Below are 144179 nucleotides of genomic sequence, written 5' to 3' on the forward strand. Positions count from 1 at the left end.
TTGTTACAGTTCAAATGGAAAGGCGCTATATAAAACTACAAAATCAGGACCTGATTGCTGGGATAATAATGAATAAACGAGTTGAACGCGAATGTATATCTGTTTCATAATTAACATACCCCTGTCCCAAATCTATAGACGTGGAGAAACAAACAACATATTTGTAATTGACTTTCTTTGTGCCAGCTGAGTTAAGAAATAAACTTACATGAAATATCAACATTATGTTCAGCCTCTTTAATGATGTTTATAAAATGTGCAAGATTTAATAAATATTTACCCGTCCTTTCATAATGATTACTCCCTGAATAGAATCCGACCTACGTAAAGTAAAGCTTGGTAATATATTACGTCATCAAGTTGCGAGCTTATGTTCGAATCTTCTGAAATGACGTCATGATAAAACAATGATTATCGTGAAATAAACCACTCTTCGTTCGTCATTGTTCTTTGCGAATTATCGTGCAGCTGCTCTATTTTTCGGAATTCAATACGGGGCGGTCGGGTAGCCTAGTAGGCGTTAAACCATACTCACTCACTTAATACAAAACGTCAAAGCCAGAGAGTAGCCAGTCTCGATTATCCGCCGGAAAATATTCCATTAGGCGTAAAAGGCAAAGTTGCTATGAAAATTTTTATAAAAATGCTTTAATCGTTGAACCAGATATTGATATGTGTAAATCTGTCACTTTAAATTTATAAAACCCACCTCTTTCCGAATTCATGTATAGTATGAACGCGAGACTTTTCGCACTCGCTCTGATGCCGCTATCAACATTAACATGCCTTGTCAGAACCATCTGTCGCCCGCCCTAGGGCCAGACAGTGACATGCGACGTGGTGCACAATGGACGCAGCCACTCGGCGCAGTCGCTCCGTCTGGAGAAATTCACGTTAGCTCTATTTTCCAATGTGCCGTATGTATTTTTCATGATTGGGTGTGACAACAAATAGCTAGTATGTATACATCATCAGCAATTTGAAATCGAACTGAGCGGCTGGCATTCTTGCATTCGGGATCGCTATATATGCATGTCACGTTGTTCCTATTATCTATATCTACAGTACACTGCATGGCAAAGTATAATTACGTATATTTTGTTCAGGCTGATACTGAATAATTTGAATAACACTATTTTGAACGGTTCTGGTTAATAATTTCGAATGTAAACCTATTTTCCAAAGGTAAATATAACTCATGTATGTTTGTGAAAAACGTTCAAAATTCATTTACAACAGAACATTGTTTCAAAAACCCAGTCTTAAGTACATACATGCGAAAGAAATGCTTGTACCACTTGTGTGAGATGAATTGAAGGGTGGGGAATGGTCTCCAAATTTAATTCCAAAACATGTGACTTGGCGATATGATCTTTACGATGATGTATTAAACAAATCGACCCGTGAAGATAAGGGTTAGAATTGGTCTTCAGCAACACTTGCTTGTCGCAACGGGTGGTCAGCTTCACTGACTTTGTTGCTGCATGTCATCGTATCCAGATTGCGTAGTCATATGCTCATGATGTTGATGCATGTCATCGTATCCCAATTGCGTGAATCGATGCTCATGATATCAATCACTGTATTGTGTGGTCCAGACTCGATCATTTACAAACCGCCGTCATATAGCTTGAATATTGGTGAGTGCGGCGTTAAACAACAAAAACAAACAAACAAAATTAAACACATTACAAATAATCAAACACGCAAACACGAGTACACAAATGATTACATTATATATTTTTTTAAATAGTATCGATCCCAATCATGGCGAAAACTGTCAAATTACCAGTTCGTCCAACTCTTTCCTAACATTCGAATAACAGCCAGAGCTTGAAAGCCATACTCCTCATGGGGAATTTACTAAATGTCAAGGAACAAGTGGTACGAGAAGGCAGCTTTGCAATTTTATGTTATGCCTCAATCAGCACACGTGCACATGCTGTCTGCTTCAATGTGTTGGGCAAAAACGTCTAAGACACTGCAACGTACGTGTTAACGAATCGATAAGATGGGTTGATGGACAGAGAAAGAACCAAACAATGATGTTATACAAAAGAATGATGTGTTTTATTATGATTGGCAGTGCAAAAAAAGTACGAACAGCACATATGCTTGCAATTTAACATAGGTCAGAGAGCCCTCTGCTGTATCCAGTGCAGTCACACCGGTCGATGTTCATAACGCTGTCTATATCTTGAGACCAACATGACATGATCTTACAGTTAATTAGACGCCTATGCTCAGAGTACATAGAACATACATACAAGCATCAACATCTCTCAACCACTCAAGCTTACCTACTTTGTAAGAGAACATGAAAGAGTGAAGCTCTTGCCGACGGCTTTTAAGATACCATTTTAACATAATTTGATGCGTCAAAGTGTTTCACGTAAGTCATCTGGAAGATATATGAATTTGAACAACCCTTTGTTCATACCATGTGTGTTACTCTTGGTATTTATCATATTATGTTGCAGATGTTAACAGACTTGTACGTCTTACACATGCCTGTGTTTTGTTGTTGTGATGTACTGGTGAATAGCAGGTTGTCATTTCATGGAGAAAAAAGCACGTCTTGCAATGTTTGGATGTTAGTTTTATTCAGCGGGAGATCCAAATAAATGTGAAAACGAAATTGCTTCATTTTATTAGAAACGTAATGTGTTTTGGTAGTATAGATGAGGATGATATCAAAAGTACATTGGCATTACTATAAAGTGTCCTTAATCACAGAATGCACACTCCCCACTTCATGACTGTGTCACATTGTTGATACATACATGTATAATATATGTATAATTATATATATGACTTGTGTTTCCTTTACATTTTGAATACAACTATGAAATACACGTCGGTTTAGTATTTCTTGAGTTTTCTGCTGCTTTTAGCCATGTCGAGAATCGAACCCTGGTCTTCAGCGTGTCGAGCCAACGCTTTCACCCCTAGACTACCGGTACCCCTCCTCCATCTCAATATTGTAAGCGGTCCTGAAGACTTATGAATGATATTTAAACGTAGATGTACAATTTAGGTGTTTTACTCGCCACTGAAAGCCTTCCACAAGGATGCAACCTTGCAAACGTCATTGAAGACAGTGTCAGTACCACACTGGTGGACACCACGAATCGCCTTTGTTCCCATGTAGGGAAATGTTCCCTGGCTTCGGTTCACTGAGCGAATGGTTCACCCACTAGGCTATCTCGTACCTCTTGGACAGGATGTGTATGCAATTAATAACATAAAATTTATTATGCTTGCTGTGAAGTCGATTAGTTATATTGTTTTTTTAGGCTATTTTCATTAGTTATCAGAGTCGAAAGACGTTTGTGTAGTGGACGCATTGCCGATATTTTCAGTGCAGTGAAATATGACTTCCCTATTCTTATGAAAATATCGATTTATTGTGTTACCTACTCCCTATATTGTACTTTGAAGAATCTAATACATAATTACGAAGTATTGCTCATGACGTTTTCATTCAATACGCTTCACTAACACTCATTCAAAATTTGAAATGATTCGTGAGTTTCTGATTCAGTGAATGTGTGGCTTCCATTATCTTTGAATGATGTTTGGTTCTTCCATGTGACGGGTGTGAGTGTGATTTCCCCCAGGACATTGCCTGTGTGGTGTCTCAGATCTTTCATAAATAATAGTCTTGGTTTCAAGAAAGTCATTGGATACGACCCACAACAAAGGATTGGCTAAATGGATGTTCGGTTCCATTAAGAACTGGGTGTAAATATGGATGTGGCGGTAAATAATGTCACGTTATTCGAGCTGGACGTCGCATGTTCCATTGTCTAATATTCAAAATGGCCGTAGCCATGGAAGTGAAATTGGAATTGAATGGTTCTGTTGCTGGAACTGGTGCGTGATAGTGGCTCCGTCGATAATCAATAATGACCCTGTCAACAGTGTGCGTATCAGGAACATTTCCTTCAAGGCTCATTGTTAAGTAATAGAGAATACCTTATATACCAACACCTAATTAACCAGTTGCAACGTATTTGGATTGCCAAAGGCACATTTTATAGAGGCTTATATACTAGCAGTGGACAGACACAATCCTAGCACAGATATCACATAATTGATATGACAATGCCAAATATGTATTCGTCGTAGCTGCAATGGTATTCTGTCATATCGTACCTGATGACGCATATCTACATCTAGTCCATTAACCCTATATTAGATCACGAAGCCGTGCTAAGCATTTCTAATTAGCCATTCAAAAATCTTCGGAATGCTTATAATAAATTTCTGTAACAAATTTTGGCTTTGCTATCTATTTATAATTAGCCATCTAACAATCTTCGGAATGCTTATAGTAACTTTCTGCGACAAATACGGGCATTTTTATCAGTCAATAAGCACATGTAGTACCTCACAGCTACTCAATTTCGTCTTTGAAAATATGCTTAAATTCTATGTTCATGGTTATGAAGATTTTCACTTTATAAACATCTGTGTTGATACAACTTGCATGCACAAATAACTACCTTGACTTAACTTTGTTTGATGACCATTTTAAGGACTATTTTCAAACAGGTTACTTTTTAACTCAAAGCAAGTACAGTCGCTTATTGTTCATAAATAAAAGCGACAACCCTTTCCGCATACATACGAAATCCCTGCCAAAAGCCTTCCATTTAGCATTACCTGTTATAACAATGTAAAAAGAAATGACAATTTAGGCATTCATTGCCAATTTATAATTACGAAACAAAAACCGGAACTGTAACATAAAATGTTTAACATTCTTTCGTCTCATTGGTCATGACGTATGGGAACTCATGGCTATGGATTTCATACAGATTATATCAACAGCTCCCGTTTTAATTCTGGAAACCCAGTTGTCCGGAAACACCCATCTCTGTGGTTGTCAACAGTATTAACAAATTTCAACCTGTTGTTTTCATGGGTTAAAAGGAAACAAAAAATATGTTTTGAGTCCGGAAAACTCAAGATGCTTGCAATGCATTCGTCACCACACGCCCCCATCCGTAACCTATTCGGCTTGTCCCGGAATAACACGAGTTGGTCACGAAGGGCTTGCGATGGTTTGAATATGGAGCTTTCAAAAAGCGAATGGGTTTGAAAAGGTGAAACGGGATGTGTTAAACAGAGAAACATAAAAAAACACGTAAAAAGTATATAATTCTGAAACGGGGCTTCCGTCTCATGTGCCAACATAACGCTCAAAGAAAAGAGCATTTCTGTAAAAATCATGAATCATGTCAAAGCAATTGACGGTTCGACATTTAACCTGGGAACATTATGAACAGGTACACACAGCGGCACACGACATAATCGATTTTTACCACACATATTGAATTAAACAAGCCTTGAGGGCATAGCAGCTTGTTCTGCTCATTAAAATACCTAATGTGATTATGGCTCGTGTTCATATGGATCACTCGGGACAGACATGAGATCATGGTGTCAGTGGACGTTGTTCAACATGGCAGCATGACACCTTCTACCCTCCAGGAAGCGAGACGGATGATTATGACACGAAACAATGATCAACATCCTCGGCGACCTTTAGGTGGAATGAGATCGATGGGAGACTGTGATTGCCTATAGATCTTTCCTTAGTGAAGATGTTCCATAAGTACCTACTGCTGAGTTACCGACCGATAATGCACCACGGGGCCAGTTTTTAATATCTTTTTGCAGATGCCTGACAAGAGATAGGGCATTATTTCTTTCGTTTATTAAATCACTGTCTTTTTAGATTATATTGATCATTTACATTTTTCAGTTTAGCTGGTTCGTGTTGAAATTGTACAGAAGCTTATATTCAAGATGGTTAACACGTGTACATGGTAGTCTTTAACGCTGCTTGACGTTAAGCCCATCGTCAAGTTAACCACTTTGGTGAAGCTCTTAAGGACGCTTACGGACATAGATAGAAGTAGTAGTACTTCTGGTTATTTATGTTGTAATATCGCCTAGTCAAATAAATTAGAATATTCTTGTGTGGTACACTTATTCAGTCTTCAAATTGCATCGGTATAAGCGGGTTTAGGAATGACGCGTCTGTGATATGTGTCGACCACTAGCATTATTGTAGATAATAAATTCTAGGAATGTTACGGGATATTTCAACTCCCTAAAGCTCAGGATAAATTTACAGCCAACTATTTCTATTCCAGACTGTAGGTGATCAGGTATACTAATGTAGGTTTAAACTGTTTGGGGTTTGTTTGCTTTTTCAGGTGAATAGTTGACTTGCCGTTGCGGCAGGAATATAAACATTCCTCTCATTCATTATCGCACACTTCTGGCATCACTCTTTGATAGTGATTCATAAACACATGGAAGTGTTTTTGTCGCTTTTATGCATTTATTTTTACGAATGACAAACATGCTTATCAACATCCATTTATAGATAATCATTTTGTTACTGGCTTCTATCAAATTATTATAAAGGATTTATCACAACATATTCTATACATTCTGCACAATTTCTTATTAGCTTGATAAGACCAGAAACATTAGATAAAAACGTTTGATTAATAGGCGACTTGTATAGCGATAGACTCCAGGGAGAGTATGCCCAACGAGCACGACATTATTACCCGATCAACAGTGGGGACTCCAACTGCATAGTCATCTCCCTGGGGAGTATTCAACCAAACACGCGTTTCTAGCGCTGGAAGGTTTTCAAGAAAGTCGCATTCACATCACTTTATCGCAGTCAAACACCGTTGTGTTAAAGTTGAAGGGACCTGCCTAAATAATGAGCGTTATCCGAGGTTAAACTCAGTCGAAAAATTAAGAAGAATGAATAACGCGAAACAATACGTGACAAACAAACAACGAGAAAATGAAATTATGTTCGATTTATAAGAGTAACATTGTGCTGTAAGTACATGTTTGGGACTGGAAAATTGAACTTCGAGAAAGCCCTAACTTCGAAACATTAGATTCGACAGATCAGAGGTTAAATAAAGATGAATAAAGAAGGAATATACAAGGACCAAGTTTTTACTTCGTGACATCCGTTAGTCTGACACATCAAAGTTCGGAACATCGGTGTTTGACTGATACCGGGCACCCATTCGCTGTCTGGTTAACATCGGAAAGAGATACTGACCAACAGGGACATTCAGGTCTTATTTACCACTTTTCTTTCCCGGGGGCCGGGACTGGAGCCATCAAAGACAAACTTGTGACCTGTGGGCGCGATGCACAGACATGCCACCACCTATCCCAGGGTACGCAGGGAATGTAAGCAACTCCAATTTACAAACGAAACCATTTACCAGTGGTATCTCCTGCTACATTAAAAGTGAGTTGACTTTTGTTTCATTAGTCTGGAGATTTATTGTCTAGACAGCCTCCGGGCAGCGTGTCCCAGTTGTATCATAACGTCTGTTGCTATTAGTGTGTTTCAGAACTAGATTGTGTCAACTTGTGTTCGTGGGTTCAGATGGCTGATTCGACCTGATTATTAACCTTGCTCAGTTGGGATCATACCTGTGATCATTGACTTTCCAAATAATAAACTTCTCCGATGATAAACTGTATTTTGGCTTATCGCCTTTCATACCATGAATTGTTTTAGACAGGAACCTCATGTAGGTATACCTGGGTTTAACGTCAAGTGTGAGATCAAATGCGGGGTAGGGGGTGAGGGGTGAGTTCAACAACACCCACCCCTACCAACTCTTTCAAAGATCATATATGGACATCAATGACATAAAATGAAAAGTAGCCGGGATAATAATTATGTTGTCCGATTATTCTTTTAACCCAACTGCACATCTCATTGTGCTGTGTTTATCTAACTCAACTCCATATTTCATTGTGCTGCGTTAATTAGGTGTTATTTTCACTCCACTGTACATCCCATCGTGCTGCGTTATTAAGGAGCTCTATTGACCCCAATGCGCATCCCAGTGTGCTGCACATTTCATTGTGCTGCGTTATATAGCAGCTCTTTTAACCCAACTGAACATCTCATTGTGTTCCCCGTGGGGACCCGGGGAAGATAAACAAGAATGAGTCCTCAGCACCCCATTGCTGGTCGTAAAAGGCGACCGAATTGGGCAGCCTCTTTGCCGTGGGCTGCGACCCTGTCCCGACCCTGTGTCGGCAATCGTGCTCCTTAGTCCAACACACCACTTCGACCCTAACTTTGCCTAGACGGGCGGTAGAATGGGCCCGATTCTATAAATTGGCTGGTCATGTCATGTCCTGTGCATACACTATTTCGCACAAACGTTTGGTATTTAAAAATACATTTACTCAAACTGTCAATAATATCTGTATCAATCTATAAAAAAAACTTGCTTAGAACCCTATGCCCAGGTTCTCATGGGCCAACCTGGTGATGCTGACCTCTGAATTTTGTCTCCAATTAATTGTCATGGGCTAAACCAGCCTTATACTTAATTTGGTAGATTGTTAAAGCTTTTCGCGACGAATTTGCTGAAGTATACCACTCCTTTATCCTCGGTCTTAGCAGCTTGGAAATCCGTTGCAGTGTAAGACTGTCCTTGTAGACACTCCATGGTGGGTGAGGAAAAGGGGTGCTGAATCTGTTTTCTGTCGACATGGCTTCCCAACACCTTGGTCCAAATCATAGATATATTGAGTCTGGCAATTCACCTGACGAAAATACCACCACCCGATCTGACTATAGTCCTTTCCAATAGGTTCTTATCTCCCCCTGATTTATTATCCCCCCTTGCGAACTCTTTCGAAAACAGAGATAAAACGGCCCTATCACGTGCTTGGCGTTCACTTCCGGAGAGGTTTTGGCAAATGAACGAAACGAGAACGAAACAGCGGCATTATTGCACTGTCTGCTCAAATTATAGAGGGAAGGGGGTAGATGGACGGGTGGTGACACTAATCACTAATGAATGAATCACTAAAGAAAGCGTGGATTCGACGGCTCAAGTTGGTCTAAAAGGATAACAGACACAACACCACCCAGCGCCAATGTTCGGAACACTTCAAGGATGGTCATTTCAGACGGTGTTTAATACTATCCATTTTTGGGGGGAACCGTTTAACATGTATCAGGTAAGGTCTGCATAAACAATATATTACTGAGGCTTAAAGTTCATGTTATTTAGTGATGCATGGATCCCCCTAAAGACCAAATAGTTATCAAAATGCTAATCATTACGCTTTTGTTAAAAAATCAACCACAATTAGAGAATAATATTGGAATTATTCACATAGTTTTAGAAACTTCAAAATGTAGAAAATGTATTATTCGGAATATGTTGACTTGTATAGAGAAAATACATGATTGCAATGAACATGAATAATCTGAAATTAGATCAATTACTTATGTTAACCCTGTGAATGGACATCAAGGATCTAATTGCAAATGTTGTAATCATAGCTATTATTTTATTTTTTATCTTATAATTTTTCAGTTTGATTCCAACTCAGATGAGAGTACCATACAAAGGGAGGCCCAAGCACCAGTAGCTGAGCAATCCAGGGAAAGTGACAATGGGAGTGAGCAATCTGTGTCTGACAATCAGCAGATTAATGTTAAGGCTTCAGGATCAAGTGTGGAAACTTCAGTTGTCATGCATGACTGTTTTGGACAAATTGAAGATCATGCCACAAGTCATCTTGTAAACAAATCTGAACAGGCTGATTTTCGTCCTTCGGACATTGATGCATTCACTCAGACAGATATATTTGATCATTTATGTGTGACTGTGTCAACTCAAACATTGAATGATAATATATCAAATGCTATATCGAAAGCAAAAATGATAGATCTAGAAATTCAGTCTAGTAAGCGTGACGAATAATGTTAACAAGTCTGGTTCATGTTATTGGCCAAAAAGCGACAAAACCCTTTCCATATTCATAAGAAATCGATTTACGATTCCGAGTATATCATGAGCATGCGCAGTGGTAGAAACTAACAGTTTTAGTCTGCTAGTTGTTATAATGATAACATATAGCAAAACCCTTAAAAATGGCAAAATTCTACTGGTCCCAATAGTACCTTAACTGTTGAGCAGTTTGGCAAGGACTTCGGGACAAGGGCCACTTTCTAACGCTGATGCGTTTATGAATCACTTTCAAATGATGTGACCAGGTGTTTGCGAAAAGGTGAGAGCGTCCTCACATCTTATCTGGATAAATTCCTTTCACTGTTCATTGTAATTTTGTTGTGTTCAGGTGTCTGTGGTGAGAGTGCTTGCATCGCTGTTAGACTGATAAGAGTGGGTGAGAACAGAAAAGCATAATCAAAATTAATCATACCTGTTGTTTCAGTCGAACTAAATAAATGTTATTCCTTTTTTTGCAAAACATTTCTACAGTAAAACAGAATATAAAAAATAATGAAAGGAACAAGGTTTTTAATGATGATCATGATGAGTGAGTAGAGTTAGGTAATTGCTCATTTTCACTGATTTTCAGCAGTATTTCAGTTATCTCAAGGAAGCCCGATTTAAAGCAGTTAACACCTGGTACTATGTGAAAACGGAGAGTTCTCCATGACACTGACGAACCAGAGGTGGTTTTCAGATTTGCTCTGTACCCTCGGTCACTGCATGAGGACCAGTTCTTTTCTGCTGTTAGGATGCCGAGCATACTGGGATCTTGTTACACAGAGATAAAAACTAAACAGTTTTAGTCCACTAGACCTTATAATGATAACATATAGCGAAACCCAAAAAGGGCACATTTCTATAAGTCCTAATGATATTTTAACTATCGGGCAGTTTTGTAGTCCTGCACCATGACCGTGGAATGTATTTATTTTATGAAAATAAATAAATCTAGAAACGCATACAAAAGCAAGTCTAGTAACAAAATACAGCTGGGGCAGTGGGGAGAGGCGTAAATGGTGTGTGTGTGTGGGGGGGGGGGGGGGGGGGGGGGGGGGGATACTGAGGGGAATACCAGGGTGACCTGGGATGGCTGATCTCCACACATGTGGTTATCATGAATCTGACACACTGCTGAACTGAACTAAGGACTGATGTTGTGCTGATGATGGGCTGCTTCCTGTAAGGGTTTGCTGCATACCCTCTATTTGACTACATGTATAACTGTTGGCATGGAAGGTAATGCTATATATATACAGTTACATATTGATCACTTCAGGAATCATCAAAGACAAGTGATTGTAAGTTACCTTAGAGGTAAAGGATGTCCTTTTTTGTTCTCCAACAGGAACAGGAAAAGCACTTACTTTTGAAATAGTACCATTCGTGTTTAAGAAAGTTTACTTAATAACTCCAACAATGCTACTGTGATTGTTATTTCACCCTTGGTGGCACTAATGACAAAACAAACAGAGAAATGTTCATCTATTGGATTAATATCTGTTTATTTGAAGGGTCAACATGACCCTACTCCTGATGATGATGATGATGATGATGATGATGATCTTGTACATGAAATGGACCAAATATCGATTCAGGATATTCAATCTCGTGACATTGACATAATATTTACAAGTCCAGAGACAGTTCTTGGAACACAGCGTGATGTCATTGAAGACCTGACTAAAGAGAAGATTTTGAAGGCAATTTTCATTGATGAAGCACACTGCATTGCAAAATTGTATAAATGTTATATTTTGTATTTCGTTTTGTCTGTCAAGGCATGGCATGTTGAATGTGAGGGCATGGTTTTACGCATCTTTTTTGCAATATCCCAGCAATATCACGACACCAGAAATGGGCTTAACACATAGAAGCCATGTCGGGCATCGAACCCGTGCCTTAGGCATGGCGAGCGAATGTTTAAATGACGGATCACAAATAGCTATAAAGTGTAAACAGTGTGTTTGTGCGTGTGTGCGCGTGTGCGTGTGTGTGTGTTCGTGTGTGTAGTGTGTGTGTGTTAGTTAGTGTTAGTCACGATCACGAAATATCTAATTTGATATTTATCAAATCAAAGTTAAAGCACAAATATTAACGTTTCAAAATGTACATTTGTCACATTATGAATACATACAATCACTTCTACATTCATCATGAACTTGACACATTGTTTCTCTGAAACAAGGATTAATTTTGTAAGTTTGGCCGCAGTCCCAGGTAGAGGAATTTTGTAATGTTAATAATACCCTTATGAAAAAGGAATGCATACACCCACTGCTAACATTAGCTAAGTTAAAACACTAAAACACTAAAGTTGATCTTGAATAAATCAGTTACAAAAAAATAATCATCTAACAACAATTGTTTTTGCAAAAGATATGTTGATCTTATTCTTATAAGGAGTTGAATTTCATAAAGAAATCGGCCAATTTTCAAGCTGCTGATTATTGAATTGAAGGTCAGCATCATTCATTCATAACGTATACAGAATATGTATGAATAAGAAATGACAATCAAACCTTAACAGCTTAAGACATTCATAATGCTCGTCTTGACTAAAGTTTCACTTTAATTGTGTATTTTTTCAGCGGCAAGTGTAACAAAGGTGAAAAAAGACCTTTCGACGAGCGTATGGAACACTTGGCGAACTCAGGGCACTAGCTCCTGGCATACCAGTGATTGCACTAACAGCAACTGCGACCAAGTCAACCCGAGATGAGATAATTAATTAAATGTCCGGCTGTGAACAAATGCTCCTCAGTCCCAACAAAGAAAACATGGATTTTTCATGGTTAGTTACCCTGTTACGGGAAAGGAATCGACAAACACCAATGATGCTGATATTTTTCCGCAAAATCAAGCAAATAGGTGATCCCTTTGACATTCTCGAATCAGAGCTAAAATATGATGCGTTCATAAACAATAGTAAAGACGGAGTTAGCAGTCAAAAGAATCGTCTATTTGACATGTTCCTTAGCAAGACAAACAGGGAAGTGAAGAAATATGTGTCCCAGTCCTTCATGGATCCAAATGGTTTCTAGAGGATAGATAGTCCTTTGCTCAACATCATTCAGCATGGGACTTGACTTACAAAGTGTGGAAACCGTCATCCACTATGGTCCAGCCAGTAATGTTGAGGGTTATATTCAAGAGACAGGACGAGCAGGCAGGGATCCAGAAAAGCAGGCACATGCTCTTCTCATGAAATTTAGACAGTGTCTCAGTGGCAGGCGGAATATTTCGGATGAAATGAAACAGTATGTCAGAACCAACGTATGTCGACGAGTTGAGCTACTGAAGAACCCTCAACAAATTCAACCTTTGCATAAGTGCTGTGATAACTGTGCCATATCTTGCAAGTGTCTCTGTGACTGCATCGACTCATGTACATGCAATACTGCTTAAGACAGATGAGGACGAACCTCCTAAGTGTATCCCTTATGATGAAAGGTTTACCGTCAAGCATATATTGCTTGACTGCGTGGACGTTGCAATCGCGAGGGATTCACATTATGAAAGCGTAAATCTGAAAGATCTCTTTTCCCGTGTCAGCGGGCATCATATATAAATTACTTGAAAGAAATTGGACTGCATAATATTTTTTAATATGTATCTGAACAATTAAATGCTTGTTTATAAATTTGGTGTAATGCTTTGTCAACTGACATTATTGAAGGCTCTGTCCTGGAGGTTAAAGTACTGTAAAATTATTGTACCCCTGTGTGACACGTAATCCTATCATAATTGATGATATCATATCATCAACCAGTGTTTTTAAGCCAACTCATTGCTGTGTATTTTTTAATATTGGTTAGTATTGTGCACAACCTCCAGTAGCTGAAGTGATGACGTAAATCCTGCTGGGGTATCATGTAGAAAGCCGAGATACTGCAAGTCCCCATGATCCCCAGCAAGGTGGTCTAGCTTTGTTTACTGGTGTTTACTGGCCAGCCCGTGTTTTAAAACTGTATACATGATATTGTTATGGCCAAACATACACAAAGAAAAAAGTTAAGCACACCCTTATATATTTCATTATTGTTTGGTCCCATTATTTGTAACAGTCATGAAAGATATAAGTATGGGAAGAATTATGTTTTCTCGAGATGATGTCATCAGTCATGCGTAACTAAAGCTCATGTACGGGTATTCCCGTGCAGAATGCTATCCTCGAGTATCTCTAAAAGCAGTATATCAAAATGTTAAAATTGCTTTCCTAAGCTCGGTTTTAAACAGTTATTCCATGACATTGTGTGACCATGGCACGAAGGCGATTATCAAACGCCACAAGATGGCAAATAATCGGCTTGCATAACGCAGGAATGTCTTGTAATGTCCATGGTCGAAATTTGGGGTATCATCATACTGACGTTAGTCGTTTAGTCGAGAGACATGCTCAGACCGGTGATGTACAGGACCGCCCCCGATCCGGAAGATCTCCTGTGACTACACATCGCGAAGACCTTCATCATTTCATACGCCGAGAACCCTTTTTAACAAGTACTCGTCTGAAACAGCTGTGGTTGCCCAATCGTCGTTTCAGCACCAGAACCGTCAGGAACCGGCTGAAAGCAGCAGGACTGAGGGCTAGACGAATCTTAAAGCGTCCCTTGTTGAGAGATCACTACAAAGCTGCTCGTTTAGCATGGTGTATTGCACGACAGAACTGGAATCTGAACTTGGAGACGGATCCATTGGTCAGACGAAAGTCGCTTTCTGCTCCACGTCACTGATGGAAGAACAAGAGTTTGTAGGCACCGGAACATGGTCTGCACCAGGAACATTAAACCGACTGATGCATACGGCGGGGGCTCGGTAATGGTTTGGGGTGTATCTCTCATGATTGCAGGTTGGATGTGGTCACCATAAGGGGCAACTTAACAGGGGCTCAGTCAGCCGGGACGTTTTGAGGCCAGTTTTGACCTCATGGATGACAATGCCAGGCCTCATCGTTCGCATGCAGTCGTGGATTACATGAGGGCCAATGCAATAACACCACTACCCCTGGCCAGCAATGAGCCCAGATTTGAACCCCCTTGGACATGTTTGGGATATTCTGTGGCGGCGTATACAGGCACGAGATCCTCCTGTACATGATTTACGCCAAATGGAAGCAGCATTGCATCAGGAGTGGTTGTACATTGTTGACCCATCAACAGATCCAACGTCTGACTGTAGGCATGAGACGTAGGGTTAAATGCGTCATCCTGGCACATGGCGGTTATCCCCGCTACTTGTCTGTTTCACGTGTCATGTCAAGTAGAGACTTTAAGGAACATTTTCACATAACACATCAAACGTAACTCGTTTACCTGCAGCTCCATACTTTTTTAGGTATTGTCTGAGGTAAAAAAAAAATACCTGTGTTACCATGATGTTTTTGTCAGTAAATTTCAGTCAATATCAAATAAATTAACTTGGTCTCATTGCTATATGGCTGAAATAAGCCGATGCGACGTTAAATTTTTAACTCACTTAATTCACATACATCTCATCGTGCTGCGTCATATATCAGTTCTTTTAACCCCACTGCACATCTCATTGTGCTGCGTAATAAAGCAGCTCTTTTAACCCCACTGCACATCTCATTGCGCTGCGTTAAATAGCAGCTCTTTTAACCCCACTGCACATCTCATTGTGCTGCGTTAAATAGCAGCTCTTTCAACCCCACTGCACACCTCCTTTTGCTGAGTTACATAGCAGCCCTTTAACCCCACGCCAAAAGCCTGCCATGGTAATGAACTGTAATCTTTCATCGACCAAGTTCTGCCAGCATCTACTATTACAAGCTCACCAGGTCCGTCTGTCAACATTATTTTTCAAACGACTACTACTGCTGAACGGTGGGCATTCAAAATTGTACAAATGGTAGCGCTGACCCCCCCCCCCCCCCCCCCCCCCCCCCCCCCCCCCCCCACACACACAACTGTTCAAATGGTGGGGTTCACACACACACACACACACACACACGTGCACACACACACCAAAGGGGCTGAGGGGCAAGACCAAATAGGGGCAATTTGGATATATTGCTTTCAACGACTTCTCTGGAACTAAGAGAGGGCTGAGGGGCGGGGCCAGAATGAGTTTATAACTTGGACAAAGTTAAGATCCCCTCCGTATGTACAATTCCTAAGTATAATGAGAGGAATGCACATATGCTACCAGGGTGGCCTGTGGGTCTTACTCCGCCCCTGGAGACTTAACCCCTGGGTCATAACTTTGAAACAGTTCAGATCCCCACCCCATAACCATATATACAATTGTTGGGCATAAAGAGACAAACACAATCATGATATTAGAATTGAGCCTGGGGTCTTGCCACACCCCTAGGGATTCAGTTCTTGGGTGAAAACTTGGAAACAGTTGAGATATCCACCCTATTACCATATACATGTATACATGTAATTGCTTAGTATAACACAACAAATACACATATGATACCAGGGGTCCGCCCTTGGGTTCAGCCTTGCCTCTGGAAACTTAGATCATGGATCATAACATAAAAACGGTTCAGATCTTTATGCTACATTTGTATCTAGATAAGTACACGTTCATGCTGTCAGATTTGCCATCCACCCCTTTTAAGGGGACACGGGTGGCCCAGTCGTCTAAGGCGCCGCGATTCGCTGTGCAGATTGATATGATATGATTGTAGGTTCGAATCCCAGTCCACCCCAATTGTTTCTAGGTTTGTCAGCACCATACCCGTGCTCGAGGGTTTCACCACAGTTGTAAACGTCTGAGACCTGCATCACTTAGGGCTTTCCTCACACATTAAGCTGACACGCCGCGATATAACTGGAATACTGTTAAAAGCGGCGTTAAACCCAACTCACTCACTCACTCACTCACTCACTCACTCCATCCCTTTTAAATGATGACAGAGTCAAAATTACGAAATATTTGCAGTTTTATATACATGTACAATGCAAATGTATATTTTGTCATGATTGCGTAAATATCCAGGTGAGAGATTCAGGCCCCGTGGACCTCTTGTTATATTATCAAATGTCAAATATCAAAGGTCGGCGATAAGACATTAATCTGACGTGTCATTTAAGAAAACATGAAAGCAACTCCATCTGAAAAATTTAAACTGACATTGTTTATATACTTTGTCTGGGCATTTTCACCCAAGGCAAAAGTGACTTTTGTTACGAGATGATTTCCAAATTCGCAAAGGTTAACCAGAAGTCAGTTCGCACAGAGGTGAAATCAATAAATGATCACACAGAATTATCAATAGATTATAAGCTTTAGGTTGTACAATAGAAAAGGCAATACAATCGGTCAAATTAGTGGCAGCAGTAATAAGTAACTGGCCCGGGAATCACTGTTGATTGATTTAAAACAGGCCCGTCTCCGGCCTTGAATCCAGAATAGTGTTGGAAAATGGCAGGAATTCGTTGTTTCCAGAAAGGTATCCAAACCGCACTTGCCAAGTAGATAAAACCAGATCGGGTCGAAAAGGCCCCGTTTCGTCATTTTGTCACTCTAATATATATGTATAAACAGCCTTCTTTAACATTCTCGTACGATGTTCACGTTCATGTGTTTTCTTTACTTTTGTGCAGTAAATCTACTCGTATGTATCACTGTAAAACATCACTTGATGTGTACATGTTGGACGCAAATAGACCTTATTCCCAGACCAAGTCGCCCTAAGGCTACACCACCACCACAAAACCATTCTGGAAAACTCCATTCGCTGCTGACGACCCCTGTTCAAGTCCAGCCACGAAACCACGTGGTATGTGTTACTTGTATTTCAATCACTTGCTACCACTAACAGGTATTACATGTCATATATATTTGAAAAAAAAAATACTTACATATGACACTGGGGGACATGTTTGGGAGTTTTGGGAACTCAGACCTGAAGTCGCCTTCTCACTCAAAAGCTCTTTTGGCTACTTGTCGGATTTACCGTCAGCGTTTTTATCCCCCGCCGGGCCAGAATGGCCGAAGGGGGATTATGTCGTGGCGCATTCCGTCCGTCCGTCCGTCTGTCCGTCCCAGAGGGTACTAAGCTTGTGAAATATACTCCTCTTACAGTTCCCAGAGAATATCCATGACACTCTACACACAAGATGTCGACATGTTGCTGATACACATATCGCAGTCCCGTTTTATTTCGACTAATGTTGACAGAGTTAGTGCCCCTGTTTTACGGAGCCACATTTGCCTAAATGTGAGGGAGGGTACTAAGCTTGTGAAATATACTCCTCCTACGGTTTCCAGAGAATATCCCTGGCACTCTACACACAAGATGTCGACATGTTGCTGTTAGGCATATCGCAGTCCCGTTTTATTTCGACTAATTTTGACAGAGTAACTGCCCCTGTTTTACGGAGCTTCAATTGCCTACTTGTGAGAGAGGGTACTAAGCTTGTGAAATATACTCCTCTTACAGTTTCCAGAGAATATCCATGACACTCTACACACAACATGTCGACATTTTGCTGATACGCATATCGCAGTCCCGTTTTATTTCGACTAATTTTGACAGAGTTACTGCCCCTGTTTTACGGAGCCACATTTGCCTAAATGTGAGGGAGGGTACTAAGCTTGTGAAATATACTCCTCCTACGGTTTCCAGAGAATATCCCTGGCACTCTACACACAAGATGTCGACATGTTGCTGATACGCATATCGCAGTCCCGTTTCATTTCAACTAATTTTGACAGAGTTAGTGACCCTGTTTTACGGAGCTTCATTTGCCTAATTGTGAGAGAGGTGTAAGCTCTTAGAGAATATCCCTGACACTCTACACACAAGATGTCGACATGTTGCTTATACGCATATTGCAGTCCCGTTTCATTTCGACACATTTTGACAGAGTTACTGCCCCTGTTTTACGGAGCTTCATGAAAAATACCAAAAAAATGTAATCTCATGTTGGGGATGTTGTGCTCTCAGAGCACACTTGTTAAGCTTGTTCGCGGATCTCCTGAGTCGATGTGAAAACACCGTCATACATATATGCTTCAGACATATTCTTAAAGCCACGAGCCAACCACGTGTAGAGAAACAACGTCTATTATACCTATGATTCTATATACGTAAAATCAGCACTACAAAAAATTCTCTCTTTATTGCACAGGTTTAATACAAAATACATTCATGAATACTATTATGATGCAAAAATATTTCTTTATATTGTTTAAACGTTAGATTGTCACATTTCTTGATTTTGCCGTTTCGCGGTTACAAAATAATAAAATTATATTACGTGATATATGTATTGAGCGACCAGAATCCATCCTTAGAGTGTCTTAAGAAGCTGTCAATGGGCTCTTACAAAGCCTATTAAAAAGTCTGACGTCAATAGTTTTGTACTTCCTGGTATGTTTATCAACTCTGGAACAAACTATTTGTTTTTGACGGCAGCTGGCAAACACTTGTTTTCACGAACGTCATCAATGTTGTCAATTCCTCGCACAGAGCCAATATGTTGTCTGTATGCCCTTGCCCTGGAAGAAACATCATAAAAACATAATAATATCAAAAAATGATCATTAAAACTTTTCATGCACGTATATAGCATCACTACAAAATAAATGCGCTTAGATGTATATATAATAAAAAAATTGTGTTTTATGGTATGGGCTGGTAACACACACACACACACACACACACACACACACACACACACACACACACACACACACATATATATATATATATATATATATATATATATATATATATATATATATACTCAACAACAAAAGTTCCTGTGACACCAATACTTTAGTGTATTTTTCAAACAAGTAAAGTTTGGTTTTCAATATTGTAGTACATGTATGGAATCAAGTCACCAAAACGCAACTGCTTCAGAAAAGCATGCATTCCATGCAAAAGTTGACTTTTATGCAAGCCCCATGCATTTCACTACCCAAGAATGGGTATACAAACATGTGCGTTAACGGGATTCCATATGCGTTGTTTAGCATCGTGCTGACAACAACCACCCAGGAAAAACAACAAAATTACGCAATTATTCAACATTACGAAATGCAACGCCTGAGTGTCTGCGAGCCATTGGTATGCTTGAAGCAGGATCGAGTCAACGTGATGTTAACGTCCGCAGAGACACCATTTGGGGTGTATGGCAACGTTGGCAACAGACGAATGCAGTCAGGGACCATCCTCGGAGTGGCAGGCCACGCGTAACCAATAATCGACAAAACAACTGGATTCGAACAACACACCGACGAAATCGATTCCAGCCAGCAACAGTGACTGCAAGAAGCATCCCTGGCCTTCGACGAATATATTCACAAACCGTACGTCGTCGCCTCAGATGTGCAGGGATTGTCGCCAGAAGACCCGCCAGACGTCCCATTTTGACAGGAAACCACCGTCAAGCACGTCTACAGTGGTGCAGACCAGCGTCTACGCTGGACGACCATGCAGTAGGGACAAGTTTTATTCACTGACGAGTCTCGTTTTCACCTCAGCCACAGCGGTGGACGGATTCGAGTGTACCGACGTCGAAGTGAACGTTACGTCAATCATTGTGCCATGGAAGAAGATAGGTTCGGGGGCGGCAGCTTTATGGTATTGGATGGGATTACGGCAAGGCTATCGCGAACAGGTCATAGGCCCTGTTGTTCTACCGTTTTTGCGTCGTCATGGCCCAGGCATTACCTCTCAACATGACAACGCCCGGTCTCATATTGTTCAACTTGTTCAAGATTGTCTTCCACAAAACAACGTGAACGTCATCCCCTGGCCGGCTCGCTCCCCTGATCTCGAGCACATGTGGGATGAGATGGATCGGCCCCTTCGACGTCAACCACGTGTTCCACAGACACTCCAGGAACTTCGAAACATGCTCCAACAGATATTGACAGATATCCCACAGGACTTTGTCCTGGTCCATTCCATGAGACAAAGATGTGTTGCTTGCATCGCAACCAGAGGTGAACACACACGCTATTGATTTGTAAATTGACGTTTTGGCATGTTCATGTTTTTTATTAAATCACGCATTTTCTGAAGTCAGTTTGGCAAATTAAACCATTTGAACACTTACAGGAGTCTTTTATCTGTAGCAAACCGAAATTGTTTCAGATTTGGTAAAAAACATAACTTTGCATTAAATCTTATTTAATGTCACAGGAACTTTTGTTGTTTAGTATATAATACGCCTACGCAGAATACATGCCCATTCTTGTTTTAAAAGGATGTGATCGGTCATAATGTTATTTGTAGTCAAGGAAACTCTTTTCCGACCTATCAGATCAATGACCTGTACTTGTTTGTTGTTTAACGCCGCACTCAGCAATATTCCAGCTATATGACGGCGGTCTGTAAAATAATCGAGTCTGGACCAGACAATCCAGTAATTGACATCGTGAGCATCGATCTACTCAATTTGGAAACGATGATATGCATCAACCAAGTCATTGAGTCTGACCACCCGATCCCGTTAGTCGCCTCTTACGACAAGCATAGACGCCTTTTTTTTGGTTGCTGAAGACCTATTCTAACCCGGATCTTCACGGGCATCAGGTCACTGAAATCCAATGACGTCAGATCAACATTTCCAAATACAGAATTACCCACATTGTACAATCTGGTCATGCTGGCATGGGTAAATGAAGCAATAAATGACATGGGTATTGTAACCCATGATCAAATGTAACTTACGTCCAGCTGCAATGTATAATCAGCAGTAATATATACTGTACCGCAAACGAAACGTCAGCCCCAGTACCATTGCATGAAAAGTTAATATCCGGGTAATTTTTGTCAAAATTTTCTAAAATTTAATATAACCTAGTCCGGAAAAATGGATTTGATGATAAAAAAACAAAGCAGATGACAATAAAACCGATCCCCCAAACGTATCACGGCAACGGCCAAGGTAACCCTTTGCACGTGTGTTCCGTGCACATTGAAATGCAAAGCGTTCCCCTATATCTTGCCCTATAAAAATCAAACCAGATCGGATAACATTCATTCGTTATTGAATTGCTACCACATGCCAAGATTGACAAGAAATCAGCGACACCAAGCCCTCGGACAAACTGCAAGCTGGACAAACCGCCCGGCAAGTACCCAATGCATTTCAAGTCCACGTAAGGACCATATCGGGCTCCAGCAACGGTACCAGACCACCAACTCTACAGATGACCGACGTCAGGATCGTCAGATTGTGCGACAGCATCTTCAAGATCGCTTTGTTACTGCTGTGGAAACTGCTCGACAGACCATGGGGACACACCAGCGAACACATATAAATATATGTATAAACACTCTTCTTTAAAATGTCCCATCCAGAAGCCTCTCGTACGTCGGCCCTGCGGTCTTCCAGCTAGGTACATTGATCAAGTCTGAAGACCACACGCCATACCTCATTTGGCACCTCGCCGCAACCACGAGTTTCAGCATGATAACGCCCGTGTCCACACTGCGAGAGTAACAAGAGACTTCCTCCAGCAGAATGGCATCAGAACCATGCAGTGGCCTGCCCTCAGTCCCGATTGAAATCCCATTGAGCACCGGTGGGACGAGATTCAAAGACGGCTGAATGACGTCCGACCAAGGCTGACAACTGCAGCTGAACTGCGTCAGGTGTTCCCCACAGTGTGGGCTCAAGTGCCTATGGCCTTCATCAACCGCCTCATCAATTCCATGTATCGACGTTGCACGGCAGTCATCAATGCACATGGCGGACACACGAGATACTGACTTGTGATGCCATTTTCTCAGAGACTAGTATTGTGTTTCACTTTAAGAACATTTGACACTAGACCTTGATGATCAGTTTCATCTGTTTAATATGTCTCAAATTATGTTTACAGTGTTTTGACAAATAAGGTTTCTCATATATCTATCCATGGTGACGTTTCTTTTGCGGTTCAGTATATGTGACCAACCATGAGATAAGGGACCTTATGGCTGACAAAAACACATTTTCACTTTTCATCATATTTTAAAACTACTGTATCTTCGGAACAAAAAAAAATACAATTCACAAGCTTCAATTCATATTTATTACAGAGATACATGCCATTAAACACTTGGACTAATTTTCCGACTAATAACTGTATCAGAAAAATAGTAGACATAATGTATGATGAATTAATAGTAGACATGTTTATATTACATTATTTAAGAATATATAATAAGTCCGCACGCATGGCGATCTTTACTGGAGTAAGTTGACGTGAAACGTTTTTATGACGTCACAGCAAAATTGTATCCAAGTACCCATAAGGTCCCTTTTCTCCTTTTCACATCAGCGTGGCGGGACAGGGAGCTCTAAGTATCAATTACTAGAATGGTCGGGGTAAATCTATCTTATCCCCCCCCCCCCCTTTTCCGTTCCTCCCTTATCACTTATGCTTTCGATGCACGTGAGTCATATTCATTACGTCCATGCTTGTGTGGTTCAACCCTATACTTGCGTCCCTTGGGCACGCCAGAAACCTATGATTGTTGGTTCGAACCCTGGTTCGCCCCGATTATGTTTCTAGGTTTGTCAGCACCATACCCGTGCTCGTGGGTTTCACCGAAGTGGTAAACGTCTAAGACCTGCATCACTTCGGGCTTTCCTCCCACATTAAGCTGACACGCCGCGATATAACTGGAATAATGTTAAAAACGGCGTTAAAACCAACTCACTCACTCACTCACTCAACCCTATCTACAGACCTCTATTTGTAGGAACAATGTTTCCGACAAAAACTTGCCTTAACTTCAATCTCCCCTCGTCGTGAGATGTTGTAGCTCTCCTTTTCCTGCAGGATTCTGGCAGTAACGTCGCTCATGTGTATCTTCAATGCTGTGACCACAAACAAGCAGTGAATACAATGCACTGACAGCATCACACGCCAATTGCAATCTCCCGATACAACCAGTATTTCAAGGTTAGAAACTCTTACGCCAATCATAATTGCACTCATATAGGTAACCATTCATGAGCTGAACAAGGTGTTCAGTAAACTGACGAATTTGATTTTTATGTATTTCAGCTGCAATATATCAGTTATCGTTCATAGTTCATAAACATATGAATTCCCTGTACTTGCAACGTTTACTATGAACTGTTTGGTTTCATTTTGACAAACAACAGGCAACGCTTGTAATGACATTTTATGTCTGCTTCTGACAATACAAACTCACCTTCTCCGTTTGATTCCATTCTGGCGGCCATGTTGACCGTATCGCCAAAAAGACAGTATCTAGGCATGATGTTCCCGACCACCCCTAGGGAAAGGAATTCAGTCAGTATGCACAGGGTCTTGACATGTATCTGTTTAATGTCATACTATTTACTATGTCCTTATGTACATGGAGGCACAGGTGGTCGCGTTGTCTGAGGCGCCGCAATTCGCCTAGTAGGGTTGCGTCCCTAGGACACAGGGCGGTCGGGTAGCCTAGTGGTTAAAGCGTTCGCTCGTCACGCCGAAGACCCGGGTTCGATTCCCGACATGGGTACAATGTGTGAAGCCCATTTCTGGTGTCCCCCGCCGTGATATTGCTGGAATATTGCTAAAAGCGGCGTAAAACCATACTCACTCACTCACTCACTCCCTAGGACACAACAGAAATCTATGATCGTGGGTTCGAATCCCGCTCGTCAGCCGCCTATGTTATCGGTAATATTTCGTCTAGATTCTGGTGGTATTTTAAATGTATGGGAGAGGGACGAGAGATGATTTAGGCGTTCGTTTCCGAAAAGATTATTTAATATCTTTTTAATGTTACTAGAAGTGTTAAAAAAGATATTTCGATGAGACACAATTACAAAATATGATCCGATTTTTTCCAGCACATTTGCGTCATACGTGACTCTTATGTTTCACAAGTGGTAAACGTCTGAGACCTGCATCGATTCGGGATTGCCTCAAACGTCAAGCCGACACGCCATAATATATATATAAAACTGAAATACTGTTCATAGCGGAGTTAAACTAACCTCACTATCTGTACAGTTCTCATACCATAGTAGGGTGTTGAAAGGTGTGTTTTGTCGGGTAAGCAGTGTGTGTTACTAAATATCGATCGACAACGTTTATCAATGCTCAGACCGCCTCCATGGTCTAGTGGTAGAGCGTCCGCCCGGAGAGCGGAAGGCCCGGGGTTCGATCCCCGGCCGCGACATACCAAAAGACGTTAAAAGATGGTACTTGTTGTTACCCTGTCTGGCGCTCGGCATTAAGGGGCTAAAACAAGGACTGGTCGGTTCGGTGTCAGTATACTGTGTCTGAGTGGGGTATTCATGTTAAACTGCGGCATGGTATCTCAGTGAGCTAGCACTATAAATCGGCATCAGTCCGGACTAGTACAAGCAGCCGCACAAACACACACACGTACATGCACGTCGCTATATAAGTGCAATAATCTTGGACGCGACGTTAAACCCCATTTCACCTCACCTCACTTTATCAATGCTCAAGATATCAACCACTGGTGTATGTGGCCCAGAACTGAACTACCCACCTGCAGCACAACTACCAGTGTGAAGTCCTATCCTCAGCTTCATTTGGTATTCAGGACAATGTGAAACTCTAAAACTTCCAATCGACTGCAACAAGTCGAGTGCCATGTTGGCAATCTCAGTCGCATGGCGGTTGCCGTTTCTGTCTGGAAGTCCACTGACAACCATGTAGGCGTCTCCGATGGTCTCCACTTTGTACACGTTATGGTGGCTGATGTTGGTGTCGAACATGGTGTACAAGTCATTGAGAAGGTCGACTACCTGTATAGGAGTGCTTCTGGCAGACAAATCGGTAAAGCCAACTATATCGGAGAAATACACAGTAACAGATTCGAAGATCTCCGCTTCAACCTTACAGCCTCGTTTCAATTTTTCTGCTATTGAACTGGAAATGAAAGAGATCAATAAATCAGTTTATCATGTTATATGGCAGTGTAATTTATTGTTAAACAGTTATTGTAACTGTATTGCACGGTTTCTGTTTAGATTAAGTAGAAGCTCATAGCATTGTATTCGGACAATGATTAGTTGTCAGGAATGAAGTACCATTTAATGTAAGCAGTGCTGAGGACGTTATTATATTTAGATAATGGATCTTGCATGGATGGATGTCAAGCGTAATAGAAACATGTGGAATATTCTGTGAAGTTCAAGTGTCACTGGACTGATCTGGCACTGTGAGGAAAGTTCGGGAAGCTACTTAGACTAAAGAAGTGGAGAGGACGCGTGCTTGTCTCATCTCACATTTCATCTCACTTTACATCAAGAACAGCTGTTGTGTGAAGGTCACTTATCACCCGAATTCCCAGCCTTGGACTATCTCGGAAGCTTGACCACTGTTGCTGATTGGTGAACATTGTTATCACTGAACCTTTGGCTATTACCACTGCCATCATATTTTGTATTTGATACTGCCATTGAATATTGTACTACCACCCTATTGCCATCTTCCTGAGCCAAGAGAGTTAACTGACTTTTAAAGTCCAGTTTCCACCCTTGCCGAACTAGGCTGGAATTACTGGGCTCGATCGTAGCGCGACCAGTGGCTATTACAGGTTATGTCCCTTCTATGCCTCTCCAATGGACCAATCAGATTCCACCTCTCGTATCACTTGCGTTTACTTCACACAAAATGCTGGCGCCCAGTCAGGACGATCTGATCGATAATCAAGATCTATATTGCGATAAAAGGGGTCTTACATCGCGAAATGCATCAAATCACGTGTGCACCTTGATTAAAACATGAAAATATTTGGAAAATATCCCTTGACAACGAGTTGGCGGTGCACATGCTTTGCAAATCCTGCAATCGACCGAAATCTGCACGACAGTTTACGAACCGGATTTTGATTTCGGTGCTCGATTTTGATTGGACTATGTATAGAATCGTTAGTCCAGCCAAAATGTAACTCCATAATACCAGCCTAGTTCGGCAAGGGTGGAAACTGAATTTTTTCTAGTCAGTTAACTCTCTTGCCTCGGCAAGATGTTGTAAATTCTGTGTCCTAATTTGTATTGACTTGTATACCTTGTTAATTGTAGAATACAAGAAATGATTGATACCATTTGTTGGTTTCAAACTTAATTTCTTTTATGTACATATTTCTGGGTTAACATAATGTTTTAATTTGGGAATCGACACGTAACGATTAAACATTTAGGTAATGGTTCAATTTATTGCCTTATATGTACCATCAACAAATATAAAGCCAGGTACTTTTCCGGAACTTGTTTCAGAAAATAGTTACGGTAGTTTCTGCACATTCATAATTTCTAATCCAATTCAAAGTCATGAAACTTGCTTTATATTGACCAAATATATAGTTCATCGTGATACATGCTATCTATAACAAGTGCGAAAAAGGCACGCACAGTCCGCTCCTTTTTTTAACCACCTGCGATTCGGCTTTGTTCTTTCGTGTATTTCTAAAATAGCAGCGAGACAAATACATCTTGATGAATTCTGACAGAAGTGTCGTAAAATCAGTTCAATAGCCTTTCGAATGGAAGATTTGTTATTCATCCGAAGTAATTTGGTGTAGAGGAGAAACAGCGTCTTCAATGGACAGATTTGTGTCGATATGTGCCCACAACATCAGGGTGATTGATAGTGGCATCATCATCAACTGTGACGTCCCTTAATAGAACCTCTACAAATGATATCTGCAAAATGTCAACCGTTTCGTTGAGTCGGGTGAAATTATCACTTGCTTATTTGCTTGTTTTACGCCGATTTGAACAGTATTTCAGTTATATCACGGTGTGTCAGCTTGCTTTTTTGGAGGAAAGTCGGAATTAATTAAGGCAGTAGACGTTTACCACTTTGGTGAAACCCATGAGTACGAGACAAACCTAGGAACATAATCAGGATGAATCTGGGACTCAAACCCACTACCATAGACTCCTGTAACGCCTAAGGGGCGCAACACTGCACGCCGAATTGCGGCGCCTTAGATGGGGCAACCCCTGTCTGATAGATGTTCAGGTGTATACTGACACTGGCAGCATCCTGAACAGCAACGTATCCGACTTCTTCCTCTCTTCCACGAGGTCGCTAGTCCGCTGCTCGATGATTTCCTCAAGGTTGTTGGCGTACTTCTCCAGCATCAGGATCATGTTATCGACGATGTTCAGCTTCCTGTTGAAAAACAAATTATGTGAAAACACTCTTTCCGATTAAGCACATTCTACACTTTTCTTCGAATGTCTTCGTGATCTTGTGGAAAGAGCGTCTGAGTGGACAACGGATGGTCGGCGGATCTCTCCGCGACTGCGTTAATCCCAAGGAAATGAAACTTGTTGTTTCCCTGCCTGGCGCTCGGCATAAAAACAAGACCAGTCGGTTCGGAGTATATACGGTGTATGAGTGGGGTATCCGTGCTACGCTGCGTTTCTAAGTGGGCTAGCACTATAAGATCGGCATTAGTCTGGACTAGTACGTACGCACATACACACGCACACACGCTATATACAACTGCGATAATCTTGAACCTGACGTTAAATCACATTTCACCTCACCAGACTTTACCTCACTTACTCTACTCTTCGGTACGGAAAACGATTAAAATCCGAACGCGAACATAATTTGACCATTCGTCGTTTGATTGGGATAGTGTTCCGGCGCATTGCGGGGGCACGGGTGGCCCAGTCGTGTAAGGCGCCGCGATTCGCCGTGCAGAGTTGCGTCCCTTGGGCACGCCAGAAACCTATGATTGTGGGTTCGAATCCCGGTTCGCCCCGATTATGTTTTCTAGGTTTGTCAGCACCATACCCGTGCTCGTGGGTTTCATCGAAGTGGTTAACGTCTGAGACCTGAATCACTTCGGGCTTTCCTCCCACATCAAGCTGACACGCCGCGATATAACTGGAATACTGTTAAAAGCGGCGTTAAACCCAACTCACTCACAATGTAGATCTACCTATTTATCTGTGTGGTTCATAGACGCATTTTGCACTGTGAAGCCCACTCTCAACATAAGCAACCGTAGTCTCAGCTTATGCATCAAGACATGAAAATATCCAAGGCCAACCAGACGCGGTTGAGAGCACGAGCAACTATCAACCTCGGGGCACCATGACACACCAAATCAACCAAATCACACTTTGTCAACTGCTGATTCGGTCGTCCCGTTCGTCTAGCATCAGGAACTCTGGGCTTATTCAACATACAATTGTTTATGATTGAAGCACGAAGTGGCGCGTGTTTTAGACGTTTACTACTTTGGCGAAACCCACGAGCATGTCTACTGCGCTAGTACCTAGAAACACAATCAGGGCAAACCGGGATTCTAACCCCCGACCAAAGGTTTCCGACAGGCAAGTTGAACGCCTCAGACAATTGAACGATCCGTGATCCTATTAAAGACCATATGTGGCAAGGTACTGAATGTATTCGACTTACCTGCCCTTGTTCAGTGAAAACAATGTTTGCTTGATACTTGTACAGGAGGGTCTCGTGTCAGGGACTTCCCCCCAACAACTTTTCATCAATACCACGGCTGATTCAGGGACGTCTTCAAGGCTGGACTCAGGCTCGTTTTGGAGGTGGTTGCCAGTGTCAGGGCGGAACAAAGGGTTTCGTGGTTGTGTTAGGTTCTCAATAATCTCTGAAGAATACAATTGATGTGTGTTTGGTACCATTAGAATTCGTGTAGGTTAAGTTTTTATAAGGGTAACGCCATTTTTCAGGGCATTATCATTTGCAGAGGCCTGAGGTCTTCCATTAACTGCCCGACTAAGGAGGGCAGTTGAAAAGCCCGAGGGCTTCTGCAAATGATAATGACCTGAAAAAGAGCGTTACCGTTATTATAGCTAAAATGGATGGAATATTTTATCAAATATAAAGAAACAACATCGGTTTTGAAACACTTACTGCAATCAACGCGAATGTCACTGACCACATTTTACAAATATGGAAACAAACCAGATGACGTCACTATAATACGTGACGTCATTTTCTCTACCCTATGACGTCACCTAACAACGGGCTTGATAATGGCCCGTCGTCAAGCAATATGAGGGCATTATCAAGTTACAGTGGCCCGCTCATTTCTGATAACGTGCGGGCGGTTTAATGATAATTCTATCCATTTTAGCTATAATATCTAATAAGTGTAGTTTTCTTGTTCTATAGTATAAATAATGTACCTTCGGGTGTGTACTCATCTGTATCATAAGGTGGACAGCGTTGCAAGATCTCGTACATTATAACACCAAAGCTGTATACGTCCGCCTTCTGAAGCTGAGTCGGAGCCATGGGGTCTTTAGAACGCAGCACCTCCGGGGCTGTCCAGAATTGCCCTGTGTTCAACACAGGAGATGGCATTTTAACTGATGAACGGTATACGCTTGGGTATGGTCCAAAAACCGGCATGCAAAGATGTTATAGCTTTATATTGTGTACAACCGTGGTTAAGAGGAGAAGCGTCAGAAAGAATAACACTTTGTCTCAATCTTTCTGAGCGATTATATTTTAACAGTCACCTGTTGGCTTTAATATTTTGCAAAAACAGCGATCTGAACCACGATTTAACATACTCGCATTGTGTAATACCTGCAAAGTTCATACTCGCATTGTGTAATACCTGCAAAGTTAACTTTCGCGTGACGTAAAGTTTGGTTTGTCTGTTGTTTAACGCCGCACTCAGAAATAGTCCAGCTAAATGACGGCGGTCTGTAAATAATCGAGTCTGCTCCAGACAATCAAATGATTGATATCATGAGCATCGATCTACGTAATTGGGATACGATGACATGCATCAACCGTTAGTGGCCTCTAACAAGCATAGTCGTCTTTTACGACAAGCATGGGTTGCTGAAGACCTATTCTATCCCGGATCGTCACGGGTCGCGTGACATAACGAGGTAAAATACATCGATTATCATATTGATGGAATTAGTGTTCCTAACTGAGCTAAAACAAACGATCGGAAATGAAGCAGTAACCAAATGTAACTTAAGGTTCAGAATAATACAGCGCAATGAATACGTGGTTGCAACTGTTGGTCTAGGTATTTCTTACACACCTGTGGGTGAGAAACCCATTTGAGATAACTGGTATCAAACATATGTGTGAGATCGAATTCCAGGCCCGTGATTGGCTACTCCATTGTGATGACCTGAGGTCAGATGATAACGGACTACTTTCCTGAGTGTAAGTCATTCATAAGTTGCTCGTGCTTCAGTCGAATGTTCACCTACGTCTGTAGTGAACAACAGGACCGTGTAATTAATAATAAAAATAAACAAACTCGTCCTCGTCTGCGAGTTTGTTTGGTATTGTTAACAGTTACATTATCTGTTGTTATGTCAACATTATCGTTTTTTCAGAGTGTAAACCCCCTGGATGCCACAGCGACACATATGTCCCTCCTCTTCAACCCTCACTTCGAAATCGAATAAAATTCAAAATATATCACGCAGACTAATACACTTCTGTTTATCATTTACTGTCATTTTAGGCAAGTCAAAATTACTGAAAGTGACTTCTGAAAATTAGATACATTGTAAACCTCGCCAAATCACAATTCACGGCGTTATATAAATATTTATTGTGTGTTTAGAAATCTAAATATCGGATATTCACTCGAATAATTAAAGTAGAAAAATAGCATATTAGCGATCACGGGTATCAAATCACTAATGATAATTCTGAAACGTCTCTGATGAGCCTAGAATCGTTTAGAATGTTTTGGAAAATACGCATACACGAACGCCTAAGTGTACATTCCGCAATATTGGATTGGATTGTGTTAACAAAATGCCGGTTATAAGACGCCTATTCGATCAGGTTTATTTCAAACTCAGCTGCTATACATGACTCCCTGAATTCCTCATACATTTTCGAAACAATGGATAAATGGTCTTTGTCACCAATGCAAATTATCTAGATGAAATCATGCGTAATAAATTAGGTATGGAAACGAAAAATGTGCTTGGAAAACTGTACTTCTCCTTGTTACATTGGAAAACATGGTAAACAAATAACAGTACGCATATTGTCAGAATGTTTCTGATTACTTACATGAAACATTTATGTGTTTACGATCCCCCAATCAACGAAAATCCTCCTCTGGAAATCCCGCGTACTGTTGTCAGTGAACACGCCATTTTGTAAAAGTCGGTCACCGGTAGTGATGTCATACAGAAGTAAACATTGTTGTACATATTTGGTAATTCCTTTGAGGTGTAAACTTTCAACTTGTATTGGCACCCAGCGTGTTCTTTGTTTTTGTCTAGTTTGCATTTTCATCATCGCCTTGATAATCCACAGATGTGACGGAAACCGTTTTGTGTAGGGTCACATTATTTATGAGAAGTAAGCAGCACATACTTAGGATGACGTCACTTATGACAGTGGTGTTGTGTATTAATGCGCTACTGCAATCATGAGAATAGACAAAATTCATCGGTTCGATGCTAAAAAGGTGCGATTTTAGGGTGTGTAAGAAACAGATTACTGCACTCGTGCCTGTCAGATACCATTGATCTTACAACTCGTTGTTACAAAGCGTATCTAACTCGCTTTCGCTCGTTAGATACGTTTTGAAACAACTCGTTGTAAGATCAATGGTATCTGACAGACACGAGTGTAGTAATCTCTATTTCATAGAATTATGACAACACGTGACTAGCCTATTGCATCTTCAGCAATACTATCATGAAAAAAGATTGATTGACTAATTGATTTACTCCAACCTTGAAAAAGTTGATACTCTGAAGGACGTCGCAAGTGTTTCATGCCGAAATCGGTTAGTTTAAGTACCCAGCGGTTGTCAACTACACAGTTGCTGCTCTTTACGTTGCCATGGTGGCGAAGAGGTGATGAATGAATGTAGCATAAACCCTGAAACATCAATATCGTATTTAATATAAATATATATTATCCACGTGAGAATGCATTTTCAGTCCCGAAAGGCGTAACCAGTACGTCTTTCTTAACATATGGTAAAGACAATTATTTAACCAAGGCAAAAGTATTTGTGAACATAAACGTATTGACAAGTTACTGACCTGAAAGTGTTATATAAGGCCGATATGATCAAATGGACTATACGGCATTAAGAATTAATATATTTCCCAACTGTGGACGGCATGTCGATAAAGGTGGTTAGCTTGGTGCCGATTTTTAAAAGAAATCCTGGATCAAATATAGCCTAATAACTATTCTATTATGAAATTGAGGCATTTCAATAACGTGTATGACTAACACAAAAATCGCCAGGCTGAATTTAAATTTGATATTTTGAATCTTTAAAATATCTTATTGAAAACAAAATTCTTCAGAAAGCATTTTTGATCTTTCATCAACTCAACAACAACCAGTTCATAATAATTCTTGCAAGAGAAGAGTTCCGAAATATATTATTCTAAAATAATCTTATATGATAGCTACATTTACCATTGTGCACTTATTCATAGGCTTCCACATAACACAAACTCGATCAGCTTCAGGCATAAAAGACACATGAATTGATTTTACCACAAAATAATACATAAAGACGAACGAGAACATCGCGTTGATATATAGTTAGTCAGTTTTGCTTCTGTTATTGTCATTCTTATAGGACACAAAAAGCTCTGGTATTGACCAGATGCTACGTGTTTCCATAATGGACCTTCAATGACAAATGTCCTCAAACGACATTATTTTGATGGGTTTTGTGATAAAATAATTCATCCTGTTTCATTTTGTGTCCACTCACATTGACCACATCGGTGATTAGACTCATCTTGAACATCCACTCTAACTTGATGTCTTCATTACCTATAATATCCTGCAAGAACAATGCTATTAGAATTCTGGTCAAGGACTGAGAGAAAACACATCGGCAGGATTTAGACAGATTTTCATGACAGAACTCAGATCCACTATAGGATTTAAATCAATGGTTGGACTGAGTTCCATGGTAGAACAAGATCTGAATTTGTTTCATATGTACGAATGCTGAATCTTTTTGAAACACAGCATATTACTTTTAGCCACTTGAATTTGTAAAGGTATTTATAAATTTAAGCATTATGTAATCACTCAGGACGGGTTACTGCCTAGATGATAGAACTTGTACTGAGAATTATGGGTTGGGAGGCCTTCATTTTGAATATTATTATATTGATACAAGATCCATGATATGACTCAGATCCATAGTGCTACTCGGGCCCTTTGTGGGATTCGGGTTTCATGATAATATTTAAAGCCCTGGTTGTAGTCAGATGCATCATAGAGACCAGTGGTTGTTCCGTACCGTTATATGAATGTTATATCACCAGATAGATATGACTCCTCCTTCTGGTGCATGCCTCATTATTCATACTACCGATGAATACGTGACGTTACATTTTAAGACAATTGCTATCCTTGAAAATGAACAGTGAAAATTATAACATTTACACAATAACATTTACACTACTGAACTACTATTTGCAACCTACATGACTTATATAGAAGGGAACATGTTTCACAGTTATTTGAGACCTTATACCTGCTTCCCTCAATCGTGTCAGCTTCCTTCCTCATTGGTCTGTCGGTACTACACCCCCGTACGTCTACGACCAATTGCATTAAGATCTTAGTTCTTGCGAGGGACGGTCGGATAGCTTAGTGGTTAAAGTGTTCGCTCGTCACGCAGAAGACCCGGGTTCGATTCCCGACATGGGTTCAATGATATTGATACTGCTGGAATATTGCTACAAGAGGCGTTAAACCATTATCACTCGCTAGTTCTCGCTTTGACTACCCAGGACACCTAATTGCGGGTAACGTCAGAAATACCTTTCGTCCGACCAATCAAACCGTCGTTTACCAGAAGGTGAAATTTGTTTTCTAATCATTCAACCTCGAAAAGGTTTACACGGGGTATTCCGAACGACAGTTACGTCTATACGACTAATTCCGTCAAAACCATCCTCTGTTGTTGCTTCAATAGGATAAGCATTTAAAACGGTAGAGGCTTTCCATGACCCGAGGTAAGTACTACCATAAAGTCAGGGTTATCTATTAGACATTCCAGAATCTTCTTTTGTTCAGTTTTCAAATTATAAATCAAGAACTCTGTCATAATCATTTTCAAAGCGTATTCTGGAATGTCCGTCAGTTTGAAACTAGTGCCGTAAAGCTACAGAAAGCTCCTTTCGGGTTGGCTTATGGCGACTTCGTGTTAGTCATTTCATTGGTGGGGTAATGCTCGCGAAAGGTCTTTCTGACATGACCTGTAGAGACCTGTACTCAGATCTCCGTGTAGCAGTAGCGAGCACTGAGGTCTGATTTTAATGAGAATGGTCGACGATCCGCGTCTTTAGTTCTGTTTAGCCACAACAAGATGACACGCCACGATGTTACTGAAATAGACTCACTGTTCAAAGTGACCATAAACTCCACTCACTTAAAATAAATGGTTGTCATGAATTTATTGATTGATGTGTTGTTGTAAAACCTTTTAACTAAATATGTGTAAGAAGGTAAAACTTCACGCCAATCTCATTGTTTAGAAGGGGATGCAAAAATGGCTTATTCTCTGAAGGAAAATTTATCATGTGCTCATATAAAGACAATCACAAAAGTACTGTCGTTCTTTAATTATAGGAACATTTTATAAAATACTATCTAAACAGACAAAAACCTCAAAATCATATGCTACTCGAAAGAAGTTAAGGACAACCCGATTCTTTCATATCACTATAGGGGCGTTGAGGTACATGTAGCCTCGTGGTTTTAGCGTTCGCTCGTCACGTCGAAGACCCGGGTTGGATTCCCGAGATGGGTACAATGTTTGAAGCCCATTCCTGGTGTCCCCCGCCGCGATATTGCTGGAAATTTGCTAAAAGTGGCGTTAAACCATACTCACTCACCCACCCACTCATTTATGAAACTATAGTTAGTCATCACATGACAGATTAACTGTAGTAATATTAAAGAACCGGGTGGTCCTTAAGTCCATTGATTAACTGTATTAGAAATATGAAATAACCTTCTTTGGAGTAGTTTACACTGAAACGAGAATGTGCATCGTACTGACAAAACAAAAGTTCATATCGGGGTGGATCTCCGATTTTAATCCATGAACAGAGAATTCTTCTGTCACCTGAGTGCTGGTGCCTCAATTATGAAATAATCTTGTGAAAGAAATTTACTTGGAAATAGACATTCTTTGTTATGGGTTTTCGGGTAGTTCTGGGTATTTGAAATAAATTTGAAATAAGCAGACGATTTGAAATGTTAAAATGTCCTCGTCGGGCAAACCAGTTGTTAAAGTATGAGCACGGAGCCGGAACCACTGGATATGGGAACAGACATGTCATTCAAAATAGAGGCTTCGAGTTACAAAGACGAGCTGTTAGAAACTTGTGATTTAGGGTTTAAGATTTCTCAAATCAATTAAAGCACTCAAAATTAAAAAAAAACATAAAAACTTTATGGATAACAACTTCTTATTTATTGCATTCAGCAACATTTCGATGTAGATTCGTACATCATTATCACTTAAGCTTATAACGGTGTAAGAATCAACGATCACTAACTTATTTCTAGAATGCCAACCAACAGTTAATTAAACCAGTTGCTTTTATCAATCTCATTCCAATCAGATCTTAGTTCTCGCTATCGCTCACAAAGATCTGAGGATATCCCATTACGGGTCACGTCAGAACCACCTTTGATCCGACAAATCAAAGCCTCGCTTACCAGATCATGAAAGTGACAGTCGGAATTTGTTTTCTAATCATGCAACCTCGAAAACGTTAACAAGGGGTATTCCGAACGACAGTTACGGCCCGTACGATTCAAAATCATCGTCTGTCTCTCGCTTCCGTGGGATAAACATTTGGACGGAGGAGGCATTGCACAGTGCGTGGGAAGCACTGCCATACAATCGCAACCATATATAAGACATTCATGTATGTTCGTTTGTTCAGTTTTCAAAATTTTAATCGAGAACTGTGTCAACATATTTTTCAAGTGTAGGCTGAAATGGAAGTCGCCAGGTTGAAACGAGTGCCGTAAAGGTCGAGTAAGCTGCTTTCTAATTGGCTGATGTCGACTTCTTGTTAGTCGTTTCAGTGGTCGGTCAAAGACCGCGAAAGGTCGTTCTGACGTGACCCGAAATGGGATGTCCTCAGATCTTTGTTTAGCGGCAGCGAGAACTTGATCTGATTTAAATGAGATTGCTGCTTTTATTTACCTGTAAGCTACCTTTAGAACAGTAGAGCGTGAGCCAACATGGCAACCGGTCATCAACGCAAAGGCCAATAAATGCATTGACGTTCTCGTGGCGCAAATCTTTCATCTGAAGGGAACACACACATTATCCAATGCAAAAAAGATATTATATACTTTAATAAACGGTCCACATGACATGATGGACATTGACCATGTGAACACCTGTGTTAGAATATGTTTTATGAAGCGTGTTATGTTCTATTGCCAGGGCATCCAATGGGTTAATGTAATCACTGTATTGGAACATACAGATAGCTCCCTGAGGAATCGAAGTGGAACACTGATTTACATCAATCGGTCTTCATGAGCTCGTTGTCTTTTCTTTAACGATCAAAACATTACAGCTGTTTTCGTAGCCCCCTGCAGATCGACTAATCTAGATACCACAATGGCACGCTTTGACATCTAAAAATCTCATTTCCTGCATCATCAATTCACTTCCCATCGTCAATTCTCACCGGATATATAGCTACCCATTTACAAAATCACCATATTAACAGCCAACTGGGAAGTTAAGATTAACCATTTGGTACATGTTTGTGTGCCTACTTGATGGCTGACGTCAGGTCAGGCGGTTCTTCAGCAAATACTTTCCTTGTAGTGTAATCATCTTTTAATAACAATTACTTACAGCTTTGAGTTGGAGCATGTCTTGTCTTGACATCGTTGAGACGTTGATGGTGTACTCTATTTTCCTGATCGCCACAGTGTTGCCTTTGCAGTACCCAATCGCTGAGAATATTTGACCTTCACCAATCCCTCCAGTGTCCAGCTTTAAGGAGCTAAGGAGGCTGGACGCAGTATTATTTATGCTTATCTGGAACAGATGGGTACAAATACACGTATTTTAGCCTATCCTTGTACACTCAAGGAAAAACGCAAATTTAACCATGTTCCTATTTAAAGTATTGCGTATCTTTTATTACAAGCACATAGTTCAAACCTCCTCTGCACTGTTTGGATGCCTTAGGGACAGAAAATGTGAAGCGGCGTTTTCCCCGACGCGCATTAAAACGGTTTCGAGTATCCTTGTCTATGTTAACTGGTGATGTGTACATGGTTACACCATTGATCAATCTGTCAAGTCGCTAAGTCCATATTACCATTATAATTCTTAAAAACAATTAACATTTAGTTATCAATTAATAAATATGAACACGGTTACTGTGGCCTTTGCGCTGAAGAGAAAACTATAAAGCAGGTCATTTTCGAAATCTATGTTGCTATCTGGCTTCAAGACAATACCACAATAATGCACAGTCATGGTTTTGACAATGGAACACTTATATGTGATGTGATGTCAACACTCCTGAAGTACCAAACTGAGATGCCTTATGCAATGAACACGTGACAGAAAAAAATAATCCTGAACGGGATTCGAACCGACAAGCAGCGTATCCTGCCAGCTAATAAACAAATCTCAGAGTTTTCTGGATATAACGATCTCATAGAGACAGAGTACTCAATAAGTTCGTATCAGTGGAGTTCGACTCGGAGAAAAGCGTAAAAAATATCAATGTAGGCGTACAATTACATGACGTTTTTTAAAAATATAGTTGTTCGAAACTACGAAATATCGCTGTAGATTGAAACAATGTCCCTGGAAGAACGCTGCTAACGTCAGCTAGCACAGAATTCAGTACACTCGTACACGTATCGTGTTCCTAAAATATTAAGAAATATATTGGCGAACGTCACGAATCTATTGACATTATCATATGTCACAAAACAATATCTGCGAAAATATTTTCCTTGCATACAAGATCACTCAATACATTTGCAGCGCTGTCCACAAAGATTTATACGTTGTCTGCACGTCAGACACGTCGTGTAGTTAATGTTCCTTCCTGTTTCACTACAAAAAAAACCCTACATCGACTCTGTGTTACTTACCATACTTATACTGCCAGCCAGACGATTCCTGCTGAACTTAATATCATCATATGGTATCATCCACAGTCGTTGTTGTAACTTGCGTTCTAGGCTTGAACGCCTGTCGTTGTGTAAAAGACATTAATCGGAATGCAATGTAAGTCATATATTTTGTCAGTTGCATGTTAACACATGATTGAATTGATTAAAACACTTCATCACGTTTCTTTTTTTCATTTCTATTTATCTTAAAGGAAGTAAATGGATGTATCAGTGAGAACACATGTATGATTATTATAAAGAATATAAGGTATGATGCGAGTCATTTGTTGTCCAATGGAAACGTTGGAACTGAAAATATTGTTTTGAACATTACTTGATATGCTCATGTGACTGGCAACTGTACCTATTCCGTACTTGCACGTTTATAATGTGACTTATAACATGATCAAAGATTTCACCTTGGTGTAAAATAATAAATATAATCGTTTCAAGAGCTGTCCGACAAACTCAAAATGTTTTACCTTCCTAATCCTCGATTGCAACTTTACCTGAAAAGGATAACAATTACGATGATGACCACGATGACGACGAAACCCACTAATACTGTCACAATTATTATGAAGACCCGATCTGGAAGGCAGAAAATTACAACAGTTAACAACATATCAATAACCATTACAAAACTCGAGTTGTAACTTTATTTATTTTCAGTTATATATAGACTGGGACATTCGTTTAATCAATGTGAAATGCCACTCTGGCTTCAAGATATCTAACTGTTTATTTGCATGAAAGTGGAACTTTGCGTCTTACATGATCTGTCTTTTGGGCACAACTCCTCCGAGAAACCACAAACAGGGACATCTGGCGGAGGTTTGCCGTCGCTTGTTGCCCACACGACGTCCTGTATTACGTGGATTTTCTGTAACGTAACAACCTGCACGTGTCCACTTTAGTCAGACAAACTATAACCAAACAATGCATTGAGCTGAAGAGCTCTTAATTCCTTATAACAACACCCAGGGTGAGGACACAGTAAGGTTAAACCGTGTCCACCAGACAGTCTCAGGTGGTTAACGTCATATCCCTTATCAAATCAGCTCTATTTCTCAAGCATAATTTAATTTGCGACCTTTTGAAAGACCCTTTTTGAAATTAAAAAATCATACTTAACAAACCTACATATTACCAAATACAAACATTTATACACCCGTTCTACATTTCGTTCCAATTGGCCTGGATCATTCAACTTGCTCGCGAAGGTCGAAGGTCGTATACGATGTATATGTATAAATAACTTTTAACTGTATCATATATATTCATGAAAAAAAATTGTTTTCGTTTTTTAATTCGAGTGAGCACAATCTTAGGCTAAAACTGCAAAAGGACAGTCAAAATATGTCTTTGTACAATGCAAGCGATACAAACGTAGCGGCTGATAAAAGAGACCATGATTCAATAATCCATATGTAATATTTTATTTGTTCTCGTTCAATCTATTATACATTTTGAAGTTACTTTAAAGTTTCAAGGAGTAATGTAATGGTGTGGTATTATGAATGAATTTAGAATATGAATAGTGAAAAACAGTCACCACATGGGATGTGTATGTGTCTTCCAACTGCACACTTGTGCCGAGGTCCGGTGGTCATAAAACTAATTGGTTCCATAAAAGGAGCAATTAGTTTCGCAGATATTCCGCTGTACTTGCTGTGGTTCACTACCAATTGTCATACGCCCCATTTGTCAGACGACCCAATCATTAGACATACCAGTCAAGTGTGAACAGTGTATCTGCCTGGTCTAACCTACTAATTACTGAGCTGCCCCATACTGTGGGCAGAGCATTACAGCTACTTTAACCCGTCGAGCGATACAGATTAACAGATTAAATACATTGTTAGGTAGAATAAGAACACGTTATATAGATTAAACTTCTCCATAGCCTGAGTATAATTGCACATGTACTATAAGTACCGTACTATATAACTTATATCCAACCAGACACATGGGTATTACTTACCCATAGGTGAAATATTTTAATAACGCCACAAATTAGTTGAATTAAGTTAAAATGAGTTGAAACATGTGTCATGATGCTTGTAGACAGACCTTTATGTATTTGCCAAAGAAAGACACGAGTTTTGAGCAAAGGAGAACTATTCTCGCCCATGGGCCTGCCCATGAGCCAAACCTTTTCGCAGGCCCATGGGCGACATACATGTAGTTTAAATTTTGAGTTTTCGAAAGATTTTTTCACATGATTTCTATTTTGCCATGTACCCATGGGAACAGCATGTTCAATTGTGTAGATACCTTGACATAGACTGGCCACAGCATGGAGAGTGTCTGGACAAATGGGTTTCCAGAATAAAAATGGGATGTGTTATAGAATTTTTCTCGCTGATACAAATGATTCTTTAAGAGGACGTATTTAAATACGAAGCTGTGCTACCGGTAAGCCTAGTGCATTTATTATAACAGAATAGAGAAAAATGAACCGAGGATGCCGTAAAAGAGGAGTACATTCAATCAAGGTTGTGACATTCGAGGCATTCATTACTACTGGGATGACTTGGAGATTTTTAATATTTGGGAATGACTAAATTAAAATTGTTTTTCAATGAAGAACAATTTGACAATTACAAAATGGTTTCAAGGGTACTTGCCTATGCAGGCATATCTCATAAAAATTATGTTGGAGATAGTATGGGCGCTTTCGAATTCAGTGGCGCTGATTTTGGAAAAGTCGCGCAATCATACATGACTCAAAGCCATTGTCAACAGGACAGTATATGCCTAGTATGCCTAGGCACCACACACTGTTGTACAGCGTAACGTTCGTAGGTCCGTTGGTAATATGATCCTACATTCTCCTGACTATTATCTTTGTCAGTCCCATACACGTCACCAAAACAGTAAACGTCTTTTCCACAGTGACGTGACGTGTATTGTGACATAACGCACCTGGTCATCCGTACTGGTCAGTCTGGCCTCAATGACCACATTGAAGTGTTGTCCTCCTGGTTGTAGGTCCCACACCCAGTAGTCCGGCTCCCGGTCACCGTTGTTGTCCACCTGCACAGTTCCCGTGATGCCTGAAAAAGGACTTCCACATAATTCACATGACAGAGGAAGTGTTGCTCTATTCAGTTTATCTCTGATATTGCAGAAACCCATGGGTGAGGGGAGGGTGAAGCATTTAATATCCTGGGGCGAGCCTGGGTTTGTTTTGGTTTGTTATATTTTTTTATACATGTTATTTTTTTCAATCGCTGTTTCAAAACATAAATTTTCTCTCTGAAAGGGGAATCGAACAGTTTGTTTTTTTATTGTGAACAACAGGTATTTTCTCCAGGAAATTCAGTATAGTCAGCGAACCGTTTTGCGTCAAACCTGAAGTAAAATTAATTCTTTCAAGTATTTACTTGAACAAATTATCTTTTCGAAAAAGCCACCCACAACCCCTACCCACCCCTCCCTAGTCATTGACATCATGAGCATCGATCTACGCAATTGGGATACGATGACATGCATCAACCAAGTCAGTGAGTCTGACCACATGATTCCGTTAGTGGCATCTAACGACGAGCATAGTTGCCTTTTACGGCAAGCATGTGTTGCTGAAGACCTATACTCAACCTGGTTATTCACGGGTTACTTCTACTGGACGTGATATAGTTGATGTGCACGTGGTAAGATTAATCCTCGATATTTGCTTTATAACTGTAATTATATATGTAACATACCTTTGTACAACACAACGTAACATCATTGTATACAAAACAACGTAACATAACTTGGTTTGTACAAAACAACGTAACGTAACATAGCTTTGTACAGAACAACAGAATGTGACATTGGTTTTTTTTCAAAACAACGTAACGTAACTTGGCTTTGTACAAAAGTAACGTTACATAGCTTTGTACAAAACAACGTAACTTAACATCTCTTTCTACAAAGACAGCGTTACGTAATTTGGCTTTGTACGTAACAACGTAACGTAACATAGCTTTGGACAAAACAAGGTAACGTACATAGCTTTGTACAAAACAACGTAACGTACATAGCTTTGTACAAAACAACGTAACGTAACATCGCTTTCTACAAAGACAGCGTTACGTAATTTGGCTTTGTACAAAACAACGTAACGTAACATAGCTTTGGACAAAACAACGTAACGTACATAGCTTTGGACAAAACAACGTAACGTACATAGCTTTGTACAAAACAACGTAACGTAACATCGCTTTCTACAAAGACAGCGTTACGTAATTTAACTTTGGACAAAACAGCGAAACGTAACATCGACTTCACATTACCGCGGAAGGATTTCCCTTTGGCTTTGTTAAATATCAGCGTTCCGTTCCGATGATCTGCTCCCTCGGTGACAACTTCATGCAGCACCAGCAGGTAGAGGTAGACGGCGTCGTGGAGGAAGGGGGAATAGTCGGAACCCTGATAAGCGGATAAATAGTATATTTGATGATAATTACGACATGTATCGAATGCAACACCGCAGAGAGGACGGGGGATTTCTCCGAATCACCTCTTGGCTAATTATCCGTTTCCGAGTAAAATTTATACTACATTTTAAAGACATGTTCAAAGACAGAAAGCAGAATAACAGCTTAAATTGTTGTAGTCTTGTCAGCGAGATGGCTACTGTAACTCTAAGTTGTATACCTTACCTTGATGCCTTTGACAAGGGTATAGTTGTAGTACCATGGTGCCTCAGCCATCTTTGCAGACACCAAATCCCGGAATGCCTGGACCTCAGCGCCCATCATCTCAGACACTGTAATCTGAAGAAAAAAGAAAACAGCAAATTAATGTATTCTGTGTCATGTCTATAAACACTTGACACAGTTGTATTGGATGTCTCCAACATTCTCAACATATCTTCATATTACGTGGCGGGACATTGTCCTATGTACAGCGCACAGGTCACAAAACAGATGAAGTTAAGCAACGTCGGTCTCGGAGAGTAGATGATGGGTGACCACGTTAAGCAGCTTGACTCCTGAGAGTTTCTAGGGCTTCGGTCCTGCCCCACACTGAAGCACATGTATCACATGTGGTGTCTCCTTAGGCAATTGACTTTGTTCGCAATGTGCCTCTGTTCACCCCGCAGTGAGTGGGTACCCGGTAGGATGAGATGGTAATGTTAACCTTCCAGCGCCTCACAGACAGCTTGGAATGTATACACCCCAGGGAGCTGAGAATGAAAATCGAGAGCTCACTGATCCATTGATAATACTAGTGTAGCGCTATGAGCATCCACTTGGTGAATGGATTCTGGCGCATTATAAATGCACTTATTATTATACTAATATTATTCTTATCACTATCCTATCACTAACTCAGTGAGTCATTGAGTGAGTGATTATTGTTTAACGCCACCTCAGTAATATTGCAGCTATTCTCGGGGACCTAACTCAAAGGAATAACAGAGAAATGTGTGCTACTTAATAACCACGCCTATGCATCCAGTGCAACAGTACCCACATTAGCAAGGTATCAGTGTAAGGCTAGCATATGTATTTGGCAGAAGACGGATGTGGTTATGGAATGTGAATCTTCACGTAAAGAAGTTATATGTGGTTACTGAGTTGTGAATCGGCATGTGAAGACTTTGTATATGGTTATGGAGTTGTGAATCGGCATGTGAAGACGTGTACTGTATACGTATATGGTTATGGAGATGTGATTGGGCATGTGTAGAAGACGATGTAGTTTCGTGTTGTGATTGAATTTAGATTAAATAACTATTAACCAATAATTACAAACTTAACCAATCACAAATATTGTTTACATGTTTTATAATAATTGCAAATAACGTGTTTTAAACCAGTGATAGCCTGCGAAGGGTTAAGGTATATGACGACTTAACGATACCATGCATTTTGTGTTAAACAACAAATTTATTACACTGATATGTCTTCCTTAAGACAAACATATTCATATAGACCATATAGCACATCACAGCTTCCACTTTATATGACCAATACACCAAGTAGCTCCCCAATCATTATAACACTACCGACACCATAGTAGGTTAGAATGTTCACACTTTTCCATAATTCTGAGGCATCCATACCATCATATTGCTCTGTGATTGGGCTTACATAAAGTATGAATCGATCGAACGAGATACAAAAGCTCTCTAATGCTACTGTCTCATTTAGAAGACATTACCGATTTGATAATTAGCAAATTTGTCAAGACCCGTGACCACTACCATCATTGTTATTCTGTGTTACATGATACTAATGCATGGGTTATTACTCCAGATGCTGATAAAGTAAAGTGCCATATATCGATCAAGTTAAAACAAACGTTATAGATAATTTATATGTTTGATGGATTGTTTTCGTGCAACCTAGCTTCAAAACAGCAAACAATGTCCGAATAAATACTATCATGTTACTTCATAACTTCAAAGCTTACCATAATCCACAATAACCTATCTTAAGTACTACCATGATCCGTGATTTTCGCGCCATGTAACAAAACATTCTGGCGTGATGGCAATGAGCTGTCATAAAATACTTACAAATACCTGTCATTGCCGATCGATTTGCAGCCCCATAGCGACAAATGGTACAGATGACAATAACGATGAACGGGTGATCACGGTGGATGGAGAATCCGTAGCTAAATAGACACCTGCATTGGTTTCCCAGGAAGGAAATCAATAAGTGTGGAGGGAGGTGGTGAATGGGGGGTGGGTGGGGGTTTGGGGGGGGGGGGGGGGGGGGGGGGGGGGCGCTTGGTCGCTTAATTCCAGATTTGACTTTGCGGTCACACTGTAAAACCGACAAAACCATTTATAACGAACACGCATATAACGAACTGACCGATATAACGAACTTATGTTTTAGTCCTGGCCATTTGTTGCATATATGCTGAATATATGCTTATAACGAACAACGGTTATTACGAACTAAAATTAGTGGTCCCTTCGAGTTCGTTATAACCGTAGTTTACTGTATATGCATGTGTCTATGAATCACGTCTTGGCTCTAGATCCATGAATCCTTCTTTTGGTTTGTTATGGAAATCAGCGATGCTGCTGTCATTGGGAGACAAAGGTGAGTGATCGAACCCGGGTCTTCGGCGTGACGAGCGAACGCTTTAACCTCTAGGTTACCCGGCCGCCCCTTTGGAGACAAACGTACAATCAATGACATACATGTAGATTATGATTTGTGGGTTGGCCTTAACCACTTCAGCGAAACCCACGAGGATATATTAGGCGCTGACCAAAATAATTAAAATCAGATATCCTCAGACAAGTGGACCATCCGTGCACACGCTTAGATTCGTGCATACCGATATATAGCGTACAACAATGTGCAACTAAAAGGTGACGCACTTTAATAAAGTGCTAATGTGTTGTCAAGGGGAAGTACACTAATTGGGTACTTACGTTTTTTACAGTACCACTTTCGTCATCCTACAACGCTATGGAGCATTTGATCTGTGTGTAGTAGGTAACAACAGCGTCTAATGCTCAATGACCGACGCCTTCCGCTGCGACATCGTAAATAGAAGAATGAATTGAAGACAATACCAGCACAATGAGTTACCTGGAAGACGTATGAGAACGCTGCTTTGGCCTCCTCGTCAAGATCATCTCCTTTCACCCACGGTGTCTGGACATTGGCTGGAGGAAGATGCTCCGGGATGAAGAAGACGTAAGTTCCATCCATCATACCTGCACGTGCTGCTTGTAGAAGGATTTTCCGTCGATCAGCTGTGTTTTCAGTACACAATATTACAACTGAAAATCAAAGGTTAACACTAGCGGATGGCCCATGATAGGTCAGCAGTCTCCTAACGATCAGTCTTCACTGGTTGTGTTTTCGAATCTGGGATTCATCCACATTACAGGGGCGGTCGGGTAGCCTAGAGGTTAAAGCGTTCGCTCGTCACGTCGAAGACCCGGGTTCGATTCCTGACATTGGTACAATGTGTGAAGCCCATTTCTGGTGTCCCCTGCCGTGATATTGCTGGAATATTGCTAAAAGCGGCGTAAAATGAAACTCACTCACTCATCATCATTAAACACCCATGACTGTCAAGATACAGGTGGGGGCGGTCGGGGAGCCTAGTTCTCTTCACCATTAGATAAATCACTGAAATGGTGTTCAAAGTTGCATTAATCCTCTCCGTCTATGAGACGCGACACATCAGAAACCTACGATTGTGGGTTTGAATCCTGGTTCGCCCCGATTATGTTTTTAGGTTTGTAAGCACCATACCCGTGCTCGTGGGGTTCACCAAATAGTAAAAGACATTCATCACTTCGGCATTTCTTCCCACATTTAGCAGACACGCCATAATACAACTTGAATACTGTTAAATAACGTCGTTAAACCCAACTCACCCAAGACCCGTGAAGATCTGCGGTAGAATAGGTCAACCCAGGCTTACCGTAAAAGGCGACTATGCTTGTCGTAAGAGGCGACTAACTGGATCGGGTGGTCAGGCTCGCTGACTTGGTTGATGCATGTCATCGTACCAAAATTGCGTGGATCGATGCTAATGATGTCAATAACTGGATTGTCTAGTCCAGATTCGATTATATACAGACCGCCGTCATACATCTCGAATATTGCTGAGTGCGGCGTTAAACAACAAGCAAACAAACACTCCAATCAATGTTCAACCATTACAAATAAAACATGATCCATACTTCTTCCTCGTTGCTGGATCTTCAACAGCAGGTCGTCGATTTCACTTTCACCAATGCCATCATCAATGACGATCCAGTCAGCGACTGTCATATCACTGGCTCTGAAAATCTCTTCCGCCGCGCGAGACGAATAATCACAAAAAACGTTCTTGTTGTCCGTTCTTCGCCTTGATATGATGATAACACGTGACCATTTATAATAGTTAAATATCTCAACAAATGCCCTGCCCATTTTGTTGAAGGGGGGCCCAAGTCTTACTAATGTTTTGTACACTGTTTTATCGCCCAGTTGTGGGTCAGTGGACGCCTGACTGAACATTGGCAGATTCCAAAACGAGGCTAAGAGGCCAGAGGGCACTGTAGCTGAAAGTATCAAATTTCAATATGACAGTTACATGTTTGTTACATCATTGTCAATGAAGGGGCCATAAAATTTCCGAGTCCCGTGATGGGATTCGAACCACGAACCTTCTGATCAGAGATCGGACGCCTTGTCCACATGACCAAAGAGGTTAACCCCGTCAGCAAGCTGACAAGGTAAGGATGTCATCTGTGGGACGACTCCAAGCCCTGCTACATACTCCCCCGTCAACAGAAGGAACGTCCCGGGCCGCATAGTATGGTACTGAGGCTTATTTTGCTCAAATTTAATATGGACGTGCTCAGCCCCACGTTGGGCGCCAATGTAGCGGCCATAAAATTTCCGAGTCCCGTGATGGGATTCGAACCACGAACCTTCTGATCAGAGGTCGGACGCCTTGTCCACATGACCAAAGAGGTTAACCCCGTCAGCAAGCTGACAAGGTAAGGATGTCATCTGTTGGACGACTCCACGCCCTGCTACATCAACATGCATTAGTTAGACCTTTATAATTATTCAGCAATGCTGACGTCATCACTATCATTCTTTGCCAAATTGTATCAACAATAACAACATGAACCTGTAGTCATGAACGCAGGAGCATGTTGCCAAACACATTTAACCCACATGACCTAACCCAGCCACTTCCTTCTTTGTGAAGCAAATGTGTGTTGCGTTCATGTATTTAAAGCCATATTTATCTTACATTTGTAATCTTATGTGAAGAAATCCCGTTGAGGGTTGATCGTGTGTCGCCCTACACTGACGGCGTGTGACGTTCTCGTCATATTCACTTTTTATTTTGTCTGGTCGAGACGCGGTTAATTACCAGCTGCCGGGATTTAGCTGGAATAGTGTTGATTGTGACATTAAACATAAACCTAGATACCGAGGTTGAACTATTCAGTTTTGTGGTTTTGTTTGTTTGTTTGTTTTGTTGTTTTTTTTGTTTTTTTTGGGGGGGGGGGGGGTGTGGGAACGAAAGACGACACAATAATCCGAAAATAATGACGAAAGTGGTACATCTTTAGTTTACGTCGTCTGTCAGTCACCGGTCCCCTATCAATCATTTCCCCTTATATACTAACCACCAAAAGAAACGCGAACCATAGTGAGTGAGTGAGTATGGTTTTACGCCGCTTTTAGCAATATTTCAGCAATATCACGGCGGGGGACACCAGAAATGGGCTTCACACATTGTACCCATGTCAGGAATCGAACCCGGGTCTTCGGCGTGACGAGCGAACGCTTTAACCACTAGGCTACCCGACCGCCCCGCGAACCATAGAAACATATAGAGAGGTATGTACGTTAAGTAGAGAAATTCCGATGTGTACCACTTAATGACAAAAAAAACAACCAGTCAAGTGTTACCACAGTGTCTTATCACGATATGCTGCACGTGATTTCCAAACTTTACACGCTAATCCTGCACAAGACAAATGGTGCATCTCGAGCCATGGGTCAATGGCGTCACCCGTGGTGCGTTCATGAGCGTCGATTCACATATATTCTTTTGTCGGTGAGTATATGAAGAAAGTGTTAAATATAAATAACAGTGTCCATAGGTTACTGAAAATGTGGATTTTAAAGGACCTTGACTGAACTACATGTAGTTACGTTACTTTTCATTGGCTGTACTAACAAAGAACCGCTACGATGAATTCGTCATGATGTCAACATTCGCGATTCACGGTAAATAAAACAAACAAATACATATTGAATGAAATGATATTGTCATTTCGGAAAAAATACCAGTGACCGATAATTCATAACTTGAGGACATGTCGTTTGTATTGACATTAATTAATATTTTTATTTTGAAAAGTTCCATCATTAACTGAATGCGTTTTCTCGTTTCCTGACAATGATTTAACGTCACCGGTAATGTGTATCATCAGTTAATGTATTTGTTTTAATTTTGGCGATATGTCTTCATGTCGACAGGAAGTACCTGTTCTCCCAGAACCTGATCTGTTGTCATGGAATCGACACTGGTGGACAGCGAGTTGTAGGCATTATAAAAAGATATTTTAACTTAAAAAGGTGCACGGTAATTTCAAGGAGGAAATGTGATGGAGAAAGTGGTTGTATGAATGGACATCTTTTCTTGGGCCGCGGACGTCTCAAATCTAGATTAAAAAGAACCCTTATTCTAGGGCCTCCGTAAGCCTTTGGCGGTGGTAGGTGTTATTGGGGACTGGTTCGGTTAGAATGTGGAGCGTATTACTGACAGAATACATGTCGTTTTGAAGAGAATGATATTCATGGAAGAGACCCCAGAATTCAACATTCTTTGACTATCAAATATAAATTAACCAATAGTAAAACAGTAATTTGCCAACACTGGAACACTGGAACTATTTGTAGAATGAAGCACAACCCTCCACATCTCTTCAAGTACCACCATACTTCACATCTTTCCACATCTGTTCAAGTACTTCCATACTCCACATCCCTCATATATCTTCAAGTACCACCATACTTCACATCTTTCCACATCTGTTCAAGTACTTCCATACTCCACAACCCTCAATATATCTTCAAGTACCACGATACTTCACATCTTTCCACATCTGTTCAAGTACTACCCATATTCCACATCCCTCATATATCTTCAAGTACCACCATACTTCACATCTTTCCCCATCTGTTCAAGTACTACCATTCTTCACAGCCATCCACATCTCTTCAAGTACTATCCATACTCCACATCCCTCATATATCTTCAAGTACCACCATACTTCACATCTTTCCACATCTGTTCAAGTACTACCCATATTCCACATCCCTCATATATCTTCAAGTACTACCCATACTCCACAGCTCTCACTATATCTTTAAGTACTACCATACTCCATATCTTTCCACATCTCTTCAGGTACTACCATACTCCGCAGCCACATCTCCCAAAACGTAACGAGGAATATTCCCATTCCACGCCAAAGCTGAATTCGCCAAACCACGTTTTCGAACTACACATAAACACGTTTCCATTGCACAAAACAATCGGAGCTTTAATCTTCTTTTACGCTGAAGTAAAAGTATGATAACAACGCTAGTTGTAACAATATTCGGGGCGGTCGGGTAGCCTGGTGGTTAAAGCGTTCGCTCGTCCCGCCGAGGACCCGGGTTCGATTCCCGACATGGGTACAATGTGTGAACCCCATTTCTGGTGTCCCCCGCCGTGATATTGCTGGAATATTGCTAAAAGCGGCGTAAAACCATATTCACTCACTCACTCACTCACTGTAACAGTATTCACAGAATATTGATGTTCTGTGAGTTTGGATGCGATTGCGTTAACAGTTCAGTACAAACTGCCATACATACAACTCGAACATGGCGGTCCTATGAAGACGTCAACGTCATCTTCATCCCTCAACAGAACAGTGTTGCCGGACCCCTTCAGCGCGCTGCAGCCATCGTCCCTCCATCTTACTCTGACAACAGAAGAACAACAGTGTGAAGGTGCAATTTTCATGGGGATATACAACTTTGCAGATTTGCATAGATCGCAACTGATATCGTTTATCGAAAGCGGCTTATTTGCACTTGTCCTGTCTGTCAATTTCAAAGGCTGAGACGAAAGTACAGCGGAGGTTGATACTTTAAATACAGAGGCACTACATGTGGTCTTGTTGGATGAAATTAGGTCCAAAATGACGGTCTTGATCGCACAACAAACCCGACCCTCCTTTCCTACTATAACATGGTCGGATGCACACGTTTTCGGCAGAGCAAAGCCTTTCTTCACCCTTTATAACTCTTCGATATTCTCCTACCCACAATTAAACAATAATCATTTGTACACTGTACTCTCCTTCGTGTGAGTGGGATTAAATGATTGAAATATCCTCCCCTTTCCTTCAGTAACGGAAATGTGACATCACAACTTGAGATCACTATTCGGTGAGAAAACAATGTGCGAAACAGACTCTTTCTTCAATTGCGTTTATTGTTCGCGTTTTGGTACTTTCATTATTTTTGTGAGACTTTTCTATTTTTAAACTTTTCGCTGATCTCAGTATAAAATGATGAAGCATCGATTGTACTTCCTTAGTTCCTTTTTGTGGTATCCTGATCACAACTTGATGATATGTCCAACTCTGACTGTGACAATAGTTTTCGAGTAATGGAATGTGAACCACAGATTTGTGTGCCCTGCTCAAAGAGGGGCTGTTCAGCCGAAATTGCTAAGGCAGAAGGCGATCTCTTAAACACTTAAAGCACCAACGACAACACAGTAAGCGTTTTTAAGATTCGTTTGGGTTAAGACAAATGCTGACATCGATACATTATGTTTTCGTACTTTTAATATAAGCGCAACAGCCCTCACTTTTTTCTCGGCCATCGTATTGTTCATCATACTGTCTACATAATGGTGTAAGAAACATCTATAACTAGTTTTTCATGATATCTGCACTGGCGTCTTCCGTAGTTCGTGAGTACGTTTACATTTATCGTCGCAAAGGCATTATTTCGACCATATAACGACCACAGCAAGTTTGTATATCTGCAAGCACGTCATATATATACATCAAATTTATCATTTAACTAAAGCATTTATCCATGACATAAGCTTATGACATAAAAACATGTATGTCATACCCCAATGACATAAGTATGCAAATTAGATATGCAAATTAGATAACCGGAAGTGGGACTTTTTTCGCCGGTGCAACATGGATACCTTTGATGTTGGAGACATTATTTCAATTATTCTGCAAAAGTCTGTTCAAGTATTTTGTTTAAAATAATCCGAGGAACTTTTTTTCTCAGCGAAATAATATGCCATCAAGGAGTTAGGAGGTTGTTTATTTTGGTTTACACGGCTATGGAAAACATGTATCACTACGCACGATCTATACGTAAGATTTCGACAAGTTGCTGATGTTAATGTTTAATGCAATTATTCCTTAATTGGGAAGCAAAAATGTGAAAATGATAAATAGAATTCATCACTCGTGTTTTTTAATATGGGAAATATCAACCTCGTCCCGTTAATCGGTATTTGCCTCGCCAAAGGCTCGGCAAATACCGATTAACTAAGACTCGGTTGATATTTCCCATATTAAAAAACATGAGTGATGAATTCTCTATATATATAACTTGTCAATACAAGAGAATAAGCAGTGTGGATTATCCGCCGGAACAGATTCCAAAGGGCAGAATAGCTGTGGAAATTATATGATTGGACCATTGGAAATCGGTTATATTTAAAGCGAATTTGTCAAACATATTTTAGCATTATAATAATAATTATATACAATTTTTAATAAAAGCCATTTCATATTGCATTGTACAATTAATACACGGGCTATAAGTCACCAGCAAGCAACGCGAGACCACCTCGATCGCTGGAGATCATGGGGACTAGTACCTAAGCTTCCTGCACGATACTCCAGAAGGATTTACGTTAGCAGCTTCTGTAAAGGTGATCTACTAGCATCAAGAATATACCTGATAGTGGCACTGTGGGTTAAGATGATGTCATAGATTGTGGCTTTTACAAAGTTTTATACATTTACATATCATCGGATAAGTACATTGAAATAGTGAGGGAGTGGGTATGGTTTACGCTGTTTTAACATAATCCATCAATACAACGCCTGGGAGCAACGGAATGGGCACGTTGAAAAACCATCAAACTATTCTTTATATCCCACAGATATGTATATTACAGTCAGCAGATTACATCAAGCATGCTGTCAATTATATATACATGTATATATATACATGATCAGATATGATTTACATTTTCGACTAGATCTATATCTAACAATATATATATATATATACACACACACACACACACACACACACACACACACACACACACACACACACACACACACACACATATATACTGTCTATAATGTTTATGGGACGTAAACGTCTTTTTGACAGTTTCCACTAATTGGAGGTTGGAGGAATTAGCTGTAGAGATAGAGTCAAGACTGATTATCACCTCCTGGAACAGAGAAAGGTGTTTCCTCCGATTGCCGTATATATATACATCTCAGGCCTTCATTAAACTAAACATTACGAAGTCCTATATCTTTCACAACGTCCCAGGCGTCAGCTGCGTATCAGCTGTAACAATGGATGATGACGGCCATCATTTAATAATTACAGTCCGGTAGGTTTTAATACTGACAATGCCTAACTACCCTAGTCTTGACCATGATAATGCGGCCGGCCGTGTGACGTGAGGCTAACACACTAATCACTGGCTCTCTGAGGTGGTGACCCTCGGTGACAATCCGGCAATGAATATGTGCATAATGGGTCTCTGGCTCACAGCCGAAGTGACAATGTTTTTACCGGCATATGTGAACTATAAGTTACTGGTATGCGGAAGTCAGTTTATGCAACGCCTACACCGATTTCCCTCTAAGAATATTTCTTTTAATTTGCCGACATGATCACGATTTAATTAAAAAGCTGATGTTGTGAAGAAAAGTAAAGACGGTAAAGTAATTTAGGAATCTAAGTGTACGTCCATTACTCATCATCAAGTAATTCAAGGACCTAGTTTCACGTTCATCACTTGGCGTAAAGTATTGCGGAAGCCTAATCGCACGTTCATTACTGGCGGTAACGTAATTTAGGAACCTAGTTGTACGCTTCTTTCTCAGCGTAAAGTAATTCAAGGGCATTGTTGTTAGTTTATTACTTAGCGTAAAGTAACTCGGAAACCTTAGTTTATGTTCATTTCAGGGACATAGTTGTACGTAAGTCAAGACCCTTGCTGTCTGTTCATTACTCGCAATGAAGTAACTCAGGACCCAAGTTGTACGTACATTACTCACGGTTAAGTAACTCAGGACCCCAGTTGTACGTACATTACTCACGGTAAAGTAACTCAGGACCCCAGTTGTACGTACATTACTCACGGTAAAGTAACTCAGGACCCAAGTTGTACGTACATTACTCACGGTTAAGTAACTCAGGACCCTAGGTGTACGTACATTACTCACGGTTAAGTAACTCAGAACCCAAGTTGTACGTACATTACTCACGGTAAAGTAACTCAGGACCCTAGGTGTACGTACATTACTCACGGTAAAGTAACGCAGGATCCAAGTTGTACGTACATTACTCACGGTAAAGTAACTCAGGACCCTAGGTGTACGTACATTACTCACGGTAAAGTAACTCAGGACCCTAGGTGTACGTACATTACCGCGATTAAGTTACTCAGGACCCAAGTTGTACGTACATTACTCGCGGTAAAGTAACTCAGGACCCTAGGTGTACGTACATTACTCACGGTAAAGTAACTCAGGACCCAAGTTGTACGTACATTACTCACGGTAAAGTAACTCAGGACCCAAGTTGTACGTACATTACTCACGGTAAAGTAACTCAGGATCCAAGTTGTACGTACATTACTCACGGTAAAGTAACTCAGGACCCAAGTTGTACGTACATTACTCACGGTAAAGTAACTCAGGACCCTAGGTGTACGTACATTACTCACAGTAAAGTAGCACAGGACCCAAGTTGTACGTACATTACTCACAGTAAAGTAACTCAGGACCCAAGTTGTACGTTCATTACTCACGGTAAAGTAACTCAGGACCCTAGGTGTACGTATATTACTCACGATAAAGTAACTCAGGACCCTAGGTGTACGTACATTACTCACGGTAAAGTAACTCAGGACCCTAGGTGTACGTACATTACCGCGATTAAGTTACTCAGGACCCTAGGTGTACGTACATTACTCGCGGTAAAGTAACTCAGGACCCTAGGTGTACGTACATTACTCACGGTAGAGTAACTCAGGACCCAAGTTGTACATACATTACTCACGGTAAAGTAACTCAGGACCCAAGTTGTACGTACATTACTCACGGTAAAGTAACGCAGGATCCAAGTTGTACGTACATTACTCACGGTAAAGTAACTCAGGACCCAAGTTGTACGTACATTACTCACGGTAAAGTAACTCAGGACCCTAGGTGTACGTACATTACTCACAGTAAAGTAGCACAGGACCCAAGTTGTACGTACATTACTCACAGTAAAGTAACTCAGGACCCAAGTTGTACGTACATTACTCACGGTAAAGTAGCACAGGACCCAAGTTGTACGTTCATTACTCACGGTAAAGTAACTCAGGACCCTAGGTGTACGTATATTACTCACGATAAAGTAACTCAGGACCCTAGGTGTACGTACATTACTCACGGTAAAGTAACTCAGGACCCTAGGTGTACGTACATTACCGCGATTAAGTTACTCAGGACCCTAGGTGTACGTACATTACTCACGGTAAAGTAACTCAGGACCCTAGGTGTACGTACATTACTCACGGTAGAGTAACTCAGGACCCAAGTTGTACGTACATTACTCACGGTAAAGTAGCACAGGACCCAAGTTGTACGTACATTACTCACGGTAAAGTAACTCAGGACCCAAGTTGTACGTTCATTACTCACGGTAGAGTAACTCAGGACCCTAGGTGTACGTATATTACTCACGATAAAGTAACTCAGGACCCTAGGTGTACGTACATTACTCACGGTAAAGTAACTCAGGACCCTAGGTGTACGTACATTACCGCGATTAAGTTACTCAGGACCCTAGGTGTACGTACATTACTCGCGGTAAAGTAACTCAGGGCCCCGTTTGTACGTACATTACTCACGGTAAAGTAACAGGGAACAGGTAAGCATGCCATTTACGAGCAATAGCAAAATGAAAGCCAAGGTCAACACAATGGAAGGGTATATGTACATTTATATGCTTTGTACATAATCATGTTCATATGTTATCATAGATGAGCCCCTGGCAGGAACTCACGATGCGTCCTTGTATGGTGTGGGCATGAGAGGGTGCCATTAGATGACCATGAAGCATATTGATTTCCAATTCCACCAGATCTGTATAATGAATGTGCGCCTTACGGAGGTTCAGGTTCAGGTGCAGGTGCAGAAGCATTGATTAACGACAAACAATTATGTGTTTATGTATCAATATAACACATAATAAATGCAATGTGTACAACAAGTATAAATAGACAACATACAAAAATGCCGAACCTTCATTATTATCATTTTATTAATCAAATGTTTCCAGATACCATGCCGCAGTTTAACATGTATACCCCACTCATGATCAGACAAAGTAAACTGACTCCGAGCCGACGAGTCCTTGTTTTAGCCCCTTAATGCCGAGCGCCAGACAGGGTAACAACAAGTGCCATCTTTTAACGTCTTTTGGTATGACGCGTCCGGGCATCGAACCCCGGACCTTCCGTTCTCCGGGCGGACGCTCTCCCACAAGACCACAGAGGCGGCCCTCTAATGACAGTGAAGTTCTTCAGTATTATTTAAGAAATATGCAATTAACACATAATCAAAATCAAATTCATGTGTTTATATTTCCAATAACCATACCAGGAAACGTATTAAAGTAATTGAGACCCCAATGCGACTGAAGTTGAATGTATGACCAGGTTCCGTGACTTAACTGATTGCGTGTCATCATGGCCCGATGGCACGGATCGTTGTTCAAGTTCTCAGTCACTGGTTTGCCTTAACCACACTCGATTAATGACAGGACATCGGGACAGAGTTGCAATGCTGCTGACTGCACTGACTTGAAGAACGAAGTACATCGTCCGATCTGCACAGACCTGGCAGAGTGTGTTGGTCAGTAACATAATAAAGTCTTTGATAGGCATGTAAAAGTTGGAGGTACATGAGTTATGACAACAAAAGGTTGCTGGAGCAGATGTTCTTGGCTCTCTTTGTCAGTGGAGCCAAGAGCACCTGCTCTGGCAACCTTGACCTTGACCGTGAACTAAAACATCTGCAGCATGTCTCAACCACTACCCAACTAAGCTAGTCAAGAGGACCATCTCCACTACACTCCAGCCTAAAACCAAAACCGACCAGATCAGAATCCGTTTCCATTGCATTCACCCTACCCTACATTGGGAAGACCACTGGGACACCATTCCATAGTATCATCCTACAAGCTAATGGCCACGATGGGATCCAATCAGCTTGGCACAGCTTTTTAATCCTTATCCGTATTGTACATCTGGCTTCATAACCTGTGTGCTATTTGTTATTCTTACTGTACATTTGGCTTCATCCAATTATCTGCATGCTACTTGTTATCTATTACATGTCGTTCATGTTAATTCGCTACTTATATCAGCATGTTATTCATATATACCTCTCATCACTTGGTTGTTGTCACTCCAGCTTGATAACGGTGTAAGAAACAACATCGAAACGTCGTTTCGAGCAATAAACAAGAAGTTGTTATCCATAAAATTGTACGTTTACTTACTGATTTACCAACTTCTAGAATGCCAATCAAATAGTTACCAAAACAATGCAATTATGTGTCGATGACTTCACGCCAAGTAATGGTTGACAAACCATGATGTGAATAGTTTCAATATTTAATACATTTTCTATTTCCCAAATCTTTTTCACATAAAAGAGATGCCACTACTTTACTATCACAAATCATGAAAAATAAATCAAAAGAACTTGTGTTTCGCCTAAACAATGCTCTGAAAGTACCCAATATAACTTTCCGCGCATGAGATACAATACCCTGACTATGTTTATGCGATTATAATGTTTTACTTCAGATAATACCCAGATGCAAATATTTATGTAATGACACACATTAAATTCTGAGACCTTTATAATGGCATTTTTCTTCTTTTTGACAGCAAACTACCCTTCTTGAAAACAACATCTTTAGTTTCAACAAAAATAACTTTTAACTGATATTCATTACAATAACATTCAAGAATTTTTATTCCCTTTTCCTAATCAAAAAGTTCAACAGATACCACAATATAACAAAAACAGAAAAAAACATTCTGTCACGTCCAAATGTAAATGTATTCATGGTCTACCAATGTCTAAGAGCGCTAATTCATTTATAAACATGGAAAATATAGAAGGACTTGGGACACAGCCCTGACGCACACTAAAATCACAATCAAATACATCAGAAGACAGGGTTTCAAATTTGACACATAATCGCACACTATTATAAATAGCTTACACCGCTTTTAATCTATTTGGTGAAACTCCTCTTCAGAACCGTCTATAATTTTGACCTCGCTACGAAAATGAAAGGCTTTAAAAAAACAGAAACAAAACATTATCAGCTATAGGGTAACCCTGTCCAATTCCGGCTTGAGATTTAATAAGCTGTAAATAAGCCATTTCCAAAATGCCTGTTTTCTTACGGATATACTGGCGCTCTAGCCTTTGGCTAAAAACGCAATAAAGAATATTGATTTCCAATTCCACCAGGTCTGCATATTGAATGTGCCTAACGGAGCAATCACGTTCACGTTCAGGCGCAGAAGCATTGATTAACGACAAACATTTTTGTGTTTATGTATCAACAAAAACCCATTTTTTCTTGCAATGTATACAGCAAGTATAAATAGACAACATACAAAAATCCCGACCTTCATTATTATCATTTTAATAATCAAATGTTTGCCAGACAGCGAATCGCCTGTTAACGCTGTCACAAAATGGAAATGACCCCCTTTGTATAAACACGCTGTTCTGTTGTTAACAATGCTCTGCTATGATGTGTTCCGGAGGCTCATTGATTTAATCAACGTTAACAGACATAATGTAAACGCTCTTTGTCAAGTTTGTAATGACGGCCGGGTGAAATAGGGTTATTGAACTTATGTAGCGACGTGCAAGCACGTGTGTGTTGGTGGCTGATACTAGTCCAGACTGATGCCGATTTTATATTGCTAGCACACTGCGATACCATGCCGCAGTTTAACATGAATACCCCACTCAGACACACTATACTGACTCCGAGCAGACCAGTCCTTGTTTTAGCCCCTAAATGACGACATGAATTGTACAGTAATTATGACAACAAAAGGTTGCTGGAGCAGATATTCTTGGCTCCCTTTGTCAGTGGAGCCAAGAGCACCTGTTCTAGCAACCTTGACCTTGACCATGGACTTAAACGTCTGCAGCATGTCTCAACCACTACCCTACTAAGCTAGTCAAGAGGACCATCTCCACCTAACTCCCGGAAGCAAAGGCAGTCGTCCTATCAGACTCGCTAAGTGCACTTCAGGCCATCAGTGGGAGAAACTCAAACTCCAGGCCAAACACAGTCAACAATATTCTATACGAATATACAAAACTATCGGACCAAGGGCAACAGGTGGAGCTGTGTTGGATCCCCTCTCACATAGATATTCATGGAAATGAAAAAGCAGACTCACTGGCGAAGCTAGCTCTAGACAAAGCGGATATACAGCCGATTCCCTTTAGTAAACTAGAGATAAAAAGCAAAATCAAAGCCTCCATAGCAAAAAGATGGCAAGCCCAATTGGACGCAAGTAAGATCGGCAGATGGCTATACAAAATTCAACCCAAGGTCCAACAAAAGCCAAACTCATACTCAAATGAAAGGAAAATTGAAATTGCTATCTCACGCCTCAGACTCGGTCAAAAAAAGCACTATGACAAGGTTTGTTCATCTTGCAATCAGGCTGAAACCATTGACCATGTGTTACTAGAATGTCAAGACCATGCCCCAGCCCGGGCTAGGTTAAAACAAGAATTGCAGTTAGATCCGCTATCTGTAATAAATCTCCTTAAGCCAAGAGATGCAATAGCGAAGGCCAAACTAACTCTATTTCTGAGAGATGGACAGCTGCTCGAACGTATATAAACAGAGCCGCCAAGGATAAAAATGAAATCATATCAATATATGAAAATAGAAATCATATCAATGCAAAAACAGAAATTATGTGAACACCGAACTCACAATAGATATGTGAACCCTTCTCACACACAGGAGTCCCAAAGAGGGACAGGTCAGCCGAAATTGCCTAGGCAGAAGGCGACCTCTTAAACACCTAATGCAACAACAACAACAACATCTCCACCACACTCCAGCCCAAAACCAAAACCGACCAGATCAGAATCCGTTTCCATCACAATCACCCTACCTTACATTGGGGAGACCTCTCATCAAATCAGCAGATTACTTAAGCACCAAGTAGCCATCGATTCCATAGTATCATCCTCAAAGCTAATGGCCACAATAGGATCCAATCAGCTTGTCACAGCTTTTTAATCCTTATCCTTATTGTACATCTGGCTTCATAACCCGTGTGCTATTGTTATTCTCTACTGTACTGTTCTCTTCTTATATCAACATGTCATTTATATATACCTCTCATCACTTGGTTGTTGTCACCCCAGCTTGATAACGGTGTAAGATACGACATCGAAACGTCGCTTCGTGCAATAAACCAGAAGTGGTTATCCATAGAATTGTACGTTTTCTTACTGATTTACCAACTTCTAGAATGCCAATCAAATAGTTACCAAAACAATGCAATTATGTGTCGATCGACGACTTCACGCCAAGTAATGGCTGACAAACCATTATGTGAATAGTTTTAATATGAATAAAAAAAATTATTCCCAAATCTCTATCACATAAAAGAGATGCTACTATTTTACTATCACAAATCATGAAAATTAAATCAAACGAAGTTGTGTTAAGTCTCAAAATGCTCACAGAGCACCCAATATAACTTTCCTTGCATGTGATGCCTCACCCTGACCATGTTTAAGCGATTATAATGTTTTACTTCAGATAATACCCAGGAGCAAATATTTATGTAATGACACACATTAAACTCTTAGACCTTCATAACTGCATTTTCCTTTTTGACAGCAAACTACCCTTCTGGAAAATGTATAGGGTTTTGTCGCTTTTGTTATTCTTTGTTGTATTCTTTGGGGATATATAATGCATTGGACAATTAAGGCGAAGATTCCTATATTTCGACAGACCTCCAGGACAATGTTAGCGTTAATAGTATAACATAAAAATAAATGGCAGCTATCCCCTCCCCTCTCCACCCCTCCACGCCCATGATCCACACAACAATTGTTCACTCACAAATGAAGATCTTAACATGAAACTAAACTTCATACAGAATATGGATAATCTGATGCGTCAGTTTCATAATTGCTTAGATTATCGAGTGCACGCACAGACTGATGACATGGGCAAATTTTCAGGATAAATTAATGTCGATAATCTTGATTTGATTCATTGTCGTCGGGATAACATCGATTTCGTTGCGTTGACACTGGTCAAAATGCAGTACATGCAAACAGTTTCCGTTGTGTGAGATGCCATATACAAATCATCAATTAAAACTATTTGAAGACTCATCCCATAAAACATATTTGTGAAACGGTAGATCAGGTCTATCACGCTTCTTAAAAAGTATATGCCATACAAATTGTCAATATATGTGTGTCATATGTGGAATCCATTTTCCAAAAACAACACGATATTCTCTCATTATGGCTTGTTCATTAAAGAAGCATTGATTTCTATACACACATCTTTCAATTTATGAGGAAAAGACGCCTTTACTCGCTGTTCAGATTTGCATACCTTAGACGTGGCAAAATCCCGTTACCGTAGATTCACACACATCCGTGATGATTATGATTTTTAGTTTGTCAGCACCATATCCGAGATCGTTGGTTTCACAAATGTGCTAAACGCCTTAGACGTGCATCTGTAAATAATTGAATCTGGACCACACAATCAAGTGATTGAATAATGAGTAGCGGTCCGCAAAATTGTGATTCGATGACATGCATCAACCAAGCCAGCAAGTCTGACCATCCGATCAAGTCAGTCGCCTTTTGCGATAAGCATGGCTGGCTCAAGACGAATTCCTACGGATATGCTGCAGCTCCAGCCTTTGGCGTCTAAATTTCACACGCATTGAGGTACAATCGACCATGCTCATTCCAGGCAGATTTCAAAGTGCGTCATACGACACTTGCTCCAAAGTTGTTACAACATTCAAGGTCTCAGCAATGCTTTCAAAACGTTGTAGAAGAAGAAGAATATTTTATTATAGTGTCACCCGCTGTACATATAAAATGACAAGGCAAGAATGCAAAAATTCAGGGCCGGCCAAAATGGCCTACGAGACACTAAAAGACTCATAAAAAAAATATTTTATATATGTACACACCACATTTAATAGTAATTATGAAAATAACATTCATAATATTATCCCCCATACAAGCATCCTATATACACACAACCACATCCATTCTCACATCCAGTCCTTCACTCCTAGCAGCTTACTCAAAACACTCAAACACACCCGCTCATTCAAACGCATCCAAACCCTCATTGACAACCTTTCAATCACATCCGAACCCTCACCCACACCGTCACACATTACCCTCACGCACACCCTTTTTCTCAAACATATCCTCACCTGTACCCATTCCCGCATCCATGCTAACTCCCTCATCTGCATTATCAACCATGTCCTCACTCGCATCCACATCCTTTCCCAATCCACAAAAAGAAGCATCAAAACCACGTACAAAGACACTATCAAAGTAACAATCCACTGTCGCATATACACACTCCCAAATAAACAACACACATAAATATACATTCAATTAAACCCGACAATACGAAACAAGCATACAGCACAACCTTACAGGCCAGTCACTCATCACAACTCGCAGCATCTCCATACAACAACCACACAACACATCAAAACATGAAAGATGATAGGAATTATCACTTGTGTACAACAACCCAATTTCTTGTTTTATATTATATTTTCTTCTCGACAACATTGAAACCAGATTAATGCAGCAAGTGGTTTAACCAGATCGTCGTACTGCATTAAGAATACGGTTTGGACTGCAGGAGATAAACGAGGAGTTAATAAGGGATACTTTCTGCCAAAGATTAAGTTTTAGATCACTATAACAGTCAAATATAAAGACATCAAAGACTCCGACCATCAATCAATCGCCTCAGTACACACTGCCTCCTACCTGAGTGTATAATTATATACTTGTCAACCATACACTGTACATCACGTTTGCTTGATAACGGTGTTAGAACCTTCACCGAAACGTCGTTCCTAGTTGTAATAAAAATGTTGCTCATCCATATATCTTACCCTTACGTAGATCATACAAAAGTTGAGAACGTGCGTGAGAGTGTTCAGACCACATTGAAGTGAAGAGCGTGCATTACAGTGAATATATCATACTGAAGTTGAGAACATGTGTGAGAGTGTTCGGACCACATTGAAGTGAAGAGCGTGCATTACAGTGAATATATCATACTGAAGTTAGAACGTGTGTGAGAGTGTTCAGACCACATTGAAGTGAAGAGCGTGCATTACAGTGAATATATCATACTGAAGTTGAGAACGTGCGTGAGAGTGTTCGGACCACATTGAAGTGGAGAGCGTGCATTACAGTGCACGGATCATACTGAAGTGGAGAACGTGCGTGAGAGTTATCAGACCATATTGAAGTGGAGAACGTGCATTACAATGCACAGATCATACTGAAGTGGAGAACGTGTGTGAGAGTGTTCAGACCACATTGAAGTGGAGAGCGTGCATTACAGTGCACAGATCATACTGAAGTGGAGAACTTGCGTGAGAGTGTTCGGACCACATTGAAGAACATACTTTATAGTGTACATTTTTAACCTACGTGGAGGTCGTGTGTGATAGACGTCAATGAAGTGGGGAACGTGTGTTAGTGTTCACCCCACATTGATGTGGATAACGTTGGTAGAATGAGTCCAGTCCGCATTAAAACGGAGAGCGTGTGTGAGATCGTTCAGACATTGAAGTGGAGGGCGTGTGTGAGAGCGTTTACACCACATCGAAGTGGAGAACGTTCGTGGATAGTGTCCAGTACGCATTGAAGTGGAGAACGTTCGTAGATAGTGTCCAGTACGCATTGAAGTGGAGAGCGTGTGTGAGAGTGTTCAGATCACATTGAAGTGGATAACGAAAAGCAGAGGATGACGTGGACCACTTCTAATCGCAATTCCAACGGAGAAACATGCACAGGTGGCTTGGGACCTACTCTCACATGAAATCCCCACGGAGGGACGGGAGACCTACTAATATCTGATATTCCCACGGAGGGACCGGAGACCTACTAATATCTGATATTCCCACGGAGGGACCGGAGACCTACTAATATCTGATATTCCCACGGAGGGACGGGAGACCTACTAATATCTGATATTCCCACGGAGGGACGGGAGACCTACTAATATCTGATATTCCCACGGAGGGACCGGAGACCTACTAATATCTGATATTCCCACGGAGGGACCGGAGACCTACTAATATCTGATATTCCCACGGAGGGACCGGAGACCTACTAATATCTGATATTCCCACGGAGGGACCGGAGACCTACTAATATCTGATATTCCCACGGAGGGACGGGAGACCTACTAATATCTGATATTCCCACGGAGGGACGGGAGACCTCCTAATATCTAATATTCCCATGGAGAGATAAGCATAGGTTGCTGGGGAGTTACTCATAACTGGTATGAGTATTAGTTATCTTACTTTTTATACAAATACGTCTAGAATTAAACAATTATTAACATTATAAACATAGCCGTAAAATAAAAAGTGATAGTGGTATAGACGATGGGGTGATCGGATCAATCCACATAAATATAATATCACGATGCGGCAAGATACTTACCTTAAAACACAAATTGTGTGATACAACATGTTATCATTTGAAAATCCATATTTCTATGTTGCTATTCTTTTAGTAACCTTTAAACCAAATTGTTTTGAAAATATTCTCTATTATTTTTATTTATACAGACAGCATTATTTCGGACATATTTTTATTCAACATGAATTAAAGGAACATCAATATTAATTAATAAAGGATAAAATGTACTTTAACCCGTTATGATATTGGAAAGGTAAATGAGCAATACAAAAACTAGCTAAGGTATCTAAAGATATTGCTAAGGATTGGTTAAGGAAACAAGCAATATGGCAAATATACTTGCCAGTCCCACGATATATACCGGGGAAAAAAATTAATATTGCCACAACTAATGAAGTTCATCGGGCTGACCACTTCTTTCTTACACGGTAAGTAAGACGCAAAACATATAAACATGCTTTAACAGTAGTAGATGTAGGAAGTCGATACAAAGAGGTTGAACGATTTACCTCAATACATTCAAAAGAAGTAGCTAATGGACTGGTTCGCATATATAAACGCGGACCCTTAAGTGGCCTGCGTTATTTCAAGTAGATCCTAGACGCGAGTTTATGGGCTCAGTAACTAAACTATTAATAAAGCATGATGTTACAATCAGGCATATTGAAAAAGAGGCCCATCACAGCCAAGCTATAAGATTTTAACCGATCATTAGCAGAGTGCTTGTTTGGATATCAATATGCTCAGGAGATGGTGATGACTCATAAAAGATCAGTGGAATTGGTGACACGATTATCAGCTGTTGTATCAGCGCTAAATAATGAAGTGACAAGAATAATTGGTAAGAAACCATCTAAAGCAATTAAAATGAATTCTGTCATTTATGTATCTTCAACGCCATGCAGAGGTAAAGAACAACAACTTCCAGATAGTGAGTGAGTGAGGTTTTACGCCGCTTTTAGCAATATTCCAGCAATATCACGGCGGGGGACACCAGAAATGGGCTTCACACATTGTACCCATGTCGGGAATCGAACCCGGGTCTTCGGCGGGACGAGCGAACGCTTTAACCACTAGGCTACCCGACCGCCCCTCTTCCAGTCTTCCAGATAGAGTAAGTGTAAGATATTTATACCATCCCAGTGAACTCGAAGGAGGTCAAGGTCTTGCAACTAACCCAGTTTGGTCGCTTAAATATATAGCAGTAGTCGATTTGGTTATGAAACAAGGTCAGCCTTTTTTATATTATATTAAGTGAAGTGAAGTGAAGTTTCTTATAGTTCCCAGCGATACTGTATTACCTCCCTAAGTAACCATATGCATAGGTAGTTATACAATCCTCATCATTCCATCTCGTTGTGTATAAGGGGTGGGGTGGGGTGGGGTGAGGGCGTCAGCTTCGTTGGTAGTGCTCCCCATAGTCTCATGTCCCGTAGAAGGTAACCAGATTGTGACATGAAACGTTTCCGACCACATGTATATGTTTTACTTTGTAGCAAATAAACTAAACTAAATGGATTGTCTTATCGAGATAAAAAAATTGCTTGAAGAAGCTTAGCGGTTTATATTTGGGTCTATCTCGCATGCACACAAAAAGCAGTATACAATAGTGCATTGAATTCAACCTACTCGCGGTCCATTAACCCAGGCAGAAGATAATCAAAAATATTAAGATCCTTTTGTCATGTAACCTACTTTCGCGATGTACATCTCTTGTAGAACAGTACAAAATCACTAATCAATGAACTGATCGATATCACACAAAAACAAACTACACAAACGTATCACAGCGTGCCAATAGGCACTTGTTTTAACACATCATTCAACCTTACTTATTTCCAGCACAGCTGTAAAGGTGGAAAAAATTACAACAATCATAATTCAGGGACGGGTGCTTAGTTTGTAATGCTATTAGCGTATAGCCATGACGTCACACTTATGCTGTTGGTGGGTGTGGGCCTAACTACTTGAGAGTTTAATCCTCCCTCCTATTTGTGTGCATCCAAACATCCGCCAAACATTGATATTTTTCTGTCTCACATAAGGAGGAATAAATACGCCTGGGAGGTGTTCAATAAAGACTGGAGTTATATATGGTATAGAAGTTTCCAAACACTTCTAAACGAGTGACGTTTTGCAAAAAGTCTTCTGGGGTATATGTGGTTGGGCGTTCTTGTCAGTGTGAGAGCGTGTGTGTTGTTTTTTTATATTTCACCTTTACGGTTATTTGTTTGCTAACTGATAATGAATCCCGTGATTTCACAGAGCACCCATCACTGTCATATTTAAGTGATTGAGTGAGTTAAATGTTATTTGTTTGTTTGTTAATGCCGCACACAGCAATATTCCAGATATAGGACGGCGGTCTGTAAATAATCGAGTCAGGACGACACAATCCAGGGATTGATATGAGCATCGATCAACGTGATTGGTTGGTTGGTTGGTTTGTTGTTTAACGCCGCACTCAGCAATATTCCAGCTATATGACGGCGGTCTGTAAATAATCCAGTGATTAATATCATGATCATCGATCCACGCAATTGGGATCGATGACATGCATCAACCAAGTCAGCGAGCCTAACCACCCGATCCCGTTAGTCGCCTCTTCCGACAAGCAGAGTCGCCTTTTACGGCAATCATGGGTTGCTGAAGACCCATTCTAACCCGGATCTACACGGGTAAGTTAAAATGTTACATCGCATTGGCAATATTGCAGCCATTACGCGATAAGGACACGAGAACAAAAGACAGTAAAACAGGAAGGTATGCATCACAGTTTAGGCTGTCATATATTAACGTGCTACACGTTTATATGACAACTTGAAATGTCATTTAAGGAGGTATAAACGTACTGAGGACCAATTCGTCTGATTTACCAATATAAGATATACACAAATTAAAAGTTAGGCACACCCCTATTTCTGAACCATGACAAATGCAAGAATCATGGCATGGGATGACTGAGCACAAGAGCTGGGCCATACCAATGTCATCGGATAACCATTTGACAACAAATAAAGAAGATACTGGTTAGTTGTGATTGAAATGTACTGACAAAAACATCATGGTCACACAGACAATACCTTAAAAAGTATGGAGCTGCAGGATTAATTTAACGCGTTACGTTTGATGTTTCATGTGAAAATGTTCCTTAAAGTCTCTACTTGACATGACACGAGAAACAGATAAGTAGCGGGTATAACCGCCACGTGCCAGGATGACGCATTCCACCCTACGTCTCATGCCTCCAGTCAGACGTTGGATCTGTTGATAAGCCAACAACAACCACTCCTGATGCAATGCTGCTTCCAATTGGCGTAAATCTTGAACAGGATAATCTCGTGCCTGTATGCGTCGCCCCAGAATATCCCAAACATGATCAAGGGGGTTCAAATCTGGGCTCATTGCTGGCCATGGTAGAGCCGTTATTGCATTGGTCTTCATGTAATCCACGACTACATGCGAACGATGAGGCCTGGCATTGTCATCAGCTGTTTCAGATGAGTACTTGTTAAAAAGGGTTCTCGGCGTATGAGACGAAGAAGGTCCCTGTCTTTGCGATGTGTCGTCACAGGAGGTCTTCCGTCCTGTACATCACCGGTCTGAGCATGTTTCTCTCCAAACGGCTTACGACAGAGTGATGATACCCCAAATTCCGACCAATGGCTTTACAAGACATTCCTGCGTTGTGCATGCCGATTATTTGCCATCTTGTGGCGTTTGATAATCGCCTTCGTGCCAAACAATAATGAAATATACTAGGGTGTGCTTAACTTTTTTCTTTGTGTATATCTATCTAAATCTACCGCTGTTAACATTTAATGTTAAGCATGCATTTTATGAAAGGAACTTAGCTACATTCTACATTACGACATTCTGTGGAATAGCATCCACGTTTGTTATTATAAGCACTTAATACAACTTAAGTGATAGGTGTATATGGATGAACAACTTCTTTATAACAATTATGAGCGACTAACTAAGATGTAGTTACACTGGAATGGAGAAGCCTGTCGTGTACACAAATGGGTAAACATATTGACCGGTGAAGTCAGTAACATAAACCCACACCGACATGTCGCTCCAAATTGTAATAAAGAAGTTGTTCATCCATATATCTTATCCTTACCTAGTACTCCAACTTCTAAATGCCTCTCAAAGAAACACTTACGTGATGTTGTGACCAGCGAGGAGTCCTTCTCCCTGTGCCCTCTCGATGGCCAAAGTTGCTGCTGCCGCATTGTTCTCCCAGCCAAGTCGGACATGTCGGAACGGACTCAACATCCCCAGTCGGAACTCCCTTGCTTGACAAGAACCTAACAGCAATAGTTTAAGACGCAGCAAGAAACAAGCAGCTTGTATCTTAACTTTTAAATGCTTCATGTTGAATACGTTCTTAGGATTCCAATACCATAACTGATGAGCGATCCATGCGCAATGTCTTGAAATACTCCACCGTCTATTTAAATATGTAAGAAACCATAATTGGTGTTTGCTGTCATCTGTGGGCACAAAGTTATAGGTGAAGACATCAATAACGTTCCCGTCGGTAGACTAATGTGACAAATGAGAGGTTTCGGTCGTTGCAACATGCTGACACATGGCGTGTCTCGGTACCTGCAGTCCTATGTTAACGCATGGCATATTACCAGAAGGCGGATCATCACCTGTGTCTATCCATCTGATCACGGCGAATCAGCGCGGTTTACTTCAAAGCACGCTGTGAAGATCAATACCAAGCCATATATGCATGGGCATAGGGGGAGATCCTTACACGTCGCGCTGGTTTAATCAAGAATGGTCCATAACAACGGATATGTCTTAGACAATATTAAATATCATGTGATTGCTAAAAACTCTACTTTATTGACATACTTGGATATGTTATCAGACTGTCCAATTAGATTTTAAAATTGGTATAACAGTGCAGTGTTTATGTTGAAAATGTATGTACACAGGTCAAATGTGCACATCTGTGCTACTCCATACCTTTAGCGAAACCACATATATAAATAGGCAACTAACTTTATATATAGGAAACAGAAAAATAGACCAATCACTTTATGGGAAACATCAGTTTTCGAAATAGACATCGGCTGGTAGGTCCGAGGCCGTCAGATTTGTCCTCGGGCTGATAGTTATATATTTCAGCCCTTGCGGCCTGCAGTTTATTTAAGTTATTATTTATTAAGCATTATTTTAGTGATGTGATAAACATAACTTTCATATTTACAAACAGTAGGCTTAGACCTTTCAAATGGTGTATGACATGTAGTCGCAAAGATGGTTTACAAGCTGATCATTTCCTGATAAATGTTGGCTCTATTTATCACCACCGAGTCTCCGTTTTGTAATTTCTATAGCAAGCGGTTCAGCTAAAATGTTTGGGCCAACAGTTTGTTTTTTCACTGGGCCTACAGTTTTTTAATATGCTGTCCCATAAGGTTCTCATGATCAGTTGAAGTTTCAGACCCTGGAAAATATAGATAGGAGTAAATAGACCACTCACTATATGGGAAACATACAAGATAAATCGATAAATTGAGAAACGTGGAATAAAACATGACCTTTGTGTAGTGGAATGAACATCACTGTAACCAACACGTTATACTGTCTTACAAACCTCCGGTGACGTCATGCATTATTCTATACAGGGGTTCCTTCTATAAGCAAGTATATAGACTCAATCAAGGTTGCCGACTTGCATAGGGAGGTTTTGTTTTCAAGTATTAGTATTTAACTATGTAGTGAATGGCAGATCAGGTTTGTTGGCCAGGATACATCTGAGGCTGTATACGGGCCTATTCCAAAGAATGTTGTTTTAATCATTTTCCCTCATTTTTCCTGACGCCCTCTACATATTCCGGGTCGTACTATGGATGGCCCTCTTTGTTGAAACCACAAGCATGGTGACGACGGTGATAAAATGATCGAGCAACACCATCATGTCGCTATAGATACTGTGTTTGTGCCAAAGCTGGGCATCCACTGACAATGTGTTGGACAGTCTCATTAAATTTATTGCATAGTCTACATTTCATATTTACATTTTGATGCAAAATCACACATTGACGGTTTTATGTGGGAAGTGACTGGTCCTGAGCAGCAAACAGAAAGCCTGCTGTTTCACTTTTCAGGCCAGCCGACTTCATACAAGCGAACGACTCTGCAGTGTTGCTCAACACACTGCACATAAACTCGATGTAGTGGTCGTTCGGATAGCCTCTCCTTGAAAACCTGAGTCTGGGCCGATTTGATATGGCACTTCGCTTGGTTGACACTCATGTCTATACAGTCCAGCAGTACAGAACCATCAACAATATCAACACTGACATTGAGATTATGTCCCACATCCTTGGCTCGTTTAAGGAAACTCTGGAATGCCTTGTTTTTTATAATGAGTCTTGACATGCTTCACAAGAGGATCATCATATAAATAAATGTTGGTAAAAGTGCTCAAAACAATTCTATCATGAAGAGCCTCCATGTTAATCAAACCACGCCCTCCCATTACACATGTGCATACACGTCTCTGTATACCGTAAGTGCAATAATCTTGGACGCGACGTCAAAAACCCAATTTCACATCACCTTAGAACAGATTGTCAACAAGGCGGTAATTTAAATCATCTTACACCAGTGATACCCCATGGGATAGGTTTTATAGATCCTTGGTTGAAAATGATTGGTGCTGAGCCCAGCTATTACGATCTGGCGATAAGTCTAGTCAACAAGTCTTCACAAATCTCATTTCGGAGAACTTCAACAGGGATGTTATCGTGACAAAGTCTACCCTCACCTTTGCTAGCAAGACTGTTTACTGAGGGATCGGCAAATGTTTGGTCTACTAGCAATTGGTCATCAAACAGGTTGTTCCTAATATTTTATGACCGGTGAAGTTCCGGGTTAGAATAGGTCTTCAGCAACCCAAGCTTGCCGTAAAAGGCGACTATGCTTGTCGTAAGAGGCGACTAACGGGAGCGGGTGATCAGGCTCGCTGACTTGGTTGATGCATGTCAATTGCGTAGATCGATGCTCATGATACCATTCCTGGATTGTTCGGTCCAGACTCGATTATTTACAGACTTCCGTCACACAGCTGGAATATTGTTGAGTGCGGCGTTAAAAAACAAACAAACAAATCCTAATATTTTGTAAGTGCAACGAAGCATATTTCTCGCCATCGTCAGATTCTGTAAAATATTATAACCAAGGGTAAGCCTGTTCCTTAGTGTTTGACACATTCAGTGAATCTCTCTATTAGGATATAGAATCTTCCATTAGGATATTTGTTTTCCTACAATTAGCGGGGCCAACTTTTCAAAAAAATTCAAGAAGATTTTTCACACAAAAAATTCAAACAATTTCTCTGCATAAAGTCATTAGCCAATTCATACATCCTTTGTTGTTGGTATTGACGTTTCTATCGTCTTAATTGTCTGTTGAACTTCTTTCTATATAAACAAAATCTAAATTTAATTTTCTTCATTATCATGTTATTATATTTCAAGCAGGTTCTATCATTGTATCATTGTATACTTAAATTAAGGAAGAGAACTATGGATGTCAACTTCTTTATTATAAGGAACTCAAGGTTTCGGAGTATATACTGACTCCTTCATCAGGTGAATAATGCTATGAAGCAGAGACCGTATATATGTACCTGTAAGACGACAATAGTAATAAGATGACAAAGATGGAAACTTAATAAGGGAAGTTAATTGACGCTGACTAGCAATGGACAATTGGAAACCAACACATCACAGTTAATTAGCGCTGTCAGGGATTGACAACTGAAGACAGGACTTACATTATCACTGGTTGGTAATAGGCGATGGACAATTAGAAGCGCTGTTGATTAGCGCTGTCAGGGATGGACACCTGGAAGCATGGACTTACATTATCGCTGGTTTGTAATAGGCAATGGGCAATGGGCAAACGGGAGTCAGGGGGTAATAAGCATTGATAGGTAATATGATACATATGCATTTCGAGAATAGTAGTGACCATTCCATACATTTGCTTTGGTGCAATGGTGTCATGTCGTGGCTGTGGCTTGGTACAACATAATTTCACATGTACGACTTCGATGATCTAAAAAACAATTAGTGTTTTAGGTAGCAGAGTATTATACTCATTAGACATTTCAATCAGTTATAACTAATTAAGTTCTTAACTTAAAAAGCTAAAGGGAAATAAAAAAATTAAAAAATAATTTTTGTAGCCAAGTATTTCATGAATTAGCTTGAAAATACATTATGTAAGCATATCAAAAAGAACTAATATTAAAAAGAATAATTATTACCCATTATTTTTATTATTGCTAGAGTGAGTGAGTGAGTATGATTTTACGCCGCTTTTAGCAATATTTCAGCAATATCACGGCGGGGGACACCAGAAATGGGCTTCACACATTGTAACCATGTCGGGAATCGAACCCGGGTCTTCGGCGTGACGAGCGAACGCTTAAACCACAAGGCTACCCGACCGCCCCGCCTTGCTAGAACACACACGCGCCACTCCTACGTGAAGGCAATTGTGTTCGAGTGTGTTTATTTTTTCAGTGACATTACCTTACTGTAAATAATCGATTCTGGTGTTGACAAACCAGTTTTTATTGCATGAAGAACGATCCTGGACGTTCCTATAAGATGACACAAAATAAGCATACGTATCAAACACCCAATCCTCATTGTATTCGACAAGCATAAGATGTTGGGAACTTATAATCCGACCAAGATTTCACACGGGGTTGTATGTTCTGAAACAACTTTGGTTTAAACATTGACACTAAAGGTTTGATCCATTTCGGCAGTATTTTGAATTGAACATAATATGCTTCGATCTCACATGCTTACCTTCCAAGCAAAATCAACAACTCAAACATGACACTAGTTGAGAAGCATAGTTATATTTAAGAAGGTATATTTCTTCTGTACGGTTTATCACAATTCTCAGGTAATATTTGATTTAACATACTTTCGCGTTAGAACACGTTGTATCGCTGACGTGCGCATGATCTGCTCTCATGTTTGCACGTCGTCCTGCGCAATAAACCATGTTATGAGCAAGTTAGATATTATAGTCGTGGTTTAAACATATTTTTATTTCAACTGAAAATTGGAATCGTTAAACAAGACAGTGCATATTTGAATAATTCTCCCTACATAGAAATCAGGTAACAAAGATGGTCAAGGTGTTTACAAAATATTGAAAGATATTCGTATGTACACTATGTTCTCTGTAACCTAATAACTATTCATAACAGTGGGGTTGGTGCTGAATGTTCAATTTGTCCTCTTCAAAACTTGTAGGTCACGGGCCTTTTTGTACAAACGAAAGACAATTTAGGTGCAAACAGTATAAAATATGACACATTTCTTTGCTTTTTTAACAAAAGCAGTCTCAGCATGTTATCAAAGTTGGAGTATTTTTGTTCATACAGCATTGGCATAAAACAAGTATTTTGCTGTATTCATATTGATAATAAGGTCTTGCGATGACAGTAGTGTATTAAACTTCAGAATAATTAGAAAGATGTAAAATTTAGGTTTTATGTAACTCTGCCTAAGATGCTTATAAACTGGACAAATTAACAAAAAGTTCAATATGGTTTTAAGTTACAAACCTTATATTTTCTAAATTCATGAGAAATATTATAATGTCGTCCACGTTCAATTTTTAAATTGTGAGAACTAAGCCGAAAACGAGTCAATGTGGTCCTGAATTTATTTACAGTAATACGTATCAGGTCGATCTCTCCGGATGGATATATGCAAACACACATAATGTATCTCTACTGAAACCAAACATAGTGTTATCAAGCAGAATAGACAGAGCATTTTCTCCGTATTTAACATCAATAACATATCTCACAAGTGAATATTTTATCAAAACTAGTATTCCTCCCGAACTGGGACACTTTTGTGGCTGGTGCACAAAAAGGTTTATATCCTGAAAAAAATGTCACCAAAATCATTTTCTGTTGACTATTGACCATGTTTCATATTAAGCAACAATGTCATGTTGTGATACCAAAGAATGAGTGAGTACATGTAGCTTAAAGCCGCATCAGCAATATTCCAGCTATTCGCGGCTATAGTGAGTGAGTGAGTATGGTTTTACGCCGCTTTAAGCAATATTCCAGCAATATCACGGCGGGGGACACCAGAAATGGACTTCACACATTGTACCCATGCATGTCGGGAATCGAACCCGTATCTTCGGCTTGACGAGCGAACGCTTTAACCACTAGGCTACCCGATCGCCCTTCGCGGCTAGAAAAACAAAATCATGATCAGTTTCCTTTAGACAAGGCCATTATATAAAAATGATAACGAAGATCACTAAAACTTCAGTCCATTACCACAGTATGCTGACATTCAAAATTTAAAATCTACATCTTTTCAAACAGTTTAATTTCTTTTAAATAGACAAATAGTTCAGAAATAGTTTGAACTGTGTAAAAACCTTGACGAATAAGTGCAAAATCCACACATTCCAATAAAAGGTGCTTGGTAGTCAAAGGACTATGGCAAGGAATACATTGAGGGGGATCTTCTCCCTTCAATAAAAAGGAATGAGTTAAATGACTGTCCAATACGACACCTTCGGATTATAAGTTCACCCTGACGACTTAATCCAGTAAGGGTATGATTTCCAACCAAGGATTGTATGGCATGAAGCTTATTTAATACTTGTTTCTTCCACATATGGCCACTTATGGCCAACATATTGGCAAATAGCAGGTTTTAGGCCAGTATATGGAAAGTACCTCTCGATACAGATTTTCCAAGAACAGCTATAGCTGCTGAAACTGCTTTTGAATTTCCTGTGATGCCAACATGACTGGGAAGCCAACAACACATGGTGTCATTGTCAGCCACAGATAAATTAAAAATTATATTTCAAAATGTCAACTAAAAGAGGATGGTCAGTTTTGCGGTTGTTGATTGCCTTTAAACAGAATAAGCTATCAGAAAAAAATATAAAACTGCACTTCTTTGAACGTTCAATAAGTTGCATTGCTAATAGTAGAGCCTTAGCCTCTGCCGTAAAAATGGAACTTCCATCAGTTAATCGTCATGATAGAGTACCATCATGTGTAACAGCTGCAGCTGACACCTTATCACCATTTGGGACACATCAGTGTATATGTTTGTATGCCCTGTATATTGCTGTTTAATTGCCGGAAGGCTTGTTGATAAGATAAGGAGGGAGTATCTGCCTTTTTCAATTTTGTTAATTGCAAATTTACGTCAGGCTGTATTGACTGCCACGGTTGCACTTCAGGTAATTTATAAGCTGCAATTGAAGAAATATTGAGATTTGCATCTGTTATATGTTGTTGAATATGGACAGCATACATAGTCTGGTATGTAGGATTAAAAACGATGTTAAACGCCGGAATGGATGGATTGGAATAGAGTTTTGTGACGTATTGCAGTGCCAGTTTTATCCTGACATCAAGACAAGGCTAATCAGCCTCAACATATAAACTTTCAACAGGGGAAATTCGAAATGCACCCAGACACGATCTTAGACCTTGATGGTGAATGGTGTTAAGTTCTTGAATGTACGATTGACGGGCTGAACCATATATGAAACAGCCGTAATCAAGTTTAGATCGAATCAATGTCCTCTAGAGATGCAACAGAGTTTGTTGGTCTCCACCCCATTTAGTATTTGAAACTAACTTAAGAGCTTTTAAGCATTTAACTTTGAAATTTTTGATATGAGGAATAAAAGATAATAACTCATTGTCAAAGGTTATTCCTACAAACGTGGTCTCTTTGACCACTTGGATTGGAGTTTTGTCTAAGAATAACACTGGGTCATGATGTATTTTGCGCTTATTACGAAAATGAACACAACATGTTTTAGCTTTGGAAAATGTAAAACCATTTTCCAGGGACCACTTGTATATCTTGTTCAAGCAAAGTTGTAACTGTCTTTCAATCGTGTTCATCTCTGTACCACGGCATGAAACATTAATATCATCAACAAACAATGACCCATCAATATTTTCAGTCAAAACCTTTGCAAGGCTATTTATTTTAAAACTAAAAAGAGTAGCTAATAAAATACTTCCTTGAGGGACTCCCATTTCCTGATCAAATACATCAGACAATGTGGATCCCACCCTGACTTTAAACTTCCTGTCTTGTAAAAATCTAGCAATGAAATCAGGCACGCGGCCACGAAGGCCCATGTTGTGCAGATCTTTCATAATGTCATACTTCCACGTCGTAACATAGGCTTTCTCAAAGTCAAGAAAGATGGAAACAACATGTTGTTTATTAATAAAACCATTGCGGACAAATGATTCCAATCTCGTCAGACGATCAAGAATGTTCCTTTGATGTCTAAAACCAGATTGAACATCCGTTATCAGATAATTTGATTCTAGATACCATACAAGGCGCCCATTGATCATTCGTTCCATAGTTTTGCAGACACAGCTAGTTAATGCTATTGGAAGGATTTGTGTGATCCTTACCTGGTTTGGAGATAGGAATGATAGTAGCTTCGTGCCAGGAAGCTGTATCATGAGCCTTGCTCAAAGCCTCACTTAATTCGTTCAAAGAAAATGGGTCATTTATAATCTTTGGCATTATCAGAGTGAAAATTCAGAGTATTCTTTTCCTGCAAATTTTGAAACTTTTGAAATTAGTTGGCAGATGATGAATTGATGGTAATCGTTTTCGCCAGCTCATTAGCGATTTCATTTTTAGATGTTAATGTATCGTTATTATGTTTCAGATGTTGAATACTGTCTGTGGACCCTTTACCTTTTATTCTTAACATATTCCAAATTTTATTGAGTGAAGTACGAGTATTTTTTCGGGGAAACAAACCTCCAACTTTTTCGTTTAGTGTCCCTGATGGTTCCACGAGCTTTTGCTCTTAGTATCCGCAGCTGTGATAAATTGTCATGAGTTTTGGGGATAGATTTTGTAGCAATATCAATTATTCCTTCTGTAAATGATTTTATTGGGTCAGTACAATCAATTTAAACATCTGAATTTATGTTAGCTTTACACTAAATATCAAATGTATTCCAATCAGTTATTTTTAATTTCCACATAGTAGAAGGTGTATCTGCTAGGGGAGTGAGCGTTTCAAGATTAGTCGGAAAATGATCACTACCACATAAATCCTCATGAACTGACCATGAAAACTCGTCCAGAAGAGAAGGATCTGACATAGATAAGTCTAAAGCAGAGTATGAACCAGTTGCTGAATGTAGATATGTATCGCTACCATCATTAAACAAACAGAGATTATGTTTTTGAAGCCAGTCTTCCAACACTTTACCTTTGTCATTGTGACTTGTTTAACCCCATAATGGATTGTGACCATTTAAGTTCTCCCACAAGCAAGAAAGGCTTGGGGAGCTGATCAACACGATTATCGAGATCCTTGACGTGTAGAGTGAGTGAGTGAGTATGGTTTTACGCCGCTTTTAGCAATATTCCAGCAATATCACGGCGGGGGACACCAGAAATGGGCTTCACGCATTGTACCCATGTCGGGAATCGAACCCGGGTCTTCGGCGTGACGAGCGAACGCTTTAACCACATGGCTACCCGACTGCCCCCAACCATGAGACTAAAGCAACATGTACGGTATCAGAAGTAAATCGATCAAGTTAAAAGATACCAAAACGTTGTCCTCAATATATGAACAATATTAGACTTATTATCCGTCTTGTTCTCGTGCAGATACAGTTTTCGACCCATACAACACCCGTCACTCACAAAATTTGAATAAGACGTGTGTTTGTTTGTTGACAAGAAGACATCTGGATACATTTTCTAAGTATATAACACTATCAGGTTTTACGTTGGGCAGAGGTACATTAATCCTTACGTGAATTTGATGTTCTACTTGATTTCCCTACTGTATATTGCAGGCCTCATTTCTTAAAATTTCACAATTTCGGAGTGAGTGAGTGAGTGAGTGAGTTACAATTGTCATCGCTTTGGCAATATTACATCCATTTAGCGATGAGAACATGGTGTTCATTGTAAAATATATGTCGGCAAAGGACAGTAAAACGGTAAGTGAGCGAGTGAGTAAATTTTACTTTAACCGCATCAGCAGTCTTACAGCTTTTCACGACGAGAAAAACTACAGTTTTCAGGAAAGAACATAGATTGAAAGTGATGACAAAGATCGCTGAAACTTCAGTCCATTATCACAGTAACAGCAAAAATATTCAAAACTTAAAATCTACTTTTCAGCATACAGTTAAATTTCCTTCATATATGCTAAAAGTAAGTGCTTAGAAATTGTAATGAAAGGATCAGAAATAGTGTGAACAGAATAGAAATATTGACGCATTAGTTCAAAATCGACACATCCCTAGTTGCTTGACAGTCAGAGAACTATGACAAGGAATTCATTGAGGAGATCCTCTCCCTTCAATAAAGAAGGAGTATAAAGACAGTGTCGAATGCGATATCACCGTTTCACAACCTGACGACTTAAATCAGTAGGAGTATGATACCCAGTCAAGGGTTGTATGAGTGAGTGAGTGAGTGAGTTAAAATTTTAAGTCACATCGGCAATATTTCAGCCATATCGTGACTATCAAAAGTTAAATATAATACATATAATGAAACGTATGTAAAAACCTGCCAACGAGGGACAGTAAAACAACTAGACGTATCACAGCAATAAAATTTAAAACTAGTATGTAATAATAAAATCAATAGCACTATACATATACATTACATTTTAAAAACAGGCTATAGATCACCAACAACTGAAGGTAGATCACCACGCTAGGGTCCATGGGGACTTACAGTACTTTTGCTACCTGCATGGACCCCAGCAGGATTTACACCATCCCTTCAGTGGTTGGCAATTATTGTCAATTTAGCCGAATTAAAAGAACAGATATTCTGCAAATAAAAACGTGGTAGTAATAAATACACTGTGAATGACGTGGACTTACGTACCATCTCCGGGTCAAGGGTTGTATGACATGACGCTTATTGAATAGTTGTTTATTCCAGCTTTGCTGTCACAGATTTGTAACAAAATAGCAGGTTTTAGGTCAGTATATGGAAACGTACAGGTTGATACTGCCTCTTCTTTTGCCAACGTGACTAGGACGCCTCAAAACGATTATGTCAGTGTCAGCCACGGACACAGTCAAATGACATTTCAAAATTTCAACAAGAAAGGGAAGGTCGGTTTTACGCTTGTTGATTGCCTACAAGCAGGATAAACTCCTTGTCATCGTTTGTGGATCCACTGGTGTATATGCTTTTATAACTGGTATATTGATGTTATTGATTCCGAAGTCTTGTTGATATCAGTATCAGCCTTTTTTCAATTGCGTTAATTCCAAATTGACATCAAGCTGTATTGACTGCCACGGTGGCACTTTAGGCAGTTTGTAATCAGCAATTGCAGAACTATTTACATTTTCATTTTTAATATGTTTTTGAATACGGACACCAAGTATTGGAATTGAGTTATGTTTCTGATCATACATAGACTGATAAGGAGTATTAAAAACGGTTTTAAAATGGTGGATTGGATGGAATGGAATAGAGTTTAGTAACATATTGCAGTGTCATTTTACTCCTGATATCAAGACAAGGTTCATTAGCTTCAACATATAAGCTTTCAACAGGGGAAGTTCTAAATGCACCCGGTAACACTCTAAGATCCTGATGGTGAATGGTGTTAATAAAGCTCCTGTATAATAACTTTATCATTTTCTTTCAAATAAATCTCTTGAAAGCTGAAGGCTATTGGATTATAGGTACGTGCTAGAAGTTTAATTTCTTCGAAATCTTCCCTCCAACCTTGACAGTTCCACTGAATTCAATCATTTGTATTACTCATTAACAGGAGAGTAACAGATGATATACTCCTGACTTTCTTTTTGGGAGACTAGCCATTTGTTTGACCACTAGTGCTCAGGTTGGGGGATAGTTCCATATCCATATCCTCGAGCAATCCATCCTTGTTGTAGAGCTGCACGGGATCTTTGAGTGCCTTTGACGCTCGTTCAGTTTGATTTTTCCTTTTAAGGAATTTCAAAATTATTTAGTATCGTAGCGTTTGGAGTTATTTGTTTATGTTGATACTACTGGAGTTGATGTGTCGGAACTGCAACTATTTTTCTTTCATGGTGGTTAATCTCAATTTCAGAAGTTTATAGCAAATGTTGTTGATGTCATTTAATTGACGGCTTGTGTTTTCCTTGCACATTGTCAGAAGATGTCAAGATCGTAATTGTTTGCATCCTTCAACTCACCAGCTTTACCCTTGAGCCCTTTTTCTGAAAGAAATGGTAAATACGAAGTTAAAGTACCATTAGCTTCTATGACAGAGAATCGGGGCCAAGTATCCCTTTCCGAATACAATATCCTACTCACTATTTCCTCATCAGATAAATCAAGTTCAGAATAAGATTCTGCGAGTTGCCATTGTTTTATTTTTTTTGTGTTTTTTGTTTTCGGTGGTTAAATATAAACTTGTTCAGCAGACCCTTTCCCTGTCCACCACGGAGCACCAACAAGGGCGATGCCATATGTAAGCGGTATTCCAGGAAACTAACACCATAGGGATACATGAATATAATGCTCCAGCAGAACAATAGATTTGCACTAGAGTGGCCCATGGGCAAGCGCCTTCTGGACATTCAAATTACATACTTGAAAATTATACATTAGCCAATACAAAACCAAATCATTCAACATTTTGCCAAATAGTTTTGCCAGTTTAAAAAACTAGCGCAACACAATGTTGATGTATAGGGCTTGGCATGAGCAGCCAATGGATAGAACCGAGTCCATCCTACCAGCCGTCGAGGTGAAGTAAGGGTCAACGTCAACAGAGGAGCACTATTCTTGGAACCAGTGCCCTGAACAACCACACTCTCTTACCCCACCGCAACACGATGCTGGTTGCCGTGAGGTGTTAATTGATAGTGTTACGGAATTCTAATAACCTCATATAACAATGTCAGTGTTGTCACAGATATGATATCATTATCACCTGCAAATGAGCCCGTTTACTTGTTGATGATGGTGAGGCGCATAACGCCCGTCCGCTTCCGTCAGACGCTATTGTTCCATCAATCTCATTAAAATCAGATCTTAGTTCTCGCTAGCCCTAAACAAAGATCTGAGGACATCCCATTACGGGTGACGTCAGAACAACCTTTCATCCAACCAGGCTAAGCGTCGCTTACCAGATCATGAAAGTGACGGATGGAATGTGTTTTCTCATCATGCAACCTCGAAAAAATTAACAGAAGGTATTCCGAACGAATTTTATTATATCCATACAATCTGGGCCATCTATAAGCCATTCCAGAATGGTCTTTTTATCAGTTTTGAATGTTTTAATCGAGAATACGTCAAAATATGTTTCAAAGCATAGTCGCCAGTTTGAAATTAGTGTCGCAAAGCTCGAGAAAGCTGCCTTCTGATTGGCTAATGTCGTTTGCTTGTCAGTCATTTCATTGGTCGGTCAAAGTTCGCGAAAGGTCGTTCTGATGTGACCCGTTATGGGATGTCCTCAGATCTTTGTTTAGCGGAACCGAAAACTAAGATCTGATTTTAATGAAATTGTTGTTCTAATTCTCATGGTCTCCTTGATTTGCCACCACCTATTGTTTCCGAGAGAGAGTGAAGATACACAATAGAAGGTGGCGTGGGTCATCTCAAAACTTATATTTCCATTGTACATTTTGACATCTCCTTTTTATTTCAATTGTCATATATATATTTGTATCTTATATCAGATATTTTACATCAATAGAATTATTTACAAAGTATATCAAAAATCACGCATATATAAATATACTGAACAACAAAAGTTCCTGTGACATTGAATAAGATTTAATGCAAAGTTAAGTTTCTTTACCAAATCTGAAACAATTTCGGCTTGCAACAGATAAAAGACTCCTGTAAATGTTCAAATGGTTTAATTTGCCATACTGACTTCAGAAAACGCATGATTTTATAAAGAAAACCGTGAAGATTCCAAAATGTCAATTTACAAATCAATAGCGTGGGTGTCCGCCTCTGGTTGCGATGGGAGCGGTTGGGTAGCCTTGTGGTTAAAGGGTTCGCTCGTCACGCCGAAGACCCGGGTTCGATTCCCGACATGGGTACAATGTGTGAAGCCCATTTCTGGTGTCCCCCGATCCATCTCATCCCCCATGTGCTCGATTGGTGAGCGATCAGGGGAGCGAGCCGGCCAGGGGATGACATTCACGTTGTTTTGTTGAAGGGAATCCTGAACAAGTCGAGCAATATGAGGCCGGGTGTTGTCATGTTGAAATGTAATGCCTGGGCCATTACGACGCAAAATCGGTAGAACAACAGGGCCGATGATCTCGTCACGATAGCGCAGTCCATTGAGATTTCCCACTCCCACTATCAAACAAGTCCTCTGTCTTGCCGTAATCCCACCCCATAATATAACGCTGCCGCCCCCGAACCGATCTTCTTCCATGACACAATGATTGACGTAACGTTCACCTCGACGTCGGTACACTCGAATCCGTCCATCGCCGTGGCTGAGGTGAAAACGAGACTCGTCAGTGAATAGAACTTGTCCCCACTGCATGGCCGTCCAGCGTAGACGCTGTCTGCACCACTGTAGGAATGCTTGACGGTGGTTTCTTGTCAAAATGGGACGTCTGGTGGGTCTTCTGGCAACAATCCCTGCACATCTGAGGCGACGACGTACGGTTTGTGAAGATATTCGTTGAAGGCCAGGGATGCTTCTTGCAGTCACTGTTGCTGGCTGGAATCGATTTCGTCGGTGTGTTGTTCGAATCCAGTTGTCTTGTCGATTGTTGGTTACGCGTGGCCTGCTACTCCAAGGATGGTCGCTGACTGCATTCGTCTGTTGCCAAAGTTGCCATAAACACCAAATGGTGTTTCTGCGGACGTTAAAGTGTCTGGCAACATCACGTTGACTCGAGCCTGCGTCAAGCATACCAGTGGCTTGCAGACGCTCATTTTCGGACTGGCGTGGCATTTCGTAATGTTGAATAATTGCGTAATTTTGTTGTTTTTCTGAGTGGTTGTTGTCAGCACGATGCTAAACAATGCATATGGAATCCCGTTAACGCACATGTTTTTGTACCCATTCTTGGGTAGTGAAATGCTTGGGGCTTGCATAAAAGTCAACTTTTGCATGAAATGCATGCTTTTCTGTAGCAGTTGCGTTTTTGTGACTTGATGCCATACATGCACTACAATATTGAAAACAAACTTTACTTGTTTGAAAAATACACTAAAATATTGGTGTCATAGGAACTTTTGAGTTGTGACTGGAACACACTTGTTGCAGTTTCAACTTCAAATGTTTATTGAGAAAGGTTACGTAGGCCATCGGCCCATGTCACAGCAGTTGTAGAGCAGCCATTATTATGAGTGAAAATTACATCAGCAGTTTTGTCCTTAATTGCATAGATTTATAGAATAATTTACTGATATACATGGCCACATTTATTATGATATTACATTTACCACTTGACATCAAGACATTGAATTTATGTAATGTGGGAAATACATTGTAGTTTCTTGGAATGTACTGTTCACGCAATTCGGCATACACCGAGCTTACAAACAAGAAATAATACTCATCCTCAACGAAACCTTTTTTACAAACATTGCAAAACCTTTCATTTCTTGGAAATTTGCATATGTGCCAGTCTCAATTTTTAGTTGGTGAGAACTACATCTAAACTTTGCTAAAGCTACACGAAACATATGGATAGAAATATACTTAATATACTACTCTTGACACACTATAGATTTATACAAAGAGTAATTGAGTGTTTTTGCATCTTGTAACAAGGATGCATGCCAGTCTTGTTCATAAATACATTTTGCTCTTACCACAAATTCTGACAAAAATGATTGAATACTACCAATGATTTGGGGGTCACGGGTGGCCCAGTCGTCTAAGACGCCGCAATTCGCTGTGCAGAGTTGGGTCCCCTGGGCACGACAGAAACCTATGATTGTGGGTTCGAATCCCGGTTCGCCCCGATTATGTTTCTAGGTTAGTCAGCACCATACCCGTGCTCGTGGGTTTCACCGAAGTGGTAAACGTCTGAGACCTGTATCACTTCGGGCTTTCCTCCCACATTAAGCTGACACGCCGTGATATAACTGGAATAGTGTTAAAAGCGGCGTTAAACCAAACTCACTCACTCACTCACCAATGCTTTGATTAAGCCAAACATAGCCAAATCCCATTTTAATTAATACTTTTCTTAACTTTGAGTGAGTGAGTTAAGTTTTAAGTCACATCGGCAATATTTCAGTCATATCGAGACTATCAAAGGTTAAGGATTATAAATACTTTGAAACGTATACAAACCTGCCAACGAAGGGCAGTAAAATAACTAGACCTATCACAGAGAAATATTTAAAACTAGTATGGAATCATAAAATGGATATTACGATACATAACACTACATTATAAAAACAGGCTATTGATCTCCAACAACCGAAGGTAGATCACCATACTGGGTACCATGGGGACTTACAGTACCTTTGCTACCTGCATGGACCCCAGCTGGATGTACATCATCCCATTAGGTGTTGGCGATTATAAACACATTTAGCCTAATTAAAACAACATATATTCTACGGTTAAAAGATGTGGTAAGAATAACTCTCTCCAGGGGACAATAATTTTACACTACTTCAACCCCCTTCCAGTGAGTGAGTGAGTGAGTGAGTGAGTGAGTGAGTGAGTTAATATTTAAAGTCAATATTTCAGCCATATTAACCCCCTTCGAGGATACAGTCACTAACAATCTCAGTTATCACATTTATTCTGCCAATTATAAAAACACTAAATTATATACATAACATATTAATGAAAAATTATGGAACAATTCAATTTCTTTTTAAAAAAACAATAACTAAATGAGAACTGATATTAAAAAGATCCTTCATAGATGTAACCTTGAAATATTTGTCCCTTGCGACGGAAAAATCAACACAATCAAGCAGGATAAGCTTGATGGTGATTCTTTCATCAGAAGGGGTACAAAATGGAGGATTCTCGCCTTTTAATAGATATTCGAGTGTATATATATTATGGCCAATACGACATCGTCGTAAAATGACCTCATTAAATCTGGACTGACAACCCAAGTAAGTGTAACCGATATTTGGTTTAATTTCATTAATTTCATTTAATTTAATTTATTGATACCTACTTGGTTGTCCCCCTTCTTTTGCATCAGATCACGGATGTAAGATTCAATCATAGGTTTATAATCACTGTATGGGATAAGAAGTGGTGTCACAGATTTGTTAAGTGCTGCTTTTGCAGCGGCATCAGCCTTTGTGTTACCGATGATACCAACATGGCTTGGTAGCCAACAAATGACGATGTCATATTGGCCAGTAGCAAGATCATTAATTAATTCGAGAATTTGGATTAAAAGTTTGTTTGTAAGACATATTTTTAATCGTCTGAAGGCACGAAAGAGAATCTGAAAACATAATGAATTGTTTATATTTAGATTGGTTTTTGATATATTTTTGTGCGGTAAAAATGGCGTTTGCTTCTGCTGTAAAGATGGAACTGTTATCTGGTAATCGCGAAGATACTGTCCTGGATCCAATGACAGTGACACTAGCAACAGCACAACCATCCTTGGATCCATCAGTAAATATAGATTTATAAGTGCCATAAGTGTTTCTTAATTGATTGTATTCTTGTTGGTAAATTAATTGATTAGTGTCTGATTTCTTTAATTTGGTTAATGTGAGGTCTACCCCTGGCCTTACCATTTGCCAAGGAGGTGATGAAAACTGTTAAGAGGGAGCAATATCGTGCAATTCAATATTAGAAGCAAACATGGCAGACTGGATTCCTAATCCAGTGTGGTGGAACAAGAGATGACTTTTTATTGTAAATATCTTGGTAAAAAGGATTAAAGACGCAATTAAAAGCTGGATTTGACTGATTAGAATATAATTTAGTGACATATTGTAAAGATATATTCAGACGGCGCTGTTTAAGAGAAGGTTTATCCGCTTCTGCATACAGACTGTGAATTGGAGACGTTCTAAAGGGTCCAAGGCAAAGCCTCAGGCCCTGATGATGGATAGTATCTAGTTTTTTTAAAGTTACTTTTGCAGGCTCCACCATAGACGATGGAGCCGTAATCGAGTTTTGAATGAATCAATGACCTGTACAAGTGTAAGAGGGTCGTTTGATCCCCTCCCCACTTAGAATTAGAAACTACTTTCAATAAATCAAGTGCCTTCAGAAATTTAGCTGAAAGGTAATTAATATGCGGAAGGAAAGTGAAATGACTATCGAAAATAAGGCCCAAGAACTTGGCCTCTTTTACAACTTTGATAGGGGTGCCATTTAAAAATAATTCAGGGTCCTTATGCGGCTTATATTTTCTGCAGAAATGTAGACAGTTAGTTTTTTATTTAGAAAATTTATACCCTTTTTTTAAGGGACCATTTATGAATTTAATTGAGACAGATTTGTTACTGCCTCTCTATTGTATGTATATTTTTTCCACGACAAGAAACATAAAAATCATCCACAAAAAGTGATCCATCTACTGAATCACTTAAAACCTTTGAAAGACTATTTACTTTTATACTGAATAAAGTGACAGACAAAATACTGCCTTGTGGGACATCTTGATCCTGATGATAATGATTAGACAGGGTAGAACCTACGCGGACCTGAAATTGTCTGTCAGTTGAAAACTTGGATACAAATTGAGGCAAACGGCCTCGCGATCCAAAATCATGTAAATCTTATAAAATACGCCCATACAGTCAAAGAAAAGGCCAACATTCTAGCTGAGCACTTCTCGTCTGTCAGCAGCAACACAAATTTCAGCAAAGAATTCAAACAGGAAAAAATGCTTATGCTTAAGATCACAAAACGCCCGCAAAGCAAGCATCTGGTATACAATATACCATTTACTGTGACAGAGTTTGATGATGCGATACAACATAGAAAAGGCACCTGGTCTTGACACAACCAGCTACGAGATATTGAAGAACCTACCTAATCAAACAAAAGGCTTACTCATTGAGTTGTATAACACGCTGCAATTATCCCGCTGCTAAAGCAAGGGAAAGACGAAGCCCTACCAAACTCTTATCGACCGATCTCACTCACCTCAAACATGTGCAAAGCCATGGAAGCCTTGGTTGCGAAAAGGCTCATGCATCACCTTGAAACTGGCAACCACATAAAACCTGACCAAAGTGGCATCAGGAAGGGACACTCCTGTCTAGATCATATTCTAAGACTGGAAAATGAAATAAGAAAAGCTCAATTAAACAGACAATACCTAGCCGCAGTATTTCTGGACTTCAGCAAAGCCTTCGACATGGTATGGCATGACGGACTCCTCTCAAAACTAGCACAAAATGGAGTAGAAGGGAACATGGCAAACTTCATAGACAGCTTCCTGCAAGACAGGTCGCTATCAGTTAAAATAGGGAACAATCGATCTGATCCTATGGCACTGGACAATGGCACGCCACAAGGCAGCATCAGAAGCCCTACCCTGTTTAATATCGTGATCAATGATCTTTTTGACCACGTCAACTCTCCTACCCAAGCTTCTAAATTCGCTGATGACGGAGCAATATGGGTTAGACACAGAGATATTTCACAATTCTGAAAAAAACCTCCAGTCAGCCCTGGACGGAGTAGATCAATGGTGCCAAAAATGGGGATTCACCCTTTCAAGTGAAAAAACTGTTGGAGTTCTATTCAAACGCCGGTGAAAGATGCTATGATACCCCATGTCTCCATAAAAGGCAAACCAATCAAATTCGAAAAATCTGCAATATTTCTTGGGGTAATCCTTGATCAACACCTCACTTGGCGCAAACATATAGAATATGTGGAAAACATATGTCAAAAAGACCTGAACGTATTATGGGCAATTTCGGGCACATCGAGGGACACATCGAGGGACACATCGAGGGACACTCAGCTGGACCTCTACAAACATCTTATCAAATCAAAAATTTACTATGGTTGTGTTGCCTTTCATTCAGCATCAAATACTGTCTTGAGGCGCCTAGACAGAATACAATACAAAGCCCTAATGCTGGCCGCAGGCGCCTCACTAGAAGCACTGCAAGCAGAAACGGGTGAACTCCCATTGAAACTAAGAAGAGAGCAGGCAATATTATCGTTCTGGGGACGAACATCAAACCCTTTGGTTAAACAGATATGGCAAGACAAAAACACTCGAGATGAAGCCCTAGCTCGAAGAAATCCCTCACTAAAGCCATCTGGGATATAAGTACGTGAACTCATTCGAAGTCACAATTGTGATGACATTCAGCCTCCAGAAAGTCACTACAAAGGTTTACCCCCTCCCTGGATTTAACAATTCCCAAGTTGAAACTGCTTTAACATCAGAAGTCACTAAAAAAGAAAACCCAACCCTACTACGATCAGTAGCTATCACTAAAATTCAAACTACCTGGGACAGCAGGGCCCATATATATACTGATGGATCCAAGAATCCTATCAACAACAGTGCTGGTTACGGGATCCATATCCATAGATCCAAACCCCAAGCCCTTTCAGTTCGCTTGCCTGATGGTCAGTCAGTATCACGGCATTATGCATTCAAACTAATACCGGAACTTCAGGAAGCAAAGGCAATCGTCCTATCAGACTTGCAAAGTGCACTTCAAGCCATCAGTGGCAGAAACACAAACTCGAGGCCAAACACAGTCAACACTATTCTATACGAATATACAAAACTATCGGACCAAGGGCAACAGGTGGAGCTGTGTTGGATCCCCTCTCACATAGATATTCATGGTAATTAAAAAGCAGACTCACTGGCGAAGCTAGCTCTAGACAAAGCGGATATACAGCCTATTCTCTTTAATAAACTAGAGATAAAAAGCAAAATCAAAGCATCCATAGAAGAGAGATGGCAAGCCCAATGGGACGCAAGTACGATCGGCAGATGGCTATACAAAATTCAACCCAAGGTCCAACAATAGCCAAACTCATACTCAAATGAAAGGAAAATTGAAATTGCTATCTCACGCCTCAGACTCGGTCACAAAAAGCACTATGACAAGGTTGGTTCATCTTGCAATCAGGCTGAAACCATTGCTCACGTGTTACTAGAATGTCAAGACCATGCCCCAGCCCGGGCTAGGTTAAAACAAGAATTGCAGCTAGATCCGCTATCTGTCATAGATCTCCTTAAGCCAAGAGATGCAATAGGCCAAACTAACTCTATTTCTGAGAAATGGTCAGCTACTCGAACGTATATAAACAGAGCAGCCAAGGATCAAAATGAAATCATTTCAATATAAGAAAATAGAAATCATATCAATACAAAAACCGAAATTATGTGAATACCAAACTCACAATAGATATGTGTACCCTACTCACACACAGGAGTCCCAAAGAGGGACAGATCAGCCGAAATCGCTTAGGCAGAAGGCGACCTCTTAAACACTAATACAACAACAGTGTTGGGCTGGGTGGGTATGTTTGTTTTGTTGTCTGTGTACTGATATGTAGGCATAATATGTATAAATAATAACTTATGTTAATTAGTGTTTAACTGACTAACAAAAGTTTTTTTTATAGATGCCAGTTTGATTGTCAATGACCATGATGCCAGTGCGTCTACATTGGCAGGAAGTTTACTGCATTCTCCCCCAGTCCCAGACGAGGCACCAAGTGTAACCTCACAAACCAGGTACTAATGAATATAAACCTATGAATTATAAGCCATAAAAACAATATTAATAACCACTGGAACTAGCTTATTTTAATCTGTACTTTGTAAAACAACTGTTATCGTGATGACCACGTTCGTTAATAGTCTCTTGAATGTGTGCTAATAAAATTTTATGCATACAGGAACATTCACAAATGTTGAATAAAATAATAATAATAAATTGCAAAAGGTTTGCAATCCTCTTCCAGTACATTTAAAATAGATTTTTCCACTTTGTTAATACAGTAATGAGTTAAATTATTTAAATGTATTAAATAATTTCAGCTTCAACACAGGACTAGCAGAACTGTTGGATGAGAATGAAGATGATGAAGAACATAACCCCAATATTAGTGACACGAGGTATATATATTCCATCTTTAGTACAGAAATTCTATACATTGTATCATTGCAAGGTTGCAACTGTTTATTTAAAAAAAAGCTCTCATAAGACAGATCAAATTATCAAGATATTTAGTGTGAAAAGTTATTCAATCAATTTTCCCATAATCAATATCTCAATTGTATCGCATACAGAGAAGGATACATGCTTTTTGTATGCAGTCTCATGTACCAGCTGACTGCTATCTTGCGATATTATTGCCAGTGTGGCCCATATACAATAACAATGAATTGTACAGATTAAAATATTGTTCATTGACCGGAAAGAGGATTTGCTTCTTATATAATGTGCATGTGCACTTGTAAGTGATTGTAAGTGAGAATAACATGTGTTATCAGGGCTACTTTTGGAGAGGACATTGACAACATCTCGGCATTAGAGGAAGATCTCCTAAACTTGCCCGAATTTGCCACAGATGATGATGATACACCTGATCACTTCCCCATCACTTCTGAGCCACTGCTTGAACTCATCTCCGCACCGAAGTTTATTGGTTACCTGAGTCCGATCATGGAGTTGGTGAAACTGGAATCCGGTGACACTTGTACAAGACCATACTGTGTTAGTCCGCTCATGCTGACAGACAAGATGTATGGCGCTGCCTTGGTTGTACGATGGGATTGCACTTCTGGTCACTTGTGTGGATCCTGGGCCTCACAACCAAAGATGAAAAGGATGTTTTGTGGAAATCTCCAGCTGTGGACCAGTATCCTCTTCAGTGGCAACTCCTACGTGAAGATTGCTCTTCTACCAAAATTCCTAAACCTTGGAATTATTGGCGAGCCAACTTTCGACCAGGTATTATATGATGACAATAGAATAAATTGACATCCTGTTAAAACTCTAAGACGTTAATATTTATTTATTTAGTAGGTAATGAAATAAAAGTACCTTGGTGCTTAGGTACATGTTGACATTCATACATATTTGTTGAAAAATATTTTCCTGTATTACTAAGTAAGTGAGTGAGTGAGTTGGGTTTAACGCCGCTTTTAACATTATTCCAGTTATATCACGGCGTGTCAGTTTAATGTGGGAGGAAAGCCCGAAGTGATGCAGGTCTCAGACGTTTACCACTTCGGTGAAACCCACGAGCACGGGTATGGTGCTGACAAACCTAGAAACATAATCGGGGCGAACCGGGATTCGAACCCACAATCATAGGTTTCTGTCGTGCCCAAGGGACGCAACTCTGCACAGCGAATCGCGGCGCCTTAGACGACTGGGCCACCCGTGCCCCCCTGTATTACTAAGACACAGGTTAGCTACTTCCTGCAAATACTGCTGCGACCAAAATACAAATAAGTAGTTGAAAATGAATTATGCTTTCATTTTAGGTTCAAAGACTATATGCTGCCCCTGCGATCAATAAGTACTGGACTATGATGCAGACGCAACTCCTCTCAGAGAAGATCCGACAACGACAGGATGTCCGTGTAGCTGGTGATGAGAGGAATGATTCTCCAGGTCATTCCGCCTAGTTCTGCAAATATTCGTTCTTAGACCTGGACACAGATCCTATCTTGCACCTTGAAGTTGTATACGTCCGCCAGTCAACATCCAGTGTTGCTATGGAGAAGGTGGCATTTCAGCATGGCCTCAACTTCCTTACTTCCAAAGTAAAGGTTACAGAGGTTGTCACTGATCAGAGCCCAATGATTACCAAAGTAATGAGTGAGTATGAAACAGATTATGATGTACTTCTACTTATCAAGAGTACTAAATACTTAACACTAAACACTTGTGGAAATATGACCTTTTATCAGTCGACTCGATGAAATAAACACTTTATTTGACAAGATTAATCTAATATCCTCTATATACTCTGTATATTAAATGAAAAAATGGGAATAGTTAATGAAGGATCACACCTTTAATTATATAGAACGAGAGAAAGTTCATATTGTGGACAGCAGGAAATTCATTGGGAAAATTTAGAGTTGTGGATCCTACCACAATGCTATGTTGATTTGCAGGAATCACCCCTGGATACCAGGCCATTGACCACCAGTACGACATATGGAATGTTGCAAAAAACCTGGAAATGCGTCTGATTACTTTGAGTTATATATATTCTATGAGTTCTACTCCACTAACAAAATTAGATGTATTCCCAGGGAATGTACTTTGAATTTACAGTCGTCATTATTCTACTGGTCTCTTGCTTATGCTTTATTTTTCTTATCTTTCTATTGATTTGTACTTCAGTCATGCAAGCCAAATTCTGCGCTGAGACAGTGGATTACACCTATTAAGAATCACTTCTGGTGGAGTGCTCAGGTCTGTGAAGGACAAACAGTCAAAATGAAGGTAAGTATCTGTTAAATGTGTTTCCTAGGTAGTTTACAATTACAAATTCATTGGTTACATAGTTGTATGAGATTGTGTGAATACAGTAATCTCATGATTGTTTTACTTGTTTACAGGAAATCTGGCTCAGAGTCCTGTCCATGAATGGCATGTTGCAGGACACACAGAAGGAAAGTGCTCTCATGCCCCCATCAACGAGACAGAGAACAACCATGGCTAGACAAAAACAGCCCTGAGATAGACTCCCTGCGTCATGTTGTAAACAAACCAAGGTTCCTCCAGAAGCAGTTTAACTACTTCCGCAAATTCATATATATATATATATATATATATATATATATATATATATATATATATATATATATATATGGCAGCAAACCCACACTGAGGCATAAAAACTTCCCGCCTCCACATATGTTTTAAATATTTGGTATCATTGTCAATTAACTTTTCAAACATTTGAGATTGAGGCAATTGAGATATGAACATCTGGCCAACTTGATTATGATAGTACAACATGTGTCATTATCATTTTAAAAACCTGAATTGTCTGGTCCAGATTTGATTATTTACAGACCACTGTCATATAGCTGGAATATTGCTGAGTGCGGCGTTAAACAACAAACAAACAATTTTTAAAAAACTGAATGTTATTATCATTGTAACAATTTATGATAGGCTTTAAATAAACAGATTAAAATATTTTCAGAATAGGAATAACTTACCGTTAGTTAAATGTTGCATGTTCTCATTTTTCAGATATACCGTCGGCCTGGAATCATATAATAGTCACATTCTGATGTACTCTCCAAAACCCCACTCCTACCAGTAAGTAATTCAGCAGTTTACTCGGACCAGTTTATTGGTTGCATAAATTGGCTAATGTCGTAACCATTTTTTTATCATAAATATAAGATTTATCACAAGTGTTTTTGACTAGGAGAATATTGAGATATTAATTGGTATTTGTGAAAGTGACTTCAATAAATTTGTTGTCATTTCCCTTAATCCCTAATTTGCATATATATACGATAGAGTACATGCAGGTTATGTAATGGGACCATAATAGCCATATCAAGCATAGTAATATTATAAACATCTACCGTCATTTACTTAATAAATTATACTTCAGGTTCACAGGCTATCGTGCAAGGAGCCAGTTGGCAGCAATGGACCACAATCACCATCTCCATCGACCTGAGCAGATCAACAGTGAAGGCGAAACAATGTAAGCAATAGGCTTAAAAGTATTCTCAGGCAACTGATTTTCAAAATCAAGAGGGAGACAGCTTCTTTTTTTCAAATTGGGTGAAAAGTGGGTATCAGGGGTCAAAGTGTTGCCATGATGTGTATTAGACATAATACAAACCATAAATCGGTTCAACAATAATCATATGTATGTTATTACATTATAGGTACATGGGTATATACAGCAAGAGGACCCAGCGCTGGAGACCAAGGACCGCAAAAGTGCTCAAGAATTACTCATACAGATGGGACCTACAGATGATGGCCTTTCGGCAGAGGGACCAGGAAGAAACTGGGGGCTTGAAAAGGAAGCATCCAATGGCAGACGACGATCCAAGGTGCATCTCGTCAACTATTGCAAAGAGACCCTGTCCCCCGATTGCGGAACAAAGTGAAATAGCTGTAAACTGTTGTAAATGGTTTGCTGGATTAATGTAATTTTAGTTACTTTTTAAAATCCTGTTCAGGTTGTGAGATACATTGGGAAAGAGGATAATGAACAGAGTTATCCAGCGTATATGTCAGATATACATTGAATTATAATTTGAAATAAAGAAGATTATAGTATAGTATAAATTGCTATGTATTTTAATTTTTAAAGTCCTGTTCAGGTTGTGAGATACACGCATATAAGACTCCAAAGTCTCCAGATTGTTTAAACTGTGTACACTTTGTGTATGTACTAACATGTTATGTCAGCAACGCCATAAAGGTAGTGTAACATACTACACAGCTGTGTCTTGAGTACATTTATGAGATCACACTGGAATTAGTTGAATTGTTATTGGAGTTTATTAGGCAATTAGTAACAAACAATCAACTTATTAGATAACAATTCAAGTAATTCCAGTGTGATCTCATAAATCTACTGAAGACACAGCTGTGTGTATTCATTTAGCATGTTACATGTCACATTTCCTTTATGGTATTACTGACATAACACGTGGGCAATTAGTAACCATCAACTTATTAGATAACAGTTCAAGTAATTGCCTTTACAGAGCCTTTATGGATGGATGAGGTCCCAAGTCTGGCTAGATATCAGGAGCACAAGGGACCAAGAAATAACAAGAGACAAGTTAAAGAGAAAATCATTTCTATTTCATACAAATTGTTCATATTCACACTGATTAATAAATATACAACGCTGAAGCATCGCATGGCTTTGAATCCCGAGTAGACCCCCCTGGGATCCGGGAACCTCAACCTGATGGCCAGTACGACACAGGATGGCACAACACGTCGATTACCCATGCCCAGTCGTCCAAATGCTCTTCATCTTCGCTGTCAAGTAACATGTCAGTCTGTGAAGAAATGTAATTTAATAATGTTACCTGGATGTCATATTATTTTGCAATAAAGGGTGACATTTTGTGTTCAGGTTTACATGTTTGAGATATATAAAAAAGGCATTTTTCAAATTATTACCTGTACTCGAACCTGGTCAACCGCAAGCCTTCTGCGGACCCGAGCAGCAGTTGCACCCGTCTTCTTTCTCTTCTGAGAGGAGTTGTGCACAAGTGGGGTGGTGTGACGGGTGTCAGCATCTACTTCCTGAAATGATATAAGGCATTATATTAGAATCATAAATGATAATGATAATAATCTGGGAAAGTTGCTAGGAAAGGGATGTGAGACCATTTATTCAGACATTTTATTTGATAATAGTACAATATATTATTAAAATTCGGACAAGTTCACTATCATAAATCATATAGTGTAATGAAACAAAAGTATTCAAATACCATTTCATTGTCCATGTCAAGTCTCTTTTTGACCCCAGTCTTCCGGTTTGTGGATGGAAGTGGCATGCCACTCCTTTCTTCGGGTTGCCAATCATCTTCGCTGACAAGCAGGTTCTAAAAAAAATCGATATTTGAGAATATATTAAACATGCTCAGTGGGCAAAATTCCAGTAAGTACTGCCCAAATACTTTAATAAAAAATACTTCACAATTTGTTTTACTTTGTAAATAATGTGAATCGACTATTATGTGTGCATCATCTTGTGTAATTACTTAGGTACTTATTTATATATTTTGGGGGAAAACATACATCTCACGTGATAAATCGGAGCACGGTATCCCGACAGCGCGGCACGGACACATCCGCTCTTGGTTACGCGAGCACACGTATTTTTACAATTGCAAACGATGTCTTGAGAGCTGGCCTTTTTGAGTGTCATCCATCTTACTAACTTACTTATATTGGAGATTTTACGTGCGCTTTCCGACTGCAAGCGTATGTCCATGTGAGTGGTATGGGTATATAACGAGGTAAGGAACCAATCAGCGTTCAGATAACAGACTAGGGGCTTCCCCGTCGCGACGCCTGGGATGACCAGTCTGCCACAGTAGATAGTTGCCCAGTCCCTTGCGCGTCTCGGTCGAGTGAGCACGGACTGACCACCTGGCAGCTGGACGACTTCATTGTATTGTTGACACGCGGGTAGAAATCGCTTTAGATCAGTGACCCTTTAAGTTTCACTATTTTGGACAGGATTTGGAAGAGGCCATGTGTTGGCCTTCACAGTTGGAACATTTGAGATCTTGAGTACAATCCGCACTCTCGTGTTTGCCACCACAACGATGACAAACAACGGGGCGTCTACAGGTTTTCGAACTGTGACCAAACTTTTGACATTTATAGCATCGGAGTGGATTGGGGGATGTTGACGTAACCTGCTTTAATTGAATTTGGAACCGATGGACGAGGACAAGTGAACAAATATGTGTTCGTTTGGTCCATATTTGATTTTTCAGCCTTTCGGGTGAAACGTTTGACAGCTTGTACTCCTTGATGTTTGAGTTCTGAAACAGTAACATCTTCCGTCATGTCTGAAACGGAACGTTTCACGACACGTTTCAATGTCCTATGCTACGAAACAGTAACCTCAATATAAGCAAAGTGTTTGATTGATAATAAATTGAGAGATTGCTGTCTCCATGAACATCCCACCAGAAGATATCCAGTACGCAATTGTGTGACATTTTTAACTTCTCCACAATATCCATATATAGCAAAGGGATTCAGTTTGAGCGGTTCGTGATCTGTGGCTTCGAGCCCAGGATTCAGGAAGAGTATCAGCTTCATCAGACGAACTTGCAATTGAGCCGAAATGACGTCTTTTTTAACCAGAATGTGAGTGAGCCATGATTATATTGAAGTGATTCAGCAACCCTGCTCCCCACCCACCACGGAGTATCATAATAGACAGTGTTGCAATGCATCGGTTCTCCAAGATGCAAACACCAAGGTTACAGGGTTGTTATACTCCAGACAATATGACACAAACAGCAATATCTGTATACCAAAATAAATGCCAGGCTGGTTCTGCCCATGACAAGAATTTGGATACATATTGAGTTTGGAGGTCAACATTACCAGATTGGCCCATGAGCCACCGCCTTCTGGCATGAGACTCTAGGCAAATTTGTACATATAATTTGCAATGAAAACATACATTTCTAGCATTCAAAAATACAGAACATACTTAACATGAACGTTTTCCATACACATGGCATGGCGTGACCAGCCGATTGATAGAACCGGGCCCATTCTACCACCCGTCTAAGTGAAGTTAGGGTCAAAGTGGTGTGTTGGGCAAAGGAACACTATTCCTGGAGACAGGGCCCTCAACCACCAGAATCCCTTCCTCCACCGACACAAGGGCGCAACCCACGGCAAACAGGTTGCCCAATTTAGTCGCCTCATACGACACGCAATGGGGTGCTGAGGACACATTCTGCCCCGGGTCCACACGTGGGAAGAGCTATTAGCGATATCCAGCACTCACCACGGGGAGGTTGCTCTTCAAGAGTGCCTTCTTAACTTTGAAGCCTAATTGATTTTACCATGACCCATTTCAAACAATATCATTTTATAGCATTTCTTTGGTAGTCCCGAGTCTAGCATGGATAATAATTTATACCAATATTTTATACACCGCTTGTAGGCATAAAATATACAGGGTATGTCCCACATTCACCCCGTACAACATGATTTGGAGTTGACGACTTCAGACCAAGAAAATATGTGCATAGCTGGACATGAACGCCTTCACTAACTCTGCTAAGTCAATTTCTAGTCCCTATGGTTCGGCACCATACAATAAAATTGACATCACTTTACTATCTAAACCTTTGACGAAGACATCATACGGTAAGGATCTTAGTTTCGACAGATATTTTAAGATACCAAATAATGCCTTTCTAAATTGCAACGAAGAATTCGTAAAGTGTTTATTCCAGGTTAACTTACTAGAAAATATTATACTCAAATACATGTAAGATGAAAGACATTCAATGCGATTGCGCTCAAAATACAATTTCTCACGCCTAGAAAGGATACCAGCGTTCTTAAAAACCACAACTTTAGTTTTATCTAGATTTACGTTCAGGTCATATTGATGATAATACTGTTGTAACACGTTAATTCGTTTTTGAAAACTTCGAATAGTGTATGATAAAAGAAATGATCCGCAAACAAAAGTAAGAATAAATGAGTCAAGTCTGGATGCATTTGGATGCCAGGATACCATGAGTTTTCAACTTCATAAACAAGATCATTAAACAATGAAAACAGCAAGGGGCTTAAGACACATGCCTGACGAACCCCCACGATACAGTCAAACATATCTGAAACTAAAGTATTAAATTTAACGCACGATTTTACACTTTCATTAATAGACTTTCCAGACGTTCACCACAACGGTGAAACCCACGAGCACGGGTATGGTGCTGACAAACCTAGAAACATAATCGGGGATCGGGTGGTCAGGCTCGCTGACTTGGTAGATGCATGCCATCGATCCTAACTGCGTGGATCGATGCTCATGATGTCAATCAATGGATTGTCTGGTCCAGATTTGATTATTGTGGACCGTCGTCATATACTAGTAGCTCGAATATTGCTGAGTGTGGCGTTAAACAACAAACCAACCAACCAACCCCCACTGCCATGACATATATACAGAAACACCATCTGGATATGACTAATATATGTAGATGTTACGATACCTATCTATATGAATTCGAACTATTCACAACTGGGCTTCACTTTATCGAGAAGGATACCCTGAAAAAGGTTAAGTAACAAACAATCACCCGGTAGGGTTGGATATGTGCAAATAAGTATACTCAACCGCAAAAGAAACGTCACCCCATGTAACATTTCATGAAAAGTTGTCAAATTCTCAAATTTAACATTACCTTGTCCGGAAAAATGAAATCTGATGATAAAAAAACAAAACAGTTGACAATAAAACCGATCTCCCAAACGCATCACGGCAACGGCCATGGTAACCCGATGCACGTGTGTTCCGTGCAAATTGAAATGCACATGCGTTCCCCATGTCTTGCCCTATAAAATCCACCCAGATCGCCCTTGGACGATTGCAAGCTGGACAAACCGCCCGGGAAGTAGCCAATGCATTTCAGGTCCACGTAAGGACCATATATACAGGCTCCATCACTACAGATGACCGACCACGCAGTGTAAGACCAAGGTTCATCACCCGACGTCAGGATCGTCAGATTGTGCGACAGCATGTTCAAGATCGCTTTGTTCCTGCTGCGGAAACTGCTCGACAGACCATGGGGACACACCAGTGACACATTAGTGCGGACACCGTGCGTCGACGATTGACGAGCAGACACCTCCACCGTCACAGGCCACACCGAGGACCCATTCTGACACCACGTCATCGCTAGGACCTTCTTCAGTGGGCAACACAGCACCAGTACTCTTCTCAGACGAGAGCCGTTACTGTATCTCAACAGTAGATTGCAGCGTGAGGATCTGGTGACGCCGTGGGGAACGTTATTCGGATGCTTGTGTTGTTGAGAGAGTCGTTGGGTGGTCCGAGCATCATGGTGTGGGTTGGAATTGGTCTTGCACAGAGGGTTGGCCCTGTGACCTTCCAGAACATCGGTCCAGAGAGAGGCAATGGTGTCACAGCAGCTCTGTACATTTATCAAGACTTGAGACCACACGCCATACCTCATTTGGCACGTCGCCGCAACCACGAGTTTCAGCAATATAACGCCCGTGTCCTCACTACGAGAGCAACAAGAGACTTCCCCCAGCAGCACAGTATCAGAAACATGCATTGGCAGTCCCGATTTAAATCCCATTGAGCACCTGTGGGACGAGATTCAAAGACGGCTGAATGACGTCCAACCAAGTCCGACAACTGCAGCTGAACTGCGTCAGGCGTTCCTCAGAGTGTGGGTTCGAGTGACTATGGCCTTCATCAAACGCCTCATTCATTCTATGTGTCGACGTTGCACATGGCGGACAAACAAGATACTGACTTGTGATGCCATTTTCTCAGAGACTAGTATTGTCCTTCACTTTAAGAACATTTGACACTTTAATTTTAACCTTGATGATCGGTTCTGCCAAGTTTCATATTTGTAATATGTCTCAAAGTATGTTTACAGTGGACAAATAAGGTTTCTCATATATCTTGATTTTTTAATTACAAATTGGCCCGAATTAAATATAAACAGGCTATAAGTTAACATATTGTACATTATTTACTTTATTAAGCAGCAATTAGTAAAGAGTTCAGCATGACAAATGTTACTCTGAACACCCTAGCAAAAGAAACTATAAACTGAAAGATTTCCGATGTGATGTCAAACTTGAACATGTTCACTATACATTGTTAAGGTGTCGGAATGATTAAATCTTAGAAATTCTATATCCATTGTCCTTGTAGCTGTCAAGAGAAATCGAAGTTAAAAGGAGTTACAGACTTGATTTTCAAGTCTCAGTTGATAAATTTGAAAATCCGCGTATGATAAAAAATAACCTGAACGAAATTGTTTGTCTTGAGGATAGAGTGATTGAGGTAACTCATTATTCCGTAGCTTGAATAAACTATAAAGCGTCAACGCCAGAGAATACTCAATCTCTATTAAGTGCCGAAACAGATTACATTGGTGAAAATTATATTATATCACACAAATATATGTTGCATGTTATATATTCAGTCTTCGTTTGTGACACAGCTGAACAATGCATGACGGTTTACACCTACGAGGTCGTAACAATGATATCCTCATTTGGGGTTTCGAGCAATGTTCTATTGACCCAAACTCACAATCACCCGTGGTTGTCGTAATTTCCCTGCCTACAATGTCTGTGTTCGGACGATGGCGTCTGGTATATATCGCAATCAGTGCTTCTCAGTTGGCGTTTTCTCTTCTCTGTGGTAATTATTTAATCAACGATTGGGTTATTAATTTAAAAGTGATCATTGATGTGTAGAATGTCTTGCTGCAGCCGGGTAAGACTGAACAGATTAGAGGTGCATAGCAATACTCATGGATGTTAAGTCAATAAACCTACAGTTTACGGATTGAACATTATAACTGTCTGTCAGCTTTCTTAATGCTTAATGAATGAAATGAATGAATGAATGATCTTTATTTCCTCCATTAATTGACCCGTGAAGATCCGGGGTAGAATAGGTCTTCAGCAACCCATGCTTGCCGTAAAAGGTGACTGCTTGTCGTAAAAGGCGACAAACGGGGTCGGGTGGTCAGGCTCGCTGACTTGGTTGATGCATGTCATCGATCCCAATTGCGTGGATCGATGCTCATGATATTAATCACTGGATTGTCTGGTCCAGACCCGATTATTTACAGACCGCCGTCATATAGCTGGAATATTGCTGAGTGCGGCGTAAAACAACAAACCAACCAATCCTCCATTAATTTCGGAGAGTGACAGATTAATAGTTGTCGAGCTCTGTTAATATTCAAGACCTCCATTTCAATTTGGTTGCTTCCCCACTATACCCATATAATTGTAACGTCACTTCTATTGCTCCATCCGTGTGTTGCTTCCAACGAACACTTTCCTCCAAATACATGTAGCTGAAAACCCCTATCAACACGAACCAGAGACCATATAATAGATGGTCTCTGCACGAACCTATTCACAATGAATGAATGATCTTTTTTTCCTCCACTGGTTTCGGAGAGAACAAAAACATATGCATGTATATGTCATAAATATTTAGACATTAAAGCAATGCCAGAAGACTGAAAGAAAATTTGAAACTGGATACATAAATCAGTTTGCTGTGCTAGATACAGCCACCCAAGGGTTTCTCTAGGAATGTATTTACACACTGTAAAGTATATTCTACAGGTACAGCATGGACCTAGGTTCCAGGAACTGATTTCTCTGGAGAAGATGTTAATGAAAGTAGTCCATGTAGTAAGGTCATTGCATTCTACGATTTGTGTTATGCCCCCAAGTAATGTCACAATCTTTAATGATGTGACACAATTGATGAAGTGTCAAATTATCAAACAGCTTTTCGTGCAGTGCATTTCTTCCACGGTGTAACATGTCAAAAACAAGCAGATGATGATTGGCAAAATACCCAACTTGACAACGGCAAAGATAGATTGTTTGCTTGGGTTAAACCTGTTACACAGATTCCATAGTGTATGGGGTACAAGTTTTCCATGAATGGCCTTGAATCGTGATAAGTCTGGTCCGAGTAACATGCTGACAGACCACATCACTGACTCTTATTTTGACACTAAATTTAAAACTCGTTGTTCCATGTTGTTTTCTAGAGGTAAGTGTCCAGTTTCTATACATTTGAAGAGGTCATATATCTTTACTGTGTTCATAAAGTCACGGATCACTGACACCCTTGAAAGATTATTACAACTTAGCCTTGTCAATAGTAGCTTAAGCTTGCATCCTCCTTAGAACGACCATGCTCTGTGTCGTTACTGAACTTGGTGATCTGATGTGGAACAATTTCCTCCAAATACATGTAGCCGTATCCCATCACCATCGACTGCCCCGCTCGGCTGGTTCACAATCATTCATATATATATATATCTTTTAGACGTCCCTCCATGCCTAACATGCATGTTCTAGCCAGGTCGGCGGTAGTTCAGCGGCAGCGGTAGTTGTATCCCCCCTCAGGGTGTTTTGCTAAAGGGGGACTAAGGGGGAGGGTGTGAGAAACGCCACTGATAAATATGTCTTAATACAGGGCCCGTCTTGCAAATCTTGCCTCTGATACTTGTCAGAGGGGTACACAAAGTATGTGATCGAGACTACCAGTTGTTGGACTTTCATTTTTATGGAAGTCTTGGTGGCTGAGTGGGTTAGATCGCTGACTTCGTGTGCTGGCGATTAGGTGCATCACTCTGGCAGTGTTGGTTAGAATCCCAGACGGGACTCAACCCCCCAAAAGTACGAGAATTTGTACGTTACTCAGAAAGTGTTATCCCAAATATAACATTTGTTAAACATAAACGTCGGCGTACGATCCAAAGCAAAGACTTTATTATTTCGTTATGTTAATGCCTATTTGCTAGTCCATTAACTGGGCAAACCAATGGGTTTTTTTTAATCCAATGCCTTTGTCGTTCAGAATGTATCAAGGGTCGGACACCTCTCCACACAGACATTCCCTACAAATTCCCTTCCAGTAGAGGGTCAGTTTGCTTGGGTTAAACCTGTTACACAGATTCCATAGTGTATGGGGTACAAGTTTTCCATGAATGGCCTTGAATCGTGATAAGTCTGGTCCGAGTAACATGCTGACAGACCACATCACTGACTCTTATTTTGACACTAAATTTAAAACTCGTTGTTCCATGTTGTTTTCTAGAGGTAAGTGTCCAGTTTCTATACATTTGAAGAGGTCATATATCTTTACTGTGTTCATAAGGTCACGGATCACTGACACCCTTGAAAGATTATTACAACTTAGCCTTGTCAATAGTAGCTTAAGCTTGCATCCTCCTTAGAACGACCATGCTCTGTGTCGTTACTGAACTTGGTGATCTGATGTGGAACAATTTCCTCCAAATACATGTAGCCGTATCCCATCACCATCGACTGCCCCGCTCGGCTGGTTCACAATCATTCATATATATATATATCTTTTAGACGTCCCTCCATGCCTAACATGCATGTTCTAGCCAGGTCGGCGGTAGTTCAGCGGCAGCGGTAGTTGTATCCCCCCTCAGGGTGTTTTGCTAAAGGGGGACTAAGGGGGAGGGTGTGAGAAACGCCACTGATTAATATGTCTTAATACAGGGCCCGTCCTGCAAATCTTGCCTCTGATACTTGTCAGAGGGGTACACAAAGTATGTGATCGAGACTACCAGTTGTTGGACTTTCATTTTTATGGAAGTCTTGGTGGCTGAGTGGGTTAGATCGCTGACTTCGTGTGCTGGCGATTAGGTGCATCACTCTGGCAGTGTGGGTTAGAATCCCAGACGGGACTCAACCCCCCAAAAGTACGAGAATTTGTACGTTACTCAGAAAGTGTTATCCCAAATATAACATTTGTTAAACATAAACGTCGGCGTACGATCCAAAGCAAAGACTTTATTATTTCGTTATGTTAATGCCTATTTGCTAGTCCATTAACTGGGCAAACCAATGGGTTTTTTTTAATCCAATGCCTTTGTCGTTCAGAATGTATCAAGGGTCGGACACCTCTCCACAAGGACATTCCCTACAAATTCCCTTCCAGTAGAGGGTCAGTTTGCTTGGGTTAAACCTGTTACACAGATTCCATAGTGTATGGGGTACAAGTTTTCCATGAATGGCCTTGAATCGTGATAAGTCTGGTCCGAGTAACATGCTGACAGACCACATCACTGACTCTTATTTTGACACTAAATTTAAAACTCGTTGTTCCATGTTGTTTTCTAGAGGTAAGTGTCCAGTTTCTATACATTTGAAGAGGCCATATATCTTTACTGTGTTCATAAGGTCACGGATCACTGACACCCTTGAAAGATTATTACAACTTAGCCTTGTCAATAGTAGCTTAAGCTTGCATCCTCCTTAGAACGACCATGCTCTGTGTCGTTACTGAACTTGGTGATCTGATGTGGAACAATTTCCTCCAAATACATGTAGCCGTACCCCATCACCATCGACTGCCCCGCTCGGCTGGTTCACAATCATTCATATATATATATATATATCTTTTAGACGTCCCTCCATGCCTAACATGCATGTTCTAGCCAGGTCAGCGGTAGTTCAAAGTTGTATCCCCCCTCAGGGTATTTTGCTAAAGGAGGACTAAGGGGGAGGGTGTGAGAAACGTGTTTAACGCCGAAATGGAGAACGAACAGCGGCATGTCGCGTTCAGGAGGTCGGTCGTGCCATTTGGTGGAGGGGTGTAATGGTGTTAGGAGGAAATTGTGTGGTCATCGTTAATGGAAATTTGACAGCTCAGCCTGACATGGATGACATTCGTCGTCCGTTGTACTACCATTTTCTTATCTTTACCGCATGACAACGCCAGACCCCATACAGCCCGAATCCGACCGAACGTCCTTGCAGCCAACATGTTGACTTGGCCTGCACGCTTCCCAGACATGTCCCCAAAAGAACCCATATGGAATGTCGTGGATCGTCGTGTTTGACAACGACCACAACTTCCAGTCAACCGACAAGAACTGATGCAGGCCGTCCAAGAAGAATGGCGACGTATCACAGGTGAAGTCATCAGACGACTGACCTTTTCTGTGCGTTGGAGAGTTTTGGCGTGTCTTGTAGGAGGGGGTGGTCGTACACGCTATTAATGTGACGTGTCATTGAACTTGAGCAATTTTAGATGTGTATGCCCTGTGTCCAGTACATTGAAAGCTTGTTTTGCTACCCCACGTCCATTCGGGCAACTGTCATGCCAATATCGGATGCTGTGTGACTGTCATTGTCAATGTTGAGTAGTTGATCTTTTCAGTACATATCTTCATGAATCTATCTTTTATGGTTTTAAACTAGAGTGATTTATAACTATGGTAAAGTTTCTTTTGGCCGTCAGTATATAACGTCCTCACATGCTCATCGGGTTACAGATTGTGCACTCTTTATCCTCATGTCAAAAGCCTACAAAAAGAATTGTCAACAATCCAGCGAAAACGATTGTGCTTTGAATTTGTATCAGTGGAAGAAAGTAAAGCAGCAACAGTTCCCAGTTCAATTTCTGAAGAACTGACAACATCCCAGAACAGAGAAAAACAAATCGTTGCCACAAGAAGGAATCTGGTTCTGACAAACAATGTGACTGAAGCTGTGGGATCTCCTTTTCCTTGTTCCTAAGAGGCAGATTCTAGATTGTTATTGCATACCTTTGTCTCACGTTTGTGGATCGCGATCAGAACAGGGAGAACAGATATATTCCGATACATACTATTGCTTCAGGAATGGGTGCTGATGTAGCTAAAGCTCTTGGTGCCTTTCGCGCATTAACTTGTTGTGACCAAGTGTCTTTCTTTGCCATCAAGGGCAGAAAGACAGTATGGAACACATGGATAGCTGACACAGAAGTCATTGATGCATTCCAAACACTTGCAAGTGGACCTACTGAAGATGATGTGAAGGAAATCATCCCCGTTGTGCAGCGTTGTGTGTGTCTGATGTATGACAAAACCAGCACCAGCAGCACAGTCAGTGTTTCCGGAAGAGAACTGTTCACCAAAAAGGGCCGATTAGCTGAGACTATTCAACCAACAGCTCCAGCACTGTATTGCTCTCCATTGTCCAAGGCAGTCGCGTTGGCTTTAAACTCCAACGGATTCACACGAACCCTTCTGGAACTAGGAGAGGCATCCAAGTCATGTGGAGAGCTACTGAAGTTCGGATGCATTAAAGGATGTAGAGCGCGATAGTCTTGTGTTGTTTGCAGGTATTGTGTCTGCACCGCTTTTCAAATTGAGCGACAGTTGCAACCGAAGTTAGTGACAGAGAGATACGTGTTTTCAATTTACACCTCCGGATGATTTGTTTGATCATTGTGATTGTATTCTGTATGTGCTTCATGGCCACCATGCACTGTTTATAACACATGGAACTAGTAGGATCGGACAATCATCGTCATGAAAATACTGTGAACTATACTGTGAACTGTGAACTGCAGATGTGTTGAACGTGACAAGGGCTTTGCATACTTTCTGCAACTGACACTCTATTTGTATCTATTTTGTGTAGTGTTCCAAATTAGGTCTCATTGCTCTATTGTATTTGGTGGCCCTTTCAAACTTTGTAGATGCATCAATTTCTGGTTGGAGAATTATTTAAAATGCCGACTCTGCTTTTGACAGAGATTATTATATGAATAAGAAAAAGGTTTTATCGCTTTTATTTATATCATCTATGAAATACCATTTTTTGCACCGTTTGTGTATTTATATTTTATTGCGATGTTTATAATGTTTCAATTCATGTCAGTCATATTTGAATTGGCGGCCATGTTTAAAAACCTACTTTAACTTAATATTGTACATTGTAAATGTATTCTCACTATTGTGTAACTATTATCATAAGTTTGGTAACAAGTATATTCATGGTGCCACTTCTCTATATGAGATAATGTTGAAAATGACTGGAATTTAGGGACGTTATCGCGGATTTTGCATAAATATCGTTGATGTCAGTATTGTTATATGCTCACATTGATGGAACAGGATAACGTGTGAAGTTTAACAATGCCATTTCAATAAATAGATGTTCAATGTTGACAAACTGATGAAAATTGCGAATTTTGTGCATTTTGAGAGTCCATCTTGGATTTGGCGGCCATATTGGAAACACTATGGTAACCAACTATCTAAAAAGGATCAAATGAAAGAAAAGAACCATAATACAAAATATAAGAAAGTTATATGAACAACTAAAGGCCCAGTGATTAGAAATGTCCAAAACTGAGGACAATTTTAGGGGCCATCTTGGATTTGGAGCAAATGTCATGTTTTTAGCTCAAAGTGTACAATTTAGTCAATAAGCCGCTCCACTTTCTGAAGAAGTTAAGAATTTGAACCCGCTCCCGTGTAACATGCATGCCACACGCGTGTGCAACGATTGACCCACGCGTGCTTTAACCCGTGTTCCACCCGTTGAGCAGCTGTGTCACATGCGTATTACAGGCGTACTCAATGTGTGTCCTGTCAGCGCAATGCACGTCTGGACATCAGTGTATGACACATTTGACAATTGAAACAAACATGTTTTTCTCCCCGCTTTGTCAATTTGACGCCAGCGAGTAAAGGTTCCCATAGCTACGGAAGAACGCTGCAGAAAATGTGTGAAGGTGTGCTTAATTTAAACAGAAGATGTTCGGGTCAAAGTAGGAGGTAGGTTGTTTTTGTGTGTGCTGAGATAGAGTTATAATATATAACATTTATAACCAATGTGAAAATCGAACTGAAATGAAGGTTTTAGGGCTGTGGTGTTGACGTTTTATATTTATACTTAACAAAATGCTTGCTCAATAACTGACATTGGAAGTTTTCAACTTGGCTGTATTTGTACTTCTACCATCTTAAGCTGTGGGCGGTACACGCATGGTGGTATCTGCCACTGTGATCTTTAGCGAAGTCATGAAGGGATATTCTAGAATTAGTTGCGTTATTCGTTGGTACAGAAGGGTTTGTTACAGTTCTGACCGTGTGTCAACGTGTTTATACCTTTTTGTCATAAAGAACAAAGATTTATGTTATGCGAGCTTAACACAGATTTATATTATGCGAGGTCTTTTCCTAAGAAAGGTTTAACTTTTAGTAGAATCGACATGGTTTAAGTTAGTGAATGAATGTTGTAGAACGACGGTGTCAGCAATGTTCCAGTTAAACCACTTGCCTTGTTAACTTGCCTTTACATGTGTTTTTGAAGGGTATCACTGATGGTGGAGGATACGCTCACCTTTTCACGAATACAGGGTTTCATTCCACGGCGGCCGTGGTCTGCAACAGTTTTCTAAACAATCTATGGGACTTGTGGATAATTGTTGTGTAGCCTTAGCAGTTCTTGAAATTATCAGCTTTTTCTTAGTTGTTCAGTTTTAGTTTCAATAAAACTCTAAAAATGCATGACATTTGTGTGAAAGGTCAGTGCAATAATGAGAGAGATATTTTTAAGGAGGAGTCGATGGGAGTGACGGGTAATTGAACAGAAATTACATGCATTTCTATCTTTTTAAACAATTGTTTACAACATGTGATATTTGGTCTACTGGTTCTTAAATGTATGGATGTGTTGTTTCGTATTCAGTTATATTTTTATTTAAACCCTAAAATGCATGACATGTATTTGAAAATTTACGGCAATAATGAGATGGAGACGATGTCTACGTGCCGGCTCATCAAAAGTGAAATGCGGCTTGAACTAGTTTCGACCCCTATAGACAGTTTTACTGCGCTCATTTCCTGTGGGAAGACATTGTATATCAAATGCAATATGTGTGGTGATCGCATAGTTGTCAAAAGCATGGTTTAAGACGTAAAACAGGACACGAAATTGTTGATGTTGCCAGTGTTGATTAAATATTTTTAATCTGATGAAAAAGAGTTGTTGCAACGCATCAAAACTTTTCTTGTCTCCTTTTAATATCAACTGCGGATCGGCAGTCACGTGACTGCGAGCGACTATATTTAGCAGCGCGTGCAGCGTACTCACATTACCCGCAGGTACTGAAAGAAAATAACATGCAAATCTAGTATTTTAAGCGCAATTGACCAAGTTTAATCTATTGCCGAATATAGCCCACTCGAAGTAACATGACTGCCGATTCCTACCCTGATTGGGGGCACGGGTGGCCCAGTCGTCTAAGGCGCCGCGATTCGCTGTGCAGAGTTGCGTCCCTTGGGCACACCAGAAACCTATGATTGTGGGTTCAAATCCCGGTTCGCCCCGATTATGTTTCTAGGTTTGTCAGCACCGTACCCGTGCTCGTGGGTTTCACCGAAGAGGTAAACGTCTGGGACCTGCATCACTTCGGGCTTTCCTCCCACATTAAGCTGACACGCCGCGATATAACTGGAATAATGTTAAAAGCGGCGTTCAACCCAACTCACTCACTCACTCCTACCCTGATTGTCACCACGTGATGATGTTTATAGATAGGAAAATGGATATTTCTTGAAAAGCGCACTTTCAAATTTTTGTCATTACTCTAAGTCATATTCCTCATCACCGAATGACTTGTTTTCACTATTATCACACATGCAGCTACCTTCATTAAGCATTGCGATAATTCGTGATGCTATTTCAAGTGAAGAGGTCGCTCTTCTCTGTATTTGATATTATATAAATATTAAACATTATTACAATTGAATGTGGTTACTGTGTCTGTTGTCTGTAATAACTACACAACATTTGTTATCAATAATACGTTATGATAATGTCATCTGGAACAGGTATATTTTAATGTTCGCGTCATGAAAATCAATTCGATTATCGCACGGTGATGTCATCTTCAAGAAGTGAGAGTGAGTGAGTGAGTTGGGTTTATCGCCGCTTTTAACAGTATTCCAGTTATATCACGGCGTGTCAGCTTAATGTGGGAGTAAAGCCCAAAGTGATGCAGGTCTCAGACGTTTACCACTTCGGTGAAACCCACGAGCACGGGTATGGGGTTGACAAACCTAGAAACATAATCGGGGCGAACCGGGATTCGAACCCACAATCATAGGTTTCTGGCGTGCCCAAGGGACGCAACTCTGCATAGCGAATCGCGGCGCCTTAGACGACTGGGCCACCCCTGCCCCCTCTTCAAGAAGAGTTACTGGGCAAACAATTCATAATTGTTACATTACGCAATTTGAAATGACAAGGAAGTGGCCTCTTAAAAGTTAATGTAAACACTGTCAATGGATAATGTATATCACGCACTAGATTATGCACTAGCTTTATTTAACTGGAAGGGGCACGGGTTGCCCAGTCGTCTAAGGCGCGGCGATTCGCTGTGCAGAGTTGCGTCCCTTGGGCATGCCAGAAACCTTTGATTTTGGGTTCGAATCCCGGTTCGCCCCGATTATGTTTCTAGGTTTGTCAGCACCATACCCGTGCTCGTTGGTATCACCGAAGTGGTAAACGTCTGTGGCCTGCATTACTTCGGGCTTTCCTGACACGCCGTGATATAACTGGAATACTGTTAAAAGCGGCGTCAAACCCAACTCACTCACTCACAACTGGATATGTGCATGGACTTTCCGTGGACGATGATCCTTATATAAGAGTAGCTTGGAACAACTACTGTTATATTAAAACTTTATTAGAATGACTAACTATCAGGTGCAGTGGTGTAGCCTAGTGGTTAAAGTGTCCGCTCGTCACATCGTGGACCCGATTTCGATTCCTCTCATGGGTAAAATGTGTGGAGCCAATATTTATGGTGTCCACTGCCGTAATATTGTGGGATATTGTTAAAGGCGGCGTAAAACCATACTCTCTCTCATTAAAGATCAGTTCTCAAATTGAGACGTGTGTATCAGTAAGTTACAGAGGGAACAACATTTTTAGATTAGGATTGCAAGCATTCAAGCTGTTCAGTTATCAATGACAGGTAATTTACAAAAGAACCGACAACCATCACCTTGGCAGCATGTTCGCCAACAGAGGTGTTTTCTGTACTTTAATGTGTTACCTTCACGATTCTTCTCCATATTCTAAGAAATATACATGGTATGAAGGCGCCTGTGTACGCATACCAGAAAACGGTTATCGCATTTTTTATTATAAACTGTGAAACAAAGAAGTCGTAATAATAATAATAATAATAATAATAATAATACAGCCCTTTTGACAATCTGGGTAATGCAGAAGGCTGCAGTGTTGGGGAGTCTTCACATTCTCCGAAAAGTTCTGGGTGGGTTTGACTAGGCAGCGCTTCCTGGGAGAAGTCCCATTCGCTGTCTGGGCTGCGTGTAGAGGGGGCAAGGGCCCTGAGCAGATGATGAGCCTAACCAGCCTGGCTGTGCCAGGATCACCCAAACCCTCTTTGCTGAATTTTTTATTTTAATCTGTAAATAATAAATTATAGTGCCAGCACACTGAGATACCATGCCGCAGTTCAACATGAATACCCCACTCAGACACAGTATACTGACTCCGAGCCGACCAGTCCTTGTTTGAGCCCCTTAATGCCGAGCGTCAGACAGGGTAACAACATGTACCATCTTTTAACGTCTTTTGGTATGACGCTGCCTGGGATCGAACCCCGGACCTTCCGCTCTCCGGGCGGACGCTCACCTTGACAATCCAGTGATTAACATCATGAGCATCGATCCACGCAACTGGGATTCGATGACATGCATCAACCAAGTCACCGAGCCTGACCACCCGATTCTTTCAGTCGCCTCTTACGACAAGCCTAGTCGCCTTTTACGGCACGCATCGGTTGCTGAAGACCTATTCTATCCCGGATCTTCACGGGTCACATAATTTTGAATAACGCCGTTACTTGTTTTGTAATGGTTTGGTGGTTGGCCCACATGTTCATATATTCTTGAATCCGTTTATTCAATGAATTCTTTGTTGCTTCTCCGCCTTGGTGTTCATTGTGTCACAATTACATTTGAGACTCAAGTTCTGTTTCGTGTACATTTTTAAAACCAAATATGCATTCCACCATTTGGAAATCTTTTTGCAATGAATTAAATATTAGATTAAACTTACGCATTTTACTTTACAGTGCAACATAGAAGTCGAAAAAGCTGAGAGCACCGAATTACCATCTCCAGTCCACGCCATTACTTGAAATCATGTATTTAGTCATTATATTGGCATCGGTGGCAATCTTCATCATCAGCTCTTGTGGTTGCCTTGGACACGTATTATCACTCAGAGCTGTGAATGCCATCTCCGAGAAGAAAACGACTTTTTTAGGTTTGTGAAGTTGTTAAACTACATTTTTATTACAAACTGTATGTAATGACTTATTGTTAGTGCGTATCCAGTTGATGAAAATTAATTTCAGTAAGGTATTCAGTAAAGACCAGCTCTCAATAATTTAGTCCCTGCATATACATACTATTTTTTTTATATATATACAATATATAGCGTAAACACAATCACTTCGTAAAATGCTGTCAATGGTACACCCATAAAGACTATTATAAACGTAATGCCAATTTCGCCTATTGTTCAATTCAATTCAAACACATATTGTATGAACGGCCACAAGTCCATATACATAAGTCCATAAGTTACATAACATATTTTATAGATTCGCCCATTGTATTGTGGATACCTTTCTATCTAGTCTACTGTAAAATTATTGTCCCCCCGAGAGGATACATAAGATCCACATCGTTCAAAGTAAATTTAAGCCTACCACGATTTTAATAGTAGTATATTCGTTACTTTTAATTGACGGCTAAACTTGCATATAATCGCCAGTGGCTGAAGGTATGATGTAAATCCTGCTGGGGCTCTTGCAGGTAGCAAAGGTGCTATAAGTCCCCATGGTCCCTAGTATGGTGATCTACCTTCAATTGCTGGCGATCTGTAGCCCGTTTTTACAATGTATTGTTCTGTTTTATAATAACGTTTTATGGACACGTACTAGTTTTAAAAATTGATATCTGTGAAAAGTCTAGTAATTATACTGTCCTTTGATGACAGGTTTTAATATAGTCTAAACTGATGTTTTCTTAACGTATAAATTGCTTTAGTCACGATATGGCTGAAATATTGCCGATGTGACTATAAATACTCACTCACTCACTCACTCTATCTAGTAGTAACCTCTTAGGAAGTTTTACTTTTTCCCAGTAAGACCGGATTATTTGAGTTGCAGATGGAATTTGGACTAATGTTCAGAGGGGCGGTCGGGTAGCCTAGTGGTTAAAAAGCGTTCGCTCGTCACGCCGAAGACCCGGGTTCGATTCCCGACATGGGTACAATGTGTGAAGCCCATTTCTGGTGTCCCCCGCCGTGATATTGCTGGAATATTGCTAAAAGCCGCGTAAAACCATACTCGCTCGCTCGCTAATGTTCAGACGTCCAATGTTCTAAAATCGAAGGCAAGAAATGAAACATTTTCATTATGGATGACGGGAATGGAACATGCAACCTCACATATCGTGTGGAGTGTTTGTTACCCCCATTTTTCTCACTGAGCTACCGGGGCAGGTGGTAAAAAATGTTTTATTTTAGGAGTCATGACTTAGCACGTCTTAATATAGGTACTGTACAATGTACAATGTCAACTCCAGAGAATAATTTGTCTCAGTTAAACAGACTTCCATTAGGCGTAAAATGCCAACTAGTGGTGAAAGATATGAATGCATCACTGAAACACGGTGTTGACACCAGGTGGCAAACATAACTGATACGTTCATATTAGCACAGGCTTAGCCAAAAGGAGACTCTCATACAAATCTGAAACAAATATACCCAATACAGCCCATGCAAGTCTATAATATTTGGCAAGTCTAGATGTGAACATGAACAGTCTCTGGGCTCCTTTTTATTATGTTGTTTTAAGATAATTTACAAGTGAACGCTTTTTTCTGTAAAATATCTTAATTTCAGGGCCTAGATGTTAGTGAAGATTCCTTTAAGAAGTAACGTCTCTGAGTAGTATTTAGAAGTTGAGGTGATGAATAGCAGGTGGCCTGTGAGGATTGTTATAATGGAAATACATAACAGAAATTATCGACATACACTATACACTTCCTACTTTTATGGCCGCCTCCGTGGTCTTGTGGTAGAGCGTCCGCCCGGAGAGCGGAAGGTCCGGGGTTCGATCCCCGGCCGCGTCATACCAAAAGACGTTAAAAGATGGTACTTGTTGTTACCCTGTCTGGCCCTCGACATTAAGGGGCTAAAACAAGGACTGGTCGGCTCGGAGTCAGTATACTGTGTCTGAGTGGGGTATTCATGTTAAACTGCGGCATGGTATCTCAGTGAGCTAGCACTATAAATCGGCATCAGTCCGGACTAGTACAAGCAGCCACACACACACATACACGTGCATGCACGTCGCTATATAAGTGCAATAATCTTGGACGCGACGTAAAACCCAATTTCACCTCACCTCACCTACTTTTATGACTCTTGTTTTGAGACTGGAAGATATACAGGTATTCCACGTGGAAACAGAATTTGTCAGTGTTGCAACTTAAACAAAGTAGAAGACGAGTACCATTTTGTTTTTGTTTGCCCGGCATATTCGGAGCTACGAGCGACGTAAGTATATTAAAAAGCTTAGCAATTCTCCTACTCTATTAAACTTCAGTGTACTCATGTCAACAGAAAATGTCATACATTTGCAACACCTATCAATGTATATATTTCACGCCATGAATTTTAGAAAATCTGTTGGATAAAGGTTTGTTTGTAATGCAAGACACTCACGAGAGGACAATTTGTAATATAGGCCTGTGGCCTTTAAGTATGTGAGATAAAGATTGATTGACTCTTGTTTTGGTACAGGTCTGTTCATTCTGATGACTGTGGCCGACATCGCCCTGCTGGTCTTAGGGACGGGACTACAGGTGTATGACCTGGCCATCCCCGAGAACCATCATCTTCCAGAGATTCAAGCCGTCATGGATTATATAAGCAGTATAGCTCTTGTCGCAGCAGCTGGCCTTTCTATAGACAGGTGTGTTCAACAAATATAGGTAGACGATTGATGGACAGGTGAAATGACGAACGCCGCTCTCAACAGTATTGTAGTTACTAGCATATCAGATTAATGTTTACTGAGAGCCAAGCTGACGTATGTGACACACGTTGATCACTTTGGTAAAGCAAACAGTCAACAAAGTGTGATAATCAAGAAGAAGTTGAGATTCTAGTGAGTGAGTGAGTGAGTTTGGTTTAACGCCGCTTTAAGGTTATATCGCATCGTGTGGGAAGAAGTCCGTGCGTCACGTTTCGTTTCCGGAGCATAACTCAGAAACCGTTCAATATTTTTTCATGAAACTTTGCAAGTTTGTCAGGTACACGCTGAACCGGTGCCTTTTGCTATTTAGAAATTTTAAATTTTTTTATTTCTTACGTTTCCATGGCAACAAGACGGACTTAGGTTCCAAACTCCTTTTTTACAATTTCCATGACAAGTTCCACCTCGGTTCAAAAAGGTTAGGGTTTGTTTAGATTTAATTATGTCATAAATTCTGCAAAAGGGCGGATATATCCACGTTAGTGGCAAATTCTTGTTGAGCTACACTGCCAATAAGTTACATTGACGATGAGGCAGCGGGATAGTCTTGTACTCAAAGCGTTCACTCGTGGACGATTCTCATCTAAATAGTACATGTATGAAGCTCCCTTCTGATCGCCATGATATTGGTGCCATACTCACTCTATACAAGGATAAGCATTTTAATTTGTGGAACGTTTCCTCGGTGCAGCAGTGATATATAGGTATCCCATTCACTGAATCTGCCGTGCAACCTGTAATATACATCTGTTCCACCTGTTATATTAGGAACTGAAGCTCCAATCTTATCATACCAGTGTTGTATACATGGACATTCCCTGCCCGAGGAACACGGTGTGCAACCAGCTATTCGGGCTTTTGACGCGTGTCACCTATTTTCGTGTTAAATACACATCATGCGCACCTATCTATAGATTGTGATGAGCTTATATGTGTATCTTGATGTTCCAGATATTTGGCTGTGAAGACAAACACTCACTTTCAAACCTGGAACAAACCTAACACCATGGTCTTCATCGTTGTCGTTGTCATGACTATATCCTGTGAGTATACTCTACAGCCCTGTTGACCAGTGAAGATCCGGGATAGAATAGGTCTTCAGCAACCCATGCTTGCCGTAAAAGGCGACTATGCTTGTCGTAAGAGGCGACTAACGGGATCGGGTGGTCAGGCTCGCTGACTTGCTTTGAAGCATGTCATCGATCCCAATTGCGTGGATCGATGCTCATGATATCAATCACTGGATTGTCTGGTCCAGACTCGATTATTTACAGACCGCCATCACATAGCTGGAATATTGCTGAGTGCGACGTAAAACAACCAACCAACCAACTAAAGCCCTGTTAATCCGGACGGTACATTAGATGCAAGTTCCCAATTTGACTTTGTTTTTTGTCAAGTGAACACTGACTTGCCTTTGTATGTGTTTGTGACGGGTGCCACCGGTGGAGCCGGATGCGCTCACCTGGTATCAGTACTTTATGATAGTGGTTCAAAAACATGTATTCATGATATATTAATTTATGAATATGGAAAGAGTTTTGTAGTTTTTATTGAAAAGTACAAATTTCCGGATAAATGAATAATGGTTATGGGATATATTATCTGTTACCAACAGTTATTACGTTTTTCGGATTGACAGTATCTGGACTAACGGGGTTTGTAGCATAATGTAATGTAGTGACGTAATGTAAGACGTAGCTGTGAGCGGGTCTCTGCAATCTGTGCTTCAATCCAGTCGAGATAGGCTTCTAGATAGTGCTCTACACAAAATTTTAATGTCAAACATTTAGAGGAATTCATACAATCACTAGACTCAGCCTCATCATATAATATATGTGTTACTTAAAAGGCGTTACTTAAAAGTTCGACCCGTGAAGATCCGGGGTAGACTAGGGCTTCAGCAACCCAAGCTTGCCGTAAAAGGCGACTATGCTTGTCGTAAAAGGCGACTATGCTTGTCATAAAAGGCGACTATGCTTGTCGTAAGAGGCGACTATGCTTGTCGTAATAGGCGACTAACGGGATCGGGTATTCAGGCTCGCTGACTTGGTTGATGACTTGTCATCGTATCACAATTGCGTTGATCAATGTCAATCACTGGACTGTCTGGTCCAGACTCCATTATTTACAGACAGCCGTCATATAGATGGAATGTTGCTCAGTGCGGCGTAAAACAGCTAATAAACAAACAAATAAAACTTAAAAGTTCACATCCAGATGATGTGTGGAAGCAAATCCGACTATTCTCGAAATACTTTTTGGGATGTCGTGCATTCTTTGCCTTGACAAAATATCTACTCGTTTATGGTAACAATGCGTTTTGTTAACCGAACAATTCCCACAGATGACTTCATGTTCTAATTTGCCATTCATACCTCTCTCTCTAACAGGTGTGATCACTCCCTGGCCCTCCCATTTCACCCCAGATCCGATGTGTGGTACGAGTAAGTCTGTGATGGCAAGTAATGCCTTCACCTACCTGACGTCCGTGACGCTGGTCGTGGCAACGGTAGGAGTAACCTGCAGCCTCAGTAGATGGATTTTTAAGATGGAAACTAGAGTGGCTGCTGTAGAAACACAGCCTCCACAGCATACCTGCCTCGACAAGAAGAACCACATGAGCTCTGCTATGGCAATACGTTGGGTAATCCTAGTGGAGGTTCTGTCCTGTGCGTGTCTTGCCTCCATCTCATTCATAAGCCTAATTTATCACAACAAATGCGGTTCCACTGTGTCCAGCCAGTGGTGGTATCGCTTATTGCAGGCCAGTCCTAAGGCTTCTAAGCCATTCCTTTTTATGCTGGTCAGTAGATTTTTCAGACAATCAATCACTGCCAGTGATACGAATCGGCATGCAAGACGCCCCACACTCCGACGTGAATCCACCTTCAGTCATGAAGAGGGTTCCGTTCACATACATGACTCCTCTGCTCATCTAAATGGCACCAGTGGACACGAAATGTTTCCAGTTACAAATCCGATTACTAATCAGGACGGCATTGGCCAAAATCAACTCAGAGCAGTAGCTGCCATTCAAGGAAGACCTTACCCATTCACAAGTAGAGAGCCAGTTGAGACTTGTCGTGTGACTACACGTAGCACAGTTTCTCCGACTCCAAACATTGCAGATATTATTCCAACACATGCAGACAATGCAAATAAACCTGTCTTCAGCTTACACGAACTCCACCTACAACCTAGCCAGGACCCAATACAAGCATTAATGGACCGCCCTGTGAGTAGAAATGAGCCCCTTTCAGTCAGCTTTACTTGTAAGTTACAGTTCAACTCTACCAACTCTTGTCCTGATTTAAAAGAAGCTGTGTCTAATGAAGACTTCATGAACCAATCACCCCTTACTAGAGAAAGAACTCAAACCGTTGTAGCTTCTCATTCCACAAAGCCGGATTCGGGGTATCACAATTTACACCTTCCACCTCTGACCAAAACTCAACTTCATGCAAATAATTGGAAATCCAGTGCGAATCTTGAAGTAAAGAAGCTTGAAGGGGATGTGAATGAATCGACGGACTGCATTCCCACACTGAACAATGTTCTATGGAGTGTGACAACTGCCGAAGGTAAGTTAGAACGCCAGGATTCAATGTGCAATCTTGCTGAAGTAGACTATAGTTTGTCATTAGTAAGTCTTAATGACAGCAAGACTGATATTCGTAAACGCTATGGTAGTGAGAAGGATGCAGATATCCCACTCCAAAGTCCGGCATCCTATGGCATTCCTGGTATTGTCTTGATCAACGATGAAAACGTATCCACACAGGTTTTGGAAGCTGTCGTGCCTTTGCCCATTGCTCAGTCTGAGGAAGACAATGAAAAGACGGAAGAAGCCATCACTGACAACCAAGAACCATCTGTCGTGTCTCCAAGGTCTGATGATAGCGCTGAGGCTGGAAATGCATGTCTTCCTAAGGCAGCCGATACCAAAAGGAATAATGTGAATATCTTCAACTTCGACTCCGTATTTGACACGGAAGAGACACTTGGACACAATGAATCCGTCAAATGTTATCGCAGAAGATCAGTTTGTAGCAGATATTCTCTTGAACAGGCATCTGTTAATATAAAGTCAAACGGTCCGAGACAGCGCCTACCCTCTGCGCCTTCGATATATGGCAAAGTCAAAGAATGTATGGAGTCTATTGATTCCTGCCTAGAGGGCCTATCAATGACCCCGTCTTTACCTGGTTTCGTTTCGTTCAAACGACTGTCAACTGTAAAGTCCTCGAAAACTTCGGATTATCCTCCGGAGCTTAAACTTGCATTCTGCACTCCTCGGCAATCGGTGTCCAGTCGACATTCGCTCCTGAAGACAGAAGGCAGGGACTCTGACTCTAAAGAGTTGACAGCCCTTCCAACGGAATATCACCATCCTCCAGACACGAATGACTCTCCGGTAGAATGTATCGATATACTTAGCACTCTCTCCTCGCCACAGAACTCTCCACCACGGAAAGCCAGTGTGTCAGTATATGACCCAGACAGTCATGTGTACCTTGGTTCCCTTGGTCCCCTTGGGAACTGACAATACTTAGTGTACAGAATATCTACGATTTTCGAACAGCCTTTTCCCTTTAATACCAAGCAATATTCCTGCAGCTCCTGCCTTTTGGGTCTATATTTCACAACTTTTGAGGAACAATAGAACATGCTTTTTCTACGAATATTTTAAGGAGCGCTGTACGACTCTTGCACTTCTCAGAAGTTGTGTGATGAGGGTTATAACATTCCAAGCTTCAGTAAAGCTTTCAAAAGGTTTTATGGCATACACGTGAAGGACATTTCCAAATCTGACGCATTATTGACCAACATTATGTCAATACAATTTCCTATTTTGACTTGTACCTTGTGACCTTCTCACCTTTTCGCGAACACCTAGTATCATCAAAGTTTGATTGATTCATAAACAAAGGCTTATGCTAACGTCGGAAGCATACAATGGAAATTTCTGATGCATGGCAGTAGTACTGCAGTGTGGCGTTTGGCAACAAACCCTTCCCTTTTTAAGAAAATGTGTGAGCGGTATACCCTTTTGGCGAGAACAGGGTGTCATTACTAATTCTCAATGATCCATTCATATTGATTTCATCGATGGTTTGTCTTTCGCGCCCAGTGGAATCAGTATCGGCGGATAATCTCTGGCGATGACGTTCTTTTCTGCAAACGGGAAAAGGGAACGGTGATTCATATGAAGTAGTGTAAATGTCATGGAGAACATGATCTCAAACGATGTCGTCCAGGTAGCGTACAGCATTCAAATGTCCATTTAACAATGGTGAGATGTATTCTCCCATGAGTCGTGGTGCCTCCCCAAACATTACATTTCAAACCCAAAATTGACGACGTAGCGTGACGCAAGAGTCGCTGAAACGTTCTACGCCTGTAGACCCTTGGAAAACTGGACGTATCGCTTGACATCAAGGCCGGATGTTGTGCCCCCTAAGCCGATTGCGTACAGCTCTGACTAATTGGTCTGACCACAAGAATTGCCCGAGCTGTAAAATGTGCGAGTTTGGTATCGAGTCCTCAGATGCTCTAACCGAATGTGTTAGCCTTTTTGACTTGACGTCACACGTGGACGACCGGCCCGTGGCAAATCATGAGTGTTGCCCTGCAGTAGAAAACGTCTCCTAGAAGATGCTACTGTGTTTGATCAGCATTAACATTTCTCTTCCCAGCAAACCCACAGTGCGTAGACTTTTTAGTAAAGTTCATTCTCATTTAATACTATGTTTTTTAAAGGAAATAGACCTTATTCATAAATTTTGATGTATTTACTGTATTGTTTTAAAAATTGGTAGTGCAAAATTCATAACTTAGATTGTTAGTGGCTGTATCCTCGAGGGGGGTTGAAGTAGTGTAAAAATTTTGTTCCCCTAAGAGGGTATGTAAGTCCCATATCATTCGAAGTATTTTTCTGCATGCCAGGCTTTTAAACGTAGAATATTTGTCATTTTAATTTTTGGCTTAATTTGTACACTGTCGCCAGTGACTGAAGGGGTGATATAAATCCTGCCGGGGTCCATGCAGGAAGCAAAGGCACTGTAAGTCCCCATGGTCCCTAGTATGGTGATCTACCTTACGTTACTGACGATCTCTAGCCCATTTTTATATTGTGTTGTTCGCTAATACTTATGACTTTTATATATTCTCAACTAGTTTTAAATCGAATCTGTGATATTCTAGTTATTGTACTCTCTTTCGTTGACAGCTTTTTATTTAGTCTAAATCTATTATCGAAAATGTACTTCTCGTCACGATATGGCTGAAATACTGCCGATGTGACGTTAAATTTTAACTCAATCACTCACAGTGCGTAGACGTTGATCTTCAACAAGCCGTGGCATTGCGTAAGCGTTGTTTACGGTTAGTCAAAACTGTTGTTATGAGCACGTGATAGCTAAACAAATATTTGTGCGGTGTTCACATTAAAAAAACACGCGTGTGAGTAACATGCTCCAAGCGAACACACAAACATCCAAATTGTGATTCGTGCATTAACACGCACGTGCAAACTGTGAATCACAGCGTCTTTATAAAAAATGTTGAACTTTATAAGAGGCACAGTTACTTTTTTCCGTGAGTATGTTATGATTATTTAAATGCTTTTGTCGTTTTTATCATAAGATAAGTTCTATGTGTCATCAACGAAAGCTAACGGCAGTGAAGGATGACAACGTTGCACAAATTCCGTATAATCAACTGTTAATCATTACGAGTTCAAAGTTTCTCACTTCACAAAGCTCAAGGTCACTGTTTACATAATGGCTTCGTGACATACCACAGCTCGCTTCCATTGTTTAAAACAAGACGGCAACCTGCCAATCAGACAGCTAGGTTGTGATGATATTGTTCATTGGAAAATTTATCTCGGTTGTGATAACGTCAGCCACTTGAGTTAAAGTCATACTGGCCTGATCAGTGAGTTAAGGGCGCGGCTAGCCAAGTTGTCTAAAGCGCCGCAATTCGATGAATTTTGTGATTCGTTTGATATTTTTGGATTAATTGGAATATGTAGCCATTGTTCAAAAGATAACATTGAGCAGTGCGTTCTTGATTACTTAGTGTATGTAAATTATTGCGAGTTCAACAATAGAGGTGTAGACTCACTGTTGATAACAAATGTTTTTAAACAGGGATTGAAACGTGTAAATTTATCCTTAAGTAATGGCATTTATGTTCTCTTAGACGCTAACTTTTTCGGATTTGAAAAAGACATTTTGCTTCAGTTAAGTCTGACAAACGCGATATAAGTGTATTGACTATATCCAGTCTTCTTAACCTACTGACGCTTTTCTGTGAAGTTGACATTGTACGAGTGGGCGATTTTAATGCAAGAACATGATCATTAACGGAATATATACTTTATGATGATGATGATAGTGATGTTTACATTCAAAATCTGAATGATATGCAATATATAAAAGATGCCTTTCATATACCCATGGACGAGTTTAAGAAGTAAACAATTTTTGAAAAGAACTTATTGCATGTTGCACATATGGAATACATATGCTGAATGGTCGTTTTCCACACGACACAGGTGGTAGCTTTACCTGTTTTATCTCTAACGGCGCAAGTCTTGTGGACTATATAATGTGCTCAACAAGGTTATTTGGTTTTATTGATACGTTTAATGCTCACACATTCTGTGAATCAGATCACGTTTGACTTTCTTGTTCAGTCAGAGTTAACTGTAACTATGTGCAAAAGGCTATAACTAAAGAAGCTGTTCTCCCTATTGTTCGCTATTGATGGATACCACAAAATCCCGACACGTTTATTCAATGCCTTAGAAATAATATGTGTAACTGTTCTATGGTCCAGTGTATATATACCCTTAGTTTGCAATGACACTTCAGATTTTGCTATGCAGTTATCCCAATGTTTATAGTCAAGTGCTAGAAGGGTTGGTTGGTTGGTTGGTTTGTTGTTTAACGCCGCACTCAGCAATATTCCAGCTATATGACAGCGGTCTGTAGATAATCGAGTCTGGACCAGACAATCCAGTGATTGATATCATGAGCATCGATCCACGCAATTGGGACCGATGACATGAATCAACCAAGTCAACGAGCCTGACCACCCGATCCCATTAGTCGCCTCTTACGACAATCATTGTCGCCTTTAACGGCAAGAATGGGTTGCTGAAGACCTGTTTTGTCCCGGATCTTCACGGGTTGCTAGAAAGGATGGCATGCTTACGGGTACATTATCTGACATTACTTTATCGGAATATCGGCGTACCGTGTCACCCTTAATATTTAGGATGACTAAGAATTGGAGAATGACAAATGATAAAAAATATAGGTAGACGGGAGGGTGTCCCTAAAAACCTTAGATTTTGTCTTTGTTTGTAAAAGTATCATAGAAGATGAGTTAAATTTTTTGTTAGTATGCCCAACTTATGATATTTTCAGACACACAAATTTTCCCAACACTAACTCAGAACTTTACTACAAACTTCTAACATTGAAACCTTTTTATTATGTGCTAAATACATTAAAGATGCCCTATCATTACGTTCGTCATTATTATAATTCTAATTTGCACTTTAATTGCACTCTGTACCTCTTGATATTGTACCACCACTTTGTATATAATACATGTACTAAGTATGTACATTGTACTTGGGCCTGTGGCCTTCATACTGAAATAAACTTAACTACAAAAATCCCGGCTCGCCCCGATGATGTTTCTATGACACGCCAGGATTTAACTAGAATACTGTTCAAAGCGGCTTTAAACCCAATTCACTCAGTCACTCACTCACCCATAACTAGATTAACTGGGGCCAAAATGTAACAATCTGACTATATGTTGCCATTTAAGACACTTCGTATATTGTGGCATGCATGTATAGTGTGTGCACGTAGCATATTAATACGTCATATGTGCTGCGAACAGGCGAAGATAAAAATTGTAAAAAAAGTAAAACTTGAGATAAAACTTCCCTTAACATGATGAGTTATAAAATGTTAATTGTATTTCATGTTGTGCTAAGGTCGTTTTATATGCCGTGTTTAATATTACCGTGTGTATTTTCTGGTAAATAAGGCCGGACATAGCAACCAGCTGTGCACATATCTTGTCTCAGATATATCGGTGATGCTGTTAAAAAATACCCAAAAATAATAACTCACAAAAATATTATGTAATGATCGGAAGAAATTGAATCTGAAATCAGTACTTGATCAGGTATAATATATTCAAATATCGTGTTAAGTGTATATTTCACACTGTTGGTCGTCGAAATTTACTGTCCTGATCTGGAAACTGGATTTCAGGAAAAATGAAGCATTATATGTAGTGATTTATATATTTTGTTATAATTGAATATCGCCCTTTCGGCAAGGTTTCCGGACATCTGGGGTCCGGTTAATTGGGGTTCTACTGTATATAATAAAAAAATTAGGTAATATGTTTATGACCAACTTACTTCTCTGTAAACACGAACACATACAATGTTGAGTTTTCACCAAACGGTAACGTTTCATTCACGTACAGTGTATTATGTCAATCCTAAACTGAGTGAAGAAGACCGCCTCCGTGGTCTGGTGGTAGAGCGTCCGCCCGGAGACCGGAAGGTCCGGTGTTCGATCCCAGGCCGCGTCATACCAAAAGACGTTAAATGGTACTTGTTGTTACCCTGTCTGACACTCGGCGTTAAGGGGCTAAAACAAGGACTGGTCGGCACGGAGTCAGTATACTGTGTCTGAGTGCGGTATTCATGTTAAAATGCGCCATGGTATCTCTGTGAGCTAGCACTATAAATCGGCATCGGTCCGGACTAGTACAAGCAGCCACACGAACACACACACACGTGCATGCACGTCAGTATATAAGTGCAAAACTCTTGGACGCGACGTTAAAGCCAATTTCAACTCAACTGTAGGAAGAATGGAGTTCGAGTTCAGTGCTGTTCTATATGTTTATAAACTGCTGGGCAAAAGAGAGTATACAGCCAATGTTTTGGGTTGGCTAAAATGAAACAAACAAGAAACGGTTATTCGATGGTGATGTATTTGATACGGGTACCATTGGAGTGTTTAGAACTTCATATGTTTGTAGTGTTTCGGCGACTGTTTCTAGATACAGTCAAACACTAAAGTGTCGAAGTTGAAGGGACCTACGTAAATACTTCGAGTTATCCGAGTTTCGACACAACCGAAAATGATAGAAGGAACCAAGCTTTGACATCGATACAACCGTAAGTTCGACACAACGGTGTTTGACTGTATAAGATTTGGTGTTGGAAATTGAACCTGGATTACATCACAATTAATATCAATATTGATAACGTTTATAATTTTCTGTCACATCCAGTTTTCAAGTGTATGCTTTCTTTTGTGCCCGGTCCTTTACCATGACGATTTATGTAATAATTCAGATGTACACATTATTGGGTCCAGATGTTGATTGATTCACCATGATTTTATGTAGCAGACGAAGAGTACAAAAAGAAGTCCTTGGGACCATGGAATATATGTCGACTTATCCGTTCTTGGAGTATTATGCCGAAGTGTTGATAAACATTATCCCTCACCACACAATTGAGTTTCATTGCTTTGTTTGTTTGTTTGTGTCTTTGTTGTTTATCGCCGCACTCGCATATTGCAGCTATTTGACGTCGGCCTATAAAAGAATCGAATCTTGACCCGACAATCCAATTACTGACATCATGAGCATTGGTCTTTGTACTTGGGATTCGATGAGTTTAAGTATTAGTTAGTTATTAGTTAATCGTTAATCCTGAAAAACGATGAATTAGTCATACAGACCGTAAATTTAGTTTTGTGTTACGCTTTAGAGGTTGCATCATCAGAAAACACATTCCGCTAACAATGTAACACAAAAATATGAACATTTCTTTTTTCCTTTTTTTATTACAACGTGTTTGTTTCGTTATCTATCGTGTAGTTGACCAATTTTCGATCACCAACGTTGATACTACTTAATTTCGTTTATCCGACATACTCGTCAATCAGACATAATCATATGTCGGATTAATGGGACATGACTGTATACGACAACAAGCATATGAGTTTGTTGACAAACGTATGTAGACAATGGGATTAACATGAAGAGCATGTCGTTTATGCCCATGTCACACTGACTATGCACTTTTATGAAACTGGAAAAATGGACAACGACTTTTAAAAACAATGGAAGTCGAAGATTGAAGGTGATGGAAAAAGCTACCCAAAACACATGGGTTTATTCGTGCAATACATGACAAGTAATAGTTAATGTTGGTATAAAATGGTTTATGACAGAGGCAGCTGAACTGTACTTGGAAGTTGAAAATTCGACGTTGTTTTCATATGGTCAGATGAGAGGGAGAGGAAAGCTGATGGTATGCGACGGGTCGCAAGGCATTTGAATGCGAGCCAGAATGTCATCTGAAAGCTTTGGGTACGTTTTTAAGCTACAGGATCCGTTGCGTAAACAATGAAAGCTTTCATACTTATATCTCTTATTATCTGCGTGACCCCCACAGTATTGACGCAGAGTATGCCGGTGTGAGAAACCGGGACTGCTTCACAACATGAAGAACAGACACAGGTGTTGTTGGCAGTTATGACTAATTTTATTACTGATAAATTGAGGTTAAATTATCCAAACAATTGCAAAACATTCATCATAAATGAGACCTATACCAAATATTATAACGGTTAAGAGATAGACATACTTTATTTTGCATGAACACTTTATTAATGCTATATCACAAACATACGTATATAGTTTTAATTGTTTGTTGTTTAACGCCGCAATCAACAATATCCCAGCTATATGACGTACACGTAATCACATGTAGAGTCACAGACATGACATGATAGATAGATAGGTAGATAGACAGATGGATGGATGGATGGATGGATGGATAGATAGGTAGATACAGAAAACAGAAAACTCACCAACAAGTGAGTGGACTTGGGTTCGTCAACCGGGTAACTAACAGCTGGACGACTTGGCCACCCGCACATACTGTGCAGACCAATCAAATCACAGCAGCATCAATACAAACATTCACACGCTATTGCTGAGTACCTTAAAACATTTCTAAGATATAATACTAAAACCCTGCTTCCTTCATACATTCATACATAAGGGCTTCAAGCATAACATAACATGTACCCTAGCGAGACATACATTACACCTTCATACATACCATTACATGTACCAAAGCGTGACATATATTACACCTGCATGCATAACATAACATGTACCCTAGCGAGACATACATTACACCTTCATACATACCATTACATGTACCAAAGCGTGACATATATTACACCTGCATGCATAACATAACATGTACCCTAGCGAGACATACATTACACCTTCATACATACCATTACATGTACCAAAGCGTGACATATATTACACCTGCATGCATAACATAACATGTACCCTAGCGAGACATACATTACACCTTCATACATACCATTACATGTACCAAAGCGTGACATATATTACACCTGCATGCATAACATAACATGTACCCTAGCGAGACATACATTACACCTTCATACATACCATTACATGTACCAAAGCGTGACATATATTACACCTGCATGCATAACATAACATGTACCCTAGCGTGACATATATTACACCCTCATACATACCATTACATGTACCAAAGCGTGACATATATTACACCTGCATGCATAACATAACATGTACCCTAGCGAGACATACATTACACCTTCATACATACCATTACATGTACCAAAGCGTGACATATATTACACCTGCATGCATAACATAACAAGTACCCTAGCGTGACATACATTACACCTTCATACATACCATTACATGTACCAAAGCGTGACATATATTACACCTGCATGCATAACATAACATGTACCCTAGCGTGACATATATTACACCCTCATACATACCATTACATGTACCAAAGCGTGACATATATTACACCTGCATGCATAACATAACATGTACCCTAGCGAGACATACATTACACCTTCATACATACCATTACATGTACCAAAGCGTGACATATATTACACCTGCATGCATAACATAACATGTACCCTAGCGTGACATATATTACACCCTCATACAAACCATTACATGTACCAAAGCGTGACATATATTACACCTGCATGCATAACATAACATGTACCCTAGCGAGACATACATTACACCTTCATACATACCATTACATGTACCAAAGCGTGACATATATTACACCTGCATGCATAACATAACATGTACCCTAGCGAGACATACATTACACCTTCATACATACCATTACATGTACCAAAGCGTGACATATATTACACCTGCAGGCATAACATAACATGTACCCTAGCGTGACATATATTACACCCTCATACATAACATTACATGTACCAAAGCGTGACATATATTACACCTGCATGCATAACATAACATGTACCCTAGCGTGACATATATTACACCCTCATACATAACATTACATGTACCAAAGCGTGACATATATTACACCTGCATGCATAACATTACATGTACCAAAGCGTGACATATATTACACCTTCGTGCACAACATAACATGTACCCTAGCGAGACATACATTACACCTTCATACATACCATTACATGTACCAAAGCGTGACATATATTACACCTGCATGCATAACATAACATGTACCCTAGCGTGACATATATTACACCCTCATACATAACATTACATGTACCCTTACGTGACATATATTACACCTTCATACATACCATTACATGTACCAAAGCGTGACATACATTACACCTGCATGCATAACATAACATGTACCCTAGCGTGACATATATTACACCCTCATACATACCATTACATGTACCAAAGCGTGACATATATTACACCTGCATGCATAACATAACATGTACCCTAGCGTGACATATATTACACCCTCATACATAACATCATGTACCCTAGCGTGACATATATTACACCTTCATACATAACATTACATGTACCCTAACGTGACATATATTACACCCTCATACATAACATTACATGTACCCTAGCGTGACATATATTACACCTGCATGCATAACATAACATGTACCCTAGCGTGACATATATTACACCTTCATACATAACATTACATGTACCCTAGCGTGACATATATTACACCTTCGTGCATAACATAACATGTACCCTAGCGTGACATATATTACACCTTCGTGCACAACATAACATGTACCCTAGCGTGACATATATTACACCTTCGTGCACAACATGACATGTACCCTAGCGTGACATACATTACACCTTCATACATACCATTACATGTACCAAAGCGTGACATATATTACACCTGCATGCATAACATAACATGTACCCTAGCGTGACATATATTACACCCTCATACATAACATCATGTACCCTAGCGTGACATATATTACACCTTCATACATAACATTACATGTACCCTAACGTGACATATATTACACCCTCATACATACCATTACATGTACCAAAGCGTGACATATATTACACCTGCATGCATAACATAACAAGTACCCTAGCGTGACATACATTACACCTTCATACATACCATTACATGTACCAAAGCGTGACATATATTACACCTGCATGCATAACATAACATGTACCCTAGCGTGACATATATTACACCCTCATACATACCATTACATGTACCAAAGCGTGACATATATTACACCTGCATGCATAACATAACATGTACCCTAGCGAGACATACATTACACCTTCATACATACCATTACATGTATCAAAGCGTGACATATATTACACCTGCATGCATAACATAACATGTACCCTAGCGTGACATATATTACACCCTCATACATACCATTACATGTACCAAAGCGTGACATATATTACACCTGCATGCATAACATAACATGTACCCTAGCGAGACATACATTACACCTTCATACATACCATTACATGTACCAAAGCGTGACATATATTACACCTGCATGCATAACATAACATGTACCCTAGCGTGACATATATTACACCCTCATACAAACCATTACATGTACCAAAGCGTGACATATATTACACCTGCATGCATAACATAACATGTACCCTAGCGAGACATACATTACACCTTCATACATACCATTACATGTACCAAAGCGTGACATATATTACACCTGCATGCATAACATAACATGTACCCTAGCGAGACATACATTACACCTTCATACATACCATTACATGTACCAAAGCGTGACATATATTACACCTGCATGTATAACATAACATGTACCCTAGCGTGACATATATTACACCCTCATACATAACATTACATGTACCAAAGCGTGACATATATTACACCTGCATGCATAACATAACATGTACCCTAGCGTGACATATATTACACCCTCATACATAACATTACATGTACCAAAGCGTGACATATATTACACCTGCATGCATAACATTACATGTACCAAAGCGTGACATATATTACACCTTCGTGCACAACATAACATGTACCCTAGCGAGACATACATTACACCTTCATACATACCATTACATGTACCAAAGCGTGACATATATTACACCTGCATGCATAACATAACATGTACCCTAGCGAGACATATATTACACCCTCATACATAACATTACATGTACCCTTACGTGACATATATTACACCTTCATACATACCATTACATGTACCAAAGCGTGACATATATTACACCTGCATGCATAACATAACATGTACCCTAGCGTGACATATATTACACCCTCATACATACCATTACATGTACCAAAGCGTGACATATATTACACCTGCATGCATAACATAACATGTACCCTAGCGTGACATATATTACACCCTCATACATAACATCATGTACCCTAGCGTGACATATATTACACCTTCATACATAACATTACATGTACCCTAACGTGACATATATTACACCCTCATACATAACATTACATGTACCCTAGCGTGACATATATTACACCTGCATGCATAACATAACATGTACCCTAGCGTGACATATATTACACCTTCATACATAACATTACATGTACCCTAGCGTGACATATATTACACCTTCGTGCATAACATAACATGTACCCTAGCGTGACATATATTACACCTTCGTGCACAACATAACATGTACCCTAGCGTGACATATATTACACCTTCGTGCACAACATGACATGTACCCTAGCGTGACATACATTACACCTTCATACGTACCATTACATGTACCAAAGCGTGACATATATTACACCTGCATGCATAACATAACATGTACCCTAGCGAGACATATATTACACCTTCATACATAACATCATGTACCCTAGCGTGACATATATTACACCTTCATACATAACATTACATGTACCCTAACGTGACATATAGTACACCCTCATACATAACATTACATGTACCCTAGCGTGACATATATTACACCTGCATGCATAACATAACATGTACCCTAGCGTGACATATATTACACCCTCATACATAACATTACATGTACCCTAGCGTGACATATATTACACCTTCGTGCATAACATAACATGTACCCTAGCGTGACATATATTACACCTTCGTACACAACATAACATGTACCAAAGCGTGACATATATTACACCTTCGTGCACAACATGACATGTACCCTAGCGTGACATATATTACACCTTCATACATAACATTACATGTACCCTAGCGTGACATATATTACACCTGCATGCATAACATAACATGTACCCTAGCGTGACATATATCACACCCTCATATATAACATTACATGTACCCTAACGTGACATATATTACACCTTCGTGCATAACATAACCTTACCCTAGCGTGACATATATTACACCTTCGTGCATAACATAACATTACATGTACGTGACATATATTACACCTTCGTGCACAACATAACATGTACCCTAGCGTGACATATATTACACCTTCGTGCACAACATGACATGTACCCTAGCTTGACATATATTACACCTGCATGCATTACATAACATGTACCCTAGCGTGACATATATTACACCTTCATACATAACATTACATGTACCCTAACGTGACATATATTACACCTTCATACATAACATTACATGTACCCTAACGTGACATATATTACACCCTCATACATAACATTACATGTACCCTAGCGTGACATATATTACACCTGCATGCATAACATAACATGTACCCTAGCGTGACATATATTACACCTTCATACATAACATTACATGTACCCTAGCGTGACATATATTACACCTTCGTGCATAACATAACATGTACCCTAGCGTGACATATATTACACCTTCGTGCACAACATAACATGTACCCTAGCGTGACATATATTACACCTTCGTGCACAACATGACATGTACCCTAGCGTGACATACATTACACCTTCATACATACCATTACATGTACCAAAGCGTGACATATATTACACCTGCATGCATAACATAACATGTACCCTAGCGAGACATATATTACACCTTCATACATAACATCATGTACCCTAGCGTGACATATATTACACCTTCATACATAACATTACATGTACCCTAACGTGACATATAGTACACCCTCATACATAACATTACATGTACCCTAGCGTGACATATATTACACCTGCATGCATAACATAACATGTACCCTAGCGTGACATATATTACACCCTCATACATAACATTACATGTACCCTAGCGTGACATATATTACACCTTCGTGCATAACATAACATGTACCCTAGCGTGACATATATTACACCTTCGTACACAACATAACATGTACCAAAGCGTGACATATATTACACCTTCGTGCATAACATTACATGTACCCTAGCGTGACATATATTACACCTGCATGCATAACATAACATGTACCCTAGCGTGACATATATCACACCCTCATATATAACATTACATGTACCCTAACGTGACATATATTACACCTTCGTGCATAACATTACATGTACCCTAACGTGACATATATTACACCTTCGTGCATAACATAACCTTACCCTAGCGTGACATATATTACACCTTCGTGCATAACATAACATTACATGTACGTGACATATATTACACCTTCGTGCACAACATAACATGTACCCTAGCGTGACATATATTACACCTTCGTGCACAACATGACATGTACCCTAGCTTGACATATATTACACCTGCATGCATTACATAACATGTACCCTAGCGTGACATATATTACACCTTCATACATAACATTACATGTACCCTAACGTGACATATATTACACCTGCATGCATAACATAACATGTACCCTAGCGTGACATATATAACACCTTCGTGCACAACATAACATGTACCCTAGCGTCGCATATGGTTCGCATTCTTTCATTCATACTTCACACAAGCATACATCACTTTTATATTACTTGAAGATTTAGTTTGATAATGACATATTTTGCCTTAAATTAGCGCTTACTGAATTGTGTACCTTTCGTAAATGATAACACTTGGAATGCATTGTACTATACGTTAACATACAGTAACACGACTAGTAACCATGAACTATCTAATATTTACAACATGACAAAACAGCCAAAGTATCGAAAGCATAAACACAACATCCTAAAACCCCTAGGAATACGTTCAAACACCAAAAACCTGTCCACATGTGAATAACAAAAACTCCAACGCCTCAAATACTGTTATGACCATCTGACAGTAACCTCAAATGTTAAAATGTGACATAAACTGTACTGAAGCTAAACTCTTTAAACTGAAGACAATAAACTACTAAGTTGAAGACTAAAGTTCAGTAAAGGGCGTGCTTGGGCAAACTTTTGTGTGACAGTGTACTAGATGTGGTTGTGTCAAAATACTCACGCGGTGAGCTGAAATAGAGAATTAGGAAAGATGAAGTGTGGAGTATATAATGTTCAAAACATACTTGACTGAATATTTAATTCAGTAAAAGCTAAAGCTGTCACAGGTCCCTCCCTTGAAAAATGAGGTCCATGTCATTCCGATTCTTAATCAACAAGGGAAAGCAATGCCTTGGAGACGCTGGTGCTGATGTGTCCAAAAATGCCAGTCTCTGCCAGATGTTGCAGGCGTCAACTCTTCTGCTGCCAGTCTGGATCGGAAGTCTGGCACATAACATAATCTCCCGAGGTCTGCCAGGAAAGCTTCCTTGTTAGTCTACCAGTTCTTCTAGGTTCATGTAAGAATTAGCATCACGAGATGCAGGTGGAGGCACCTCCAGAAGCATCACCTGCTCTCCAAAGGGACTGTAGATCGTCACCTGTTGTCTCTGAAGTAGCCAGATTATCTTCACAGCGTCTTCACTGAAGATGGTAACATCCTCAGTAACTGCTGGTTATCCTCTTCTGCAGTCTTATTCACTGTCCTGCTTGGTCTTGGAGTTGGTTTCTTGACTGCTGGTAGGCTGTTGTTATCCCTGATCGCTGGTACTGATCCAGTGGGCAGGACATTGTTTCTATGCAGCGTCCTCTTCCTCCCCTCACCATACTCTCCCTGCACTACAAACACAGGGATATCCTGGTTTGGTTGCAAGAGAACAACATAAGGCCCTCCCTCCCAGCGATCTGCAAACTTGGGCTTACTATCAAAGGCTAAGACTTTCACCAGGCCTTGATCACCTCTCTGTACAGTGGCTCTTCTAATTTTCAAGTCATAGCTGGCTTTGTGCTTAACTTGGGCTGTCTTTTGATGCATTGAATGTCAGGTCATAGGCTTCTTGCAGCTTCTTAGTCAGTGATTCTGAATAAGCTGTAAGGGACTGATGGTACTTGTTGGAATTCCCTCTCTCGTCCTGGTACCTTGATGGCATTCCTGGATGACGTGGCCAATACTGTTGAGGTGGAGGCTGCAGATCGGTGCTGGTTCTTCGAGTCCTGGGTTTCTGTTCACCCAAGGAATAGAGGAAACAGGCAGTGGGTGGTTCTGTTGCTTCTTCAGTTCTGCAACTTTACCAGTCAGGTGTCTAAACATCCCCCTGATAGCCTTCATCCAGTGTCATGTATGTTCACAGTGGTCATACCTGGAGTTTACATCTTCTTCTTGGCCACAGGTCCTTTCTATTGCAAATCCATGTCACTCTCCGCAGGGCTCTGAGCTGTCTGATCCCTGGTCTCTGGCTTCGACCCTGACCATAACTATGTTCGGAGCATCTCCTTCCTGGTTGCCTGGGGAACTGGTCCTTGTGCCTCTGCTTGAATGAGTAAATATTCTAACCTGCATGTCCATGCATCAACTTCTTCTGTGGTCTACCGTCGCTGCCTTACCACCACGCAGGGATTGATTGACTATGTTAGCAACAGCATGTGGTGAAAGAGACCTGTTTCAACATGATATGTCAAAACATCAAAAGATGTGTCGCCCTTCTTGTCACCTGAAAAAGATGGAACTTTTTGTGCCTGTGGTAACGTAACAGTGCTTGAGTACCTGAAATGGAAAAGTTATTTGAGTCTGGCGGAGTGCCTGGGTTAGAAGGCAAGATGAACGAACCATCCTCAGCCTTGACCTTGGCCTGGGTGTATGCTCGCATCCATTGTACCAGGTCCTTTGGGTTATCAACAGAAGGCCAGGTACCAAGAGTCTGGAGGAGGAAATACGTTTCTCGAACTCTTCAGGCAGCGGTTTACTCATGATGCTGAAACATGAACAAGTAATCAGAAATATTAATGGGGACAACAACATAAATGTTGTGCCAACCACCACAATCAGGATGCCCTGATAGAAGCAAGTGATAATATGTACTTGTATGTTAAGGATACTCTGAACAACAAGCAAATTATGCAAAGAAGTGTGTCCTCGTCACATTACGACCAACGAACTTAAATATAACAGTGAAACCTAACTAAAAGTGGCCTGAAAAGCTAAACCGTGAAGATAATGCCCTTTGTATTACTTCACACAGTTGTGCAAAAAATCTGTGCACATGTGCATATGCAGTGTGTATAAAAAATAAAGCTCAGTACAGTCAGAATATTCAGTACTTTTAAGTGCCGTGATATCACGTGACAAGGTTTACAGGTACAACACACTACGGGTACATGTATAATCAGGTTACAAAACTCCATAGACTATGCACAAAATAAACAGTCCGGAAATGCCTCCGTACTGTCAAATTGTAATAACTGTAATATCCCATCAAATATGTCACTAAATTTCATCACACACACACACACACACACACACACACACACACACACACACACACACACACACACACACACACACACACACACACACACACACACACACACACATACACACACACACAAAACATACATACATACATACAGAAAAATTGAGCACATATTTATAGAAACACATTTCCTGAGTGAAACAGAAGGATGTATATGTCGTAACGCTTGGACGAACACGACTACACAACGCTCCCCTTTGAATGAGTGGCGCAACACATGATTGTTATTTATTCGGGTCAAGGAAACACATTTCACTACTTGCAGCCGTGAATTATAGTGTCATACCTTCCTATTGGTTGATAGAGGGACAGGTAGTTCACGTTGTGTAGCTGAGCCTTACAATAAAGGGCGACACGCTGGCTTCATGCCGCAGCAGTAGAAAGTAGACCAGGTTGTATGCGTTAAGGTCACGTTTGTGTTGATCGCGTCATGTGAACATACATTGTATAAGCCTCCGAGCATTGTCGCACCTGTAGTATGCCGAGGCACGCAGTGCCACCCTAAACTAGTGTCCCATACTGATATCCATGTACCTGGTATCCACTGTCATAGGTAAAATACGAGTGGGGTGTGTTGAGACTTCAGTTTTAATGTTTGCACGGACAGCTCAGAAACGGGATATTCATGAGAGCGGCATTCCTACAACTTGGATCTACCGGGTTGTTTCTGATACGAATCTCTGAACAGGGTTTCAGTCAGGTAAGTGTATGGCGGAATACGTCAAATTGGACTTTAACACGAATTAACACAACCTCAAACCTTTGTCTTGTGCTATTCCTAATCCTATGCCCTGCCGCATAATTACTCTTCGCGAGTACCCAAGGCGGAATACCTTCCAGCATTCTAATGCTTGTCGTAAGAGGCGACTGATTTGGTGTGCAGGCTCGGTGACTTGGCTGCTTGTATGTCATTGTACCGTGACGGCGTGGAGGCTGCTTATAATAGCATCCAGTTACATGTGGCTGGCACAGAATTCTAACGGACAGCCGTTATGTAGAGCAGAACAGAAATTATTTGGTAATATAGACACATTCAATTTATACTAGTTTTGGAATTTCTAAACATAAACATTTTTTCAAGATAAAGAGCTTACTCTAATAAGATGTCGTCATTTGACAGATATTGTGCAGGTTGTAATAAGGATTTGTAGGTACAATATAATTCTAGCCATGGTGAATTTGAGATACAGTCGGACCATTCTTGCACATACAAATATCTTGTATAAATGTATAAATAAAAGAATTACTGTCTCCGACATCCTACATCAACCATACATAACAATTACCATAACAATGTATATTTTTAAACCCAATTTTTACAACGTAATTCATCATAATACACAACATGAAATAATAGCGCTCTGCATATTTGCCTGCAGGCATTCTCAATAGCTTAATCCAATACTTAATTACTCTCTCAACACCATGTTCATACTTACTCGTTCTTCCCAGTTTACCTACTGCAGCAATATTTAAAGATCTGTATCCTATTTTCAAAGTATATTTACAATATTTCGTATGTATAATTTCGATACTTTTTCTTCCTTCTTTACGCCATATCTCCGCACCAGAGATGTACAATGTATATGAGAATATGTACAATTTTACAATCTACTATTTACAACGTTTACAGCTTGATCTTTGAACATCATCCTTTAAACAGGTACTAAGCCCTTTTTTGTCTATTTAGTTAAAGTAAAACATATTTGAGTAAATATATTTCTATATGAAATTAAAATATCATACTATTAGTAGTGAGTGAGTGAGTGAGTGAGTGAGTTGGGTTTAACGCCGCTTTTAACATGATACCAGTTATATCACGGCGTGTCAGCTTAATGTGGGAGTAAAGCCCGAAGTGATGCAGGTCTCAGACGTTTACCACTTCGGTGAAACCCACGAGCAAGGGTATGGTGCTGACAAACCTAGAAACATAATTGGGGTGAACCGGGATTCGAACCCATAATCATAGGTTTCTGGCGCGCCAAAGGGACGCAACTCTGCACAGCGGATCGCGGCGCCTTAGACGACTGGGCCAGCTGTGCCCCCTACTATTAATAGAATGACATCACTTCAATCTGTTCACCATAAGTAAACCTTTGTTCATGTTTTGATGTAGGTCCTTTACTGTAATTAATGTTTAGTATCATATCGCCGCCATATATAGCTGGAAGGCGTCTTCTGTTATACCCTACAGCGCTCATCGTATCCTACTGGCGTAGATCAATGCTCGTGATGTCAGGCTTGATTATTTGGGAGCGGGTTAAAACGGCCTCATATCAGAATGCCTCAAAAGATAACGTCAAAACGACCACAACCCATAGTTAAAACGGCCACACAAAAAAGTCATAACGGCCACAACAAAAAAGTCATAACGGCCACATAGAAGACAAACACAAGTATTGTGTAACATTAATTGTATTATATACATTGTATAACAGTTCGTAACACCATATGCACACAGATCTTAATTCAGCACTGACTCAGCACTACACACCACATATGACACATCCCTATCACATATTAAACCCCTGGTGCATAGTTTGGAGCACATATGTTAAACAGCTCAGATGGTGTTATGTCGCTCCATTGTACAATCTCCAGGCCACGAAGATTTCTTCTTGTTGGTTCGTAGTATTCTTTTTTTCACAACAGATTGATACACTGGTAAGTACAGAATATTCATTTATTATTAATAACATCTGACATGTATACTCTGTACACATCCTGCTCCCATTGAATATTCATTTTTTATTATCATGGTCATTTTTTGTTATGGCCGTTATGACGTTTTTTGTGGTAATTTTGACTATGGGTTTGTGGACAATTTGACTTTTTTGAGGCCGTTTGACTACAACCCGATTTTTACCTCCGCCCTATAGTGTGAATATTGCTGGGCACACTTTACAGTGTTATCAAATCAACTTCCAGGTCTAGTGGTTACAGCTGCCGAACCCTCACCTATTTACTAATGCAATGTACAATGTAGTTAGAACAAGAGTAGTTAGATGTTATAAGTTATATTCACGCACATTTTCACAGTTATTGTCACGGCCGCTGAATACCGGCGATCAGTTGACGGACAGCAATTGATACTAGTATTTACAAGCATAACCTGATGTAAGTAAATAGATTGATAGTAGGATAGTTCGTATTTGGTACCTTGAGACGTCTGTATGTGACCAACATACTTGCATAATTTATCATATTCCCAACAAATATTCCCATATTCCCATATTCTACAACTGTAGAAACAAGTTATGTATTTACACTATTGTAATATACCTAAAGGCAAAGTAACTGTGGTCATCTACATTTATTCGAAATTAATAGTTAATAATGATTATGATCAAATAATAATAACAATAAACGTGACCGTAATTGTTTTGCTTAGCAAAGAGGAAGGTTATCATCCTGGACCTCCTCAGCAGAGATCCCAAGCACCCCTTATTCACCTCCTTTATATGGATGACCTTGAACTTATTGCCTATGGAATCCACACTAAAAAAACAGATTCTCATTGTCGAGTCCTTTTCTAAGGATATCGGCATGTCCTTCACCTGAAACATGGCAAGGTGGAACAGGGAGGATCAGTCCATTTACTTGGGGGAAGAGCTACTGACTCGTAACTCGTGGAAGGCCAGGCCGATACATACTTAGGGATGTGGGTTAGGGACACACTCCAGAATGCCCATGTCAAGGAAAAACTTCGGATACAGTACAAATGTAGACTTGAGAAAATCTGGAGTTCAGAGCTAAACGATCACAATAAAGCCACAAATACTTATGCTGTACCCGTCCTGTCATATTATTTTGGTGTTGTTAATTGGACGAATTCAGGGTATTGACACCCTCACACGAAGAATCATGTCAGACAATATACCCCACCACCCTCGCTCTTCCCTCAATCGGTTATATTAACCAATCATAATGGGCTGGTGTGGTTTGATTAACGTGGTACTTCATGATAGAATTGTATTGTGCACTTTTGCATACATTCATTTGTTTAATGATCATCTGGTGAAGAATGTCAAGACTCATGATGAAAATATGGCGTTCCACAGTTTTCTTAAACGAACCAAGGATGTGGGACATAATCTCAGTATCAATGATGATTTTGTTGATGGTTCTGTACTGCTGGACTATCTAAACGACCACTGCATCGAGTTTATGTGCAGTGTGTTGCGCGGATCAGCAACTGTGCAGAATCCGTCGTATGGATGAATGCGGCTGGCCTGAAAAGTGAAACAGAAGGCTTTCTGTTTGCTGTTCAGGACGAGTCACTTCCCACTCGAAACCATCAATGTGTGATTTTGCATCAAAATGTAAATATGAAATGTAGATTATGTAATGAATTTAATGAGACTTTCCAGCTCATTGTCGGTGAATGCGCAGCTTTGGCACAAACACAGTATCTTAAGCGACATGATGGACATATTATTACCATGCTTGTGGTTTTGACACAGAGGTCCATCCAAGGTAAGACCCGGACTATGCAGAGGGCGTCATTGAAAATGATAAATACAAAATTCTTTGGAATAGGCCCGTATACAGCCTCAGACCTAGCCAGGCCAAAAAAACAGATCTTGTCTTTTTTTATAAATCCAAGGAAATCATTTATATTATTGAATTTTCTGTCCCTTTTGACACCAATATGATTGACAAGCTTCATCAAAAACATGGCAAATGTGCAGACTCGCTTTCGAACTGTCAAGCTTGCATCCCAAGTACCAAGTTGTCCAACTCCCAATTCTCGGTGCCTTCGGTTTGGTACCTCCCCAATATGTTGACTGACATAGGAAGTAGGGCTGCAACGATACAGGAAGGTCACGATACTATACGTATCTCGATATTCTGGTCACGATACGATACGTATCTCGATACGCAATGTACAAAAACTTAAAGCATGTCAAGATTGAACCTTTCATGATTTTGGAACAGTCAAAATAGTTTATAATAACAAGACTACTGAAGTTGTAAAGCTTCAAAGTGGAACATTCTCTAACTTTCCTTCAAAACAATTCAAAGTTCAAACACCAGAAAATAATTAATGTACTTCACTAGTGATAAAACTTCAAAGAATGTTTATGCAATGGTCGAGATAATGTATCGGAAATTATTGTTTTATCAGGAATAATATATTCCAATATCGTGTTACTTCAGTTGCAGCTTTCACTATATATGTATTTAAAATTATAAAAAACACAAGCGTAGCATTTTGGTACTGGTGATTGCTGTTGCAGGATATTTTTACGTATGGAACAATTTGACCAGTCACCGTAGGGACTTCCCGCGCGGCGACAGGTATTTCGATTGCGAAAATGTTATGTTGACACATATTAGCCAAATTGCCACAAATATGACTTTTAACGAGTCAAAGTATGGCATTTTAATATATGTATCCATTCTTTAGCAACAAGAGTTCGTTTCAATGCGTCAAAAGCGGTAATCTGACCGTGGTTGCTGTATCTCTTCACGCACGATTTCACCTGACTTAATGAAAACAATATTAAATGAAATTTTGAATAAAATTAATAAAATATATTACAAACACATGTCCAAATATACAATGAACACGTTTTAATAACAAGATAGTATAATGATGGTATTGAATTGCGTACCTCAGTTCGGTTTTGCTGACTGGTATTTCCGGTGTTATGTGCTTGCGGTGATCAGCTGATAATGTTTATTGAAATGGGGAAAAACATCTGTCAGTGTAAAACCTGAGCTTATCAAAAATGTAAGTACGTTTTGGGGAGCCATGCGTTACCGCGCGCTTTAACCAAGTTAGCGGTTTATTGAAAGGCACAAAAGCGAGGAAACGCTGTACTTGAGATCTGCGTTCCGTATCGTGGCGTATCGATAAATGGGCCCACGTTTATCGTATATCGTATCGTGGGTCAAGTATCGCGATGCATCGGAATATCGGTGTATCGTTTCACCCTTAACAGGAAGAGTACCCGGGTTTGTTGCCAGGAATACAGCCCTTCTGACAATCTGGGTAATGCAGAAGGCTGCAGTGTTAGGGTGTCTTCTAATTCTCCAAAATGTTTCTCCCACATTCTCCTGAGAAAAGTACGCTGTCTGGGCTGCGTGTCAAGATTACCCAAACCTTCTTTGCTGCATTTTTAAATAATAATAATTCCCCAGTTTTCTTAAACGAGCCAAGGATGTGGGACATGATCCCTGGAGGGTGTCTGAGAGGAGCTTGAAGGTGGACAGTCACATTGCCATCCCATCCTACTGGGTATTCATTCACTGCTGGGTAA

The 144179-nt window shown here is 40.2% G+C and overlaps 4 protein-coding genes across 5 annotated transcripts in view; 2 read left to right on the forward strand and 2 right to left on the reverse strand.

The window, feature by feature from the left end:
- Positions 1 to 9039: 9039 nt before the first annotated feature.
- On the forward strand, positions 9040 to 14017 carry LOC124136953. The gene is made up of 7 exons (XM_048381277.1): positions 9040 to 9048; positions 10177 to 10185; positions 11345 to 11533; positions 12443 to 12537; positions 12811 to 12826; positions 12882 to 13106; positions 13994 to 14017. The coding sequence occupies exons 1-7, from the start codon at positions 9040 to 9042 to the stop codon at positions 14015 to 14017; spliced, it is 567 nt and encodes a 188-aa protein (XP_048237234.1).
- A 4913-nt stretch (positions 14018 to 18930) lies between these two features.
- Positions 18931 to 46637, reverse strand: LOC124136918 (atrial natriuretic peptide receptor 1-like). Its single transcript, XM_046502983.2, has 18 exons — positions 46475 to 46637; positions 43574 to 43687; positions 43205 to 43340; positions 41850 to 41980; positions 39696 to 39804; positions 39431 to 39512; positions 38901 to 39000; positions 37639 to 37824; positions 36970 to 37074; positions 33499 to 33570; positions 32492 to 32639; positions 29942 to 30094; positions 29196 to 29400; positions 27792 to 27932; positions 25297 to 25679; positions 23977 to 24060; positions 23544 to 23635; positions 18931 to 19310 (listed from the first exon to the last, which is right to left on the reverse strand). The coding sequence occupies exons 1-18, from the start codon at positions 46598 to 46600 to the stop codon at positions 19266 to 19268; spliced, it is 2412 nt and encodes an 803-aa protein (XP_046358939.2). The 5' UTR covers positions 46601 to 46637; the 3' UTR covers positions 18931 to 19265.
- A 908-nt stretch (positions 46638 to 47545) lies between these two features.
- LOC124136954 (receptor-type guanylate cyclase gcy-20-like) lies at positions 47546 to 70070 on the reverse strand. The gene is made up of 3 exons (XM_046503038.2): positions 69677 to 70070; positions 51278 to 51387; positions 47546 to 47946 (listed from the first exon to the last, which is right to left on the reverse strand). Exons 1-3 carry the CDS (start codon positions 69886 to 69888, stop codon positions 47546 to 47548), a joined length of 723 nt encoding a protein of 240 aa, XP_046358994.2. The 5' UTR covers positions 69889 to 70070.
- A 68138-nt stretch (positions 70071 to 138208) lies between these two features.
- The window catches only part of LOC124136919 (sodium/glucose cotransporter 4-like), a 34295-nt gene continuing 28324 nt past the window's right edge, over positions 138209 to 144179 (forward strand). Inside the window, exon 1 of one of the 2 annotated variants that reach the window (XM_046502984.2) lies at positions 138209 to 138613. The gene's annotated coding sequence lies outside the window, so the exon portion shown is untranslated. Of the gene's footprint in view, positions 138614 to 140465; positions 140578 to 144179 lie in introns of those variants that run through there. The other variant, XM_048402503.1, reaches the window with a different exon arrangement.

Source organism: Haliotis rufescens, unplaced genomic scaffold, assembly GCF_023055435.1.
Source record: "Haliotis rufescens isolate VD_foot unplaced genomic scaffold, xgHalRufe1.0.p SCAF_1, whole genome shotgun sequence".
Taxonomy (NCBI): domain Eukaryota; kingdom Metazoa; phylum Mollusca; class Gastropoda; order Lepetellida; family Haliotidae; genus Haliotis; species Haliotis rufescens.

Excerpts from the sequence above, each read along its gene's own strand:
- LOC124136953 (XM_048381277.1), top strand. Across the intron at positions 11,534-12,442 it reads CTAAAGAGAAGATTTTGAAG|AAAAAGACCTTTCGACGAGC; the intron begins GCAATTTTCATT and ends TAACAAAGGTGA. Across the intron at positions 13,107-13,993 it reads AACAGTATGTCAGAACCAAC|AATGCTATCCTCGAGTATCT; the intron begins GTATGTCGACGA and ends ATTCCCGTGCAG.
- LOC124136918 (XM_046502983.2), bottom strand. The coding sequence starts at position 46,600 with ATGATGGATGGAACTTACGTCTTCTTCATCCCGGAGCATCTTCCTCCA. Across the intron at positions 39,805-41,849 it reads TGACCAGTACGGATGACCAG|AAAATCCACGTAATACAGGA; the intron begins GTGCGTTATGTC and ends GTTACGTTACAG. Across the intron at positions 33,571-36,969 it reads GTTCTAAAGGTAGCTTACAG|GATATTATAGGTAATGAAGA; the intron begins GTAAATAAAAGC and ends TTGTTCTTGCAG.
- LOC124136954 (XM_046503038.2), bottom strand. The coding sequence starts at position 69,888 with ATGAAGCATTTAAAAGTTAAGATACAAGCTGCTTGTTTCTTGCTGCGT. Across the intron at positions 51,388-69,676 it reads CTCGCTGGTCACAACATCAC|AGTAAGATGGAGGGACGATG; the intron begins GTAAGTGTTTCT and ends TTCTGTTGTCAG. Across the intron at positions 47,947-51,277 it reads AGGACCGCCATGTTCGAGTT|CTACAGTGCCCTCTGGCCTC; the intron begins GTATGTATGGCA and ends TGATACTTTCAG.